The 138,149-nt window shown below is 39.4% G+C and overlaps 4 protein-coding genes across 8 annotated transcripts in view; 1 reads left to right on the top strand and 3 right to left on the bottom strand.

Annotated features, from left to right (window-relative positions):
- The first annotated feature begins 16,514 nt into the window (after positions 1–16,514).
- ripor3 (RIPOR family member 3) lies at positions 16,515–84,286 on the top strand. 4 transcript variants are annotated; one of them, XM_036152029.1, is made up of 26 exons: positions 16,515–16,654; positions 31,829–31,892; positions 46,808–46,906; positions 49,318–49,470; positions 52,457–52,535; positions 52,619–52,642; positions 52,733–52,786; positions 52,885–53,034; positions 56,755–56,818; positions 56,903–56,946; positions 58,607–58,732; positions 61,160–61,305; positions 63,647–63,773; positions 67,670–67,815; positions 70,574–70,765; positions 73,154–73,229; positions 73,318–73,557; positions 73,627–73,775; positions 73,868–74,024; positions 76,199–76,328; positions 76,413–76,577; positions 78,645–78,809; positions 78,946–79,148; positions 80,118–80,201; positions 80,283–80,373; positions 83,808–84,286. In XM_036152029.1, the coding sequence occupies exons 3-26, from the start codon at positions 46,809–46,811 to the stop codon at positions 83,906–83,908; spliced, it is 2,964 nt and encodes a 987-aa protein (XP_036007922.1). In that variant the 5' UTR covers positions 16,515–16,654; positions 31,829–31,892; position 46,808; the 3' UTR covers positions 83,909–84,286. The 4 variants fall into 4 exon arrangements, with proteins under 4 accessions (XP_036007922.1, XP_036007923.1, XP_036007921.1 ...); XM_036152030.1 differs by lacking the exon at positions 16,515–16,654 and adding an exon at positions 19,603–19,629; XM_036152028.1 differs by lacking the exons at positions 16,515–16,654; positions 31,829–31,892 and adding an exon at positions 34,556–34,622.
- A 1,124-nt stretch (positions 84,287–85,410) lies between these two features.
- LOC105939591 (bladder cancer associated protein) lies at positions 85,411–94,042 on the bottom strand. 2 transcript variants are annotated; one of them, XM_036152137.1, is made up of 3 exons: positions 93,887–94,042; positions 89,525–89,585; positions 85,411–86,837 (listed from the first exon to the last, which is right to left on the bottom strand). In XM_036152137.1, exon 3 carries the CDS (start codon positions 86,655–86,657, stop codon positions 86,394–86,396), a length of 264 nt encoding a protein of 87 aa, XP_036008030.1. In that variant the 5' UTR covers positions 86,658–86,837; positions 89,525–89,585; positions 93,887–94,042; the 3' UTR covers positions 85,411–86,393. The 2 variants fall into 2 exon arrangements, with proteins under 2 accessions (XP_036008030.1, XP_036008029.1); XM_036152136.1 differs by lacking the exon at positions 89,525–89,585.
- Positions 94,043–100,284: 6,242 nt separating this feature from the next.
- Positions 100,285–129,221, bottom strand: podxl2 (podocalyxin-like 2). Its single transcript, XM_036152229.1, has 13 exons — positions 129,089–129,221; positions 118,179–118,513; positions 116,543–116,897; positions 114,013–114,116; positions 111,190–111,391; positions 109,498–109,653; positions 109,002–109,144; positions 108,844–108,918; positions 105,895–106,051; positions 104,372–104,433; positions 104,080–104,259; positions 102,546–102,758; positions 100,285–101,218 (listed from the first exon to the last, which is right to left on the bottom strand). The coding sequence occupies exons 1-13, from the start codon at positions 129,117–129,119 to the stop codon at positions 101,159–101,161; spliced, it is 2,073 nt and encodes a 690-aa protein (XP_036008122.1). The 5' UTR covers positions 129,120–129,221; the 3' UTR covers positions 100,285–101,158.
- Positions 129,222–131,055: 1,834 nt separating this feature from the next.
- The window catches only part of mcm2 (minichromosome maintenance complex component 2), a 20,454-nt gene continuing 13,360 nt past the window's right edge, over positions 131,056–138,149 (bottom strand). Inside the window, exons 14-20 of the mRNA XM_036151880.1 lie at positions 138,054–138,149; positions 137,850–137,962; positions 134,597–134,761; positions 134,441–134,515; positions 134,170–134,352; positions 131,427–131,582; positions 131,056–131,342 (exon numbers count right to left, since the gene is read on the bottom strand). The exon at positions 138,054–138,149 is cut by the window's right edge and continues 31 nt beyond it. Coding sequence (XP_036007773.1) covers positions 131,232–131,342; positions 131,427–131,582; positions 134,170–134,352; positions 134,441–134,515; positions 134,597–134,761; positions 137,850–137,962; positions 138,054–138,149 — 899 coding nt within the window. The 3' untranslated portion in view covers positions 131,056–131,231. The remainder of the gene's footprint in view (positions 131,343–131,426; positions 131,583–134,169; positions 134,353–134,440; positions 134,516–134,596; positions 134,762–137,849; positions 137,963–138,053) is intronic.

The following is a 138,149-nucleotide window of genomic DNA, read 5'->3' as shown; positions in this document are numbered from 1 at the left end:
TGCAGGAGAAATAACCAAAAAAGATACAAAAAGTAAATACAAAAGACAGTTCTTCAGTTATTTTTAAGTTATCTAACCCAGCCTGGCCCCTATGTGAGAAAATATTTACCCTCATATAATCAATTAGCTCTGATTACTGCCAGACCTGCCGAATCACCAAATGAACCTGTCTAGCAACATGAAGTAGGCTTTAAGAGCTCAAGTGAAAAGAAATTGAACAATTCAATTCAATTCAATTCAATTCAATTTTATTTATATAGCGCCAAATCAACAGATTATACAGATTGGTCAAAAATTTCCTATATAAGGAAACCAGTTGATTGCATCAAAGTCCCGACAAGCAGCATTCACTCCTGGGGAACCGTAGAGCCACAGGAAGAGTAATCTGCATTGTACATGGCTTTGCTGCAATCCCTCATACTGAGCAAGCATGAAGCGACAGTGGGAAGAAAAACCACCCATTAACGGGAAAAAAAACCTCCGGCAGAACCGGGCTCAGTATGAACGGTCATCTGCCTCGACCGACTGGGGTTACAGAAGACAGAACAGAGACACAACAAGAGAAACAAAAAAGCACAGAAGCACACATTGATCTAGTAATCTGTTCTACATTAGATGGTAGTAGCAGGTGAGCCGTCTTCTCTGGATGATGTCACAGTTAACAGAACGCACAACAGATGAGAAACAAAGTCACTGCCATTTGTCAGTCTGGTAAGAGTAGAAAAGGTAATTTCTAACAAATCGGGGCTTTAGCGAATCGCAGCCAGAGCAATTATCTACAAATGGAGAAAACATGGAGCAGTGGGGCAGCATCCCAGGAGTATCCCAAAGACTTTTGGGTAAATTACTTTTTGACCTGGTGAGGAAAAAGTTGATTTTCTTCAAAGCGTCCTGCTGCATCTGGTTTAAAACTAAAGCAGAACTTCAGGATTTCATGAAGGATCTTCATGACAACAAGGTGGCAGTAGAGCGACGGTCTGGGATAGCTCTGTTTTTACAGCATCTGGACAACTTGCCATGAACACTTCTCTCTAATTCAATTCAACTCAATTCAATGTTATTTATATAGCACCAATTCACAGCACACGTCATCTCAAGGCTCTTTATAAAGTCAGCTTCCATCAGATCCTCCAGGTTGGTGAGAAAGTTTCCTCTCTAAGGAAACCCAGCAGGTTGCATCAAGTCTCTCCAAGCAGCATTCACTCCTCCTGAAAGAGCGTAGAGCCACAGTGGACAGTCGTCTGCATTGTTGATGGCTTTGCAGCAATCCCTCATACTGAGCATGCATGAAGCGACAGTGGAGAGGATGGATTTTTACAGATTACTTTACCAAATTTGCAGGTTATTCTGTTGAAATTGCCCATAACCTAGCAGAATATAATACTGATCTACTAATCACCCTGTAGGTCCTTTGAGAAGTTTTATAATCACTTTATATGTTCTGGAAATTACCCGTTTTTTGCGGGGAAAGTAATCTGTATGTTCTGTGATAGTGACAAATTTGGGATTAGTTCTCAAAAAAAAAAAAAATTCCTTGCAAGTAACACAAACGTTCAGAAAGTAGCCAAGAACCTGCTTGTTTTTGATAAAGTCCATGAAGTGACTTTTAAACTGTAGAAAATAATTTTCAAATTATTTTAAAGTGAAACTCACCCCGACGTGAAGGCAGAACCCGTCCACCAGACAGGTTTTGAAAAATGCCACCAAAGTGGGCGGTTCCAAGTGTGGCTGAAACAAACGAACCGTATCCTATTAGCTTTATTAAAGCAAAATATACAAGTTCATTTTTGAGTGTAAGTTCTGGATTCATTACAGAAAGTAACTTTCTAGTACCAGAAAGCAACCTACATATTCTGGAGAGTATATCATAATTTCTATCCATCTAATCTCTGTCTAACTTCAATTAATGTGACATTCTGGGTTGATGTAAATTCTGGAAAGTAACCTGTAAGTTGTGTGACCTTATCTCTGGAAAGTAAGTGACATGTATGGGTAGTAGAGTAGCAGTAGAGTGATGTTTTTTACAGCACCTGCACACCTTGCCATGATGAATACTGCTCTCTAACAAAATAATACTGCAGGGGAATGTCTAGCCATGAGTTTATGACCTTAAACTGAAGCTCACTGGGATTTATGCAGCAGGAAATCATCCAAAGCACACCAGCAGGCCAACCTCTGAATGGTTGAAAACAAACAAATAAAAAAATAATTTTGGAGTGGCCTAGTCAAAGTCTAGATGACAGGCTGGAAAACCGCCCAATGTGGCTGAATTCTACAAAGAAGAGTGAGTTAATATTCTTCCACATTGATCTAAAGGACTCATTTTTCTCAAAGTTAAATAAATGCTAACATTTGTTTGATGAACTAAAACATGTAAGTGTTTCAAAAAAGCTAAAGAGAACAAATTTGTGCTTTTTACAGCACTTTCTGTGGTTTTGGTAAAACCTGCAGATTATAAATATGTTCTTCTCTTCTTTAAAGTTTGTTTTTTAAAGCTTTTCTCCTCTCTGAGCTGAATATAACTCACCTGATGGAGACTTTATTTCTTCTCGATGATGGTTTGATTTCACTTTTACCCGTTTTTTTTCCATCCCTTCACTGGTTAGTTTAGCTTTTTAGCTGAACATGTGCAAAGCCACAAAGCCCTGTGAGCAGATTTATAAACTATAACACACCTTATTTTTTAAAATCTGAATCATCATTTGCTTCTCTGGAGCATTCACATATTGTCTGACTCTGTGGCTGGTTTTATAAGTTTTACACTATTACATTCGCATCAGGGATTTTAGACGTCTCTCTCATTGGTTTAAAAGTGAGGCCTGACATTTAGGTTCGGGCCAGGAAAGAAACTTGAGGCTTCAAAAGGAAAATCTATTTGATTTGACACAGATGTGATAATTAGAGCACATCTTCACTGCTTCCACCATTCCAGTGTGACTAAACAGTTTTGCTTCTCATTTCAAACAACCATTTGGTTTATTTTCTGTTATGATCTCGATGGTTTTCGGTTTTCTTGCTCTCACCATTTCCTTGTTTTTTTTTATGTCCTTCTGTTCTTGGCACAGTCAGTGTTCATTATATGTCAGATGTTGCCTAATTAGTTCCTTCCTTTGTGTTTAGGGTTAATTTCCATTGTGTATGCTCCACTCGTGTTAATTAGTCTCCTTCCCTCAGCTTCTCTGCCTCGGCTGCAACTCATTTTCTCTGATGAGCTTCTCGGTCCAGGCTCCACGTCATGTTCTTCTCGTGCCAAGCTGTAAGTTTTTGCTCTTCACCTCTTGTTCTGCTTGCATTTGGGTCCTATTTGCAAACATCAACGTGGCCAACACCATGTTGATGTTTCTGGAAAGCGGACATTGAACCAAATTAAAATTTCCTCCATCAATCCCCTACTTCCAGTCCCTCAATGTCCAGATTTCCTACCAGGATCCTTATGCCTGGATCTTGGATAAGGATGGATCTGTTTGCTCTATTGTTAGTTTAAAGCCTTTTTAGCGTGGATTGAAGGTGTGTAGTTGAATACATCAGTCTGACCTGACACAGCATTCATGTTTGCCCCATTTGGCTCCCTTTAAGGTCCTCATAAAGTGTGTTACATTTAAGAATCAGAATCAAGTTTATTGCCAAGTAGGTTTGCATTTACAAGGAATTTGACTTGGTGTTGATGGTGCAGACAAAACAAAATAGATATATTTATCTGATATATACAGAATTAAGGAGTAATATAAAACACTGCACATGTCGTTTGAAGCAATCCTCCGCTGTATTTTCGTGGGAGGGTGTTGATCATCCATGTTTTGACTTGACTTGTCGCTTTAAACCAGTCATGTTTCAGGATAGAGACGACAAAGTAACAGTCAGCCTCTGTCGGGGACCTGTTCCTGCACATCAGCATCAAAATTGCACGAATTAACAGAAAAATATGCAGGGATCCCGGAAGAAGAGTCGATAAAGTCTCTTTTTGTTCTGCTTCATTGGCAGAAAAACGGAAGAAACACAGAGCCAAGGGGCTGTGAGGTCTGGCCACAGCTTTAGTTTGACTGAGCATGTTTAGGAGTTAACATGCTTAACCTGCAAGGATGAGCTCTCATGTTCACGTGCTAAAAATGATTGCAGTATTTTTAGTTTGCTGCTGCAGCTTCGAGCATCACCCTGACGGCCTACTTTATTTTTACCTTCCCTGCTTTACAGGGTTCAGGGTGACTTTATAACCATAAACTCAGCCTTAAACCTAAACTCTGCATATAATTAATTACATTAAATTGCCCATTTTTTTTAAGCCATTTGATTTTGCTTCTTCTATAAAGATGAGAAATTGTATTTATTTGGCTGGTTTTGTGCTCTCGGGAGTTTTTGTTTCAGAATATAAAAACCCAATAAACCACGCTACAAAATGCACGTAATCACAACCAACTTAAGAATCTCCATAAATGCAGGAGGGCAGTTTGCTGGAGCAAACCTGAGCGAGTTTACACAACGTCAGGACGGAAAGACAAACATGGCTTACAGAAATATGAGAGAATGCCACTCACTGCAAAAACGGAACTAAAAATAAGTAATATTTCTTAAAATGAGTGTATCTGTCCTTGATTTGAGCAGGTAAATAAGATCATCTGCCAATGGAATAAGAGTTTTGCGCTTAAAATCGGAACAATTCATCTCCATCGTCTCATTTCAAATGCAGGATGTCTAATTATCTTATTTTAGGGGTCAAAATACTCATTCCATTGGCAGATGGAATTATTCACCTGCTCAAATCTAGGACAAAAACCCAAATTTTAAGAACATTTTACTTATTTTAGATCCGTCTTTGCAGTGTGTGCACGCTGCCGTCGATAAGTCTGGGGAAGTGTTTCATGAGCATCCTGAAGACGGCTGGCCTGCGCTTCCTTAACAAACGGGAGGATTAAAAGGGAAAGAGGCCGCGTTTGTCGCTCCAGTTTTTGAAGCGGTGCAGACAGATGCTGCTCGGCTGCTGCAGATGCTCCTCGTTTGGCCCCTCGGCTTGGCCCACGTCTGTTGCCATGGCAACAGATACTTGGGCACGTCGCCATGGCGCTGCTGTGACGGGGAGGGGATTGAAACGTATCCAACAATCAGAGGACAAACCGTTTGTGAGAGAGATCCTGCCGTCCTGCGCCGCTGACATCACACCAACCTTCTCTGATTCAGAGGCACGGCCGGTCCTGCGTCCACTTCCAGGAGGATTTTAGGGGGGGGGGGGTGTTGCAGTTAGAAACAACGCTTGAATCCTGAAATTTGTCTTGATCTGGGCACTACTGCTGGTCTGATTCTCCATCTGACACACCTGTGCAGCTCCGCCCCGTTTCTCATCGGTTTTCATCCGATCCACCTGCTCCTCTGACTATTAAACCTGTTCTCAGACCAGTCACCAGTGCCAGATTATTACGAGCCATCGGTGAGTTTAATCCAGCGTCCTGAATCCTGTCTGCCTGTTTCTGCCTCCTGACCCTCTGAGCCTGCCAAGCCCGTTGGACCTGATTATTGTGCTGTCTGGATTTCTGACCTGTTTCTGTGCCCTGACTCTTCCCACAGATTCTGCTTTGGACTTTCTCTGGAGTTCTAATCACCCGGCTCTGACTCTGGACCTGCTCTCGGATTTCGCACTCAGGTTATTCCCCCCGATCATCCTGCCTGACCCTGAGCCGGTTCTTTGACCTCCGAGCACCTGCCATTCAAGCTGTCCTGATCGGACTCTGATTCAGTCTCAACCTGCAGCAGTTTTCACCTCAATAAACTTCTTAATTGCATCTAATCTTGTCTGGCTGAATTCTGGGTCCTCGGCTTCCAGTCATTGCAAAATTTGCATTTTCACAAGACTGCTGTGGCACTCTTCAAATATTTTATGGTAAAAATAAATAGGTGAATGTGGTTGACAGTGGTGGCTGGGGATAACCATTATAGGAAGGAGATTACCATGAAACAATAAACTCTACTTGAAAATAAATACGTCCACAATCACTTGCCTGCTGCTGGATTTTGAAGTAAGACGCTCCGGTTCAGGTTCCTTTATCCACATGAAATCGTTATTTTTGTTGCTAGATGACCAAATATTCTTTGGCTGTGCCATTCTCTCCTGTCTTGTTGCTGTTGTTATCTGACTCTTCAGTTTCCATCACTTTTGAGGGATTTTCGTGCATCGAAGCTGCCAAAGGAGTGACTTTGTTTGACACTTATGATGAATTAATCTGACTGGGTGCAGAGAGGAAAGGAGAATCTTTATGCAGCCAATAAGAGATGAGCATGAAGTCACATGGAAGCCAAAAGGTTACAGTTACTTACCCTTGGCGTTGAAGCATTAAAGGACTTACATCATGCACAATCAACTATTTTGAGCTCTTAACTACGTTATGTTGCTATTCATTCATCAAAATCATCTTTTCAAGTTGTATTTTACCTGATTCTTGCATGCCTGAGTAATCCTTGTGAATTCAGCTCTCTGAGCTGCAGCCCCTCCCTGTCCTGGAAAACAATTGGTCCGTTACCGGTCTACGTAGAGCGGTCATTGCCCTACCTACCTTTAGGGCGGCGCCCCTGCCATGTAGACGACACGCCCAGCAAATAGTGACGTGAGGCAGAGGCTGTTCATTTCTGCTCAAAGCTAGGACGAAGTGGCTCTTTTAGCACCTAGTCTGCACAGCGACAGTAACAACTGCGCCTATTTGATACCATGCTCAACGGCTCTAGGGCGACCCCACGTGGAGAGAGGCGGCGTCACATACCCATCACAACGCCATTCCTTGGTTAATGTGCACGTTGAATTCCATTCATCATTTCAGCAAACCTCTGGCTAAGGAGTGGTTTATGTGTATTATATTGTGTTTTCTATAAGTTTTCTATAATTATTTTTGCCAAGTGGAGACGTAAAAGCATTTTATCTCCTGTTAAATTGTTCACTCTGGTGTTGGATTGAATTATTTGCATTTTGCACCTTCTCCCTACATGTTAAAATCTGTAAAAAACAGCATTCCTCTTGTTAAGCTATATTTGAAATGAAACATCTGTCAAAACAACATACCCCTTCACTAATTGTATTTCCCAACAAGCACCATCAGCTTCACAAACATATGCTGCCTCGATAAAATAATCTGCACTGACAGACGGAGATATAAAAATCAACTACCAGCATGCCACACTGACAGAACACCTGGTTGTAAATATAACATCAAAAATCAACTAATATTTCATAATAAATTATTCCTCCATAGTGCCAGAGGCCATATTTCATCATTTATATGATTCGTGTATATATATATATATATATATATATATATATATATATATATATATATATATATATATATATATATATATATATATAAGCTTAAAACAAGCATGATATAGAAACTTTACAATAAGGCAGCCTACCCAAAAAATAACCCCTAAACTAATTTTACTGCTTTATCTTTTACATGTAATCAAAACTATCAAATTACTAAATGAGCACAAATTAAATTTTATTTGTTCACTATTAGCTGTTGGAGAAAATCGATCAGAAACCCACAAATGACCACAAATTATCTTGCGTATCAAAAGCTTCAAACATTTGATGATGATGATGATGATGATGATGATGATCACTCATGGTTTCTCCAAACTAAACCAGGGGTGTCAAAACTTTGTGTCAGGTGGGACAAAATGTTCGACTCAAAACCACCGGGTGTAATTACCCCAAATTGTACGCAGCTATTTTACCTGCTCTAGAACATATGATTTTGCAATATTTTACGTAAAATAATTAGACAGATTTTCTGAAGGGATGCGTTAATCATTGCTGATACGTCACTTTTAGGCACATTTGCCTCATTAAAAAATGACGATCCAGTTTACAAATTGTTTTGCTACCCGCGTGACTATGTCAGTTGAAAAAAAAATTCTAATTTTTGTCTATTCTCAGCATTAAGAACTGGATTTGGGTCAGCCTGTCTTTTCGAAACTCTTGCTGTACATAGCCAAATTTTAATAAACAACTTAAAAGCAGATTTTTGTGAACCAAAGACTGCTTTTGACTAAAAGTCATTGGATGGATGTGGTCCTATACATTATGATTTCAAAGAGAATGCAAAGGGTGTGAGAATTAAAAGATAAATACTTTGTGTACCTAACATTTTAAATTGAAAGAAGATATTAACTTGTCTGTAATGATTTTGCTCTAACTCAAAATAAGGATCCATCTGCATCAACTACCTGTGCTGTTGGGCCAAATCATTAGTTAATTGTTATTGGGGGCCATACAGTATCAGTCCAGGGGCCACAAATGGCCCTCGAGCCTCACTTTGGACGCCCTTGATTTAAACTGTGTGTAAAATAGTAAAACAGGACTTTATTCCCTCCTAAAGCATGCTGCAAACAGCCTCACTTTTCCATCTGCCTCTCTATATAAAGTCTAATCTGTCTGCAGGGAATGCCACTTTAATCAAAAATTATCCTATTTCTATGTTAACGTGTGCAAATTAGATCCTTTTAAATCCAAAAACCCCACAAAGCTAAAGACAAGTAAACCTGGTGTTGCAGTTAGAGCTTCACTACTTTTGCTTTGATTTCATGCAGCTGTCAAACATATCGCCAGAGGTGTTGCGTCCTTAAAGGGCCGGGTCCCCCATGTAGGCAATCACTGGCAAATAGGAAAAGTGATTATGTCAACAAAATAAAGATAAAAATACAGCTGTGAATTAAATTTGCATAAAATAGATTGCAGAAATTGTTTAGCTTGTAACGAAAACTCAAAAATATTTAAGCCAAACATCAGAAGCGTATTTTTTTTAAATCTAGGCCTAACACTGATGACTGAGTTTCTATTGCACACTTTGATGCATTTGGTTCAACTCAGTCAACTTTGGCCCAAAAAAACTGATTTCTAATAAAATGTTATGAAGAATATGCAACCATTTTCTTATTGATTTGTGACAAATAATTGAAATTCTTGGCATTTAAGACTTTTGGTCTGATGATCAAAACGTGTGTCATCTAGTGGCAGATTACCAACAGCAGAGGGCATCATGCTACAGCGGTAGAAATATGTTTGTGTCTCTGCAGCAGAACAAAGATGACATCAAAAATGACAAATACACCTTTTCTGACCAATTCTCATCATCGTACTATGACATGCTTTAGAGGGTTGGGTCAACAATTATTAACTTATTGACATTTCGAAAGTTCAAGTCATAAAAACTTATATTGTCTAAACAAAACTTGCATTTTATGTCTTATATAGCTAACCTATGAGGCAATTTTTCTTAAAACGTATGATTGTATATATATATATATATATATAAAGATATATATATATATATATATATATATATATATATATATATATATATATATATATATATATATATATAAAGATAGTATTCTGTCTGGCAATGTGGCAATAATAATTGTTTTCTTAATGCCAAATAGAGCCCAACAGATTTTACTTTCACTAGTGGAGCCTTGCTGCTTTTGCCGTAGTTCTCCTCTTGACTTATACAAGCCAGAAGCTTTATTATAATCTATGCAGGGAATATTTCATGTTAAATGAACACTGAAACAAGAAGGTAGAAGAGAAAAAAAGGAGAAAAGGTGAAAGAGAAAGAGGACAGAAAAGGGAGAGAACAATTGCTGAAAATAAAGAATAAGAGAAATTAGGAAAACTTGTGGGTAACATTCTTTTTAAAGTATAGGTTTATACGTTAAAAGGTCCCCAGCCCCATGCTGCATCAGTAAAATGAGTAAAGTTGTTCCAAAAGATGAAAAAATTACTAAAATTGCTTCTGATCTAATGTGTCATGTGATTAGAAGAGTTTTAAACTTGATTCCTGAATATCATGATTGATCTATTATCTTAGTATAGGGCTGGTTTACTGATTCAGATCTAGTTGATTTTAGTATTTACTGCTGCTTCTTTCCTCCATCTACAGCCCTTTGGCCCTGCAGGTTTTTAAAGTGCTCTATAAATAAAACTGGGATGGTAAGATCCTGTTTGATTCAGCCTTTGAATGTCGTTTGTTTGCTTTGCTGTTGTCGGGTGTTTTTTTTTTTTTTTTTGCACACGTCTGCAGCAGTTTGGAACAGTTGTTACCAGAAACCCGTTGGGACCGAGTCATCGGGAAACGAAGAGGACTGAACTGCACACAGAGAACAAAGAGACCGCCGCCAAAGAACTCTGAATCCCAGAATGCACAGCTTCCAGGAAGGAGGAGTTTCAGCCTACAGATCTTCCTCTTTGCATGCAGCTATCCACAAGTTGCATTGATAATTCTCTTGATCTCGCTGAACCGAGTTAAAGAACCTTCAGATCCAAAAACAGTCTGCTGTTTGTTCGCCTGGTGACCGTCTCAGGCCGGAAATCAGAGCTGCTGGAACCCGGCTAGTCCTGAGCTCCTGCAGTAAAGGATCTGAAGGCTTTTATCGATCCCCAAGAAGAGACAGTGTCCCTAATCAGCTGCTTTCTCCACTCCCTGAGAGGAGACAGCAGTGAAACCGCAGCTTGCACACAGGCAGAGTCGCCCAGTCTGAGCAGACGCTCTCCCCCAGCTGCTACCGAGAGCCGGTGCCGCCCCACAACTCATCGGCCCCTGGACCTCGTGGGCTCCCCGTTCATCTGATCGGTTCACATAAGAGGTTGTCGGGGAATAAAAAAGTAGCTCAGGATAAAACAGTTTAAATATTGTTTTTATTTTCATTCTGTTTTTACCAGAGATGCAACGATCCAATTTTTTCCAGTCCGATACCTTGACAAAGCGTATCGGCCGATACCGATCCATACTACTGTTGAAAGAATAAACCATATTCCTTCCCATGTGAGTGAAGTTATCAGGCCTGTAATAAAAAAAAAAAAATCTGCATATTCTTTAGCATGGTGCTTTTGGAGGTGCTTATTTAAGTTTGTGATGCTGAATTTACAAACCTTATCACCACCATCGTGACTTACGCATCGCACATGCTGCATTTTGCAGTTGGGCTTGCTTCAATGAAGTGAAGTCGCTGCTCTGAGGATTACCCAGAATCCCTTGCTACTCATTCTACTGACCGCAGACGCAGACCGAACAGCAGATGGTGCTGTTGTCCCATTTAGCGGGATTTACCAACAATTTTCACCAGGATAAGAACAGTAAGAACTCCATCATGGAGAGGAGAGGAGCTTTGAACAGCTGTGGAGAGGAGAGCAGAACGAAGAGGTACAGAAGATCTTTTCGATAAGTACTACTAGATATCTTCTTCTTTCTGTACAAATGCTTTCAAAATAGGACACTGTATTCGTGTAGCTGTGCTTTGATTTGTAATGCCTCCTTTTTATCAAGAGACCTTATATGTTACATGACATTAATATTGTAATTGGGGGGAGTTCTTGAACTTCTACCTACTCCTCTTGAGCGCTACTAACATGTCCTAACATCTCAATGTAAAGCTTGCTTGTATTGTTGCTCAAAGAAATTGAAAACAAAAAAAGACAAACTTCAGTTACATTAAGATTTTAAATTTTTTATGAGTTTATTAATAGTATTCATCATACTACTGACCGCATGTACAGACCGAACAACAGGAGGCGCTGTTGTCACATTTAGGCCTGTATTTTCTGGACAAAAAACAAAAACACAAAAATGTGTGACACCATTTCTGTATTTCCCAAAAAGGCAGGGCTGTTCTCGAACCCCCACCACCACCCAACAATTTGAGAACTCCTACATTAATCCAAGTGGGAGAAAACAGAAACACTGCAAAAACGGAACTAAAAATAAGTTTTTTATTTGTTCTTGATTTAAGCAGGTAAATAAGATGATTTGCCAATGGAATGAGATTTTTGCACTTAAAATAGGAACAACTTATTCCCATAGTCTTAATTAGAGGGCAGAATATCTACATATCTTGTTTTAGGGGTCAAAATACTCATTCCATTAGCAGATAATCTTATTTACCTGCTCAAATCAAGGATAAATACACTAATTTCAAGAAAATGTGACTTATTTTTAGTTCCGTTATTGCAGTGAAACAGTAAGATTATAAAAAGGCAAGGCAAGGCAAGGCAAATTTATTTATATAGCACAATTCAGTACAGAGACAATGCAAAGTGCTTTACATGATTAAAATATTGGAAAATAAAACAGAATAAAAGCAAGTAGGGATAGTGTAGAAACAAAAAAGAACATTTGAAAACAGTAAAACATTTTAACTTGAACATTCAAAGGCAATTCTAAACAAATGTGTTTTTAATCTTGATTTAAAGGAACTCAGGCTTTCTGCACTTTTACAGTTTTCTGGAAGTTTGTTCCAGATAAGTGGAGCATAGGAACTAAATGCTGCTTCTCCTTGTTTAGTTCTGGTTCTAGGTATGCAGAGCAGGCTGGAGCCAGAAGACCTGAGTGGTCTGGAGGGTTTATACGCTGATAACAAGTCTGTGATGTATTTAGGTGCTAAGCCATTTAGAGATTTATAGACTAACAGAAGTATTTTAAAGTCTATTCTCTGAGATACAGGGAGCCAGTGTAAGGACTTTAGAACTGGGGTTATGTGCTCTACTTTCTTAGTCTTAGTGAGAACGCGGGCAGCAGCGTTCTGGATCAGCTGCAGCTGTCTGATCCACTTTTTAGGCAGACCTGTAAAAACACCGTTGCAGTAATCAATTCTACTAAAAATAAACGCATGGATTAGTTTTTCCAGATCCTGCTGAGACATCAGTCCTTTAATCCTAGAAATGTTCCTCAGGTGATAGAAAGCTGACCTTGTCAGTGAAACTGATCCGAAAACTGAGCCCTGTTGAGTGCCATAAACAATTACTCCCTTCAGCAAAAGATATATGTATGTTTCTAGTTTATTTCTGAATACAGTCCTTATAATAATAAACACTAAATATTTTTGGAAAATGATCAGTTTTACCTCCTGAAACAGCACAACTGTTGCTAATGCAATGTTTTGGAACTTCGTCTTCATCACATTTTAACAATCAGAGAAGTTCTTAAAAAGGATTAATACATTTCTTTAAAACATGGCCACTGCAAAAATAGAACTAAAAATAAGAAAATATTTCTTGAAATGAGAGTATTTTTCTTTGATTTCAGCAGGTAAATAAGGTTATTTGCCAATGGAATAAGATTTTTACGCTTAAAATAGGAACAATTCACCTCCATCATCTTATTTCAAGTGCAATATGTCTAATTATCTTATTTTAGGGGTAAAAATACTCATTCCATTGGCAGAGAATCTTATTTACCTGCTCAGATCAAGGAGAAATACATTAATTTCAAGAAAATTTTACTTATTTTTAGTTCTCTTTTTGCAGTGCAATCTTTGACCGGTTCTTCTAAGTAGACTCTCTTAAAAAAAAAATCATCATCTTTTTTTGTCACTAGCTTACGTAGCTCAGCACTGAAGCAAACTCCTCTGAAATACGCAACACACGTGCAGCACAAACACGCCCTGATGCACCATCAGCTGCTGGAGCGAGGAGGGAGTGGAGAGGCATAAACAGGATGCCGTCGTCTCTGCGCCCTTATCTCTGCCGGCCATGTGTTGGTGAGGCTGTGACCGGTGCCAGCTGAGGCGTGGAGCTGGCAGGCCAGCTGATGCAGCATGTGTGAATGCCATTGTGTGTTTCTGTCCGCGTCTTACCGAGCCGTGCTGCGCCTCTGCAACATTCCCTGAAAAACGCAAACACACTGCAAAAAGGGAACTAAATGGAAGTAAAATATTCTTGAAATGGGTATATTTTTCTTTGATTTGAGCAGCTAAATAAGACTATTTGCCAATGGGATGAGTATTTTTACCCCTAAAATAAGATAATTAGATATCCTGCACTTGAAATAAGATGATGGAGATGAATTGTTCTTATTTTAAGTCCAAATATCTTATTCCATTGGCAAAAAGTCTTATTTAGCTGCTCAAATCAAGGACAAATATACAAATTTCAGGAAGATTTTACTTACTTCGAGGTCCCTTTTTGCAGTGCAGGGTCACGTCGTTTCACAAATGCACTGTACAATTCAACAAAATGTTTGTTTAGATCACAGAGACTTTATTTTCAAGGAGTGTAGTCAGTGCAGTTGCAAACACAATGAACTTTTCATGCGAAAATGAGAGGGTGTGGCTCCTAATACCATTATAGTAGAAAAATGGCACATTTCTCAGAATCAGCATTCACTATATATATATATATATATATATATATATATATATATATATATATATATATATATATATATATATATATATATAGATAGATATATATATATATATATATAAACATTTTTGTATACTGTGTTTTCCGGACTATAAGTCGCTCCGGAGTGTGCAAGTCGCACCAGCCATAAAATGCATAATAAAGAAGGAAAAAAACATATATAAGTCACACTGGAGTATAAGTCGCATTTTTGGGGGAAATTTATTTGATAATATCCAACATCAAGAACAGACATGTCATCTTGAAAGGCAATTTTAAATAAAAATAGAACGGAAGCAACAACAGGCTGAATAATTGTACGGTTAGCTTACGCTACATGACACAACTGAGAACGTGCCTGGTATGTTAACGTAACATATTAAAAGCTATTCAGATAACTACAGCATAAATAACAAAGCTCCTATTCACGGAGATATCAAGTGGCGGTAGTATTTTGGTTAAGCCCTTCTCAGTTGATTTTAAAAGTTACCGACAATGTTGAAATTATCAACACAAGCATAGAGGACCCTCTTGCGGTTTGGTGTGAAAATAACAGGTATAATGATATACCGTTAATAAATAATTTCACACATAAGTCACTCCAGAGTATAAGTCGCACCCCCGGCCAAACTATGAAAAGACTGCGACTTATAGTCCGGAAAATACGGTAAGTACAATCAGGTACACCCAACATCTTACTCTCTAAAAAGTTTTGATCTTCAGGCGTTTGGCTTCTCAGTATTTCCTTGTTTATGTCCCACAGGTCTTTTCTTTTTATTTCTTACTTTATTTGTGTGTTGTTCTTTGTCCATTTGAATTTTATTTCCCTTAGATCTCGTATCTTTTCCCCTCAGGGTGATAGTTCTTCATGTTCCTGCTCAGCTGTATCGGTGTTAATTAGTCTCTCTCCCGCAGCTTCCTCGCTTTCCTGCTGCTACCGCCGCTCCACGTCGCTGATTCCTCTTCCAGCTTACTTGTAATTTCTTCTCCCCCCAGCCTCAATATTTCAGCTCACCGGTTGCCTTTTCTTCATAGCATAAATGCACAAAGCATTATGTCGATCACGAGGCCCAAACCGCCACAGACTGGTTTGACTTCGCCGTCCTCCGCATTCAACAGATCTCAATTCAACAGAACCGCGTCAGGTGTTTGAACGAGAGAGTCTTAGTTTCCCCTGAATCTGCAGGAACTGTGTGAAAATGGACCAAAAGTTTCAAACACCTTGTTGAATCTACGCCAAAGTCCAACCCGGTCCAAGCAGGATGCGCTTAACAAAAGTTAAGTTAGTGTTTTCTGGAGACAAAACTTTGGCGTTGAAGAGTCTGGATGAGAAAAACTGTCAGGGTGACGATCTGGAGGATGTGACAAAAGAGCTTTAAGTTTAATTTACAGCCTGGGTTTTCTCCTAGCTGGAAGAGAGAAGGGGGCTGGATGTGGGTTTACATTTCTGCAAAATGACCGTGTGAACCACAGAAACTGTCTGCGATTTAAAACGCTGCGTAAAACCACAAATAATTAGATGTGCAACATGAACAATAAACTCTTTTCCTTTCTTAATAACTGAACTCAAACGCCTTCCTGTCAGAGGCTAAAAAGAAACGTTTTAGATTCTTTGTCTTACTTCTCGTTTGGATTTAGATCCAAACACACGGAGGTGGCGACCCCTGCTTCCAGGGTGCAATATTTATTTGGAGAAAATGCCTCCGCCATCAATCAATTTACTGATGTAGGAGGTCTGCGCCGGGGCCAAGTTCTTTAGTTTAAAGCCAAACATGATACTCACCAAGCGGAGTAGAGGGGGGGAAGGGGAAGGAAAGGAAGGAGGAAGGGAGGAATGGGGACTTCTTTACGAACTCTAAAAACAGGAGAAAAGAGGAGACAGAGGATGGGAAAGAGCTGAAATGGAGAAACCCAAAAAAAGACGAGAGAGACAAAGAAAGAAAACAGCAAAGTTTTGTGTCAGAAAAGGAAAAAAATATTTAATAATGGTAATCAACTACAAGATGTTTCAGAGAAAAGGCTAAAAAAGAAAACACAACAACAAAAAAATGTGTCAGCAACTGAAAAGAGCAATAAAATATGTGAAGATGAGAGAATGAGAAGTGTGGGAAGGGCCGAAAAGAGGAGGAGAGAAACCCAGAGAAAGGGAGTGGAGGGCCAGCCGAGAGGCAGAGCTGGAAAAAAAAATAAAACTTTCTGACAGAAGAAACCAGGAGGCGAAGGGAGAAACGGCACGTCTCCCAAAAGCTCGATGGCGTTGCTGCAAAACCCTGCTGAGCTGCTGCTGCTGCTGGAAGACTGAACGCTATCAGGACCGAGCAGGCGGCTGCCAAACCCTCCAGCACCAACACACACACACACACACACACACACACACACACACACACACACACACAACATAACACACTGCATGCAGATATGACTTGTCCGCTGCGGCCGCTCGGTGTGGTGGACCTGCTCTGACAGTTGGCAGTAACTGGTTCTTCATCCTGCACGGTAGGTTTCCTTTGCTTTCATTAGCCGTGACTCATGGAGAGCTGCCCTTACTGACGTTTTGCTGTTTTGATGCTTAAATTCAAAGCTGTGCTGGATGGGTTAGTTTGGAGCAGTCAGTATCTTACCTGCCACGGACAGCAGTCAGAGGTAGGGCTGGTCGATATGGAGGAAAAAGCGTAGCGATAAAATATAAATCATATTGATCGATAGCGATGATTAACGACAAGTTCAAAACATATATTTTAATTGCAGCCTTGGCCGTTTTATGCTGTGGCTTAACAACCTATTTTTAGACACAGACACAAACACTGAATTCAAACTCAACCCTTTATTCAACCAACTTTTTAAAAACTTTTTAAATAAGTAAAACACGCGTTCTCTGAAGTCTTCTAAAGGGGGCGGAGCTTGGTTCCTGGGTCTGCGTTGTGATTGGTTTGGAGGATGTAATGATGTAATATTAACCTACATAACCATGAATAAATAAGGAAGGAAAACTGTTATTCTGTTAAACTTTTTATTTAACCTTTTTTTTAATCATCGATATATACGTCTATCGATCGATAAATATTGTTATTGAATTATCGTCCAGCCTTAGTCAGGAAACTCCCCTCTGGAGAATTGAGGATAAATTCCCGTCGGGGGGTCAAGCTGAAGGAAAAGCTGGTTAAAATGTTTCACCTTGTCATCATTCAGCCATGAAACAATCCTTTATGACAGCATTCGCTACTAAACAGTGACAGCTGGTGATAAATATATATATTTATATATTTGCAGCGGTGGTTGTGGGGCAAATGGGGTTGGCCAGGTTCCTTTTATCTGTCTGTTTTTTTTTTAACTCATTATTATTAATTATAAATAAATGAACCCATTTTCTCCCGTCTTGTCCTCGTCTGATTCCTCCGTTTGCCTCCGTATGTGTGAGGGACGTCTCACGGCATGTAACCCAAACATTTAAATGTGATAATTTGCAACATTTTCGATAAGTATTACGGCAGGTATCATGAATTAACCCGTTTGGATGGACATACAGTATTATATAAAAAAAATTATAATTTAGCCCCGTACAGAATTCTTCTGTTTCCGCTTTTTATCACAGCTGAAGCAGCAAATCAGCCCCAGACCATGACGCTACCTCCACCATGTTGGACTTTGGGCTGTTTTGGTCTTTTTCTCTTGCTTCATTACTGAGTCTGTAGATCTGATCCTGGAGTCATTTTGGTGGACGGATAAATTTAATAACAGCTTTTTATGCATTTATGGACGTCAGCGACTTTGTCTCTTGTCTGTTTGACAATTTCTTTGAATTGGGGCGTCAGTGTGTTTCCTTTTTTTAGATCTTTGCTTACTTTGTGTTGTTGTACAGATGCTTTTAAAAAAGAAAAAGGTTAATCACAGCTAATCCGTAATTTTACAAGTGGGGAGAATTACACAGCGGCTCGGCGAAATTCTCCATCTGAAGATTCAGAAGATTTTACTTTTAAATTGTTGCACATTTATCAAACTCTAAAACACTTCAAAGACATCTTCAGCTCACACCAACTGGCAATAAATATTTAGAGGCAAAGTCATTCAGTCAAGTTACTTTTTTGAAAAACCTGAAATTAGTTCAAAAGTTGTACTTATTATAGTGTTATGACCAGAGGTTGGTAGTAACTAGTTATATTTACTCAGTTACAGTTACTTGAGTAACTTTTTGAACAAAATGTACTTTTAGGAGTAGTTTTACTGCAAGGTACTTTTTACTTTTACTTGAATGATATTATTACTCAAGTATCACTTCTCTTACTTGAGTAACAATTCTGGCTACTCTACCTGCTGTGAGTAACTTCACGGATATAGAACATAATTATTTTAACCAAAAAATACACAAAACTTACAGTTTATGTTAAAGTGAGACTTCTTATTTGTACACAAGCTGTTATTTTAATGTTAGTTTCTATCTGCTGAGCTCACTGAGCCAACTAAACGTACAGTAAACAGTAGATATTGTCATTGGAAGTACTTTGCCCTGTTCTAACATAATGTATATACAGACAGAAAAAAAACCTGGAGTTTAGGTTAAAGTGAGACTTCTTCTTTGTACACAATCTTTGTTATTTTAATGTTATTTTCTATCTGCTGAGCTCATTGAGCCATTTGGAGGTCAAATAAACGTACAGTAAACAGTAGATATTGTCATTAAAAGTACTTTGTACTGTTCTAACATACTGTATATACATTAACTGCTGTAATTATTGCTTTCAAGTTCAATGTTGAAAAAATTATTTAGAAAAGTGATTTTTTTTTTTTAAAAGATACCGGGATTTTCACACAACCTTATATTTCTTGTCTGTCCGATTACACAATCTTTAAATATTAAATCATCAGCTGTTATGATTAGAAGTGAGTAGCCTTCTTAACAGAATACTTTTTTACTCTTACTCGAGTACAATCCTTGGCTACTCTGCCCACCTCTGGGTATAAATGTCTCCAAATAACAGACTCCTTTGTTAGATTATTGAGTATATTACAGAAGCAACTCTTTCAGGCTGAGATCTTTTTTAGTATAAAGTCGTTCTGCCCTTTAATCATGTAACGTTCCCTCCTCCTCCTCCTCCTCCTCCTCCTCCTCCTCTTCATCATCCCTCCTTCCTTCGCGTCAGAAGGAGGTTTCGGTCCCAGAGCCTCGGTTTCTCATGAACCCCTCAGTGAGTGCAGCTAAAGCTGACGGGCTGCCAGAGAAAACATCAGCGCAGTGAGCCGGGTCAGAACCAGCGCCCTCTTCAGCCGCTCCGCTCTTGGTTCTGCTTTTCATCGTCTCTCCCTGACACTGCGCTCATGCTGTGAGGCTCAGTTTGTGCTTCAGTTGGATCATCCCAGCTGCAGGTTTTTGTTAAAGGACTGTGATGGAACGGTAGATCCTTTGTCGGATCACCTCAACTTTACCGGATTCCCACAAATCGGTTCAGACGTCTCGACAAAAGCTCCGGTTAGAGGTGAGGACTTCTCTTCAGAGCCCGTTATGAGGTTATCACCGCACTGCAAAAACTTAACTAAAATTAAGTAAATTTTTCTTGATTTGAGCAGGTAAATAAGACTATTTGCCAATGGGAATAAGATTTTTGCACTTAAAGTAGGAACAATTCATCTCCGTCATAATTTTTCAAGTGCAGAATATCTCATTATCTTATTTTAGGGGTAGAACTACTAATCCCATTGGCAAATAGTCTTATTTACCTGCTCAAATCAATGAAAAATTGACTAATTTCTAGAAAATGTTACTTACTTTTAGTTCCCTTTTTGCAGTGTGCGTGCCATTGTTGTCTAATGAAGCGTGCACATCTTAGGTAATGTTGTCTCGCTTCTGTTGCCGCTCTGACACGAGTTGATTGTTGTGTTTGTGGACGCGTCCTTTGCACTTTACCAGAGGGAGTAATTGCTCCTGAAATGCAGGGATGTCAGGAGAAGGGGAGGAAAATGTCCAGGGATGCGTGCGTTTGTGTCGCTCTTTACCGGATGCTGACAGCAGGACTTTGATGGATTTACCAGCTGGGAAGACAGTGGAGGAGAAATTCAGACGTTGCTCGACAAATTTGCATCTGGTCTTAGATGTTCTGGTTTTCCTCCTGGTTCTTCTTGACTTTATTCAATTCAATTTTATTTATATAGCGTATATTCATGATACGCATGTCATCTCAAGTCTCTTTCCAAAGTCAGACTCCATCAGATCCTCCAGGTTGGTCAGAAAGTTTCCTCTCTAAGGAAACCCAGCAGGTTGCATCAAGTCTCTCCAAGCAGCATTCACTCCTCCTGAAAGAGAGCGTAGAGCCACAGTGGACAGTCGTCTGCATTGTTGATGGCTTTGCAGCAATCCCTCATACTGAGCATGCATGAAGCGACAGTGGAGAGGAAAACTCCCCTTTAACAGGGAGGAGAACCTCCAGCAGAACCAGAACCAGGCTCAGTGTGAACGCTCATCTGCCTCCACCCACTGGGGCTTAGAGAAGACAGAGCAGAGACACAGAAAGCACAGAAGCTCACATTGACCCAGGAGTACTTTCTATGTTAGACGGTAATAGTGGATGATCTGCCTCCCCTGATGATGTCACAGCTAACAGAACAACAGACCAGGTGTACCTTCTATGAAGAGAAAAATTATGAATAACAGTTGGTAGTTCTGGTCGTTTCTTTGTAAGCTGTAGTTGTTATAATCACTCAACCAGACTTTATCTGAATAACGATTACAGAAAAAAAACCAAATTAAGTTCTCTGCCAAATTTTCCAATTCGCTGTCAGATCTCATTTTCATAGTTTCTATCCAGCTTTGATATAAATATTTATCCACAACCTAAAGCAGGTGTCTGCAGCCTTCAGATGCTTCCTGCAAAGACTGAATTACCTGCTTGACATGTCAGCAAGACACGGTCGTTAACCATTAATTGATATGTGTGTGTTGGAGAAGAGACGTATGCAAAAGTTGCTGGACAGCGGCACTTTTTTTTATTTAAATTTTTTATTTCATTCATTGTGTTCAAACTAAACAATCAAACATAAAAGCAAACATTCTAAAATCCTGAAAGAAAGGGAGCAAAAAGAAGAATCTTATCTTATCTGTCTCTTTTACTTAAAGCTATAAATTCACAAAAAAAATTTAAATTTCAAAATCATCTACAACAAAACAATAAGCAACAAAATATACACAACAGAAACAAAAGATAATGAAATGAAATATCTGTCCTCTAAAACTGAAATACACATTTTACTTTAGGTTGATTTTCTGTATATTCACAAAACATAAAATTTGACATGATTATTAATAATCAGGCATAAATTCACTCAGCACAGCAGCTTTTATTGTCCTTTTTAATGTGAATATTGATTATGATTCTTTGGTTTCTTTGTTCAGATTGTTCCAGGATTCCTTCCACAGAAACACAGCTGCTCCATCACCTTTGTTCTAAATTACTTTTGTTTTTAAAGATATCACTTCCTTTTTAAATCATATTCGCTTTCTCTTTTTCTAAATCTTGAGGACTGGAGCCGCAGACCTCTGGTCTAAAGTCAGCGAAGGTATTTTTTATTACATAGAAGGAGCTCTTGTAGCAAAGCCTCTCCACTCCCTCACAGATCAGCCCAACTGGTCTGTAAACTGGTTTTACTCAGGTGTGCCAGTCATAAAGCCGCGTATTAAATGAAATTCAATAGTTCAACTAAACCTTGCATTTGTGTTTCTGGGCTTTCCCTCCATGATAGTTTCAGATCAGCAGCCACAGAAACATTGTCAGATTAACTGGGCTGTGTTTTATACCAGGGACGCTGATGCAGGAAATTAAACCTTCAGTTGAAGATAAATACACTCTGCATTATTATTATTATTATTATTATTATTATTATTATTATTATTATTATTAATGGACTGAGAAAGTCTTACACACAGACTTCTATTGTTGATCTCAGCTGTTCTGCTTAATCGGTTGGACTTTTCTACGAGCGCTAAACATAGAAAAACAGAACAACGCTGATCCAGTTTTATGAATTTTAAATTATTTCTTTCAGCACTTCCCACTCTGGCTTTTCCATTTGGGTCTTCCACCTTTAGTTCAACAGATTTCTGAGAGTTGAAACTTAATAATAACCTCCCAACGCCCTCGAACAATCCTCGAGAGCAGCTGTTATTAACTGAACCAGAAGTGACGTACGAACGGCACCGGGGCGAGAGTAAACACACCTTCCCATCTTTCCCTTTTTGCACAAGCGTTAATTTCCCAAAATCAGTAAATTCTGTGTGCAAAAATGGCAGAAATTTCTTCAAATGACCGAATATGAGTCAGGGCTTTGAAAACGGGGACTACTGCCTTGGATCTATAGCATGTTCATATTCTGGGACCTGGTGCATTTATTACATCATGATTATGAATATTGTCACGTGATTTGAGTGACTATAGCGTTATTTAAATCACCGAGGATGCCAAGATGGCAGCCCCCGGTGAAAAGCAGAGAAAGGATAAAGTCTTATTGTATTTTTAGATGCTCGTTGGTAAAAAAAAAAATCACTGGTGATAATACTATATATCAAGTTTGCCATTATATAATGACTGAAAATAATAACATTTTCTATGTAGAACCGTTGCTCTTTTACAGTTACATTTAAAAAAAGTTTTATTCATTAATAACAATCTTTGTCAAGCTTTCTGCCAGATAGCGCTCCTTCATCTCTCTCAACAATGAAGACTTATTCCAGAGCTTTTGTTTCCTTTAGTTTGGAAATTACAACCAAAAGCAGCACAGAGGCACGGTTTGGTAAATACAGCTACAGTAACTGCAGCTCTGGTGAAAATGCTCATGTATGAATCTGACATGCAGTAATATTAACGTTTCTTTCTGCCAATGTTAATAATGAACTGATTAGCTCTCTTAAAATGGTTGTTTATTAGTAAATACAGAGTTTTTCAGCATCTCATGAGACTCCTAATTATTTTCCAGCTAAAATCACTCAGTAATCCTTCTTATTTCCTCTGATTTTAGGCCTTCAAATGAGAGGAAAATCTTTTCTGCAGAACAAATGCACAGCGGCTAAAAGCTTTCTAGCATTTATGGGCAGGCTGTGGAACAAGGCTCACATTGAATTTCACATTAACGTGGAGAAAAGTGGTTTAGGTTCAAATTGCTGCTATAATTCTGTCATATATGTGCGAGAGCAGAGCTCAGAGCATTCACATTCAAATAATCAGCTTTTATTGCCAGAGAGATGTGGGAATTCCTTATTTATTTAAAATGTGTTCAGTGTTGATGCCTAGCAGGTTCTAACGTATCCCATTAAGCAATAGAAGTGTAATTTATAACAGGAACTCGGTTTTAAAAGAGAAGAAATAAATAATGCTGAATTCTGGTTTCAACAAAGTCTTGATTTAAGGGTTTTGGGCACTTCTTCAACCAAGATCTTGCAACTTTTCACCTTTGGTATATTTTGTAGCTTTTCAGATTTGTTTGTTTTTCTGCTGAATTTTTCAGACTAAAGATGGAAAAATGTTAGGAAATTATTTTAAAAAAGCTGGAAATTTAACGGGGCTGTGCACGTACAAAGCTGTAGCCGTGCTGTAAGGAGCAACTAGAACGTCAAACTTCTAAATCTTCTAATTCTTCCAACTCTAAATATGTCCGTTGGAGAAGAAAAGCCTTCTCTGAACACGGCTGAAACATTTAATTTCTCTGTCTTGATTCGGGGCCGCAGATCACAGCTGGTCTGCGTCGTCCTAAACTCAGAACCACAGCTGGTTTGCTTTGGATTAAAGTGGATCTTGTGGGTCGGGATGCCGCCTGCGAGGAAGGCGAAATCCTCGTGGCCTGGTGGGCAGAGTAAGAGTTTCCATTTCACACCCGGGTGAAGCTCCAGGTCCACCGAGTTTACAGCACGAGCCTTTCAGCGGCTCAGATTATGACAAGTGAAATCAGTCATAAGAACTGGAAACATACAGTAATGCACTTCTTTCAGTCTTCTTTTTACATTTGATTATATACCTAGAGAAAGTTTTGCAAAGTGTGACCCTTTAAAAAGAAACGAGAACAAGTTGCAAAAAGCTGCTGAAACATGAGACTTTTTCTTTTTTTTTTTAAAAAAGAGGCTTTAAACATGAGCAAACAGGCTTAAATAAGAGGCAATTGGACTTTCGCTCAGTTCTTTCTTAAGACGTTTCCACACCTATCCAGGAGTCTTTGTCAGTTCTGGTGGCTCGCACTGAGAATTCAATTAAATTAAATTAAATTTTATTTATATAGCGCCAAATCATGAAACATGTCATCTCAAGGCACTTTACAAAGTCAAGTTCAATCATATTATACAGATTGGGTCAGATTATACAGATTGGTCAAAAATGTCCTATATAAGGAAACCAGTTGATTGCATCAAAGTCCCGACAAGCAGCATTCACTCCTGGGGAAGCCGTAGAGCCACAGGGAGAGTCGTCTGCATTGTACATGGCTTTGCTGCAATCCCTCATACTGAGCAAGCATGAAGCGACAGTGGGAAGAAAAACTCCCCATTAACGGGAAGGAAAACCTCCAGCAGAACCGGGCTCAGTATGAACGGTCATCTGCCTCGACCGACTGGGGTTACAGAAGACAGAGCAGAGACACAACAAGACAGACAAACAAGCACAGAAGCACACATTGATCTAGTAATCTGTTCTACATTAGATGGTAGTAGCAGGTGAGCCCGCTACTCCAACCTGCAGTTGGAGCTCTGCTGTTTTTAAGGACATGGAGGTCCATCCTCCTTGGTGCATTTTAAGTCAGATGCAGATAAATCTCTCTGTTCTGTTCTCTGTTCTGGTCGTTAGAAACTATTGCTTGAAGTGAATGGAGTGTTTGGTCACCTGGATCATGATGAGATGCTGACAGAATCTCTCTGGAACGTGTTGGGCTGTAAACACTGCGGAGTTGGAAGCTCAATCCTCCTCCTCTGTTGGTTTTTCTCTTTTTACCAAGATGGCTTCTTTCACCCCTCTTTCTAACCATCTGTTCTCGCTGTCCATAATCCGGACATCATTGTCGTCTATCGAGTCTCCTTTGTTCTGGCGGTACCAGTGGACTGGTGAATCTTGCCCCGAGCTGCTGGCCCCTCCATGCGTTTATGCAGCTGTTGTTTAATTTCTCCAGTGTAGGAGTCGGAGCCGTCCTCGCTGCATTGGACCGCAGACACAACGCCGCTCGGCTGTGGTTTGGGTGTTCTGTCTTTGGGATGAACCAGTTTCTGTCTGAGAGTGTTGTTAGGTTTTAAATTCACCGGTATGTTGCATATGGAGAAAACTCTCCTGAGTGTCTCAGAGACTACTGAAACATCTGGAATGACGATGTTCTTGCGTCTCTCAGTTCTCTCCTCTGTGTTTCTACGCTGTGTTGTTTTCTTCTGCCAGCTTTGTTGGCTGATTTGACAAAGGTCCATTTCGGGTAACCACAAGCTTGCAGCGATTTCCTGACCTGCTTGTGTTCTTGTTGTTTCTCCTGTGCGGCAGAGGGAACGCTGTCAGCCGTAACTCAGAGCTCTGATAACAGAGAGTTTGTGCTCCAGTGCCTGATGGGAATCAAAACGTGGGGGGCTTCCAGTAAACCTCAGTTTTGGGACTCCCATCTTCCTCAATGTGTGCCGCACAGTCCAGAAAATGCCAACATGTTGTTTCTGGCCTCCTCTCTGGTAAACCTGATGCTGCTGTCCACTGAGTTGATGTGGTTGGTCAATGCCTCAACTTCTTTGGATTGGATTTTGACCAAAGCGTCATCCACATTCCTGCTCTCCACCTCCTCCATGCACAAATTGGCCTGATTTGCATCTGATTGAGAATGCGCCTAGGAGGATGGACCTCCATGTCCTTTAAAAATCAGCAGCGCTCCAACTACAAGTTGCTCAAGAGCAAGCTGACAGAAATGACAAAGACTCCTGCACTGCAAAAACAGATCTAAAAATAAGTAAAATGTTCTTAAAGTTAGTGTATTTGTCCTTGATTTGAGCAGGTAAATAAGGTTATTTGCCAATGGAATGAGTATTTTGACCCCTAAAATTAGATAAATAGAAGGGTGTGGAAACGTCAGAAAGAACTGAGAGATTTAAGCCTGTTTGCTGTTGCGATAACTGAGAATTTGCACAGGCATCTTCTGACATGAGATTTACTTTTTTTCCCCATAGGGCTTTAAAAAAATCCAAATTGCATGTCCAATGTGGGAAAATCTCAGCACACCCCTAACAATTTGAATATCCCCCCCTAAGCGGCAATATCCCTCAGTAGCACTTTACTGTATGTATTTATCAGAAACCCACATTGCTGGTGAAACTTTTCACTCTTTTTTAAAGTATTGCTTCAGTCCATTGAGGTCTGCAGACATTAGTTTCAGCACATCTTTTATATCAGTCCTCTTTTATGCTGTTGCACACTTGCTGCTGCGTTTGGGAATCCCAGTTAGGGCCAAGCACCAGCAGCAGGCATAAAAAACAAGATGGCGGCAGAACAAGCCCGAATCATGAGCCTGGGTTTGTTTTTGGGTCAGCTCAAATGTTTCAAGCCCAAGTTGTGCTGCCATGTTCTTTCTAGGAGAAAAGAGGGTTTCTCCTCCAGATTCACACAAAAAAAGTCAAATTCCCCACATGGTCAGAGAATCGTAATGAATTAACCGGCATCTCAACGCCTGGGACGACTGGCAGCCTGTTTTAAGTTTCTGGGAGCTTTCTGCAGAAAGTTTCTTCCTGTTAAAGGGGAGTTTTCCTCTCCGCTGTCGCTACATGCATGCTAGATATGAGGGATTGCTGCAAAGTCAACGACACAACGTCAGCGGCTGTTCACTGTGGCTACATGCTCATCCAGGAGTGAATGAGTCGATGCAACCTGCCGGATTTCCTTAGATGGAAAACCTTTTAACCAATTTGTCTGGAGGATTTGATTGAACCCAAGCAGCAGCAGTTGCTCCTCTAAGATCAATGCTAATGTCTTTCATTCTGGATCCCTGTATTTCAGATTAAACCCGTCTAATTCTAAACATTGCCTTACTACACCCATCTGGTATTATCTTTGTAACGTCCATTTTCTCTTTATCTGTTCGTTCTTACTTTCCCCCTGTTCCGGTTGGGCTTTATGGGATATAAAAGCAAAGCTGCCTCGTGGCTTCTGAGGAGAACAATGTGCGAACTGCAGGCTTAAAGGAGGCTGAAGGGAGTTTAGGTCCGAATATGAATTAGGGAATTCCCAAATTCCTGACATCTTTACATAATCACATCCACCTGTACTCCTTGGAATTGGAGTAACAGCTGTAATTTCTGTTTAATATGCGCAACAAAAAAAATCGTTCCAGTTTCATGAGAGATTTTTTTGCAGATGCTGAGATAAACTTCAAGGAAGTTGCTTAAAGTTATGCGGCTCATTCAGTCCCCCGGATGCTTCACCAGATGCCATCTCCATCAAACGCTTTCCCAAAAACACTCATTTAAAAAAATAATCACTGCAATTCCCATGAGGGTCATCAAAGCTTTTATTTATTTAAGGCTCAAACTGTTGTGATTTATAGCGATGTTTAAAAAGTAAAAGCAGCGACTGTAACAAGGAACTATTTATTTAAGAATACAAACTTTTGGTTCTTGGACACAACTCCTGTTTATGTCCTGCAGTATGGAGCCTGAAGTTACATTTAGGAGAGAAATTGGGCTTTGTTGAAGTGTGATTTATGCTTTGGGTCTTTGAAAAAGGGAAAAGGCTCCAAGGGAAATAACATTAAGACAAGATGAGATCACAAACAGGCTGTAATCACAAGAGTTCGATCCTTCAAAAGAGTCTATAGAAAATCCATCTCAGTGCAATAACATATGTAGCTGTGGCCAGCAGAGAGACATAGATTAGTATAAAAGTTTATACAGATATTAAAATGATAATTGTTTGAATGTAGCTGAAAAGGGTTGAGTAAAAGACTGAGGCGGGAGCTGGAACAGGTGAGCAGGCAGGTACTGATCAGCTGACTGATTAGACGCATTTTAAATCTCAACAGTTTTCTATTCTGCACTGTGGCACTAGTGAACAAGGGGATTCAGAAAACGTAGCCCTGGTGGCGTGAAAATATGAGTTAGCTCTGATTTAGTCCACTTGGTGCCCTTCCCAAACGGCGTCTCATGAGCAAACATGCCTGTAGAAGTAAGTGAAGGCTTTAGTCTGGGAAGCCCCGTTAGGTCTTCTCATGAGATGCTGTGATATATCTGCTTTCCACTGGAACAAATATTAGAAATGAGCCTAGGTATATTCTAACAACTCTCAAGTGTAATGTTAAACATTTTCTGGAACGATCAGCTCTTCCTAGTGCTGCTGAATCCTAAAGTGCCTTAAATCAAAAACTCAACTGCAGGGAGTAATATAAGTGCCCTCAGCATAAAGTCGTTAATCAAGTGCACTACGAGTACAGCCTACTTATTTCATACCTAAAATGAGGCAGTGTACATAAAGTTTTACGTTTTATAAACTATATTTCATATTCTTACGAATAGTATAAGCAAGTAAATGGCAAAACATTAAATGGCTTGCGCTCCAACTTGTCCGACGATCCCAAAGCACCCTACACTACAATCAGTCATTCAACCATTCACACAAATGTGTTCTTGACTTGTACTAAAAAGTATAAACAAAAGTCTAAAAGGGGGCCCTAAGATTTAAGCTTATACTTAAATATATTTAATAAAATGTAATTCAAGTATACTACTTATTGCTAAAGGTCTCAGGAGAAGTCTTGATGTGGGAAAAACAACTGAACAGAATGCAACAATGGATTACTTTGTGATATATTAACGAAATTAAGAGTAAATAAGCCTAGCTAGCTTGACCATCTCCAGCTATTAGCTTTGTGTGTTGGCATGTTACTGTTATTTAGCACAAGGTGCTAATTATAGCTTAGATTCAAATGGACCTGAAGTGTTGAGCAATTATTAGCAGTGGACTTCTTAGGTTAATTTCCAAAAATGAACAGAACACAGCAAAAAAAGAAATGTTTTTCCAGCATTCATCTCCTTGTCTAGCATGCTAATATGCTAAGTAATTAGCACCGTATGCTAACCGGAATGAGAAGATTTTGTGTTACAGTACCTGAACTGTATGTGCGAGTGGACCCCTATGTAATTTGGCTACAGAAAAACATTAACAATTCCCAGCATTATTTATAGGTTAGCATGTTAAGCTGCTAATTGATGCTAACATGCTAGTTAGCCCTGGATGCTACGCATACCACAGGGTCAAGAATCATAGTATTTATTGGGATTATGTAACCATAATGAAATTCTGGAGAGATATAAACTCAGATTTCAACCATAGCACACAGATGCAAATCAAGACATAATGTTTAAGCGTGCAAATAGTCAAAAACACAGACGACTGTCCACTGTGGCTCTACGCTCTTTCAGGAGGAGTGAATGCTGCTTGGAGAGACTTGATGCAACCTGCTGGGTTTCCTTAGAGAGGAAACTTTCTCACCAACCTGGAGGATCTGATGGAGTCTGACTTTGGAAAGAGGCTTGAGATGACGTGTTGTGAATTGGCGCGATAGATAAAACTGAATTAAATTGAATAGATAACGGTCACTTTACTGAACTATGTCAATTACTGTGCTTGTTGCTCAAGAGTATAATTTTTGCCAACGTAACCTTGGGCCAATGACAACTTGAAGACTTTACTGTACATATCAACATCTGTTTTGAGGCCATTTACTGGCTGTTCAGCTTTGTGATTTATTTTAATTTTTATTGCATTTGTGAGTGTGTGTGTTCAGCATGTTTTGGGCACAGGTTAACTGGCGCTGACAGACAGGTTAATGAAGGGGAGATGTACCACAGAGAGTTGCTGTGATTACAAACCCAGAACCGTCCTCCTCTTCCTCTGCAGTCCACATCCTGTTCCTCACATCCAAAAGCCAAATAAATCTTAATCAGTTGTCAGCCGTTCCTGTACTGAAAGAAGCTGAGAAAGAACAGATGCTTTACTTTTCCTTTAAAGTAATTTGGGAGTCTGATTTCTTAAAAAAGACAGAGGTTATGAATGTACCAGACTAAGTTTACCTTTGATAAGAGACTTGACCAAACATCATCCACGACACTGAAGCTTGATGTGTGAGTTTTTGTTAGTTTGAATGTAGAATGTGTGTTTGGGTGAATAAAACTCTTGTAAGTATTTTTTTAGTGTGCTTGGCTAGATGCTGAGTGTCCTGAAGAAGTTGTTGCAGTTCTCTGACACTTCATGTGATTCCCAGATGCTGTGTGGGCTGAAACATTTGTCTCAGACTCTGATCGCACACTTGAAGTAGTTTCAATGGCAGCAAAAAAGCGTACAGTATGTATGACATAATGTGTTTTAAAATATGTGGGGAAAAAATTAGTAGAAAAATTCAATAAAACCTCAAAACATCTTAAAATTTACGTTTGGACTTGGAAGGAATTAATTTACATTGAAAAACGCAGCTTTCATTTGCATCAAAACAGAAAAAGTGTGTGTGTGTGTATATATATATATATATATATATATATATATATATATATATATATATATATATATATATATATATATATATATATATATATATATATATATAGGGAAGTACCGGGGAATCAACAGCTATGCCTTATTAGCAATCAGATACCCTGCTTGGGTAATAAATTGACCAAAGGAGGAAATCCAGACCACTGATGTTAAAACACAAAGGCTACTTCCCATACCTGGTGGATTCCACCCTAAATCCATTGAAGACGAGACATCCAAGCTCCAAGAATATATCAGGAAGATGGTCCAAAGGGATGAAGCGCTCAGTGAATGTCTCAGACAATGGAAGCTGGAAGAGAAGGAACTGAAGGAACCATTGTGGGAGGAAAACCCCTGCATGGGATGTACCACCAACTGATAGCTGATGTGGCTGATATGACCAAATCCTACCAATGGCTAGAGAAGGCAGGACTGAAGGACTGCACTGAAGCACTGATCATGGTAGCATGGGAGCAGGCCTTGAGAAACCAGAGCAATGGAGGCCCAGATCTACCATACCAGGAGCAGGTTATGCAAAGAGGCCCCAGAAACCATCCAGCAACTCACATCAGGGTGTAAGATACTAGCAGGGAAGGAATTGATGGAACGCCATAACCAAGTGGCTGTTATAGTGTACAGAATACCAAGTGAAGACCCCCAGGTCATAATGGGAGTCACTTCCCAAGGTGGTGGAGAACGACAGAGCTAAGATCCTGTGGAACATCCAGATACAAACAGACACAATGGTAATGGCCAACCAACCGGACATTGTGATCACTGATAAGCAGCAGAGGACAGCCGTTGTGATCGATGTGGCCATCCTGAGTGATGGAAACAGGAAAAAAAGAGTATGAGAAACTGGACAAATACCAAGGGCTCAGGGAAGAACTAGAAAGAGCCTGGAAGGTGAAGACAACAGTAGTACCCATGGTCATCGGAGCACTCGGGGTAGTAACTCACACTCTAGAGAAGTGGCTTCAACAGATACCTGGAGAAACATCAGACATCTCAGTCCAGAAGAGCGCAATCTAAGGAACAGCAAAGATCCTGAGAAGAACCCTTAAGCTCCAAGGCCTCTGGTAGAGGACCCGAGCTTATATATAAATAGCATTCTATTGGAAACATCTTTAATTTCTGTCAGTTTTTCATGTGATTTTTATTTCTGCAGGAAATGAAGTGACTCCAACGTGATCCGAGCCCTGACATCATTACAGACGGAGCAGAAAAACAAGGTAAGAATAGAAATTAAAAGGCTTTGACTGAAATTGCTTCGACCTAACGTTGGAAATTAACGGTTTTAGCTCGATGTAACTTGCGCTCCCTTGCTAACACTGTCGCTCTGAACGTCTGGACGTTGGTCTGATAAACACGTACAGTCTGGTTTTAATCCACCACCAAGGCCTTCAACATTTTTCACATATTTTCCTCTATTGTTATTGATAAACACAGATTATCCCCATCAACTTGCAAACAGATGTCGCTGTAGTGTGTCGGTATGTTCATCCTTGGAGGATAAAGATGGATGTTTGTGCAGAGTAGTTTGGATTTGTGTTGGAAATAAGGGGGGGGGGGGAGGACAAAAGGAATCTAGTTTACTTTTGCTGAGATGTTTGGATCGTTTCAAAAAGACTGAGATGGACTCTGCGTGAGAAAAGGTTTAGATGTATTTGGTTATTTTAGCCATTTTAATTTCTAGACTGCCTTGGCCTGAGAACACAGGATCTCTAGTTATTAGCTCAAACAACATGCATGACAAGAAGGGGGGGATTAACAACATGCTGCGCTGAGAAGTCTGCATAGTGAGTCACAAATTAAGGGATGTCTTGAAAAGGAAACCATAAGCCTCGGTTCATATGGTGAAGAAAGCAGGAAGCAGATGGAGAAACACAGGAAAAATCTAAATAAATGAAGAAAGATGACAGAGAACAGGACAGAACAGTTCCTGGTCCGTCTTCACATTAATGGACACGCAGGACTCTGCACGTCTCAGTATGGAGACCCGGCAGGATTTATTTCCCATTTGTTCAAACTGTTTTCAAAGTGCTCCTTTAATCTTTTTGAGTAGGCTCCTTTATTTTAATCTCATAAAAGTGATATTGGTCAACAGTTCTCCAGGTTTTCTAAAGCTCTCCTAAAGGTTTCTTCAGACAAACTACCGCAGTTTTTACCCACTGGAGCGCTGCCAAACGACGCTTTTTAGATTTAATTTAACAAGAATAATCCGTGTCTTTGACAGACTGAGACAGAAAAGGAGTTAAAAGACAGCCAAGTCGACACAGGGATGTTTTTCCTTTTAAACATATATTTTTTTATTCAAAAACACATAAATGTTGAATAACTGTCTCATACTCAGAGCTGGGGATGTTTGTACAGCCTTAAAAATCTAAATATTCTATATAGCCATTTATATAATTCTGGTCTTAAGACAGTTAAAATTGGTTCTTTATTAAGATTTCTGTCTATTACAGTTCAGCATCTTTATCATGCACATTATTTCAGCAGGATCCTAAATTCCTAAATGTACTGTAATCATCTTAAATATGACCAGCTTGAAACAGATTTATTAATTTCTTAAATCTGTAGATTTTGTAATTGTTTGCTTCTTCTTCCATTGACTTTTTCTCCTTTTCTAAAGTAATCTTACTCTTAAAAGACGTGTTGGTTGTTTTTCCTTTGTTCTGGGATTCGTTGTCCTTGAAACAAGTCAGCTAATTTAGCTGTGACAAAACTACAATCCCCACGATGCAGAGAAGGGAAGCGCCACGTTGAAAGGAAGGTATCCATTCCAAAAAAGTAAAAAACAAAGCAACTGGACTAGTTTTCCGTAGTTGAAGACGTTTTGCTCCCTCTCCAGGAAGCTTTCTCAATTCAAAAGGTCTAGAGCAGGGGTGTCCAAAGTGCGGCCCGGGGGCCATTTGTGGCCCTCTGAATGCTTTTGGGAGGCCCTCAATATCAGCTCAAGAATGACCTAAATCTGGTTTTACCAGCTCAGATGGTTGAGGCGAGACACTTTCACTGATACAAGGCCTTTCAAAAAAAGACACAAATTAAAATCTTCTTTAATATAAAAATATAAGGTGGAACAACTTTTTAAAAATATTTTATTGGTCATATTATCGCTTTTAATTGAGGTTAATAGTAAATAAGACCACGCACGTTTAACCAAAAGGCAGACTGGGGTGCACTCATTTATTTAACTCGGTAAAAATAAAGCAAAATTAATCCTGTTCTTGTTGCTGAAAAGACACACACAAAAATAAAAAAAACAGAAACACCGATCAACCCGAACAGTTTAGGACGTTGTTTGCTGGGCGAACCTGCAATAATATTTTTATGTTTCAAACCTAAAATGATTTACAGATTCCTTTTCTACAGAAAGCAGACTAATTTGCTTCTTTCATCAAAGTATTTTGTGTGTTTGTTTTATTATCAAGCAGGTAAAAAAAATTAAATTAAAAAGTTTTTTGCCCTTTGGATTGAATAAAGGTTTTAGTTTTGTGGCCCCTGAGTACTTTCTACGTGACATTATTGGCCCCCATGGCAAAAAGTTTGGACACCCCTGGTCTAGAGTAATGATGAGTACCAAGCTTTATATACCAAGCTATGTGACTGAGAATCTTCACCAGAAGGTATCCATGGACAGAAAGCCTCTCATAAAAATCTGCTAAAGGAATCTGCTCCTGAAACTGGATTTATTTTTTACTTTCATAAATTAATCTGCATAAATGTGTCTGATCTTATCTACTCCCTTTCATTGTTTGAATGTGGGACTCTTCTGTAGATGCAATTATGAAAAAAATGCTCCTGAAATCTGCACCTGCAAAGGAGTGAAAACATGGAAAGAGCCCCAGAGAAATCCCAGAGCCGGGTGCAGAACCTGCAGCAGGTCCAGAACTTACCGTAACCCCACTGGCCTGGAAACACATGTGGATTCTCTGCGAGGAGACGGAGCGCATCACTAGGTGCATTTCCGTTACAAATGTGTGCAAAACATCGTCGATATTCTGCTAATTCCGATAAAACACTTTCGCAATTGCATGTTTCTATTAAACGAGAGATGCAATTAAAATCCTACGTTAATACATTTATTCACGATGGGTTTCTCGTCCATGAGGGAGAAGTATTTGAAACAAATTTTATCTTTTCCACCGGCGCCACTTTTGTCGAGCTTTCTCTTCTCTGCCAGTTATTTCTGTTTCCGCTTTGAATGTAAGATTTTCCACGGCTTGTGGAACCCCGCTTACTTCATGGCCACTTCAAGATCTTGGTAAATGTTCGCATTTCCTTGCTGTTTTGCATCTAGTACTGCTACTACTTCCTGCCTTCTTCTTCGTCTATTTCACCAGTATAAACGTTGTTGGTCATGTGACTCGTGTGATGTGAAAAAACTGTTTCCATTGCAGTTTTGCAAAATCTACCAATTTCGACATGGCTGAAAAAACACCAGGGGTCCGTTCTTCGTACGTCGCTAACTCAGTTAGCCGGATTTGATTGTTGACGATTTGGCATGATCTTGGATCGTTTGGTTCTTCGAAACTCATCCTGGACTTGTTGTCATAGCAACATGTGCGCAAACTTAAACCTGCTCGCATGCAGGCTTATTTCATGTAAACAAGATTAGATCGCAGCTTTATAAACGGAGAAGATAGGGAAGTGCATTTGGACAACCTAGTGGCAGAGGACGGGACAGAATTGTGGAACGCAATTTTTTAATGTTTAATAAAAGACGAACCAAATAATGCTTAGTTCCTGTCGTTTTATTTAAAAAAAAAAAATATTTATAAAGAAAAGACAGCAAGTCATCTTTTGCCTGCAATACGAGATAGTTATGTAAAGTCAGAAATACTGCTGTCAAATGGTGTTTTAGAAATTACTCTGAAGGTCCTTTTGAAGCAACTCGATCTCTAGTGCAATTTTTCTCTTTTTCAAGTTGTGGAGTTCAATTTCTCCTCTTAATTTGTGTTTTTTTTTTCAGGTCAAAATACTATTTTTTTTGTTGAAGATGCCATTTATATATGGAACGGATGGCACCCTGTGTCATTTTGTGAAAGAAAAAGAAAGGGTGAAACATGCCTCATGCAACAAGAGTAAAAAGAACATGTTTTTTTTTTCCAGCCTTTTTCTTGAGGGCTGTTATAAACAGACAAACACATCATTTAACAGTGGCTTTTAAAAAATAGGAAGAAATTGCTTTTTAAAATACAGTATATTAATTAAAGGCTACCATTTTGTAGAATATTCTTGTACTTCACTTTTTTCCCCATGTTCTAGTGGCTCCCATGGAGGCTCTGACATAAAAGAACAAAGTAAATATGAAATTATTAAAATGCAAAAATACATACTGTAGAAAGTGATAGAAACATCTACCATGGACAGTATTTATGCATTAATTTGTCTGCTGCTTTTTGCCAGCACTCTCTCCTGGCTTTAACAGACTTTGAGGTGTTACCTGTCATTTTAATTAATGACTCAAATTCGGCATAACCTTCCATTAAAAGCTCGTGTTCTGCTGGGAGAAAAACTGTGGGCGTTCTTTGGCCATGCTGAACAGCCAATAGCAGCGCTGCTGATCAATGTTTCTACTATCGATACATTTCCCCTTTTAAACAAACGCATGAACGCGCAGTTATCTCAGATAACTTAATCCAGCCATACTAATCATGAAGAACCCAATTAGCCGGATCAGGATTAGCCGGATGAAATCATCTTGAATGTCTCATTTCATCTCAGATGTTTTAAGCAACGTACGAAGAACGGACCCCTGATCCTAGCGCAAAAACCTTTTATCGAAAAATAGGAGCAGTTCTGAAATTCCAGTGTTTCCATTAAAGAAATTTATTTTCGTAACTACAATTTGCGCAGTTTGTTGGTCAATGGAAACGCGACTACTGTGGAAACGGATCTCTGTGTCTTCGTCTCCCTTTTGCTTCAATGCAGCGATCTCAAACTCCAGCCCAGTCCTGCATCTTTCACTGTGCGTGCTCTCAACAACCCAACAGAAAGCCGTCTAACAGAAAAGGCTCGTGTTCCCTGACGCATTAAAAGCATCTGTAAAATTGAAGCGGATCCTCTGTTTACAGTACAAAGCACAATCTGCTGAGTCGACTGTCAGAAAGCTCGTTTGTGCGTGCCTGAGTCCAACTGGAGCAACATAGTTCTTCACCCAGGAGACCGTGAGTCATCCGTGACCTCTGACCTCCGGCAGTATGGGCTGGCGAGTCATGTTTCAGCGGGCCCTGAACCAGAGGTGGAGAGTGTCAGAGATTATCTAAAACCAGAGACCTAAATTTAATGTATAAGCGTTTAATTAGATTTAAATGAAGGGTGAATACTCCATGGTACAGCTGGGCTGCCTCTGACTTATCCTGCTGGAGAATCATTTACGAATAGAGTTAAGGAATGTGCTTCCTGTTAATTATTCAAGATGTTTTTATTTTTATTTTGCGTTGCATAGATTTAAACAAGCGGAGATAAAGAGTAAGGTTTATTATCCTGCTTTTCACCCCCACCGGGATGATTCTGGTTTCAGTGCTAGAACTGGATCTGATCATAAAAGATTAGTACAGAGTCGATTTGTTTTGCAACAGACACTTCATTACATGACTGGAAATGATACCAGTAACAGTTTAATCCTTTCTCTGTTGTTTTTTTTTTAAGTTTCTGTGGAAGTTCAGGAAGACAGTGTGACAACGATCCCTTGATAGTTCTCATGATCCCTGCAGATGTCTTCGTTGTGGGCATTAAACGGTTGTACGGGGAGGAGTTTTCCTTTGAAAATCAATGAGTTTATTTTTAATTTGAGAGAAAATTAGCTTTTAACTCTGACGTCACACAGCGTTCGTCTTATTTGTTTGCAAATTTGCTTAATTTCTCCCCAGAAATATCTTCCTTCTGTCTGATTTAATGCCTCTCATTTGTGTCCCGCTCCTCACGCTCAAACTTCCTCCTCTCACATTTAAAGCCTGAGCCCTCAGCTCTGTTCTCACGCAAAACAAACTCGTCATAAAGAAGGTCAGTCGTCTAATTTTATTGGCTGGAACTACAGGCAGAGTTCCCCATTTGTTTCAGTAGAAAAAAACCTACTTTAGAAAAACTTCAGAGGAGTTTTATCCAGATGGAGGACGTTAAAATGCAGGGTGCAGGATTTGTAAAGAAGCAGAAGATATTCTGAGGATAGAAACCTCGTTTTTAGGGAGAACTGTGCATATTTGTAAGATGTTTGCAGATCCTCCAGGAGAAGGAGCTGGACCATGGCCTCATTCTCCAATGCTCTGTTTCTCGCGTTTAATATAAACTGTCTGCAGCTGTTCTGCACTTGGTGTGCAAAACCTTTTTTCTCTATCTTGAATGTCAGTCCTCGTTGTGGAGTAATGTTGACATCTAACCCTGAAGCTTCAAACGCAGTCGTCTCAGCACCAACCTCTCCCGACAACAGCCTGGGGATCCCGGACGAGCCCCCGGTTACCAGCGCCACACTTAGGGGAGACAATACAGAATATAAAATAGACACCCTTTAAATTTGGTAGAAGTTTTCGAGTGATTATTGTGTGGAATATGTGTGGGATAACGCCCGATGAGGCGTCTATTATCAGAAATTATTGTTGGATGCACAGGCGCCTCGAAGAGCATTATGCCACTTATATCATGGTCACTTACGAAATAAAGAAATATTAAATCAATGTTTTTCAGAAAGAACTATTTGATATCTTTCGTTGTGCGGAGCTGCCATGGTAAGCAGCTAACATTTAAGCCAACGCAATAATTTAAAACAATCAGTCTATTTGACCAGAACCTTTCTTTTAGGTGACCTTACTATTAATATATATATATATATATATATATATATATATATATATATATATGTTAATAGAGGTATATATGGAGGTAAGATACTAGTATATACTAGGTATTATTATATATGTATATATAGTATATATATATGTATAGATATATGTAGATATATATGATATATATGTATATATATATATGTATATATATGTTATATAGATTATATGTATATATATATATGTAGACTATTCCAATATATTGATTAATATATATATATATATATATATATATATATAATATATATTATATATTATATATGTTATATATATATCAGCAAGTGTACAACAGTACATTCCGTTTTGATTAAGAAAACGAGTTGCAAATGTTGAGTATTCACCCAGACCATGGTATAATATAAAATAACCCACAATTTCATGTAAACCGGTTTATTAGTCGGGAGCTCACTTATCATCTCAATAAATAAAGACACAGTAGGAACTGTATGTAAAGTTTTAGCCGTTTAAAAAGAGAATGACTTTTAAAACCTTAGTAAACCTTGGTACTGGTAACAAAACCCTGGCTGTATTTACACAAGGTGTGAAAAATGTTACTATAGAGCACATAGTAAAATGTTTTCTTTCTAATCAAAAACGAGGTTTTTGCAACACATTGAAAGATTCTGAAAATGTTTGACTTTTAATCCGTCTTGTTTATACCTAAAGAGCTCCGTTAATCTTTGCATTCAAACATTATAAACGGCCTAGAGAGCAAAATAAAGACCTTGGAAACTTTTCAAAAACCAGAAACGTGGAGGGGAGAGAACCCATAAAAAAAAAAATCCCCACACCCTGCAGACAAAGAAAAGAAAACAAGAGAGAGGGAGAAACTGAACTGCCTCGGTTTTAGTGGATAAAGTGTGTTTGTACGCACGGAGCAGCAGAACCTCACAGGGACACTTTTAGATCACCTGGTGGGAACCACACATGGACATGCACGCCTGCAAACACACCGAGCAAGACGCTGACGAACCCACACGCTCAGCCCTGACCTTTGACCTCCTCACCCTGTAAATCAACAGGTCAGGGCTCATTCGCTCACTTTTCATCCAGACAGCCCCCCACGGCTCTACGGCCGCCCTTTTTCATCACCTGAGGAATGTTCCTGTCTCATTTCACACTCTGCACCGGTGCAAGTCGGCAAAATTCTTTGTTTGTGGGGACGGAAAACCACTTTTAAATTGCTGTTTTCCACATTTATTTGTTTTGCACTTACTTGATTGTGTCGTGTTGACTCAACATCTGGTTGGAGAGCACTAGAGATTTATGCCAGTTCAACAGCACTGGACCAAATGGAAAAATGCTGACATTATATGATTTCATGCATTTCTTTATAGATCTTTTTGAAGAACCTGAATGATTCTCATCTGTTTCCTCCATGTTTTGAAACTTATCCAACCTTTGTGGCCACAAAAGCTCCAATTTGAGTAGCTGATCATATTGTGGTTGACACTTTTTGTCTTTTTCCTGGAGATTTTCCCATTTGTCGAAGCTTTTAAGGTCTCTGTGTTGCTTTATTTCAGTCACACGGCTTCAGCTGTGTGCGTTTGTTGGGGTTGGGTCGGCCTGTTAAACGCTTTGTTTTCGCTGCTTTCATTTGTTTTCTTCCGACAGTTTTGGAGGGCAAATCAACTCCTGCAAAACCTGTCTGTAAATGTTTGTCTCGTGATTTAAAATTTTTTTTAATTTACTTTTGCTTCATCTGGTGCCATGCGATGCACCACAGCTCCGCCTCCCCTTGTCTGTTCGGCTTTGCTTCAGAACCACATGGGCTGGTTTGCAGGAAACCCCCAAATTCCTTTGGAGCAACACAAAGAGAACAACAAAGTCCCCCCCCCCCTTTTTTTCTACACAAATGAGCAACAATAAAAAAGCCTTGTGATTAAAAAGTGAACAGAAAGCTAAATATCCTCTTAGAGCGCCCCCTGTAATTATTGCCCTAATTGGATTCCTATAGTATAAAAATAGCTTAAACTTTATTTCCTGTTTATACTTGAAGTTCTCTAAACTTGTGACTGAGAGCTAATGACTTCCTGTTTCTGTTGTGTACCAGTAAGTCTGGTTCCTTTAAGCCATGTTTCAAAAGGGGAAAGACAAGATAACATGTCAAGGTAGCTGTTTATTGGTCTTCAAAAGCTAGGAAATGACTACATTTGGAGAAAGAGCAATTTACCTAAACGTCTTAGAGCCGTTATTAAGATTTCTCAGCGAAACTGTAAAAATCAGTCTTCATACTGTCACCAGGCACAGATGTTGAAGGGTAAGAGTCGCGTCGTTTAATTAGAAATGATTGACGAGAAAAGCTGACGTAAAAAAAATCTTTGATCCTCACCAGCATAAAAGGCATGGTCCAATAATTAAATATGTCCATTATTGTCTAGAGACAATATTCAAATGTGGCCAGAAAACAGTTCTTCACCGTTTATTCACAGGTCTGTCCTCCGTGTGACAGCAAGAAAGTGATGATCGGTTTATTTCGTGAGTCATATCGAGTAAAATGACAAAGTTTTGCATAATCTCGAGAGTCGGATCTTCTCCGAGGATTTTTATGCAATTTCAATGTTTCTAGTTGGTCTTGTTGATTCGTCTGTATATAAAAGGCTTAAATTAATGACATTTTGACTCCAGTTTAAAAATATGTTTTGTGGTTGTTTTTGCGTCTAGAGGACACAAAATGCAAATTAATTAACCTGATCTACAGTTAATAGACATTTGAGGTTTTTTTTGGAAACAATCATTCATTTATTTTTGATCCCAGTGTTCCCCTAGTCAGAGGAGAAGAGTTGAGCAACCTTTCAGCTGCTAAACTCTTATGTTCAAACACTTCACAGCTGTTTCTGGTAGAAAAGCCCACTTAAGTTAACATCTGATGTGAAGCTTTAATTTCCTTGGTAAAATAAGGAGGAAATGTCTTTAAGCAGCTACAAATCATGTGCTAACTTCAGCGTGTGAGGACCACAGAGCCTCTGTGTTAGGCTGAACTGTGACTGAAGGGAAACATTAGGCTGCCGTTCAACACCCAGGGCCCTCTGCAAAATACAACTGGAGAACGCCTAAAAGTGCATTTGTTGCAACACTTTTTTAAATCTTATTTACCTCCTGTGGATCCTGTTGGGGTGCAGCGGCCTCTCAGCAGCAAACACTCCCTCTGGGTCCGGTCTAAACAAAGGATGATGTCTAAAAACACTTCCTGCATCCATCATTAAAGGTGCATCACCACGATATTTGACTTTCTTTAATTTATACGTCAGTAGCTCACTCTGGTGTTTATGAAAGATTATCACGTCCTGCTGGTGTATTAGTCGTTATTTTGGTGTTTTATGCTTTGTTTTTGCTCAATTTGTTAGTAAATAAAGCCTTTCGTGTTTATTTCAGATTTTAATGGTAGTACGTACTGCGTATGCGCAGCAGGGCTTAAAACAAGGAAGCGGCTAATGGCTATTAGCATCTCCCAGCGAAACAATTCAGAAAGGTCCAAGATACAGTAGAAAAAAAAGAAAACAAAAATTATTCCAACAGGGAAAAGCCTGGAATGTCTCTGGGAATCCAGTCTGAACGTTGGTGTTCACTGAAGCGGACGCTAAACCTGCCGAGGCTCAGATGTGACTCAGAGTTGACTGACGTGATTAAATGTTCTGATATGAGGCTCTTAAAGCTGCTGTAGATCGTTTTATTTAATTAATAACTGTTGGTCTTCATCACACTGAGCTGCTGCTTTACTGCGAGGCGTTGCAGAGGGTCAAGCTCAGTCCGGCATTATTTAATTTTGATTTATAATTTAAGCAAACCGGTATTATGATAGTTCTGTGATACATAACTTTTATGTAGTTATAATGGAATTTCTATAGTAGTGTTTTTAATGTGTGAATGCAGTGTGAGACATAGTTTGGACTATGTAGCAGCCAGAGTCTGTACCCAAAGACAAATTTCCTTTGGGAAAAAAAAGTTCATCATCATCATCATCATCATCATCATCATCATCATCATCATCATCATCATAATCCCAGAGACATAGCAGGCTTTTCCCTCTTTGTTTTGCGCTTTTTTTCCACAGGGTCTTGGAACATTCTGGATTGTTTCGCTGGGAGATGCTAATAGCCGTTAGCCGCTTCCTTATTTTATCCCCTCTTGCACATGTGCAGTATGTACTTCTGTTAATATTGTAAATAAACACCAAAGGCTTTATTTGGTAACTATTTGGTCAAAGCATAAAATACCAAAATAACAACTAATAAGCCAGCAGGATGGGAAGATCTTTAATAAAAACATTGTTTGCAATCGGAGTGAGTTACTGACGTATAAATAAAAAATAGTCAAACAACCTGGCTTTGCACCTTTAACACACACTTCACAAATTCAAATGTGTTTAATCTTGAAGTTGAGCTTCTAAAAAGGTTGCTGAGGCAGAAACCGTCACTTAAATCGCACAGATTAAAGTTGCAGAAATGAGTCGAGGTGTAAAATTGCTTGAATCCGAGCGACGATGTAAACATTTTGTGTTTTGAACAGAACGGTATGTCACACCTTTCAGGGGTTTTTGTGTTGAAAAGCATCCATCCTTTTTTTATTCCACATCACATCTAAACACAGCTTTGTGTTCATCTGGTCAATAAATAACATTAAAGTTTGTGGTTGTAACAAATCTTTGGGGCCTTTTAAAAACTTTTACACAGTTTAGGTGCTCTGGCATGGCTCAGACTGAAATGAAGAGCTTGTCTTTAGTTTATTTAAAACGGTTTAATCTGGGTCAGGACGCCAAACCGGGTTACTCTGACCTGCTTGCATTGACGGGATGCCATGTTTATGCCAGTTTATCTGCACACAAAATCACATTTGTATGATTCTAACCACGTTCAGGAGTTATTCAAACGTTTTATTTTCAGTCTGCTGGAACCGAATCAGTCTTTTTTACAACTTTCAAAATCAGCCTGAAGACTCGTTTGTTTCATGCTGCTTTCAACAATAAGACTTCCCCAATGATTTCCTTCTTCTTTACTGCAATTGTTGGCCATGTTTTGATACTAATATTTTAGATTTGTTATGTTTTTAATCTTGATTGTTTTAGGATTTATTAGTCTAGATTTGTTTTAAGCCTTGTTTATTCTAGAACTGTGAAGCACCTTGAGAAGTCTCTTTTAGAGAGTGCTATAAAGATAAAGTTTATTATTATTTATTTTTAATCTTCAGCTGGACATTTAAGGAAGATTTTTTTTAAATAGTTGGAGGAACAACTACAGAGTAATTCTTGGTTTGATTGAATTAATTTGTGATGTTGTTGATGCAACATGTTGCCTGTTTCTTTTCTTTAACTCTTTTGCGTTATTTAAACCCTTAAATTTGTTATTTTATTGCTGTTATTATTGTTTTTTTTTAAATAAACTACAGATTTCATCTTAATTCCATTCTATTTATGCATCTCTGTTCTTAAATCCTCTTTATTTTTGAGAACCTGGCTTAAACTCCTTCAGGATTTTACAATCTAGGCTGTTATTATGTTTGTTTCTGATCAACACAGTTTTTCTCTGTCCTGTTTTTAAGCCTCGTTCGGCTCCATATTTAGTTTTTCTCTCGTTTTTGTTGTTTCCCGTTGCGTCCAGTTTTGATCTTAGGCCAATCACGTTGGGTTATCCTCATTGTGTATGAAATGTACTTTTGAAATAATTGGTTATTTTCCTTGCGAACAGAAGAGGAAGCAGCCCAACGCTCCACGTTTTTATGACAGGTTATCCAAAACTCTCTGGGACATTTGGTTTAATATTCAGAAAGTAGAACGTCCAGCAGCGTAGACATGGAAAATGTGGTTTTCTGTCATTGCACGCCTCCAGAACTGTCCGCCTGGTCCCATAGTTGAGACTTTTGCAGGGTTCTTCTGTGCTAATGGTGATCTGGAGATGCTGAATGCTGCTCTCTGTCCTGTTCTGGATCATCTGACACCATCGTGGTCCTGTACTCTAAAGCTTTGGCGTGACTGTAATGAGGTGAAGATGGGGTTAACCAATGAGAAACAATAAAGAAGCAAAGCATGTTTTTGAAGCTGCAGGATTTACCCTGATTTCGTGGTAAAGGTTTTACACTAAAATTCTTGGTAATGCTCATAGGTTTTCTTTGTAAAGGTTTAAGGCTGTTGCAATAAACCAAAGGTGTCCAACATGTGGTTCTGGGGCCAATGTTGGCCTGCCAGCACAGGTGGTTTATGCAGATGGAGACGTTTTGTTTAATTTTGAATTTTAGACACACTATTGCTTCTCTGTAGATACATACGTAGCAACCACATCCCAAATCTGCTTTTAATTAGTGCTTCAACCCTGGCTAAATAGACTTAGACAACTTCATTTGTCATTTTGTATGCACAGAGTGCGTACAGAACGAAATTTTGTTGCATACAGCTTGTAAATTGTAGTAAAATTAAATTACAGTATAAGGTGCAGCAGAAATAAAGCAAGAGTATTCAAAGAGAGTGATGCAGATCCTGTTCCCGTTGCTTAGACCATTCTATCTTTCTTTTCATATTGCAGAAGAAACATAATGTTTATATATTTTTGTCTTCACACTGTGAGCTTTCTAACCAACGTCAGATTCCTTTATCATGCAACGGGCAACAGTTTAACCACTGATGAAAAATATAACCTTGATCAAACCTTCGGCCCTTTTTAAAGCTTCTCTTTTTCTCTGAGATTTTGGAGAACATGGTTTATAACCAACTAGAAGCCTTTCGGCAGGAAGATTGGGTGATGAATGTTTTTTAATCTGGCTTTAAACATCTTCAATTCAATTCAATTCAATTTTATTTATATAGCGCCAAATCATGAAACATGTCATCTCAAGGCACTTTACAAAGTCAAGTTCAATCATATTATACAGATTGGGTCAGATTATACAGATTGGTCAAAAATGTCCTATATAAGGAAACCAGTTGATTGCATCAAAGTCCCGACAAGCAGCATTCACTCCTGGGGAACCGTAGAGCCACAGGAAGAGTCATCTGCATTGTACATGGCTTTGCTGCAATCCCTCATACTGAGCAAGCATGAAGCGACAGTGGGAAGAAAAACCACCCATTAACGGGAGGGAAAAACCTCCGGCAGAACCGGGCTCAGTATGAACGGTCATCTGCCTCGACCGACTGGGGTTACAGAAGACAGAGCAGAGACACAACAAGAGAAACAAAAAAGCACAGAAGCACACATTGATCTAGTAATCTGTTCTACATTAGATGGTAGTAGCGGGTGAGCCGTCTTCTCTGGATGATGGCACAGAATCTGCATTGTTGAGTGTTTTTAATGAAATCCTTCTGGGAGCATGAGATTCTCTGGTTCTCTTAGATTTAACAGCAGCTTTCGACACAGTGGACCGTCACATTATGACATATTTGAGCGTTGTGTAGGTATTCGACGTACAGCATCGTTATACTCACGGTCTAATTTCAGTGTAATTTGGAAACTTTTCAGCGTAACGGGCCGTTACCTTGCTGGTTGGATGTGCTAATTTACCCCATTCATCCTCCCTGGTATGTTTACCAGATTAAATGTCAGTTTTTAGTCTTGGACTGTGTGAAATCAATTTCTAAATAAATGCGTATAGTCCGGTGCAACTTATGTGCTTATATGTTTTTTTAAAGTCTATTCTCTGAGATCCAGGGAGCCAGTGTAAGGACTTTAGAACTGGTGTTATGTGCTCTACGTTCTTAGTCTTAGTGAGGACGCGGGCAGCAGCGTTCTGGATCAGCTGCAGCGTTCTGATCCACTTTTTAGGCAGACCTGTGAAGACACCGTTGCAGTAATCAATTCCACTAAAAATAAACGCATGGATTAGTTTTTCTAGATCCTGCTGAGACATCAGTCCTTTAATCCTGGAAATGTTCTTCAGGTGATAGAAAGCCGACCTTGTAACTGTCTTTAGATGCTTTTGGAGGTTCAGGTCTGAGTCCATCACTACTCCCAGATTTCAGGCCTGATCAGTGGTTTTTAGCTGAAGCAGCTGAAGCTGTGTGCTAACTTTTGATCTCTCCTCTATTGGTCCAAATATTATTACTTCAGTTTTGTTTTTATTCAGTTGAAGAACATTTTGGCACATCCATGCATTGATTTCTTCTAGGCATTTACTCAGAGCCTGAACTGGTTTATAGTCACCTGGTGACATGGTGATGTAGAGCTGTGTGTCGTCTGCATAGTGATGGTAACGGCTGTAGCATCATCTTTAGCTCCTGAGCTGATCTGGAGTCTCTGTGGGTGCGTTTTTATTTATTTAGAATGTTTCTCAACATTATTTCTCTGTCTTACTTTGCTTTACTCATTGGCCCGCAGGATGTCAGTGAAGCTTCGGTTCAACTCACCGTCGGACGGAGGTCTGGTCCACCGAAGCCGCTCTTTCACCGGGTTCAGCTCGCTGAGTGGTCGACAACGGTGAGTGTTATAACGCCGCGGGCATTGGGAATAAACCCAATTCCTCGTTTTACGTTAAAGGAAAACGTAGCAGTAGGTGTTTGTTTGTCCCTATTTCTGCCACACGACCAGAAAACTTTAATCTAACGAGCTGACCTTGTTGTGTTGCTGTTGATGCCTTTAGTCAGGAAGTAAAACTGAGTGGAGCAGCTTTTTGGAGGTGAGATTAGCATAAATCTGAGCAGTAAAGCTGTGGTTTCAACTCAGACTTTTATCAGAGTATCAGATTATCTCAAGGAACAATCTTCCAGTTTGCCACTGTTTCATGTGTTTTGCATGCACAGAAAGCTGTGTGGCTGTGTTTTGTAGGGCTAGTTCTGAAAATCTCATCTGCATTTAGTGTGCATGGCTTGCAAAACTAAACAAAAAAGGGCAGCAGCTTTTGTCTTTTTTTCTTTTAATATTATTCAAATTAGTAAGTAGTTAATTTTTCCTTTTAACACCATTGAAACCGTTGTAGTAAAAATGGCTTTAGGCTGCTTCTGGCCTTAACGCCACCGTGTTGCCTGTTGATGGGTATTATAGACACACCGGGGATCTTATTGGAAGAACTTTGCTGCCATCTAGTGGTCAAAATGTAAAGTGCATGGCGTTGTGGTTCTGTGAAGCTGTTTTTAGAAATACTGTGGGGCCGGACAGCCTCTACATCTATAGTTTGGTCTGAAATATCTCCAATAAATTCACGAGAGAGCTCGCTGTGGTCCAGCGTGGGGGAAGCTGCGATGGACAGGATCAGCATTAGCCACGCCCAGGGGCGGAGCTAGAGGGGGGCCGGTGGGCAACGGACCCTTACGTAATACAAATGGTCGCAATCCAACCAACTGGAGGAAGAACTTTACAGTAAATAAAAGTAAATTAGATGATAAACAAAGTATAACTCAAAAAACTGAAGTGAGAATTGGAGAAAAGATGAAGAACAGCAAGATTGTTTTATAGGATTAAAAAGACAGCAAACAGGAAATATTTGAGCCTGATTATAACTATACTTCATTATACTTTTTTAAAATAAAAACGATAATGCAGGGAGTTGTGTCCACTGTGGGGAGGATGAAACAGTGGAACTTCCTATATTGGTATGCCAGAAACATAAGAATGAGAGAGGATTTAGTTTAGGATTTAGGAAAATATTAAATAAAGGTTTAACATAAATTAGTACGTAAATTTGACATATAGAGCAAACATATAAATTAATGTAAAAAGGATTTATACAGTTATATTTTTCTAGTACGTGTACAAACAAAAACTTTGAGGGAAATCTTGCTTGAGAAAACAAACAATAACCCTCCACTTATGACGAGTCTGCTGCGCAACACCATGAAACGAATAAATACAGAGTGAAATAAGTAAATTAATTTATTTAACAAAAATAAAATAAAATAATTTCATGCCATGGTTTAAAGGATATAATTAATACATAATTGTTTAACGATGTATTAAATTAATGAATGACACATTTAATTCTTTTATGGAAGATTTAATGGTACATTTATTTCATGTTACATTTCATTATTTCATGGTTTATTTAATGATACATTTAATTATTTTGTGGTTTATTAAATAAATAAATGGTACATTTAATTATTTAATGGTGCATTTATTTATTTCATTTCATTTTCTCATAATTTTTTTGTAACTTTTCATTATTTCATGGTACATTTATTTATTTCCTGACATATTTATTTATCTAATTTAGCATGTTTAACCTCCACAGGACAGTTGTATTGTTAGTTCTGTTGTCTCACATCTACAGGGGGTTTGATTAAGTTAAGTTTGAATTAACTTGGTCTGGTACATAAGCATCACGTTGCTTAAATGGACCAGATCAGTTCCTAATGAGCTGAACGTGATGTAAAATATCTGTTTATCATAGTCGATGATATCGTTTGAGTCAGTTGCAGCCTATATTCCTGTACAACTTTAGCAAATTTAAGTCCTACTATGAAACTTTGCTGGAGGATTCCTCCTCTGATCGTGTTTAGCCTCATGTTTAGACGAGGTTATAACTAGAATATTTATGTTTAAATGAAACTAGTGACACGGGGAGGTTTAATGTAATAAAATCAAACATGAATCCCAATGCTGTTAGCCACTTCCTGTGTGTTTACACTGTGCACAAACATCCAAACGTCCATTTTTCCATCAAACACAGAAGCAGGATTTAAAAAACTGCTCCAGTCCTTCCAGATTGTCTCATGGGACCCATCAGTGAGGCTTTGATGGGAAACAGGAACGCGTCACAACCGTCACACAACACGGATGCTCTTAAACTCTCACCAGTTTCCTTTTCCCCTCCTGGAAAACATCCAGGTTAATAAAAAAAAACGACAGTCACGGCTGAACATGCGTGTCTTTCTGGTTGTTCTGGCTTTTAGGTCTTCCTCTGTACGTGGCTCTTTTCGCTCCAAAGCCTCGATGGGAGGTAAACCTCCCAGAATGCACCTCTCCCCTCGCCGAGAGACAGCAGCTACCTGGTTGCAGCCGGAGCAGGTGGACAGGGTCTTCCAGGCGCTCCGCAACGGACTCAAGTATGTTTCAAAGTGCTGACGATAATAAAAACTAAGAATTAATGGCCAAGGCCTTAAATACCACCAGCTGTTCAAAATCAATAAAGTGGCTCATTTTAAGCAGTTATTGCTAAATATTTTATGGGTTTCAGGAATGGTGCCTGAACTAAACTCATAACTCTTACATTAAAACGTAAATAACTAAATAAATTGGGTATGTTTACACGTAATTTGGTTTTAAGGACTTCTGGGTCTGGTTCTTCGTTTGGGTCGGCTGCAAGCTAACGCCAGACGCTGATTGAGATGTTTGTGATGCCACGTTCTTAAACCATGTTAGTTAGTTCGTTTTTTCTGTTGTTCTTGAAGAAAATAAACACCCGCACTGTCTGAGATCCCAATTAAAATGCTGTCATACCTACAAAGACTGTTTTTTTTTATCAGTGGATCAGTTTTATGACTTATGATTTTTGCACTTAAAATAGGAACAATTCATCTCCACCGTCTTATAGCGAGTGCAGGATTTCTAATTATCTTATTTTAGGGGTAAAAATACTCATTCCAGTGGCAGAAAAGATTATTTACCTGCTCAGATCAAGGACAAATACACTAATTTCAAGAAAATTTCTCTTACTTTTAGTTCCCTTTTTGCAGTGAGCAGTGACGCTGGCCCTGGTCAAATGCTAAAGACGCTGGGGGAAAAAAACCCAAAACAATCCTGTTTATGGGTTTGTCTCGTTAATATACTCTTACTGAAAAGTGTTCCTTTAATTTTTATTCTTTAGTTTATTAGCACAGAATCAGGTGTTTTTGTATTAATAATATAATATTGAAGTGAAAAGAAATTATTTTCGGGTTAATCCTAAACCGCTCTTGATAAACGGTTGCATGTTTCTGCTGAGTTCTGGTGCTTTTCAAACAGATTTAACGTCTAAATCACAACTTTTTGAACTCTGCGAGAAACCTCTGGTAATTTTCACTCAGGTCTTTAAACGGTTGTTTTTATCGCCTTTCTTTCAGTGGATCGGTTTTATGACTTAGACTTAGACGTAGACAACTTTATTGTAATTTTGTATGAACAGAGTGCATAAAGAACGTAATTTTGTTGCATACAGCTTACGACAGTGTAATGAGATTGCAGATGGAATAAGGCAACATTACAATATAAAGTGCAGCAGTGATCAGAACTAACAATGCAGGAGAAAAACAGCGTGCAGAGGAATGTTCAACCATGTTTATGTGCAAAAATAATGGTGCAAAAAGGCATTTGTATGAAAAAGTGCGAGTGCAAAAATGCGGTAAACCTTGAGTTGTGTACTATTTAAATGTATTATAAAGGTTTGGCAACGTTGGTAGCTCCAAATAACGATGCAAATGTGGTGCAGCGTCCAGTTTAGCGTTCAGAGTCCAGAGTATGGACCACTGGTTTGCAACAGTCTGTGTCGTCTGGGCGTTCCAGAGATCGCCTGGAGGAACAAAGGTCTATTGTTAACCTTCCTACATGACAATTAAATAGAAATATGTCCTTTTTCTATTGTTTTATTTTACTTTATTACATTTTCTAACGTGTCCTGTGTGGCAGTGTAGGATTAGGAAAGGCTGTTTTGACACCAAAGAGAGCCCAACAGATTTTTACTATCACAAGTAGAGCATTACTGCTTTCACTGTAGTTTTATTTTATTCTGGGACTGTTTCATGTTCAAAGGACACAAAAACGGGAAGGTAGAAGAGAATAAAAGCAGACAAAAAGATTAGACAAAATATTAAAAGGGAGAGAAGGTTAAAAAAAGAGGAGAGAAAAGGAGAGAAGAAGAAAACATCCTCAGAGTTCGCTTCTACACCTGCAAAGAGAGATATAAAAAGGCCAGCAGAACCAGACGATAAAGTATTATAGGTACAAACAACCAACATCTTGACTGAAGAATATACAGTATTGTTTAATATGACATTTAAAAAGTGACAGCTAAAGATAATAATATGGGTTTTCTGTATAAAAGTGAGTCTATAAGCACCTCACTGCAAAAAGAGAACTAAAAATAAGTAAAATTGTCTTGAAATGAATGTATTTGCCCCTGATTTGAGCAGATAAATAAGATTATTTGCCAATGGAATGAGTATTTTTACTTCTAAAATAAGACAATTAGACATCCTGCACTTGAAATGAGATGATTGAGACGAATCGTTCCTATTTTAAGTGCAAAAAATCTTATTCCATTGGCAAATAATCTTATTTACCTGCTCAAATCAAGGACTAATACTTTCATTTCAAGAATTTTATGTTTTATTTTTAGTTCTATTTTTGCAGTGCTGTAGGTGTTTGTGAGAGTGCGCTTGTGTATTTAAGGTTTATCCATGAGAAAAATGCTCAATAGATGTTTGGAAGAGCTAAAGACCCGCTCCAAGAGCACCGAGGCAGACTTCAGGGGAAACCAGAACCCCAGAAGCCCGAAAAATGTCCTTGAGCAAGGCACTATATCATCTAAACCCATCCTCTCACACTGCAAAAACGGAACTAGAAATAAGTAAAATATTCTTTAAAATGAATGTATTTGTCCTTGATTTCAGCAGATAAATAAGATAATCTGCCAATGGAATGAGATGTTTGCACTTAAAATAGGAACAAGTCATCTCCATCATCTTATTTCAAGTGCAGAATGTCTAAATATCTTATTTTAGGGGTCAAAATACTCATTCCTTTGACAGATAATCTTATTTACCTGCTCAAATCAAGGATAAATACACTAACTTTAAGAACAGTTTACTTATTTTTAGTTCTATTTTTGCAGTGCTGTAGGTGTTTGTGAGAGTGCGCTGTGCGGCTCATTTGTTCAATGTTTGTAGGAGTTTACACCATTTCAGGTGAGATGTGGAGAAAAGCTGCCAAATAACCCCAAATGAGAAAAAAAAAGCACATTTTAGGTTTAATATATGGGTTGACTGGCTTTTGTGACGTCCTAGTCAGCGTAGCTGTGTGGTTCTGTCTGATTTGGGCTTTCTCTCATGTGTGCAGGGAATATCTGGAGGTCCACCGGGCAGAGATGGAGCTCCTGTCTTCACAGCAGAGAGAAACCAAGAGGAACTCCAGACTGGTGGGAAACTGGACAAGAATGTGGTTTAACTGTATTTCTCAGGAATAGTTGTGGTGTTAATGATGCTGTTCCCTCATTTCCAGGCGTTCCTTTATGATCTGGAGAAGGTAAAGATGTTTTAAAATGATCCGCACATTTTTTTAATTCAGTGGCAAAGATCAAAATGACCTGCAGTAACGACATCTCTGCGTTCACAGGAGATCCGAGCGCTGGAGAGACACATCCGACGATTAGAGTTTCAGATCAGCAAGGCAGGTTACGGACGAGTGGATCTCTACATGTTCTAAATAACGTGTCTTCACTGTGGGAACCGTCACCTCTGAGCGGGTTTTTCTCTGCGTCTCTGCAGGTGGAAGAGCTGTATGAGACCTACTGCATTCAGTGGAAGATGTGTCAGGGCGCGGTGAACATGAAGAGGGCCTTCTCGCTCTCTCCGTCCACCAGAGCTTCCAGAGAGAGTCTGCTGGAGCTCAGCCGCAACCACCGGCACAGCCTGCAGGTAACCGCACCGCACCAGGCAGTGACTTATTAAAAGAAAAGGCGAAGCAGTCGTGCCGAAGGGTTCAGGACCTCTGACGGCTGTCCTGCACTGCAAAAACAGACTAAACTAAACTAAAAATTAGTAAAATTTTCTTGAAATGAGTGTATTTGTACTTTATTTGAGCAGCTAAATAAGATTATCTGCCAATGGAATAAGATGTTTGCACTTCAAATAGGAACAACTCGTCTCCATCAACTTATTTCCAGTGCATTATATCTAATTATCTTATTTTAGGGGTAAAAATACTCTTTCCATTGGCAAATAATCTTATTTACCTGCTCAAATCAAGGACAAATACAAAATTTTACTTAATTTTAGTTCTGTTTTTGCAGTGTGGTGGAGTCGGACAACCTGTTCATCCTCTGTAGGGTCTGCGTATCGCCTCACCGTACCACATCGCAAAAACTGAGCTAAAAGTAAGTAAAATGTGCTTGAAATTGGTGTATTTCCCTTGATTTGAGCAGCTAAATAATACTTTTTGCCAATGGAGTAAGATTTTTGCACTTAAAATAGCAACAATTCATCTCCACCGTCTTATAGCGAGTGCAGGATGTCTAATTATCCTATTTTAGGGATAAAAATACTCATTCCAGTGGCAGAAAAGATTATTTACCTGCTCAGATCAAGGACAAACACTAATTTTAAGAAAATTTTCTTACTTTTAGTTCCCTTTTTGCAGTGAGCAGTGGCCCTGGAGCATTTGGTCCTCACTGCAAAAAGGGAACCAAAATTAAGAACATTTTTCTTGAAATTAGTGCATTTCTATTTGATTTGAGCAGGTAAATAAGATTATTTGCCAATGGAATAAGATTTTTGCCCTTAAAGTAGGAACAATTCATCTCCATCATCATTTTTCAAGTGCAGAATATCTAATTATCTTATTTTAGGGGTAGAACTACTAATCCCACTGGCAAATAGTCTTATTTACCTGCTCAAATCAATGAAAAATAGACTAATTTCTAGAAAATTTTACTTACTTTTAGTTCCCTTTTTGCAGTGAGCAGTGACGCTGGTCAAATGCTAAAGACGCTGGGGGGAAAAACCCAAAACAATCCTGTTTATGGGTTTGTCTCGTTAATATACTCTGACTGAAAAGTGTTCCTTTAATTTTTATTCTTTAGTTTATTAGCACAGAATCAGGTGTTTTTGTTTTAATAATGTAATATTGAAGTGAAAAGAAATGATTTTTGGGTTAATCCTGAACCGCTCTTGATAAACGGCTGCATGTTTCTGCTGAGTTCTGGTGCTTTTCAAACAGATTTAACGTGTAAATCACGACTTTTTCAACTCTGCGAGGAGCCTCTGGTCATTTTCACTCAGATCTTTAAACGGTTGTTTTTATCGCCTTCCTTTCAGTGGAGAATTATTTTCTGTCTGCGTCTGATGCAGTTGGTCGGTAGGCTGCTTTGGTAACTAATCCTAATACGCCGGGTCACCTGGGTTCCTCACATTTTCATCTCACGCTGAGTCGTAAAATGTCTTTTTATCCATCCTCATCAGCACAACACTGCAAAATAGGATGTAAGTAAAATCTTCTTGAACTGAGTGTGTTTGTCTTTTATTTGAGCAGGTAAATAAGATTATCTGCCAATGGAATGAGTTTTTACCCCTAAAACAAAAATAATTACATATAGTGCACTTGAAATAAGATGATGGAGATGAGTTGTTCCTATTTTAAGGGCAGAAATCTTATTCTATTGGCAAATCATCTAATTTACCTGCTCAAATCAAGGATGAATGCACTCATTTCAAGAAATTTTTACTTACTTTTAGTTCCCTTTTTGCGGTGAAACCACCTCAACTGGTTCCTTTCAATGCGGAGGAGCAGCGGCTCTACTTTGAGCTCCTCCCCGTCTCTAAAGCTGAGCCCAGCTACTCTCCGCAGGAAGCTCATTTCAGCCATTTGTACCCAGGATCTGGTTCTGTCGGTCCTGATCCGGACCTCGTGACCGTAGGTGAGGGTCTAAACGTAGACGGACTGGTAAATCGAGAGCTTTGCTTTTGAATCAGCTCTTTCTTGACCAAAAACGACCGGATCAGCACCGAAATCCCTGCAAATGCATCCTGTCAATAACAGATCTCAACGTAAATCGGAGACTTTGATTTTTTTTTTTAAGCTGATTATTTTTTCTGTTTTCTAGCCAAATTTTGCCTCCCTGATTTAGGGCTTTCTAATATTATTCACACCCCTCAACCTTTTCCACATTTCACGACGTTAAAACCACAAACTTCATTTCATTTCGCTGGGATTTTTAATGTGATGGACCTCAGCGAATGTCAGTCTGTGGAATATTGATTTAGGCTTTTTTTTTCTTATTTTTAAAATCAGAATTAGCATTTTTAATGCTGAATTTCTCCTACACTGCAAAAACGGAACTAAAAATAAGTAAAATTTTCTTAAAGTTAGCAGAGGTGTCAAGTAACGAAGTACAAATACTTTGTTACTGTACTTAAGTACACTTTTTAGGTATCTATACTTTACTCCATTACTTATTTTTCTTCCTACTTCTGACTTCTACTCATTACATTTTCACACAAGTATCTGTACTTTCTATTCCTTACATTTTTAAAACAAACGTTACTCTTTACTCTTGGCTTCAGTTTAATATTTATAAATATTTATTTCACGTAATGTGCGACATCCAATGCAGATCATTGGCGCCATCCACACCTAGTGAAAACTAGTGTAATTGGATGGGTCATATAACGCAAACACTCATTGGTTAGCTATTTGTCAAATTTGTGCCAAATTAAGCTTTCAATTCATATAGTGGCATTTTTTTAAAGGTTACTTTATACTTTTATACTTTAAGTAGTTTTTGGAGCACATACTTTTTCACTTTTACTTGAGTAAAGAGGTCAAGTGGATACTTCAACTTTTACCAGAGTGTTTTTAAACTGCAGTATCTATACTTCTACTTAAGTAACAAATGTGTGTACTTTTGACACCACTGAAAGTTAGTGTATTTGTCCTTGATTTGAGCAGGTAAATAAGATGATTTGCCAATGAAATAAGATTTTTGCACTTAATATAGGAACAATTTATCTCCATCATCTTGTTTCAAGTGGAGGATGTCTAATTGCCGGAGGTTTTCCTTCCCGTTAATGGGGAGTTTTTCTTCCCGCTGTCGCTTCATGCTTGCTCAGTATGAGGGATTGCAGCAAAGCCATGTACAATGCAGATGACTCTTCCTGTAGCTCTACGCTTCTCCAGGATTGAATGCTGCTTGTCGGGACTTTGATGCAATCAACTGGTTTCCTTATATAGGACATTTTTACCAATCTGTATATTATGATTGAACTTGATTTTGTAAAGTGCCTTGAGATGACATGTTTCATGATTTGGCGCTATATAAATAAAATTGAATTGAAATTGAATTGAATTGAATAAATTATCTTATTTTAGGGGTTAAAATACTCATTCCATTGGCAGATAATATTATTTACCTGCTCAAATCAAGGACAAATACACTAACTTTAAGAACATTTTACTTATTTTTAGATCCGTTTTTGCAGTGTATTTAATCTACTTCTAAAACGTTAAGGTGCTGCTCCCTTCAGATATGGGGATTAGAGTTTTAAACAGAAGAATTCTTTAGTACGTTCCACCGCTGACATCTGATTGAAGTGTAGAAACATTTAATTTTGTCCTCTCGCTGCTCCTGCTGCTGTGTCCAGGACATGTCCACCATGGAGGAAGATTTGGAAATCCTCCTCGGGGAGCTGCACATCAAAATGAAGGGTAAACCCGCCGAGCGGCGAGCCGCTCATCAGTTTCTCGCCGTCTTTCTGTCCTTCGTCCAAAAATGTTTTATTTCTCTTGCAGGACTGATCGGCTTCGCTCGGCTCTGCCCCGGAGACCAATACGAGGTGAGCTGCCCCTCCGCGGGCCGTACGTTTCAACATCTGGGTCTCAAACATCTGGGCTTAGAGTGAAAATAACGCTGCATGCGGGGAAGCGGTGCAGGAATTACATTCCCTCCATAATAACAGGAACAACTAAAATAAATACGGTAGTAAATACGGTAAATACTGACGATAAGAACGCAGAAGAAAAAAGGATGAAGAAACATCCTCCATTGTCCCTCAGTGCAGGTCTATAAACAGCAAAGTGACAAATGGAAGCACGCAATTACAAATACAGATACTAAAGAGCAAAAAATATACAAAACTCTACAATGAGGTTAAATTCACAACATGAGAAAAAAAAACTGTACAGTTATTAAACTTTAAGGAAACGTGCAACTGAGAAAGATGCGTTTAAAAAGCACTGACTGTGCTCTACATGGGCGCAAAAATAAGTACGACTATTGCCAAGAAAACGGTACAAATAATAAACAACGGAGAACAAACTTCTGGGAAAGAATCTACACTGCAAAAAAATGGAACTAAAAATAAGTAAACTTTTCTTGGAATTAGTGCATTTGTCCTTGATTTGGGCAGATAAATAAGATTATCTGCCTATGGAATAAGTATTTAGACCCCTAAAATAAGACAATTACTGCACTAGAAATATGATGATGAGACGAGTTGTTCCTATTTTAAGTGCAAAAATCTTATTCTATTGGCAAATCATCTTATTTACCTTCTCAAATCGAGGATAAATACAATAATTTCAAGTTAAGTTAATTTAAGTTCCATTTTTGCAGTTTGTTGAGTTTGCAGAGATGGTTCTAGACTCCTACGGCTGCAGGGAGGAAGGATCTGTGATGAGGCCCGGTGCCGATGGAGATCTCCAGCTCTGCTAACGCGGCGGCGGCTTATTCCGCCGTTTAGCAACCAAAACATCTGTACATGAGAGGAATCGCGTGCAAATGACTAGACTAAGAGTCTGGACTCTGGGTTCAGATCCGTCTCCCTCGAGTCCAGGTTTATTTCTTCAGCACGTTTAGAAACAGCTGCAGGTAACGGCAAAGTTGCAAAAGGAGAAAATAAAGACCCGGGAGGCTGTCCATTCTGGGTCTTATAGGTCAACAATAAAACGAACAGGAACCCAGTGAAGCGACGTAGAGACCAGGAAACCGTCTGTTAATACCTTTAACACTGCAAAAAGGGAACTAAAAGTAAGTCATGTTTTCTACAAATTAATGTATTTGTCCTTCATTTGAGCAAGTAAAAAAGATAATCTGCCAATGGAATAAGATGTTTGCACTTAAATTAGGAACAACTCATCTTCATCATCTTATTTAAAGTGCAGGATGTCTAATTATCTTATTTTAGGGGTCAAAATACTCATTTTATTGGCAGATAATCTTATTTACCTGCTCAAATCAAGGAGAAATACACTAATTTGCAGAAGATTAGACTTAGTTTTAGTTCCCTTTTTGCAGTGTAGTCAGACGGAGAGCTGCAGCCGTCCTGTGAGGTAAGAGCATGGATCACCTGTCGGACATCTTTAAAGGACAAAAAAAAGATTTCAAAATAAGAAAAATGTTCAAATATAAACTCTAAGTCCACTTTTTAAGCACTTTTTCAGGTGTAGAAGCTGGACTTGGTCAAAGCTGATGTGTTTGTGTTGTCACCTGGACAGGTGGTGGTGCGGCTGGGCCGGCAGCGATGGAAAATCCGAGGCAGGATCGAGTCAGACGACTCTCAGTCCTGGGACGAAGAGGAGATGGTCTTCCTCCCCCACATATACCACAACTTTGAAATCAAGGTTGGTGGAGCAGCGAGACGGCAGCTCAAGCTGTGGCGTTCAGGGACCGCGCGTCATTCCGCCGTCAGCAGTGAGCTTCGTTAACGCTGCAGAAACTAAAGCTAATTAATATTAGGCCTCCTGTGAGAATAAGACGAGAAATATTTTTAATTTATTGCCGTGACGAATCAGAAGCTGTCAGTAGAAAGCTGCTCCATTTTTTTAATTATCAAGGTTTAAGTTGTAAAAAAAATCCCTGATTGTGTGGTTGATCAGCAAGGCTGTGCTGCATTGTTTCATATTTACTCTACAGATGTGCAGATCCAGTGTTTTATTGTTAATTCTTCATTTTATAAGAAAATGTATCCATCCTCTTTTCAGATGTTTTGTTTTTCTTTTTAAACCTCAAAATAGAATTAAAATCGTGGTTCTTTAAAAAAAATAATAGATTTTTTTGTCCTGTACATTTTCTTCACATTGGAGGAAAACCTTTGCACTTTTCTTAGAATAAAAACAAAAGAACGATGTTTTAGCTGCTCTCGGACAACTGTCACACTGCAAAAAGGAAACTAAAAGTATGTAAAATCCTCTTTAAATGGGTGTATTTTTCCTTAATTTGAGCTGGTAAATAAGACTATTTGCCAATGGAATACTATTTTTGCACTTAAAAAAAGAATAACTCATCTCCATCTTATTTCAAGAGCAGTATATCTAATTATCTTATTCTAGGGGTAAAAATACTCATTCCACTGGCAAATACACATATTTAGCTGCTCAAATCAAGGAAAAATACACTAATTTCAAGAAAATGTCCTTATTTTTAGTTCCCTTTTTGCAGTGCAAAGTACGGAGTTGCTCACAGAGCAGCAGCAGCAAATACAGTCTCTCCCTGCAAATTTAATTATGAAGTAAAATGGTGCTTCTTTAAAATATTTTTATGGTATATTTTCTTCTTATTTTTTCCAAAATGTTATGTAATATTTGCCGCCCTAAGCACGGTTTGTTTAGGTGGACTGACAGAAAGATAGTAAATTATTACAATAGTCAAGCCTTGACGTAACAAACGCATGGACTTAGTTTTTCAGCGTCACTCATGGACAGAATATTTCTAACTTTTGCAATATTCCAGGGGTGAAAAACTTAATAAAGTTTAGCAAATTGTCTGAGCAAATATCAGCTGCATAACACTGGACAGCAGTAAATATTTTAAGATTATTCAGCAACTGTCACGTTTAGATCAATAAAGCTTTCATCCAGTCCCTCACGCACCTCATTTTTCTGACGGGGAAATCTTTCACGTGAGTTTAGTCAATTTATTCATTCATTTTTTTAGTTTCTTGACCTTGCAAATAGCAAAGCTCACTGAAATTCACATCTTAACATTTAGATATGAAGCAGAAGATCAAATACAAACATGTGCAACACGTTTAGACGCGTCTTTTCAAAAGCAACACCTGTGATCACGGCTCAATGCACTGCAAAAAACGGAACTCAAAGTAAGTAAAATTTTCTTAAAATGTTTGTAGTTTTCCTTGATTTGAGCATGTAAATAAGACTATTTGCCAATGGAATAAGATTGTTGCACTTAAAGTAGGAACAATTCATCTTCATCATCTTATTTCAAGTGCAGAATAGCTAATAATCTTATTTTAGGCGTAAAAATACTCACCCCATTGGCAAATAGTCTTACTTAGCTGTTCAAATCAAAGAAAAATATACTCATTTCAAGAAAATTGTACTTACTTTTAGTTCCCTTTTTGCAGTGCAAATAAGTAAAAAATTTTTTTAAATAAGTGTGTTTGTCCTTGATTTGAGCAGGTAATTAAGATGATTTGCCAATGGAATAAGATTTTTGAACTTAAAACAGGAACAATTCATCTCCATCATCTTATTTCAAGTGTAGTATGTCTAATTGTCTTATTTTAGGGGTCAAAATACTCATTCCATTGGCAGATATTAAGGATAAATACACTAAATTTAAGAACATTTTACTTATTTTTAGATCCGTTTTTGCAGTGTGTGCAAGAAATGTGAACCTGCGTCTGCCCCAGCAGCTCTTCAGCATCAGGCTGAGCTTTAAGGAACAGTTTCTGTGCTCGTCTGGAACACTGCAAAAACGGATCTAAAAATAAGTAAAATGTTCTTAAAGTTAGTGTATTTATCGCTGATTTGAGCAGGTAAATAAAATTATCTGCCAATGGAATGAGTACTTTGATCTCTAAAATAAGATAATTAGACATACTGCACCTGAAATAAGATGATGGAGATGAGTTGTTCCTATTTTAAGTGCAAAAATCTTATTCTATTGGCAAATCATCTTATTTACCTGCTCAAATCAAGGACAAATACAGTAATTTTAAGAACATTTAACCTATTTTTAGTTCTGTTTTTGCAGTGAAGGAAAGTAATCCTGAAACCTGCTTTTAACCCCCCCCCCCTCTCTCTCAGGTGATGGAGGCGAAGGGTCTGGGCTGGCTGCTGGTGGGTGTGGTAACCTGTGCCAGCGTGGACTTCTTCGTGGCGCGGCCGCAGCTGATGTTGGTGGACATCACTGAGCTGGGAACCATCAAGCTGCAGCTGGAGGTCACCTGGAAGTACGGAGCCAACGCACACATCTCTCCCCCCCCACCACGCATCACAAATCAAAGCAATCCATGTGCAACGCTGCCGGGGCGGCGGGCGAAGCGAGCAAAGCCGTGGCTTAATCTGTTCCTCATGCCAGGGTTGACGGTTTAATAGGGAGAGGAGGAAGATTTAGGTGGGTGGAGTAAAATTTCAAGAAGGAGCCGCAGGTTAAGGGAGCCGGTGAGAACAGCTGGCTCTTATTTGTAGGGTAAGAAATGTTAAACTGGTCAAAATGTTCGTTTTTGACCTTGCACTGCAAAAACGGATCTAAAAATAAGCGAAATGTTCTTAAACATAGTGTTTTTGTCCTTGATCTGAGCAGGTAAATATGATAATTTGCCAATGGAATGAGTATTTTTACCCCTAAATTAAGATAATTAGACATCATGCACTTGAAATAAGATGATGGAGATGAATTGTTCCTATTTTAGGTGCACAAATCTTATTCTATTGGCAGATCATCTTATTTACCTGCTCAAATCAAGGACAGATGCACTCATTTTAAGAAAATTTTACTTATTTTTAGTTCCGTTTTTGCAGTGTGTGAGCGTCTCTTTCCGCGTGGCAGGGCAGCTGTTTAACTAAAAACTGCTAAAAATAACTAAAATTTTCTTGAAATGAGTGCATTTATCCTTGATTTGAGCAGGTAAATAAGATGATTTGCCAATGGAATAAGATTTTTTGCGCTTAAAATAGGAACAACTCATCTCCATCATCTTATTTCAAGTGCAGTATGTCTAATTGTCTTACTTTAGGGGTCAAATACTCATTCTATTGGCAGATAATCTTATTTACCTGCTCAAATCAAGGACAAATGCACTCATTTCCAGAAAATTTTCCGTATTTTTAGTTATTCAAGGGAATCTGTATAATCTGATATTTCTCAGTGTCATCCATTAAATTATCTTAAATTATCATAGAGTCAGATAAAGAAATGGGAATAAACTCCTGCAGGTTAGAAAGAGCCTTGGTTTTAAAACACCACTTCCTCCCTTAAGTCCAATCACAGGTCGTGTTTAAACAACTCAGCAGAACATTTTACAATCTACAACATGATCAAAACTTATATTTCAAGAAATTATTTTGCTGCTTAAATAAAAAAAATTAAAAAAAATTAGACACTATAAGACAGCCAGGAATGTAAAGACTTCAATACAAGTGGATTATTTTATTAGAAACATTGAAATCATTCCAGCCAGTCTGATTTCAATGTAGAGATTCTGCTCTAAAGCAGAAAAGATTTAAAGTCAGCTGATTTCTTTGTAGTTTGAATAAAAAATTTTAACGTTTCCTGTGATTTGGTCTTTTCCTGATTTTCCTGTCCAGACTTTAGAGGCTCCAGATTGAAGAGTTTCCCTCATTTCTCTCCTAAAAGATGATGAGACTTCGACTTCCTGCTGCGTTTTTACAAATCGCTATAAATTTAGCTTCTCAACGACAAAATTCAGTTATCGACAGAAAAACAACGTCTACTTTGTTTTATACATGCGTGGTAACGATACGCCAGCATCCTGTCGTACCGCAAGTACAGTAAACGCCTCAATAAGCAGCAACACTGCAAAAACGGATCTAAAAATAAGTAAAATGTTCTTAAAGTTAGTGTATTTGTCCTTGATTAGAGCAGGTAAATAAGATTAGCTGCCAATGGAATAAGTATTTTGACCACTAAAATAAGATAATTAGACATCCTGCACTTGAAATAAGATGATGGAGATGAGTTGTTCCCATTTTAAGTGCAAAAATCTTATTCCATTGGCAAATCATCTTATTTACCTGCTCAAATCAAGGACAGATACACTAACTTTAAGAACATTTTACTTATTTTTAGTTCCATTTTTGCAGTGAAGACGCAAGTTTTAATAAACTCTGCAGGTTGGATATTTAGAAAGGATGAGCTCAAAGACTCAATATGATTCAATTTCCTCCTGAAAGAGCGTAGAGCCACAGTGGACAGTCGTCTGCATTGTTGATGTACTTTGCAGCAATCCCTCATACTGAGCATGCATGAAGCGACAGTGGAGAGGAAAACTCCCCTTTAACAGGGAGGAGAACCTCCAGCAGAACCAGAACCAGGCTCAGTGTGAACGCTCATCTGCCTCCACCCACTGGGGCTTAGAGAAGACAGAGCAGAGACACAGAAAGCACAGAAGCTCACATTGATCCAGGAGTACTTTCTATGTTAGAGAAGACAGAGCAGAGACACAGAAAGCACAGAAGCTCACATTGACCCAGGAGTACTTTCTATGTTAGATGGTAATAGTGGATGATCTGCCTCCACTGGATCAAATATCTGATGTGTTTTCTGTGCAGCCCGTTTGACGGCGGTGAGAAGATGAAGCCGCTGTCCGTCAGCAAACAGTCGGTGTCGAGCAGGAAGGGTTCAATTTACAGCTGGACGGCGCCGAACACCCCCTCCTTCACAGAAAAGTACTTTATGGTGAGTACAAATACGTACTAGGTGGAAAATGGGTTACAGCGCATCAACATGAAACCTCATCAGGGCGTTTCAAAGTAAAGATTCTTCTCTTGAAAAGCTAAACAACATTAAAAATCTACGTTTTATACTGTTATAAAATCAGTCTTTGTAATAAAATGTATGAATTAAAATGTTTGAATCTTCTGCAAAGCTGGAAATCTATGAATGCAGTAAAATCAAACGTTCCAGTGTAAATAAAACCCAAAATAAACAGAATGGAAGTGAATCTATTTAATAAAACAGATTAGGGCTGGGCGATATGGACCAAAAACAATATCTCAATGTTTTTAGTGCTGATATGTGATACGCTTCACTTCATATGTTTTTCTTTTCATGTAGTAATTACGAAAATGCACCTCTGAATTAAAGCTTTATCCCAAATAACAAACAGATGTAGATAAATATGACAAGAGGTTGAAAAATAACCTACTGCAATATATAAAAGTATAATTCTAACACGACATGGATCCTCTCAATATGAACAATATAGTCTCATACCTCTTTTTTTTTAATCTCGATATCTTTAAAATCTCGATAGAGTATATTTAATATTTTACTATATAGTTTATATATAAAATATATTTTATATTCTCTCTCTTTCTCTCTCTCTCTCTCTCTCTCTCTCTCTCTCTCTCTCTCTCTCTATATATATATATATATATATATATATATATATATATATATATATATATATATATATATATATATATATATATATATTGTTTATGACATTTATTTATGCTTGGCCAGTTAAAACTATAAATATATAACAATTTTATTTTTTCTCACAACCATTAAAAACTAACATGTCCACACTGCAAAAACAGATCTAAAAATAAGCAAAATGTTCTTAAACATAGTGTTTTTGTCCTTTGAGCAGGTAAATAAGATCATCTGCCAATGGAATGAATATTTTGATCCCTGACATTTAGCACTTGAAATAAGATGATGGAGATTAGTTGTTCCTATTTTAAGTGCAAAAATCTTATTCTGTTGGCATATTATTTTATTTACCTGCTCAAATCAAGGACAGATACACAAATTTTAAGAAATGTTACTTATTTTTAGTTCCGTTTTTGCAGTGCAATATTTGGGAAGGAAGATAATATCACACCGACATGGCATAAAATAGCAAATATGTTTGTGTTGGAATAAATAATCAAATTAAAAACAATAACAAAAACAGCGGGGAATGATAAATTAGGGGGGAACAATTTTTCAGCTAACCTACAGAATAAAAAAAGAAGAAGTTTCTTGTTGGGCCAGCAACTCCTGTCTGTCGTACAGCAACTGCTAAGCAAAGATAAAACTCTGGCACCGCCCAATGTGAATAGGACGGGATTCTCTGCGTATTGTATGATTGTCTGTAGACAAAATATATCAATAAACCCCTAAAAAAACATAGAACTTAATGTAACTGAAGTTTTGGCTTTAACATTAATGGCTTGCCATATTTTCAGCTCGTCTCTGAATGTTACACTGCAAAAGCGGAACTAAATATAAGTAAAATGTTCTTAAAATGTGTGTATTTGTCCTTGATATGAGTAGGTAAGTTAGATGATCTGCCAATGCACTGCAAAAACAGATCTAAAATAAGTAAAATGTTCTTAAAATTAGTGTATTTATCCTTGATTTGAGCAGGTAAATAAGATGATTTGTCAATGGAATAAGAATTTTGCACTTAAAATAAGAAGAACTCATCTCAATCATCTTATTTCAAGTGCAGTATGTCTAATTATCTTATTTTAGGGGTCAAAATACTCATTCCATAGGCAGATAATCTTATTTACCTGCTCAAATCAAGGATAAATACACTAATTTTAAGAACATTTGACTTATTTTAAGATCAGTTTTTGCAGTGTGGAATAAGATTTTCGCATTTAAAATTGGTAGAACTCATCTCCATCGTCTTATTTCAAGTGCAGGATGTCTAATTATCCTATTTTAGGGGCCAAAATACTCACTTCATTGGCAGATAATCTTATTTACCTGCTCAAATCCAGGACAAAAACACTATTTTTAAGAACATTTTTACTTATTTTTAGATCTGTTTTTCCAGTGTATTGATAAAGACATTCGCGGCTAGATAAAAATAAATGTCTTTCCAGGGAGAGGAGTTGTCTCCACAGGTAGAAAACAATACAAGTGTGGCTAAAAACCTTTTTATATTGTTAAAAAACAGCTTGATGTGACGTTTTAATTATGCGTCCAAGCAGATGATCAGAGGTTTCAACAGCTTTGATAGGAGGAACCTGTTTGAATCAGGAAGGGCAACTTGGTCTGTCTGCAAGTCGCGATGACCTGCTGTAGCAGATTTACCTTCAGGACAAATTAGATGCTTCTTCTCAGTGAGTCCAGCTGTTTGCAGCTGCTCCATTTACTGAGGGGGGGGGGGCTGAAAAGTCTCCACAGAGACGCTGGGAAATTAAGGAGTGGCTTCACTGTCTCGCCTTTTCAGTTTCACTCAGAAACTAAATGGCTTCCAGATCTGAGGGGCTCAAAACTCTTTAGTGTGTCGACTGTCAGCAGCCAGCGTGTCTCGTCTGTGGAGAGTCAGAAAAACACAGCAGCCGCAGATTTGAGCTGATTTATGAAGCCGCTCAGCAACACGAGAACTTCAGGAATCTGTGGAACCCTCAAAGAAGAAGCTGGAGCTCAGGAAGAACCGATGAATGTCCGGGCCCGACAGAGAGAGCGAGAGAGAGGCAGATTAAGATGCTGTAGCAGAGGAAGAGGAGCAGAAGAGTGGGATGATGAAGGAGAAGATGGAGGCTCTGAGCAGAGAGATAGCAGCTCTTTCAGACACAGTCAGAGCCGCAGAGGAGGAGCTGAGAGCTGAAGACGTCTCATTCCTGCACAACTACAAGGCTGCAGTGGAAAGAGTCCAGCGCTGCCCCCTGCTGGAGGATCCACAGCTGCCCTCAGGGGCTCTGATAGACCAGGCCAAACATCTGGGCAACCTGGCCTTCAACATCTGGAGCAACATGGAGAACATGGTCTCCTACACTCCTCTCATCCTGGACCCAAACACTGCTAGTCCAGACCTCATCCTGTCTGAAGATCTGACCAGTGTGAGAAAAGGACCTTACCAGCTGCTTTCCTTTTTTTTTGTCATATTTTTATTAGGTTATTAAGTAATGCACATTACATCAATAGAGATGTGTATCCATATGTACATCCTTTTCACATAGGGTATCATAGCAAGCAACAATATGTACATATTGGCACCATAAAGGGATATACACAAGGGATCCACAAGGGATATAGTCAAACATCCAGGGTGTTTTTGTAAATTAGGTGGTACGAACAGTACCAGCTGCTTTCCTCATCATATATATATATATATATATATATATATATATATATATATATATATATATATATATATATATATATATATAAATGCACTAAAGAGGCATTTTAACAATGTCAATGATGATATTTCTAAGATATCTAAGATATTTCTAAGATATCCTAGGATGACTTTTCTGAAAGAAAAGATGAACAGGAGGTAGTTAAAAGAAGAGTAAAGTCACTCGTTACTTTGTCAGGCACTTAAATATTTAACAAACTAAAGGAAGAGCAAAACCTCAAGAAAGAAAATTTTTCTCTTTGGTCTAAATCAGCTGTAAACTAATGCGCTTTGTAACGTGACCAGATCTCTTTTTTCCCCCCTGAATAAAGAGGCGTTTCTCTTTATCTGCTACTTGAGGTGAACGAGTAGGAACGATTCTTGCTCTCCTTTACAGCCGATCTTTGCAGAGACAAAACAGACATTTAAATCTGCCCAGTCAACATTTATTGCTGCGAATTCTGAGCAAACTGGTGTTCTTCCTCTTCCTCTCCTTCTTCTTCAGTCGATGGTTCGTGAGCTGCAGAAGCAGGACGGCTCGCTCCCGTCGCTGGTGTCTAAAAGTCGTCCCAACAGAGGAGGCGTGTCCCTGCTCAGCTACCTGCCCCACCCTTCACACACGCCGGGCCCTGAGAGCCCGTACATCCCCAGGTAGGCGTCAGACACCAGGTAAATGTCACTAAAAGGTTGATTATTGTTCCAGAACAGAGGTCTGCAACCGGAACAACCCAAAGAGACAATTATCCCCTCAGTCCACCTCATTAAAACTAGTTTAGAGCTGCATGGTAACCTATAATAATGATGATAATCAGTTTTGGTAAATATCTACAATAGGAAATTTGCTGTCATTTAATTTTTACTAGGTTTTAAAGTTAAAAGAAAAAGAGGATGGATCTTTTTTTATGTGAAGATGATGAAAATGATGTGGGGAAAAAGCAAAGTTTCCAACTGAAAAACAAGAAAACTTGATCTGAAGATTGATCTAAAAAAAATATCATCGGTGCTTTTACTGTCATTCCCCTGTGGAAATTCAGTAAACTGCTCAAATTTGCATTCGTTATTATATCTGTATTTAAAAAACATTACTTGGTTCTATGTAATTTTAGCCGCAGTTATTAATAGCCATGGTGGAAGGTCTACACTGCAAAAACAGAACTTAAAATAAGTAAAATGTTCTTAAAATATGTGTATTTGTCCTTGATTTGAGCAGGTAAATAAGATGATTTGCCAATGGAACGAGATTTTTGACCTTAAAATAGGAACAACTCATCTCCATCATCTTATTTCAAGTGCACTATATCTAATTATTTTTGTTTTAGGGGTAAAAATACTCATTCCATTGGCAGATAATCTTATTTACCTGCTCAAATAAAAGACAAACACACTCAGTTCAAGAAGATTTTACTTACATCCGATTTTGCAGTGTTGTGCTGATGAGGATGGATAAAAAGACATTTTACGACTCAGCGTGAGATGAAAATGTGAGGAACCCAGGTGACCCGGCGTATTAGGATTAGTTACCAAAGCAGCCTACCGACCAACTGCATCAGACGCAGACAGAAAATAATTCTCCACTGAAAGGAAGGCGATAAAAACAACCGTTTAAAGATCTGAGGGAAAATGACCAGAGGCTCCTCGCAGAGTTGAAAAAGTCGTGATTTACACGTTAAATCTGTTTGAAAAGCACCAGAACTCAGCAGAAACCTGCAGCCGTTTATCAAGAGCGGTTCAGGATTAACCCGAAAATCATTTCTTTTCACTTCAATATTATATTATTAAAACAAAAACACCTGATTCTGTGCTAATAAACTAAAGAATAAAAATTAAAGGAACACTTTTCAGTCAGAGTATATTAACGAGACAAACCCATAAACAGGATTGTTTTGTTTTATTCCCCAGCGTTTTCCCCAGCGTCTTTAGCATTTGACCAGCACTGCAAAAAGGGAACTAAAAGTAAGTAAAATTTTCTAGAAATTAGTCTATTTTTCATTGATTTGAGCAGGTAAATAAGACTATTTGCCAGTGGGATTAGTAGTTCTACCCCTAAAATAAGATAATTAGATATTCTGCACTTGAAAAATGATGATGGAGATGAATCTTTCCTATTTTAAGTGCAAAAATCTTATTCCATTGGCAAAAAATCATATTTACCTGCTCAAATCAAATAGAAATGCACTAATTTCAAGAAAAATTTTCTTAATTTTGGTTCCCTTTTTGCAGTGAGGACCAAATGCTCCAGGGCCACTGCTCACTGCAAAAAGGGAACTAAAAGTAAGAAATTTTTCTTAAAATTAGTGTTTGTCCTTGATCTGAGCAGGTAAATAATCTTTTCTGCCACTGGAATGAGTATTTTTATCCCTAAAATAGGATAATTAGACATCCTGCACTCGCTATAAGACGGTGGAGATGAATTGTTGCTATTTTAAGTGCAAAAATCTTACTCCATTGGCAAAAAGTATTATTTAGCTGCTCAAATCAAGGGAAATACACCAATTTCAAGCACATTTTACTTACTTTTAGCTCAGTTTTTGCGGTGTGGTACCGTGAGGCGATACGCAGACCCTACAGAGGATGAACAGGTGGTCCGACTCCACCACACTGCAAAAACAGAACTAAAATTAAGTAAAATTTTCTTGAAATGAGCGTATTTGTCCTTGATTTGAGCTGCTAAATAAGATTATTTGCCAATGGAAAGAGTATTTTTACCCCTAAAATAAGATAATTAGATATAATGCACTGGAAATAAGTTGATGGAGACGAGTTGTTCCTATTTGAAGTGCAAACATCTTATTCCATTGGCAGATAATCTTATTTAGCTGCTCAAATAAAGTACAAATACACTAATTTCAAGAAAATTTAACTAATTTTTAGTTTAGTTTAGTCTGTTTTTGCAGTGCAGGACGGCCGTCAGAGGTCCTGAACCCTTCGTCACGACTGCTTCGCCTTTTCTTTCAATAAGTCACTGTTTCAGGTCCACAACGACCGGCGGATGTCTAATTATCTTATATTTGGGGTCAAAATACTCATTCCATTGGCAAATAATCTTATTTACCTGCTCAAATCAAGGACAAATACACAAACTTTAAGAACATTTTACTTATTTTTAGATCTGTTCTTGCAGTGCAGAGAGCCACAGGTTGCAGACCTCTGCTCTAGAAAAAGGATTTCTTAGTTTACTGTTCGACACGATTAACATTTGTTCTTAAAAGGGTTTCCTTACTCAAAAACCTCCCAGTCTCTGGTTCCTTCGGTCTAACAAGGCTTCTGACTGCTAAACAGACCCAGCAAGGATGTTTTTTTTAAGAGATGTTGCCTCAAAATATATTTAAAACAAAGTAGGAAGTTTAACTTTGCAGTGAAGAAACTTAAACGTTTCCAAAACAACCTGTGGTGTAAAATGTGACTCCAGTCTCAGCCGAGCTCACAGCTACCCCTCCACCAGCCTGGGAGGAAGTCACACCCAGCTGTCCTTTGGGGAGGAAGAGGAGCAGGAGATGAGGCAGAGGGTCGACGGGACGCTTGACGAGGAGGAGTGGGGAGGCGTGCTGGAGACGTCGTCGGGAGAGACGACTGAAACGGCTTCTCTTCTGGCCTTACCCAGGTGAGAGCGAGCGATATTGGTTATTATAGAGGAAACATATGTAGGGAACAGCAGCGCCGCGTCGTCTCTTTGGAGCGATTGTCCCGGTACTGAGGTTCCTCAGACATTCCCAACACCCGGCGATGGACCCCATCGTCCCCGCTCAGTCCACCTGCAGCAGAAACGGACCCAGGAGGGGAAGTTACCGCTACTGCGCTCCCTCAGGGATCCCAGATCATTCCCAGAGGAAAACAGACACAGAATCTTTCCACATGAAGGTTCTTTACAACAAATCACCCAACATACCCGGGAAAGGTCCTGTCTTCACACTAAACATCTCCTCTGTCCCGCCCTGCTGGCATCCTGTTACCGTTTTTACCCCACATATCCAAACTCAACCTCAATCAGTGAAAAAATGGAGAAAAGCATCCAAGAAAAAGTAAAAAACAAAGTAACTGGACTTGTATTCCGTAGTTGAAGACGCTTCGCTTCCTCTCCCGGAAGCTTTCTCAATTCATAAAGTCTGGAGTAATGTGGAGTAAAGCTTTATACTACTGCCAAACAAAGGCCTTGTAATGGCTTAGATTACATGCAGAATCAACAGAAACAGGTCCACCCCTTAGTAATGGGCGGTCGTTAAAGCCATTAAGACAGCAGATTGGACCGAAACTGGTCCACTCCTCTGTAACGAGGAGTCGTTAGGGTCGTTATTGGCTTGGCTTAAAGGAACAATGTTTTGATCCCCCCAATGAGGGTGAGAGTTAAGGTGATGGTTGGCCGGAATTGATCCTATAGCTGTGTTGTAAGTTTTTGAGAGTTGGAACCCAAGGCCTCCTTCTCTGTTTAAGGTTGTTTTTTCTCTCTTAACGTAGATGGCTTCCTTCACACCCCTTTCAAACCGTCTGTCTTCTTTGTCCAAAATGTGAACATTTTGGTCCTCAAAAGAGTGTCCTTTGTCCTTAAGGTGTAGGTGGACAGCAGAGTCTTGTCCTGGGGATTGAGAAAGCTTCCTGGTGAGGAAGCGAAACGTCTTCAACTATGGAAAACAAGTCCAGTTGCTTTGTTTTTTACTTTTTCTTGGAATGACCATGACCTGGATGACTGAGAATCTTCACGAGAAAAGTATCAGTTCTTATCGCAGCGACATTGTTTGTATCGGGAAACGTCTCTGACTGCCGCGTCGACTCCAATTAGCCCACATTTTCTGAACCATTTTCTTTTGATCACCGCGTTTGCCAGCACTCCTCGTGACCTTTAATATCTCTGCTATTACATTTCAATTCAGTTTTATCTACAGCACCAATTCACAACATGTCATCATCAAGGCTCTTTCCAAAGTCAGACTCCATCAGATCCTCCAGGTTGGTGAGAAAGTTTCCTCTCTAAGGAAACCCAGCAGGTTGCATCAAGTCTCTCCAAGCAGCATTCAGGGTTTTCAAACTCATTTCTATATTGTTCCATGGCAACATGGTGTTATTTAAAGGGCCGATTGCACCTGTATAGATGACACTTTTGATTTGATAATTGCATTCCAATTTACATAAAGATGTAAAATAAACTTCACAGTAACATAAAATTAGCACCCTTTAGCCCATTTGAACGATTTATCTGCAAAAAATAAGTTGATATTGGGATGGGTTAAACTTTAAACTCATCATTCTGCATTTTTGGACATTCCTGGGTTGTTTTACTGTGTTGTGGAAAACACCTAGTGGCAGGATGCTGTTACTACACGGTTAAAAAAAATCAACATTCGCTATAGGAGACACAGTTTTAGCCACTTTATAGACTTTAAACTGATATATGCCTTTACTTCATGACATGAGTTGCCTTTTTTGGCTCTTGAGGGCCGGATAAATTGCCTTGACGGGCCGGATTCAGCACTGGGGCCTTGAGTTTGACACGTGTGGCGTAGAGCCACAGTGGACAGTCGTCTGCATTGTTGATGGCTTTGCAGCAATCCCTCATACTGAGCATGCATGAAGCGACAGTGGAGAGGAAAACTCCCCTTTAACAGGGAGGAGAACCTCCAGCAGAACCAGAACCAGGCTCAGTGTGAACGCTCATCTGCCTCCACCCACTGGGGCTTAGAGAAGACAGAGCAGAGACACAGAAAGCACAGAAGCTCACATTGACCCAGGAGTACTTTCTATGGTAGAGAAGACAGAGCAGAGACACAGAAAGCACAGAAGCTCACATTGACCCAGGAGTACTTTCTATGTTAGAGAAGACAGAGCAGAGACACAGAAAGCTCAGAAGCTCACATTGACCCAGGAGTACTTTCTACTTGTAACAATAACCAGCCATTTGGACATCAGGGCCGGCGAAAACATGCAAAATGTTATCAGCATGCAGAATATGCATTAAATCGGCTTAAAATGTTAAATACGCTGCTGATGTTTTCTGCAGATGCAGCACCCCTGACATCCTCAGGAAGAGCCCGTCAGAACCAGAACCTGAGACAGGAAGTGCAGCTCTGCGGCAGGTGGGCGGCGCTGCGTTACCTTTGGATTTTTCCCACTTCTTTCATGGCTCCTCCTCTGATAGGGCTTCGTTTCGAACACTTGTTTCAGGAGTCCCCTGTAATACCCGCGGCCTGTGAGACCCTCCCACCGGCGCCGCCCACTCCGCCCCCGGCAGCAGCACCGGCCTCAGGGAGACCCGAGGTGGGCGCCGCCCAGCGCCGGGCTCAGGCCATCCGGCTGGGAGCCCTGATGGCCGAGCTGGAGAAGTCCTGTCACGGCGAAAGGAGCGCTGACAAGGAGCTGAGAGCTTTGGAGCACCAGATCCAGCACCTGGGAACCATCCTGAAGGTAACCGTGAGAGTCTGTGAAGCAGCTGAGCCAGAACCGGGCCTGACGTTTCCCCCGTTGCTCCTCCAGAACGACCTCTCTCTGCTCAGAAGCTCCTCGTCGTCGGAGGAAACTCTGGCCGTCGAGGAAGTCTTGGGCAGCTTTGACTTCCTGTCAAACATCTTCACCGCAGATGACAGCACTTCCTGTTTGGGCAGCGTGAGGCTAAAGGACAGCGGGTGAGTCCTCAGACGGCCGGACCTCTGATCACCAGCGACTGGTTCTGAAAACAACAGGTCCTCCTCTCTCTCTCTCTCTCTCTCTCTCTCAGCATCAGCTCGCTCCAGCAGAACACGCCGGGCCGCCTGTCCAAAGACAGCCAATCAGCTTCAGAGGAGGAGCGGATCATCGCCCCACTGACCTCTGGGAACTGGGGTCTGGACCAGGCCCTGGAGACGCACCTGGACATCTGCTGCATCCTGCTGCAGGTACGGGATCTGGACCGAGCTCGTCGTCAGATTAAAGCTCAAGTCCCGGCTGGAAATTCTAGGGGATATTAATAATTATCAATTAAGTGAGCATGCCACTCATGAGAACAAAAGATGCAACTTTGTGTTTGTAAGTTTATTTGAAAGGCATGAGCGTTTGAATGTCTCTGTCCCCCCAATGCGGTCAGGAAACAGAGCGAGAGGAAAAGGGCACACTACAATTTTTATTAAATTCTGGGTTAACATAGGAAGTGGGAATAATCTTCAGAGGAGTGCAGCCACTGCTACGATCCAGTTCCTGTCTAACTCAACTCCTCACTGCAAAATCGGAACTAAAAATAAGTAATATTCTCTTAAAATTAGTGTATCTGTCCTTTATTTGAGCAGGTAAATAAGAAAATCTGCCAATGGAATAAGATTTTTGCACTTAACATAGGAACAATTCATCTCCATCATCTTATTTCAAGTACAGGATGTCTAATTATCTTATTTTAGGGGTAAAAATACTCGTTCCATTGGCAGATCATTTTATTTACCTGCTCAAATCAAGGACAAAAACACAAATTTTAAGAACATTTTATCCGTTTTTGCAGTGCTCTGTGTACTTGGATGTGGAAACACAGTAAATCTGCAAGCATGTGAGCTTATTTCTCACGGGAAAGTTATGAAGGTGCATCCAGACAAGATATGATCAGAGTTATATACGTCAATAACAAACGTGTTTTTGGATCAGCTACTAGACAACATGGAGGAACACTCGTGTCCTTACATGTTAGAAACCTCTAACAATTTTATTTATATAGCGCCAATTCATGAAACACGTCATCTCAAGGTTCTTTCCAAAGTCAGACTCCATCAGATCCTCCAGGTTGGTGAGAAAGTTTCCTCTCTAAGGAAACCCAGCAGGTTGCATCAAGTCTCTCCAAGCAGCATTCACTCCTCCTGAAAGAGCGTAGAGCCACAGTGGACAGTCGTCTGCATTGTTGATGGCTTTGCAGCAATCCCTCATACTGAGCATGCATGAAGCGACAGTGGAGAGGAAAACTCCCCTTTAACAGGGAGGAGAACCTCCAGCAGAACCAGAACCAGGCTCAGTGTGAACGCTCATCTGCCTCCACCCACTGGGGCTTAGAGAAGACAGAGCAGAGACACAGAAAGCACAGAAGCTCACATTGACCCAGGAGTACTTTCTATGTCGTCTGCATTGTTGATGGCTTTGGAAATCTCATATCCTGGACTAGGGGTGTGCAAAATAATCGTCATGACGATGCATCGCGATTCTAATTTTTGCGATCTACTGCATCGATTCTTGACGCCAAGTATCGATGCATAAATAAAATTGCATTAGTGGTTGGCGAACATCAGCCAAAAACAAGTGGAATACATCTTCACTGGTTTAAAGGACCACTAACCATGTAAACGGCACTGATTATCCTTATTATGTTATTTTAACTTTTATAAATCCTAAGCACTTTTTGTCAGTGTGTGCACTCCAGTAATAGCAATCTTTGTTTTCATGGCAATACCTCCAAAAGTCATTTCAATAAATACAGCTATTAATAAATTCAGTTTCTTTCAGTTAAGTATCAATTGAAGACACTATCCAGATCATACACAGCCAGTCAGTCACTGGTAATGGCTGTATTTTTTTCTAACAGTGTTCAGTGAAAATATCAGAATGCATCGCAATACATCGCAATAATTCAAGTATCGTGATGCATCGTGATAGAATCGGATCGTGGCATGTGAATCGTGATTTGAATCGAATCGTGACTTCTTTGGCAATACCCACCCCTATCCTGGACCAAGACGGGGGATGTTGCGATTCTGGGGGGAGGTTTTCAGTCCGGCTTGGATAAAATGATGAGAGGAAGCTTCCCAGTACGGACAAATCTGTCACCACCCTTTGATCCAAAACACAGACAAAAAAACACAAATTTCACTAAAATAACCTGAAAACTGGCGTGTTTGTGCAAAAACAAACATGGCAGCCTTAATTTCCTCTGTTGCAGCAGCAGCTACGGCAGTAATAAATGGTCATTAGGGCCACCCTTCAGGGTCTTCATGCATGTTGAACAGGAGGATCTTTGCTCTGCAGCAGGACTCCGGTCCCCTTTAAGTCTGAGATGCAACAGAACCGTCTCTGTTTCCTGTCCGTCCCCTGTTTCCTCCAGACGATAAAAACCAGCGACTTCGGTCCTTCTCGAAGGGAGCTGCTGCAAGAGATGTCCAACCAGACGGAGGTTCTGGACAGAGTCAGCGGTCTGCTGCTGGAGAGGAGCGACGAGCTCACCCCGCGAGACGGTCAGCGGGGAAACGACACGCGGTCTCCACCCGGGTCTGCTCAGGCTCACTCACTGTTTCCTTTCTCCTCGCCTCCACCTGCAGTGCTGCCCAAAGCCCAGAGGTCCAGGAGCCTCCTGCTGTTCTGGGAGGAGTGCGTGAAGGACAGCGGGTCTCCGTTCTGCTGCAGCGTGGGAAGCCTCTCCAGGTCGCTGAAGAACCGTTTCACTCACAAGGTGAAAGCCAAGCTGCCCGGACAGTCAGAGAAAGGTGCGTGCCGTCACGTCACAGCAGGGGGGCACAAACTGTGGACAGGACCGGGGGCCCATTTGGGGCCCTCAATCACAGTTGAAGAATGGCCTACAGTTGCACTGCAAAAATAGACCTAAAAATAAGAAACATTTTTCCTTGATTTGAGCAGATAAATAGGACTATTTGCCAATGGAATAAGATTTTTGCACTTAAAATAGGAACAATTCATCTCCGTCACCTTATTTCAAGTGTAGTATTTCTAATTATCTTATTTTAGGGGTAAAAATGCTCATTCCATTGGCAAATAATCTTATTTACCTGCTCAAATCAAGGGCAAATACATTAATTTCAAGAAAATATTACTTATTTTTACTTCTCTTTTTGCAGTGTGGTTTTGCCGGCTCACTCTGCAAAAACAAAACTAAAGATATGTCAAATTTTCTTGAAATTATTATATTTGTCCTTGATTTGAGCACATAAATAAGATGATTTGTCAATGGAATGAGATTTTTACACTTATAAAATAGGAACAATTCATCTCCATCATCTTATTTAGAGGGCAGTATATCTAATTATCTTATTTTAGGGGTCAAATTACTCATTCCATTGGCAGATCATCTAATTTACCTGCTCAAATCAAGGACAAATGCACTAATTTCAAGAAAATCTGACTTATTTTTAGTTGTGCTTTTGCAGTGCAGATGCACTGCAAAAATTGAATTAAAAATAAGCAAAAGAAATTTAAAATTTGTGTATTTTTCTTTGATTTGAGCAGGTAAATAAGATGATCTGCCAATGGAATAAGATTTTTGCACTTAAAATAGGAACAATTCATCGGCATCATCTTCAAGTGCAGGATGTCTAATTATCTTATTTTAGGGGTCAAAATACTCACTCCATTGGCAGATAATATCATTTACCTCCTCAAATCAAGGATAAATACACTAACTTTAAGAACATTTTACGTATTTTTTATCCGTTTTTGCAGTGTGGTTGAAAGACACGAGGCCTTTCAAAAAAAGACATAAATTAAAATCTTCTTAAAAGGGAAAATGTAAAGTGCAAAATTTTATAAAAATATTTTATCGCCATATTTTTGCTTTAATTAAATAAGACCACAAACCTTTCAACCAAAAGGCAGACGTGGGTGCACCCATTTATTTAAGTCGGCTGAAAAGACACAAAATAAGAAAAAAATAGAAAAAGATGATCAACACTGCAAAAACAGAACCAAAATAAGTTAGAATTTTCTTGAAATTAGTGTATTAGTACTTTATTTGAGTTGATAAATAAGATAAACTGCCAATGAAACAAGATTTTTGCACGTAAAATAGGAACAACTCATCTCCATCAACTTATTTCAAGTGCAGCACTGCAAAAAGAGAACTAAAAATACGTAGAATTTTCTTGAAATGAATGTATTTGCCCTTGATTTGAGCAGGTAAATAGGTTTATCTGCCAATGGAATGAGTATTTTTACCCCTACAATAAGATAATTAGATATACAGCACTTGAAATAAGATTATGGAGATAAATTGTCCCTATTTTAAGTGCAAAAATCTTATTCCATTGGCAGATCATCTTATTTACATGCTCAAATCAATGAAAAATACTCTAATTTCAAGAAGATTTTTCTTATTTTTAGTTCTATTTTTGCAGTGAGTATATCTAATTATCTTACTTTAGGGTTAAATTACTCCATTGGCAGATAATCTTATTTACTGGCTCAAATCAAGGACAAATACATTACCTTTAAGAACATTTTACTAATTTAGTTCTGTTTTTTGCAGTGAACCCAAAAGCTTTAGGATATCGTTATGTTTCAACGCTAAATTAATTTACAGATTCCTTTTCTACAGAAATCTGACTAATTTGCTTGTTTCATCAAAGTATTTTGTGTGTTTAGTTTATTGTTGAGTCGATAAGAATGGAGAAAAAAAAAGCTTTTAATTTGGTGGCCCCTGAGTACTTCCTACACGACATTGCTGGCCCCCATGGCGTAACGTTTGCCCCCCCGCTGGGGAGTGAAACCTGTGTGGTGAGGCTGAGTCGGTGTTGATCTCTTTGAACTCTTCCTGTCTCCAGTTTTTGCTCGACTCCTGCAGCAGCTGCAGTCGCCCTGCAGGCTGCTGCCCTGCTGCCGCTCTGTCTGCAGCCCAGACAGGGTCACCCTCTTCCAGCTCTCAGTCTACCTGAGGCGCTGGAGCTTCCAGGACCTGGGAGAGCACATCTCCCGCCTGTCCAAAGAAGGTACAGCTTTCGTTTCTGAACGTCCACAATAAAAACTCAACATTTCTGGTTTAGCCGTGAGGGAAATCCTCTTAACTGTGCATCGAACTTGCTGACCAGAGAATTTGTGTTGTTATTGCCGCTTTTCTGGTTTTAGAGTACATCCTGTCGGCGCTGACGAGCCCCAAACGGAGGAGGTCGTTAAATAAACTGAGGGGGCGGAGCATATCAGAGCTCCTGCCCCTGCAAAGCACCCTGCAGACTGTCGCCGCCCTGCTGGTGGACTCCAACCATAAAGTCTGCAAAGCTGCAACCGGCTGCATCAGCAGAGCTGCAGGCTGCAAGGCCTTCAGGAGCAAGGTGAGCCGAACAGAACCGCTCTGAAGTACCGCACTGGAACAACGACTTTCTATTATTTCCTGTTTACAGATTTAGGCAACTTGTTGATGCGGGTTTTTATTGAAGCTCAGCGATGTATCTTGTCCCCATTCAGCTTGATTCAAAAAATCCCAACTTTACTCTTTATTTTTTTGCATTATTCTTAAAATATCAAAAACAGAAATTTTGTCTGAAAAATGTTATATATGTTATATAAAAATGTGTATATATATATATATATATATATATATATATATATATATATATATATATATTTTACATATCTTTTATTTCATTTTGTTTTTATGTTTTCATGTATTTACTTGCTTCACTTTAACTGTTTTAATAGTCTTAAAACTCTTAAAATCTTGAAATTTCCTAAATATTTAATATTTTCTAATATTTAAAATGTCCGTTCTAAGATCTTGTCACTGTTTTTAAAAAAATATTTAATTGGTTGAATTTTTCTTAAATGGTGTTTGATAAAACCGATGGACCAGAGTTGATTTTTTTTTTTAAATGTTTAAAAGTTTAAAATTTTTACCTAGAAAAGGTTTGCATGAAATTCAGAAATTATGTTCTAAATATGAAAATGTATGAAGTACTTATTTCAAAACATTTCCCATCAACTCTGTTTACATTTTAAAAAGTATTTACTAAATAAGTGACATATATTCATAAAATGTTTAAACTTTAATTGGATTTTTACCTTAGTCTTAAACTATTATTTCAACATGAGATGATTTAATTTTTTTCCCCCAAAAAACACCTTTTCATATTCCTTAATCTATGTTAAAAAAAATTTTTTAGCTTTTCTTGGCTTACATTTATTCTCCAAGTTTTTATCTTTGACTTCTATTTCCACTTTTACCTCAGACGTTTTTAAGTTTCACCTCAAACATTAACTTTTTTTAGATTTTCCTTCCTCACTGTGTGCTCTTTTTGCTCCAGGCGGTGGTTTTCTACACGGAGAGTCTGAAAAGCTCTGATGTTCTGATCCAGCAGGGCTCCTGTCTGGCCCTGAAGGCCCTCAGGGTGAGCAGACCCGGTAAAGAGTCCGCTGGTTCCGCTGGTTCTCACGTGCCGCTCACCGCTGACCCTCTCTGTGTTTGCTAGGCGACTGAGAGCGCGGACCACATCGCAGACCTGTGGAGATCGATGGATGAAGACGTTCGCAGCGCCGCCAAAGAAACCATCTTGTCGTTCGGTAAAAACCTGTGTCTCCTCATCTATGGCGCTAAAGCAGTGACAGCTTGCAGCGACATTGAAAAGAGATTTGGAATTGTAAAATCAAACATTGTAAAATTAGACAAACATTGTTAGAAAGTAAAAACATGATGATATTCTCATTTTATGCAGCAGCTTTTATTCAGTGAGAAATGTTTTCAGTGTACCTGCAAGCTGGCGTTGTTTTGCCGTTGGGGGCGGGGCTAAACTGAAGGCCCCTTAAAGGGCCCTCAGTTTTTCTGCTACTCATCCTCTACCTGCGGTAAATTTATGGAAAGCTCGACCACAAGAAAGGGAATTATTTTCATTAATATCTGTGTTAGCTTAATTTCAATTCAATTAATTTCAATCAAAAACACTTTATCAATCCCGAAGATAAATGAAATGCAGGTGTAACTCATGTCACAAAGTTTCTTTACCGACTTGTTGTAGATGTATGGAGCTAAAACAGTGACAACTTGCAGCGAAATTGATAAGAGATTTGGCATTGTAAAGTCAAACATTGTTAGAAAGTAAAAACATGATGATATTCTCATTTTATGCAGCAGCTTTTATTCAGTGAGAGATGTTTTCATTGTCACTGTGGAGTTCATACAGCTACGATGTCGCTACAAGCTAGCGCTGTTTTGCCGTTGGGGGCGTGGCTAAACTGTAGGCCCCTTCAAGGGCCCTCAGTTTTTTTGCTACTCATCATCTACCTGCGGTAAATTTATGGAAAGCTTGACCACAAGAAAGGGCATTATTTTCATTAATATCTGTATTATCTTCATTTCAATTCAATTAATTTCATTCAAAAACACTTTATCAATCCCGAAGATAAATGAAATGCAGGTGTAACTCATGTCACAAAGTTTCTTTACCGACTTGTTGTAGATGTATGGAGCTAAAACAGTGACAACTTGCAGCGAAATTGATAAGAGATTTTGCATTGTAAAGTCAAACATTGTTAGAAAGTAAAAACATGATGATATTCTCATTTTATGCAGCAGCTTTTATTCAGTGAGAAATGTTTTCAGTGTACCTGCAAGCTGGCGCTGTTTTGTCGTTGGGGACAGGGCTAAACTGAAGGCCCCTTCAAGGGCCCTCCATTTTTCCGCTACTCATCATCTACCTGCGGTAAATTTATGGAAAGCTCGACCACAAGAAAGGGCATTATTTTCATTATTATCTGTATTATCTTCATTTCAATTCAATTAATTTAATTCAAAAACACTTTATCAATCCCGAAGATAAATGAAATGCAGGTGTAACTCATCTCACAAAGTTTCTTCATCGACTTGTTGTAGATGTATGGAGCTAAAACAGTGACAACTTGCAGCGAAATTGAAAAGAGATTTGGCATTGTAAAGTCAAACATTGTCAGAAAGTAAAAACACGATATTCTCATTTTATGCAGCAGCTTTTATTCAGTGAGAAATGTTTTCAGTGTACCTGCAAGCTGGCACTGTTTTGCCATTGGGGGCGGGGCTAAACTGAAGGCCCCTTCAAGGGCCCTCCGTTTTTCTGCTACTCATCCTCTACCTGCGGTGAATTTATGGAATGCTCGACCACAAGAAAGGGCATTATTTTTATTAATATCAGTATTATCTTCATTTCAATTCAATTAATTTCATTCAAAAACACTTTATCAATCCCAAAGATAAATGAAATGCAGGTGTAACTCATGTCACAAAGTTTCTTCATCGACTTGTTGTAGATGTATGGAGCTAAAACAGTGACAACTTGCAGCGACATTGAAAAGAGATTTGGCTTTGAGAAATTAGACATTAAAAAGTCAAACATTGTTAGAAAGTTAAAAACTTATGATGATATTCTCCTTTTATGCTGCATTTGTTTTTCAATGAGAGATGTTTTCATTGTCACTGTGGAGTTCATACAGCTACGATGTCGCTACAAGCTAGCGCTGTTTTGCCGTTGGGGGCGTGGCTAAACTGAAGGCCCCTTCAAGGGCCCTCAGTTTTTCCGCTACTCATCCTCTACCTGCGGTAAATTTATGGAAAGCTCGACTACAAGAAAGGACATTATTTTCATTAATATCTGTATTATCTTCATTTCAATTCAATTAATTTCATTCAAAAACACTTTATTAATCCCAAAGATAAATTAAATGCAGGTGTAACTCATGTCACAAAGTTTCTTCATCGACTTGTTGTAGATGTATGGAGCTAAAACAGTGACAGCTTGCAGCGACATTGAAAAGACATTTGGCATTGAGAAATTAGACATTGAAAAGTCAAACATTGTTAGAAAGTTAAAAACTTATGATGATATTCTCCTTTTATGCTGCATTTTTTTTTTCAATGAGAAATGTTTTCATTATCACTGTGGAGGTTATTCAGCTACGGTGTCGCTACAAGCTAGCGCTGTTTTGCCGTAGGGGGCGGGGCTAAATTGAAGGCCCCTTCAAGGACCTTCCGTTTTTTTCCAGTACTCGTCATCTGCCTGTGGTAAACTTATGGAAAGCTCTGGTCAAGTGCCGCTGCTCGACCACAAGAAAGGGTATTATTTTCATTATTATCTCCATTAGCTTATACAGCTAATGATTGTAGTGACATGGAGCTAAATCAGTAACAGCAGATAGATGATGATGAGTACCGGAAAAACGGAAGGTAACATTCATTTCGATCAAAATTACTTTATTAATCCCGAAGATAAATTAAATGCAGGTGTAAGTTATGTCACAAAGTTTCTTCATCAACTTGTAGGTGTATGGAGCTAAAACAGTGACAGCTTTCAGCAACATTGAAAAGAGATTTGGCATTGTAAAGTCAAACATTGTTAGAAAGTTAAAAACTTATGATGATATTCTCCTTTTATGCAGCAGTTTTTTTCAATGAGAGACGTTTTCATTGTCACTGTCAGCTACGATGTCGCTACAAGCTAGCGCTGTTTTGCCGTCGAGGGCGGGGCTAAATTTAACGCCCCTTCATGGGCCTCCGTTTTTTCCGGTACTCATCAACTTATGGAAAGCTCTGGTCAAGTGCCGCTGCTTGACCACAAGGGTATTATTTTCATTAATATTATCTCCATTAGCTTATACAGCTAATGATTGTAGTGACATGGAGCTAAACCAGTGACAGCAGGTAGATGATGATGAGTACGGAAAAACGGACGACCCGTGAAGGCGCCTTCAATAAAGCCCCGCCCCCAACGGCAAAACAGCGCTAGCTTGTAGTGATACTGAAAACATCTCTCACTGAATAAAAGCTGCTGCATAAAAGGAGAATATCCTCATAAGTTTTACTTTCTGACAATGTTTGACTTTTCAACGTCTAATTTTACAATGATTGATTTTACAATGCCAAATCTCTTTTTAATGTCACCGTTTTAGCTCCGTACTCTTCATCCAGATGTTTAGGGCCGTTTCCACGTCTGCACTTTGTGACGCCTCTCTGCTCTTTCGTTGTCCTCCAGGTAAAAAGGGATACGAGGCCTTCCATAGGATGCAGCAGATGCTGGTGGAGATGCAGGAGGAGGTTTACCAGAACAAAGAAACTGAGATCACCATTTTATAGGAACCGCTCAGAGACTGGATCAGAATCAGGCTCATGTCTGACTGCGATAAAACTTTAACCAAAACCAGCGGAAGTGATGATTAACCTGCAGAACTTGAGTTCCTTTTTTTTCGACAGAAGCTTGTTTTTGTTCAAGAGATGCTCTGTTGGAGAAACATTTATTTAACCTGACAGGACAAACAAACGCAGCTTCAAAATCACTTTTAAGTGGCTGGGACATTTAAGAAAATAAAAAAAAGTTGAATGTTGGGGAATGATTTATGGCATCATACCTGATGTTTTTTAGTTTACGATTAAGCTACATAATGAGTAAAAGTGAATATTTTTGAGTGTAATAAGCCCCGGCGGACTGAATAAATCCAGATTTATGTTACCAAACTGAGTCTTGCTGCTGAGATATTTCAAAAGGTATCAAACAAGATTTAAAGAGTTTCACTGCTCCGTGTGCTGCAGTGTGTAATTTTATTATTGAAGCATTTACTAAGGCTTGTTAAAGGAGCAATAAGTAAGATATTTACTGTAAAATCAACCTAAATCATTGTCATTTTTTACCCGGGATGGAAGTATGTCTTAGTCACGTTTTTCTACGTTCAGAGTGTAGCCCATGTTTACTTCCTGGTTCCTGAGCCAATCACATGAGAGGGTTCCCAAAACAGAGAGCAGGTTTGGTATTTTATTTTGGTAAAAGAGCAGCAGCCTGCGAACATTGAAGCCAGTAAGAGAAATGGACCCGAAATAAAACAGAATAAAACATCATAAACATGTCTTGATAAAGTATAAATTTACAACAGCAACGCAGAGTTTAAAAACGGCGCATTAGATTGTTGTGATTGGCAAGCTGTTGTACAGATTTGATCCAGCAGGTGTCAGTATTACTTATAGCACCTTTAAATTTAGCAAATATACCGGCTGATGTGGGGGGAAAATTCTTGATAATTTAGACCACCGATAGATTTTTAGAAGGTACCAAATTGTAAATAAAAGTACTAATCATGAATTTTGGATTAAAGAAAATCAGAATTTCCTGAAAAGCTGCTCCATCCCCGCTGACAAAAACCGGCAGTGCTGCCCCCTACTGGCTGAACCGGGGATAGTGGTTTGAAAAAGTATTTTCACGCTTTGATTAAAACAAATTTCTTACTTGTTATTGTCTTATTTTGTTTCTGTGGTTTTTACTTTGTGGTTGTTTAATTTGGTAAAACATCTGCAGCATCTGTCATTACAAAATATATATATATATCTGGTGGGCTGTGTATAATAACTTTAGAGATATATTAAAAAGGTAAAGAATGTAGACAAAAAAGTCATTAAAAAGTTATAAAAAAAAGGATGCCATTAAGTTAAATAACGGGCATCGGCACTCTATAATGTGCATTTTTAGGTTTCTTTTGGAGTATCTGGGTTATAGTAGGGCTCATATCTGCACACTGTGGATGATGATGGTCTCTGATTTAATGGGATGTAATGTGTGTGGGAAACCACGGCTACATAAACACCAGCAGTTTGTTTCAATGATCCAAACACAGAAGACTTTATTTAAATTAAAACCAAGGTGACCGTGCTGCAGTAGGCCCTTTCAGCGCTGCAACAGGCGGCACACATCCCTCACACTCCCAGCAGGAACACAGAACAAGCCAGTCCGACGGCTAAACGTTAACACTTGGAGCGGCGAGACGCGAGGAAACGGCGAGGATGTCCAGGCGCCGCCGCCGCGGGTTGAAGGTCCGAAGCCAGCTTCCTGTATTGCTTACAGTTGATTCAGAACACAAAAAAAAAAAAAAAAATCGCCAGTTTCATACTTCAGCATGAGCAGGAAAACAATACAAACAAACAAAAAAAAACGCACACGCCGCACATTTCAGCCGGGTTCCGGTACCCTCTGGAAGGTTTCAGCATTTTGTTCAAATTCATTAAAATCTGGGAATCAAATGCTTTGAAAACCAGCAAACCATGCATGAGGAAAAGTAACGGTTTAAAAAGAACAGGGGGGGGTAGAGTTTGTATCACAAAAGAGAGGCTAAAACACCGAGGGGACAGAAGGAAGCTCAGCATTTTATCTGACGAGGAGGAGAACCAGTCGACGGGGTGATTGTCCGGAGTCCGTTTGGAGGAGCGTCGCCTCCAGACAGTTTGGCCCGTCCTGAGGAACAAAACGTTTTTCCCATCCTAAAAATAATCAAAAAAAAAAAAAAAAAAAAAAAACACCGAAACCCAGTTTCTACTGCGAAGCATCTACTTTTAATTCAAACGTCGCCGAGACCAAAAACAGCGACAATTCCCTTTGACTGGAGTTTTGGTTGCTCATCTGCTCGGGTCGTCGTCTCCAGGAGGTTCCAGGCCTCCTGCAGTCTTTGGCTGAGCACTCCGTCCTCTTCCTCCTCCTCCTCTTCCTCATGGCGTGGCAGTGTCATTCTACAGCAAATCCCAACCAATCCCTTGTTACGCCTCCTCTTCCTCTTCCTCCTCCTCCGCCGGGCGTCTCCCCTTAGGTCCCGACGATGGCCGGGTCGTGGGCGGCGTCCGGCAGCGCGGCGTCCTGGCAGTGGTAGAGGAAGCAGTTGCCCCAGCAGCTGTAGCAGATGAGGAAGAGGGCAGCGAGGAAGACCAAGGCACAGATGGTGCAGGGCTTCCTCTCCAGCAGGAAGCTGAGCAGGTAGAAGCCCATGAACATGGAGTGGTTGAACCAGAGAGCCGGGTTCAGCGGCTTGGGGATGAGCAGCACGGGCAGCAGCCACTGCAGGCAATACATGGTGGCCGGTGGGGTTTGGGGGGGGGGGGGCGGAGGCTCCGCCGGGGGTCTCTGGGTGGCTGGTGGGTTCACCGGGGTCCGTGGAGGAGGGAACGCGGTACGAAGCAGAGGCGGTTCTATCCGACAGAACTGGGATGATGCAGGAAGAGGTGAAAGCTGCCAGAAGTCATCAGCTCATCCCTGTGGGGGGGGAGGGGGGAGAGAAATGGACTCTAGGTTAGGGCTGCACGATAATTCAATAAAAATACATATTAATCTATAGACGTATACCAATGATAGAAAAAAAAAAAGGTTCAATAAAAAGTTCAATAGAATAAAAGTTTTCCTTCCTTATGCATTCTATCATGTAGGTTAATATTACAGTCATTACATCCTCCCAACCAATCACAATGCAGATCCAGGAAACAAGCTCCGCCCCCATCAAAGAGTTCAGAGAGCATGTGTTCTTTTTTTTTTTTTTTTTTTTTAAATTTGCGATTTTGGTAAAAAGTTTGTTGAATAAAGGGTTGAGTTTGAATTCAGTGTTTGCGTGTCTTTATTTAAAAATAGTCGCTAAGCAACAGCATAAAATGACCAGGGCTGCACTTAAAATAGGTTTTTAATTTATTAATAATTATCGATTACAATTAGTGTGATTTATGTTTTATCTATTACCTTTTTTTCCTATATAGTCCAGTCCTACTCTAGGTCAGACCAGACAAGCACCAAAGCTACAGAATTATATTTAACGTCTTCATCAGAAAACAAACAAAGATGCAGACTGACGTAAACGACGCGACAACTTTAGTTTCACACCATCCTTAATTATCCGAAAAAAAAGAAAAACATTTGTTGATATAAAATCAATAAAATAAAAACCAGATAAATGTTCAGCCCTTATGTGATCCAGTTTGACGGGCAGGAAAAAAAAAAAAACAGCGCCTGGGGTTTAAAACATAAACAGGAAGTTGTACTGAAGCGGCCGGTTTAAGACAGATGATGTAATCGGTACCATTAACTAAACTTACATGGAATAAAGTAATCGGAATAAAAACTTGTCACGTAAACAAGTCAATCGAAATTAAATTGTAATCCGACTGAGAGGAGTGTTTTTTTTAGGGCTGTACGATTTAGCCAAAAATAAAAATTGCAATTTATTTCAACAATAATTGCGATTTAATTTTGACTTTTCTCTGCATTAACCACAAGCAACAAAAATGTCCTCTAGACAAAGTTTGTAAACAAGGACTATTTAAAAAGAAATTTAACCGTTTTTATTAATCACAATATTATTATTATCATTATTGATTCCTGGATGACTGTGAGCTTCTGTGCTTTCTGTGTCTCTGCTCTGTCTTCTCTACCATAGAAAGTACTCCTGGGTCAACGTGAGCTTCTGTGCTTTCTGTGTCTCTGCTCTGTCTTCTCTACCATAGAAAGTACTCCTGGGTCAATGTGAGCTTCTGAGCTTTCTGTGTCTCTGCTCTGTCTTCTCTAACATAGAAAGTACTCCTGGGTCAACGTGAGCTTCTGTGCTTTCTGTGTCTCTGCTCTGTCTTCTCTACCATAGAAAGTACTCCTGGGTCAACGTGAGCTTCTGTGCTTTCTGTGTCTCTGCTCTGTCTTCTCTACCATAGAAAGTACTCCTGGGTCAATGTGAGCTTCTGAGCTTTCTGTGTCTCTGCTCTGTCTTCTCTAACATAGAAAGTACTCCTGGGTCAACGTGAGCTTCTGTGCTTTCTGTGTCTCTGCTCTGTCTTCTCTACCATAGAAAGTACTCCTGGGTCAACGTGAGCTTCTGTGCTTTCTGTGTCTCTGCTCTGTCTTCTCTACCATAGAAAGTACTCCTGGGTCAATGTGAGCTTCTGAGCTTTCTGTGTCTCTGCTCTGTCTTCTCTAACATAGAAAGTACTCCTGGGTCAACGTGAGCTTCTGAGCTTTCTGTGTCTCTGCTCTGTCTTCTCTAACATAGAAAGTACTCCTGGGTCAATGTGAGCTTCTGAGCTTTCTGTGTCTCTGCTCTGTCTTCTCTAACATAGAAAGTACTCCTGGGTCAATGTGAGATTCTGTGCTTTCTGTGTCTCTGCTCTGTCTTCTCTAAGCCCCAGTGGGTCGAGGCAGATGAGCGTTCACACTGAGCCTGGTTCTGGTTCTGCTGGAGGTTCTCCTCCCTGTTAAAGGGGAGTTTTCCTCTCCACTGTCGCTTCATGCATGCTCAGTATGAGGGATTGCTGCAAAGCCATCAACAATGCAGACGACTGTCCACTGTGGCTCTACGCTCTTTCAGGAGGAGTGAATGCTGCTTGGAGAGACTTGATGCAACCTGCTGGGTTTCCTTAGAGAGGAAACTTTCTGATCCAATCTGGAGGATCTGATGGAAGCTGACTTTGGAAAGAGGCTTGAGATGATGTGAATCGGTGCTATATAAATAAAATTTACCTGAATTGAATTATTCAAGAGAAAAGCTTTTAATTGAGTTGGATATCAATCCTTGTTGAACACAAAGTGCAACCAGCAAACAAGTCTCTGTATTAAACAGTTTGACCAGTACTTAATGCTATGATAAGCTTCTTGAAAGTTTATGGCCAAAAAGTATGATTATATAAACTCTAAAACAAGTAATAAAATTAGATTATCTCACTGCTGCAGCTCTCTTCACTCCAGGTGGAGACAAACCCACTTCTAAAGGACGCGTCTGATTCACTAATTGTTACGTAGCCAAAAAGCTGCAGACCTCTGCGATTCAGAAATTATGCTTTTTAAAATTGAGATTATATTGCAGATGCGATTAATTGCCCAGCTTCACTGGTTTATACAGATTAATTATCCGATCAGCGTGCACGTAAACGCTCGTCAGGATCAAGTTATTCTGAATGTGGCAAACTGACCAGAGTGTGGAAATACGACGGGACCCAAAGCTGCTGGAGCTCCCGATACGACCTTTCTGATCTAAAAAAAAATAAATAAAAGAGCTCAAAATTATATTTAGTACGTTTCAACCGTAATTAGAAGTTGGTGCAAGTTCAACCTGGGCACTAGTAAGACAAACAAACGCACATAATCCTGCTTCGTTTACTAGTTTTTGTTGTTTAGTGAAGACGGAGGTTGTTCTTCTGTGGGGTTTTTTTAGGTGAGTTTGATAAATGCGAATGTGAGGAGCATATACACGCACATTAAGATCGAAACAACAGAAGAAGATTAGCTTGCTTCAACCCAAGAACTCAGAATTGGCCTTCCTCGACCAGCGGACTAAAACTATCCCCTAAACAAACAAAGGCGTTAATCTTGATGTTTCTGGATTTTAGGGCTGGGGATCATCTAGGAGGAGCCGATTCGATACGATCCTCGATACGTAGCTCAGGATGAGTTGATTTGACTCCAGTATCGATATTTGTTACTTTCAAATTAATGCTCAAAGTCATTCACTCAACAAAACCAGCCAAATATTATATTTATGTTCAATTTATTGAACACTGATATATTAACAGGAGAATAAAGTGCGTTTGGTTCAATGCATTTAACGTATCACAGAAACCAAAAATGTGCCAAACGTCTGATTTTAGGGACAAAGGAGCTTCTAAAATCATGTCGGTCGTTCCGCAAATTCGTCTCACTTCCTCGCTGTAAATAGTAATGGGTGTACTAACGCCCCCTAGGGGTTGGGAGGTATATCGATATTGAAAGCCAGAATATAGATATTAAATCGTTTTATAAAACATTGATATTAATCTTTGTATCGATTTTTATGCACAGACCAACTGGATACTTGTTTCATTCACAGCCATAAAACCTTCACGGTGTCGATTGCTCTGTGTTAAAAACCAACCAATGAGAACGCAGGATTCCCCGTCTATTTCTAGCCTGTAACCAGAGGGACGATCGGGCCTCTTAATGTGAATTAACCAGAGAATAATATCTGGATATTTAAATATTCCGTGTATAAACAGCCCTCCACCTCCTCGGCGAGCTTGAACGACCCCATTTGACCCTCGTGCTGTCAATGAAACTACGGCGACGGTTTTAACTCTAACGCCTTTTTGTGGGAGGGTGCCATTACTTTTAAGACTTCACACATAAAATTATGGGTTATTAAATGTATTTAAAACATTAAATGTGCCGCCGCTGCCTTTCAAACCAAACTGCACTTTCAGTAGCTGTCCTCAAGTTTTAAATGCAACTGTCCAGCCAAATTGTAAAAATGATTGTGAGGAAAATCGGCTTTAAAGCCGAACAACAAGGCGGCTGTGACTAATAATATCTACAGCCTTCTTGATGACAAACGTTTTATTATTAATTAGATTTATACAGACAAAAGAGGGCTCCTAAACTTCTGCTTTCAGTTCTCTCTTCCTCTTTTTTTAATGTCTGAAACACTTTGTGCACATATACAGAAGCCTCGTGTAAAAAAGAAAAATATCAAAATAAAGTACATGATTCTAAATGAGTATTTAACACTCAGTTTGTACAATAAATGTTGATATATTTCTGACTAGCAGTATTGACCCAGTAGTTTAAAAGTCATGTAATTAGTGTAATAATCCTAGCCTAACTAATGTTTGTGAATTTAAAAAGAAAAACTAAACTAAAAAAACTGTAATTTTCTACCGTTTTAATCAGATCACTAAATGCTCTGTCTGCCTTTTAAAATATAACTAATTATTACAACTATGCATCAATGTAACGACACTTTTAACAACAGGCTTTCTAATAGACATTTTGCATTGGGGAGAGGAAGTTTTTCCTTCCACTTAACTTTCCATTAATATCCCAGAATGCAGCTTTTTATGAGCAGCCATCTTTTTGTCTCTTTTTATGCATCTAGCTACAAAAACGTGTTTTCCAAGAACAAAGCAGCTTTAATGCTCATAATAGATTGAGTTCAAACAGACGTGATCGACCTAATTTTTCTATCAGGCAAACGTTCTTGGTATATTGAAGTAATCTGTGCAAAATGTGAAATAAACGAATGTCCTTTTTCTGTAGTAACAACAGGAAAACACCACATTCGTCCCCTGCGTCCCGAAGCGATACAGATTCAACTACTCAGTCATTAAAAGCTCAGTCATGTTGGCGCTTTCACAGATTTCTATTGTTCAAATGTAATTTTTCTGAATGTTAATGTGATTATTTGCCTGATATCGTCTTCCTTGGTCTTCCTGCCTCGGGGCTCCAAATTAAAAATAGCAACTATGCTATAATCTGGCTCATTTACAGTCTGATTGTTCATTAATCTGCACTGCCCCCCCCCCAAAATACAAAAATTTAAGCATTTATTGTTTTAATGACCTCATCAGAACCGACTCCGCTGCGACGCTAGTAGACGCTCTGCACTGAGCGGCAGCCTTGAAACACTAAAGGCTGCTGCAGTTCCTACATTTCCCACAATGCCCGTCTGTCAGTGCGGCACAGAGAGGCTGAGACGCCGCAGGTGCTGCCGAGTCGCGACTGCCTTGGAGTCGTCAGCGTATGAAGCTCCGTGTCACATAATAAACTGTTGGATGTGAAGACTTCTTCCAGCCGAGCTGTTTATGTTTTACGCGCTCATAAAATTAAACTCTGTCTTACACGTCTGAGGACTCATGTCCGCCTTGTGGGAGCGACAGAAACAGCTCAGGATGCGATCTGGCGCTGTTTAGAAAGGCTAATTCTAACAAAATTAACAGTAAACACTTACAGATGTATAATAATTTACTACATTTCGTGATCTTCTTGGTGAGGCGCCCCCCCCTGTAACGTGGTGGGAGAAAACTGCTTTTATACAGCAGCAGCATTTGTTAAGGTTAAGACAGTAGAGAGGGAACCTTTAGCCAAAAAAAAAAAAAAACAGTTATACATATATTTTAGCATTATTGCAATAAATATTTTTAAAAAGATAATCACAAATTTTAATTCTATATTCCTACAAAGTAACCAGGTGGAAAAAAAGCTTTTACCACAACTCAAAAAGTTTGAGTTGTAGATTTTTGCCCTCATGTTTGAAATAAAACTGGCAACTTTAAAACTAACACCACAAAACTAACAAATCTGAACTAAATTCTTCACAAACTTTTATGGAAATCTACAAACGGCAAAGATTCTGCCAGCGGTGATGCTGAAACTCGCCTCTGCTGCTGCCTTTTAAAAACAGACCAGACTCAGGAGGTCCACACTCAGATGTGGAAAAATCTCTGACGTAGAAAGTACTCCTGACTCAGTGCTTCTTGGCTCAGTCTTCTCAAACCCCCCCAGTCAGCTGTGGTTGACGGTCGTTTATACACCGAGCCAGGTTCTGGTTCTGCTGGAGTTTTCCTCTCTACTGTCGCCACATGCATGCTGTGCACGAGGGATTGCTGCAAAGTCAACAACACGATAACAGCAACTGTGGCTCAAGTCAATGACCCGATGCAACCCTGCAGGGTTTCCTGCAGATTTAATTGAACTGATTTTGTAAAGAAAAAAAAAAGATAAATAAATCAAAACCTTGAGCTGATACGGATAAACTGATTTAAAACGCACAGTGTTGGCTGTTGGGTTGTCAGTTTCAGTCTGTCTGTAACAGGGAAACATGACGCGGCTGGCAGGAGGACAAAGGCGGATTTATTTCTGGCAGAAGCAGCTGCTGGCTCTTCCCTGACTGCCACATGACCAGCTAACATTAAACACAGCCTGGTGGTTTGATCCTGAGCTCACCAGCCAGCCAGCTGTGGTGAGAACCTGAAGGGAAGTTAAAAGTTACACTTTCTTTATCCTCCTCTTTAATCGCTTTGGAGAAGCTAACAGTATTTACAGCAGTCCTCGTTTACCTGAGCGGAGGAACCATCTAAAAAAAACGTAGCCAGTGTGAATAAACTGCGCCACAGCGTGTTAGATAAACTAATATCAGAGTCCAGGTTTTCATTTTCCGATTAGCTGAATTTATGGAGCCTTTTATTGCTGGACGAGATTACCCTGAGAAAGAAGCTCTGGGGTGTTAGCATTAGCGCTAACTATCAAAATAAAATGTTCCAGCTTCCGAAACGCGACCCGAAACCCACCGGGAGCCAAATAAAGTGTTCACCTTTAATTCGTTAACCGAATCGGGGTTATGAACCATAAACAGGGGCCTTTAAAACTCGGAGTAAAAAAAAAACAAAAAAGGAAACAACAGCATTGAAGGGGAGCTAACAACAAGCTAACGTAGCTTCATAAACAGTTTACCGAACGAACCCGTCCGTAAAAATCGCGTAAATGTAACACAGAGAACGTCAGAAAAAAAAAAACTAGGGACAAACCTGACATCGGTAGGGTTCATTCTCAGCAAGTGGAAACCTCCAGCATTAAACTCTGACAGCTGCTGCACTGCGTATGAAGAAACAGCTAACTAGCTGCCAACGGCTTCCTCTTCTTCCTCGTCACCGTCCTGCTGCTCTTCTTCTTCTTCTGTGGTAAAACAACCAACTGGCGTATTTACCGCCACCAGCTGGACTGGAATGTGGAGAAAAAAAACCCCAACAACAGCCAGTTTGTTTCCAAAAATATCATCAATTAAAATGTGTTATGGAAATATATAATCCGTTTTTGTATTAATCATGTATTTTTCTTTAAGCAGTAAGAGTTCCCTAACTTTGTGGTCTGGCAATTCACATGGGATGGAGTCTGCAGGGCCACTCGAAGGCATGTAAAATTATGTAAAGTATGTAAAATTCTCTTTAAATGGGTGTATTTTTCCTTTGATTTAAGCAGGTAAATAGGACTATTTGCCAGTGGAATAAGATGTTTGCACTTAAAATAAGAACTATTCATACCCGTCATCTTATTTCAAGTGCAGGCTTTCTAATTATCTTATATTAGGGTTAAAATACTCATTCCATTGGCAAATAGTCTTATTTAGCTGCTCAAATCAAGGAAAAATCTACTAATTTCAAGAAAACTTTACTTACTTTTAGTTCCCTTTTTGCAGTGAACCTTCTTGTGCACTGCAAAAAGGAAACTAAAAGTAAGGGACATTTTCTTGAAATCAGTGTATTTTTCCTTGATTAGAGCAGATAAATAAGATGATTTGCCAATGGAATAAGATTTTTGCACTTAAAATAGGAACAACTCATCTCCATCATCTTATTTCAAGTGCAGGATGTCTAATTATCTTATTTTAGGGGTCAAAATACTCATTCCATTGGCAAATAATCTTATTTACCTGCTCAAATCAAGGTCAAATACACTAACTTTAAGAACATTTTACTTATGTTTAGATCAGTTTTTGCAGTGTGGAAGGCTCTGAAAAGTCGCTAAGTTGGCAACACTGGACGTAGGTCAGCAGTTGCCATGATAAGTGCCGTCCAAATAGTGTAGTCATTAAGGAAGGAGGTAGGAAAAGTAACCTTTATGCTTTTTTCGCAGCTAATTTAAGATAGGAACCTCAAGATGTCCCTTACTGGCGCTAAGGATCAGGAATCCCACAATCCTTTGCGTTTGACCTGCATCATCCATGTGCATTTTCGTTACGTGATAACGTCGGAGTTAAATGCTCTCAGCACAACAGTCCGAAGCCATTTTCTCACAATAGACTTCTTACTCTTGACCCCATGAAAGGTCAAGGAAAATTAGAAATTTTCAGATGAAGCCCACTTTCCCTGCTACATTCTCCTACTACTCTCTAATTTTGTATTGTTTGCTGTTGTTTCAATGTATAACTTTGTGCTCTGTATGTTTTCCCCCCTCATGGCCACTCTGGTCTGGCCTTTCTGTTTATTTGTGACACCGTCCTGGAGGGGTCCTTGGGCTGAGCTACTGCTGCCAGTGCAACAGCTTCATCTCCTATAGATGACGCCCTGCCTTTCCTTAACCCTGTTTCTCTCCTAGGCATAGCTAATGGCTGAGCTTTTGCCACAAATAACTGTATGTGCTCTCATTAATTCTCAAGACATGAAAACTGGATCAGACCTTAGTAGTGTTTCTTTCCTAGATGGAGCTAGTACTGCCACGGCCCTTTTACTTTCTCTCCCATATTAAAGTACTTCTGAATCTCTGCTTCTGTGCTCTTTTTGTGTCCCTGCTTTGTCTTCTTAAACACCCAGTTGGTTGTGGCAGATAGCCTTTCACACTGAGCCTGGTTCTCCTTGAGGTTTATGGCAGAAAATCAACAATTACTTCCATAGAATCCAAACATTGGGGTGACCGAGCTTTTTCTGTGACCACAGCTCGACTCTGGGCTCAGCTTCTCCACGTATACCTGAAATTGGCCTTTTTAAATCAAAGCTTAAGACCTTTTTTTTTTTTTGGCTGGGTTTTATTATTTAAAACTTTAGTAGTACATATGGTTCTATCTTGTTTTGTTTATTTTGGTTTATCTACCTTGATTTTAAACCTGTTTTTTTATATTTTATTTAACCTTCCTTATTACAGATAATAATATAAAAGCAAAAAAGAGCGAAAGGAAACAACACCACCATAAATTTTTCTCTAAATGTATATTTTATACTTTTACAGCCAATGAACAGGAGAATTATTGGCAAACCAAAGCATAATAAAAACACAGATTAATCATAAATAAACTAAATAAAATGAGAAATAGAAAGAAAATAATGGATAAGAAGTACTCTGACGTCACATTGACCTCCATATCAACATTAAGTTGGGTTGTTTTTGCTACAACTGAATGCCCAAATACCTGCAAACATCAGTGAAAATCCTTAGTTACACCAAAGTAAACCAATCAGGATCAAACTAGTCACAGAAATCAGCAAAACAGATTTTATTCAAAAACCTTTAGACATAAAAAAGCAACACCAGCTGTTTAATTTGTTATTTTTGGCGTTTGCTGCCGTGCCGAAAGCTACATGCTTGTTTGTTCTCCCTTATTAATAACTAACATGGCGGCCCGAGCTGAGTTTTGTGCTCAAAACGAGGCCGATCTACGCTGCAGGGAGTCGTATAAATAGATTCAAACTGATCTTACTTTGTGAATGCCTTACTTATACTGCGTATCTGGCAAAATGCAATCACCATATAGTATTGTATGAAAAGAAACAGGGAAGAAACACGTAAATGATAAGCACTGCCTGCTAAATGGAGAGTTTAGGTCATCAGAAAATAGACAAAGATGAGATTTAAGGCCATGTCAGTGTGATAAAGGGTCTGAGTTATCCTCAAGGAACTGAGTCCCACTTTTTGTGACTGATATGATTTGATAAAATAAGATACATAACCTTACAAATTCCCCTTATTTGTTTCTATTTGCCTTCCAAACAGCCATACTTTAGGTCTACGTGTGTCCAGGTTCTGGTCTGTTAATGAATTTAGAAAGCAGCCAAATTCTAAAGTAAAACTCTGAATGACCTTAAGACAGTTTGGAGAAAATAATGATCAGGACCACTTTCAACCAAAATGTAGGGACATTTGATACAGAATTATATCTTTCTTTTGCAAAAGCAATCTTAGAAATCCTGACTGCTCCGAGAAGTAATTTTTTTTAAAAAGTGACTGAAAATACTTCATGACTGAATAATTTAGCCACACCAACCAAAAATGGCACCGCCTGGCTGTCCTATGGCATGCCACAGAACAGCAACCTGCAGTTCTCCTCTGCACTTCTAGAAGAATAAAAACTAGTTGTTCTGTCTTGACACATCTTAAAGGTGCATAGCCACGTTATTTGAATCATTTTTTTATATATACCTCAGCAGCTCACTCTGGTTGCATACAAAGTTTTTATGAAAGATTATCATCTCCTGCTGGCGTATTATTTGTATTTTTGCCATGTTATGCTTTGTTTTTGCTCAGTTTGTTAGTAAATAAAGCCTTTTGTGTTTATGTATAATAACAACGTAAGTACAATACTGCCCATGACCAGCAGTGGATAAACAAGGAAGCGGATAACGGCTATTATCTCTCAGCTAAGTGTGGATAAAATAAGGAGAGGTTTAAGATCCAGTATAAATAAAAAACGCAAAAATATATAATTTCAAGAGGGAAAAGACTGGAGTAGCACTGGGAATAGAGTCTGAACGTTGGTGTTCACAGAAGTGGAATCTGAAGCTGCCGAGGCTCAGATGTGATGCAGAGCTGATTGACGTGAGTACAAGTCCTTATTAATACTGTGATAATAATAGCAATTCTCTTCATAGCCTCCACAGTCTTCAGTACAAACCAGATTTTAAATTGATTGATTGATTGATTGATTGATTGATTGATTGATTGATTGATTGATTGATTGATTGATTGATTGATTGATTGATTGGTTGGTTGGTTGGTTGGTTGGTTGGTTCTTATCTTGATGCTTTGTCTCTGTTTCCGTTTCTAAACAGGAATTTTCTTTCACCGTGATATTCAGATATGAGGCTCTTAAAGTTGATAAAGATCGTTTTATTTAATTAATAAAGGTTGGTCTTCGATCACACCGAGCTGCCACTTTACTGTGAGGCATTGCAGAGGGTCAGGCTCGGTCCGGCGTTATTTACAATTTATTTATTAGTTGTCATCCGGCTTAGTTCTGCGTACTGGTAGATGGCGCCATGTCTGATCATCTTGCCTGATGTTGGGTTATATTTAGGCTCAAAATGGACCATCAAAATATTATCAAGATGGAGGCTTTGTGTATATAACCTTATTTTATCATGATCAAACGGTTTTTAGTCTTTTTTTATAACCATATAACGTGGCTATGTAGCTTTAAAGGTTTAGCGAACGACTTTCTTTAGACTTGGAGTTATTTTTTTTGTTTTTTGGGGGATGGGGGGTAATTTTATCTATTGGCTGTCCCACATGCCAGTCATTGTGAAGCGCTCACCTAAAGCTAATGCACGTGCTCGTATCTCACTACGGTTCTTTTGCTGTGTTGCTAGTGTTTATGTATCCGGCTAGCTTAGCGGTTAGCTTTGGTGTTAGCCGTTCATTATAGCTCCACTGCTCTCAACACCGCAGTTATTCAAAAACCCGACTTGGGTGTTTCTTACCTACATTACAGGAAAAACCAGCCACTCTAATTTTAATGCAACCTTCGTGACTTATAAAAAATTATGTAACTTTGCAGGGGAAATGATTCTGTTTAAAGATGGCTCCATGTTTGATTTTGGCCACCAGTGCAGTCGCCCCCTGCTGGCCGCTGGTATAAAGCACAGGAGCTTCAATCTCCTGACTGAGGAATTGTTTGTGAGCTGAGGTATTAGAAAATAACTACAGTGAATGGATTGTAATAAAGAGGGCAAAACTGCACCTAAAAATGTCAGGTTTTACATTTCTGACTTAAGCCTGTTATAGTTTGACGTGAAAATGAATGCAACACATCCCAGCCTCTCAGTTAAATGACAAAACTAAATCCTTTACTGGAACTAAGGTTTGGTGACTCAACCTGGACATTACAGCTAAAGTAAATATATATATATATATATATATATCCATGTGTCACAGCCTCAACAGTAAGTCAGGAGCAAACTAAAGCGACCATTCCAGCACTATTTATAAAAGCACATCAGGCTAACAGAGCACAGGTAAAGCTTCGTGTGAAGTGTTGCACAGCAAACAGTAAACATCCTTAGCAGTTAAAACCACTACTAAAAGCAAAATAGAGATAGTCCAGTCTCTGTGTGGCAACGATCGAGATGCAGCATCTCACAGGTCCTTCTTCCAAAATGAATAAAGTGCCAAACTTTTCTTTCACAGTTGATCAGAGGTGAAGCCTGCTGTCCGGTACCAACGGAGAAGTCACTGCTGTCGGACCTTTAAGGGACATTCCTGCTGGTGTGAGTGACGCATGGGTAGCAGCAGATATTTTACTATCATTCTAACATTCAGGTTATTATTAAGATCGTCGCAATAAAAGAAAATACAGCAGGGTTTTAAAAAAAAAAAGAGGTGCTGTTAAGCATTGCAGTGGATTGAAAAGTGTCCACTCACCTGATAAATGCCAACTTCTATCATTTAAAAGCGAGACCATTTAAAATCCTTTTACCCCTTTAATGCGACATACATCAAACCAGCTCTAAGTCCAGACATATGGAGAAATCTGGTGTTCTCACCTGTGGAGTCTCTCCATTTGGGGCCAGACTCCACCAGATGTCGCTGTGGAGCTCTATGTTCGCAAATATTGTAAAAAACACAGATTCCCTCACCAATCAAATTCTGTTATAAACTTTTGTGTGTAAATATCCAAGTCTGCCAGAAAAGTAACAAACTCAGTAGCTAAATCCTCCTGAGGAGCCTTAATGTTGGGGCCGGCCCACCAACATTTGTTGACATAATGAACATCTGGAATCACACTGAGCATGCCCAGTACGCTCTCAGTAGACAGCCGTGGGGCACAAATCCTACGGCCCCAAGCTCTGATCGTCCAATCAAAATGCTTGAATTGCACACGTTACGTTTACGTTCTGCTGGATATTGTGCGACTATCTAGACAAGGCAGATTTATCTGTAGAGCACGTTTCAGTACAAGGACAATGCAAAGTGCTTTACATGATTAAAATATTGGAAAATAAAAACAGAATAAAAGCAAGTAAATAAACACTAAAGCGTAGGAAAATGTAAACAAAATAGGAAAATGTAAACTAAAAGCAAATAATAATCTAGTGTTGGTTGTCCTTGCTGGATCATTGAAGGATTAATGTGAATATTTTCTGTTTAATAAATTAACAATATGAGTGAGCCTTTATTTATAATTTTATGTGTAAAAATTAAATGACATGTAGCTTATATAAAATGGCATTTCTAGTGTGTTGGTTTACACTAATTTATCTGTTTGATTTAAAATTGATCAAAGTCAGGTTGTATGCGTCACAGAATAATTAGCTGCTGTTAATTAGGTGTTGAGTTTTTGTGTCCCACTTAACTCATCATGTCAGAGTCAGAGACGCTTCTGCTTCTCACATGTAAAACAGAACTATTGGCCGACTCATCAGAAACTCTTGTAGCTACTTTGATGATACCGTCAGGTTCTTAGGTAACTTGATGCCTCCAGAATTAACAAGGACTCCTGCGTAGGTGGGCTTTCTACAATGTATTGGTTTAAAGGCATGATCCCCTTTTAGTAAAGGATTTATGTCACATTAAAGCTGTAAAACGTTTGAAAAGTGATTTGCAGCAAGCCGGCATTTAATCAGGCATGTGTTTCGGTATGCGGCCTTTCTGCGTGCACCACTGTGACATCTTTACCGGACTGACTGGCGTCTTAAACTGTAATAACGTACTTTCCTCGGTAACGTCGTGCTTAAAATGCAAAAAGTCAACCAAACGGTGCAAACGGTTACATTCTGCTGCTGATAATCGCAGATCTGAGCTGTGAAGCTGCTAAAGCTGCTGGAAAGCTTGCAGGTGGAGAGATGACTTGTCCCTAAATCTGAAATTGTCTCGTGCAGCCGCGGTCCTAAGAGCCGAGAGCTTAAGGCACACCAAACAGAAGAGCTTTGATGTGATTGGGTTAAACGCCCAAAGCTCGATGAAGCTTTAGTGCTTAATACTGATGTCGACCTCAGTGACTCCTCCAGCCGAGCCTCGTCTCCTCTTCCATCACCGTGATCTCCCTGCTAGACTCCATCGATCGTTTCACGAAAAACAAATCTCCTCTTCCTCAATCAGAGATGCGTGTCCTGCTCCTCCTCCTCGTCCTCAGTCACTGCTTGGTTGACGAAGGCCTGAAAAAGAACGGCAAGGAAAACAAAGAAATGCTTAACATGTTCACAGAAGATGTTTGTTTGTTTGGAAAAGAAGTTCAGGAAAAAAAACAAATCAAAAATATCAGACATGCAAAAGAGATAAAATGAATAATTATGATTCCCTAGCCGCCTTTTGATGACACGTGTGCTCTGCTAATTAATTTACATCCCAGATAAAATAAACACCAGATGATGGAAAAGTGCGCTGGACCTCGAAGGCCTTCGTCTGCTGAATTCTTAACTCCTTCCAAAACTCTCCCTAAATTTAGATTATTTGTAGAAAATCCAGATTATGTGTGGAGAGCATTGGGCTCACTTTTCGATTTGGTAAAGTTAGATCTTTAAATCAGCTAAGGTTAAACACTGCAAAAAGGGAACTAAAAGTAAGTGAAATTTTCTTGAAATCAGTGTATTTTTCCTTGATTTGAGCAGGTAAATAAGACTATTTGCCAATGGAATAAGATTTTTGCACTTAAAATAGAAGCAATTCATCTCCATCGTCTTATTTCAAGTGCAAGATATCTAATTATCTTATTTTAGGGGTAAAAATACTCATTCCATTGACAAATAGTCTTATTTAGCTCCTCAAATCAAGGAAAAATACACTAATTTTAATAAACCTTTACTTACTTTTAGTTCCCTTTTTGTAGTGAAGGCAGTGGTGTTTGAAATTATCCTATATTTAAAGGTCGATTTGCACTTTTTAATACAATGATTTTAGTCAAACAGTCGTTACTGTTGTATATTTATTTATTATTTTACTGAGACTACTCTTATTGGTGATTGAACATGTTCTACAATGCAGCTGATCCTTGTGGCAAATTTCTCCCAAGGGAGACTAATAAAGATACTCTGACTTTCTTAATGTCTTGTTTTGTTAATTAATTAATCATTAGAACGTATTTTTCTGATTTCAGATGGGCTGACTACTACTTCTTCGAATGATGAGAATCAACTGAATCGTTTAATTCAACTGAATTTCAAACTTAACAGCTAATGTTGATTCTAGGAGTTAATTAGCTTCTCAGACGTATTTAAGTTTGCAGAATATTTTCCTCTCATTTCTATCATAAAGATCGGAGGCCAATAAAAATAACAGTTCTTATTTAACAGGACTGGTTGGATATTGATTAGATAAAGATGATTAGTTAGTCAATCAATTACTACGGTTAATTAACCTCCGTTTAGAGGCGTATCGCTTCCCTAAATACTGATGCCAACCATCCATGTAAATTTTATCTTCATCATGCACTGCAGATAAATTACTCCTCATCTTCCTCTGGAGCTAAATCTGTCGTCCAATCACCTGCCAGCGACTGCTGTCCTCCGCTGCACCTCCTCCTCCTCCTCCTCCTCCTCCTCCTCCTCCTCCTCCTCCTCCTCCTCCTCCTCCCGCCCCCGTCAGCCCATTGGTGCTCGGCTTCTTCTCCCGCATCTCAGCCTGGCTGTCATTGGTCACGTCCAGCGTGGGGTTGTCGTGGTAACCGTTCTCCACAGAGTGAAGCTCCTCCGCCGGAAACTGCAGCAGCACAGGTCAGATTTTTAGAGCATTTATCACGTTTAGCGCGTCAGGAACACGGTAAAGTCCAAAACCCAGAGAGAGAGCGAAATAAAAAACGACAATCAGAGGAAACAACAACAAACGTAAGAAACAAAACAGATTTGAAGGTCACAATGACCTTAACGACTCCCCATTACTAAGGGGGTGGACCTGATTCGGCTCAATTTACACGTTATCTGAGCCATAACAAGGCCTTTGTTGGGCAGTACAATAAAGCTTGGAGCTCCACACTAGTCCAGAGATTTGAATTGAGAAAGCCTTCTGGATGGGAAGCGAAACGTCTTCAAAAGTCCAGTTGTTTTGTTTTTTTAACTGTTTGGGAATGACTATGACCACACTGCAAAAACAGAACCAAAAGTAAGTAAAATGTTCTTAAAATTAGGGTATTTGTCCTTGATTTGAGCAGGTAAATAATATTATCTGCCAATGGAATGAGATTTTTGCACTTAAAATAGGAACAACTGATCTCCAACATCTTATTTCAAGTGCAGAATATCTAATTATCTTATTTTAGGGGTCAAAATACTCATTCCATTGGCAGATAATTGTATTTACCTGCTCAAATCAAGGACAAAAACACTAGTTTTTAAGAACATTTTAGCTATTTTTAGACCCGTTTTTGCAGTGCTGGATGACTGAAGCACTGAATGTAAGGCAGAGAGGTCAACGCTTATTAATCTGAGACACGCAACTGAACCAAGTGAGGTTTCAGATGCTGCTAAACTGGGAATTCTGCTCTTTCTTTACGTTTTCCCTCATTGGAAAAGGGGAAAAAAATCAAGAGAGTTCATCTCTTATCTCATCAGCCTCATTTAAGACCCATAATATATGAATATAGCGCTGCACAGTGGCGCAGTGGGTAGCACTGTTGCCTTGCAGGAAGAAGGTCCTGGGTCCAGACTATGTGCTGGAATGGGGTTATATGGGTGCTGATGGCTGCATTGGTGCAGGAAGGTCCAGTGGAGATTTTGGAGCAGCGTGTGCACCACGTCTCCTTAGGGGCATCAATGCAGGTTCTGCACAGATCCAAAAGCACGACTGGGAGGGAGAAGAGGAACCAGCGGCAGCAGCTCTGTTGGATGCCTGAAACTCTTCCTGTCTCTGTATCCTGAGTTAAACCCTGGGCTCTGAGACCTAAGCTAAGGAACAAGGACAACGCAAAGTGGGACACCTTTCACGAAACAACATTTTTGGGAAATGTGCTGCAGCCTAAAACGCAGAGATGAGCAGACCGGACCGCACCGTTGCCTTCAGAGGACGCCGTTGGGCGCCGACCTACCATGCTCTTGACGCCGGGCAGCCGTCTCTGCCAGCAGATGTATATGAACCCCGATGTGATGATCACCATGCAGACGGAGCCGATGATGACGAGCACCACGAACAGCTTGCCGTAGTCGCTGCGCGTCTTGCTGGGCCGAAGCTGGCAGAAGCTGGCGGCGCTGTAGTTCTGGATCCCCACCTGAGGAGACGCAGAGGAACAACTCAGGGCAGGTCTCCGTCCCTGAAACCGAACTAACATGCGACCTTCGTTTAAGAAGGCCGGTTTTGATGGTCGGGAAATGTTTCTGCACCTCATTGAGGCTTTTCCTGATCTCCCCCAACATTTCCAGAACGTCCTGGGTGGCGATGACGCCTGAAAGACAGCAGGAGACGATGATCAGCAGAGTTCACGCAGTCGGACGGGCCAACAGCGCCTCTCTGAGTCTGTAGACGTTTGACTGGAGGCGCCAGTGAGATCTGGAAACCCGGTTCAGGCTCAGAGCTTTGTGATTCAGTTCAATTTTATTTATATAGCGCCAATTCACAACACATCATCTCAAGGTTCTTTACAAAGTCAGATTACATCTAATCCTCCAGGTTGCACTGCAAAAACGAAACTAAAATTGAGTCAAATTGTCTTGAACTGAGTGGATTTCTCCTTGATTTAAGCACGTAAATAAGATGATTTGCCAATGCAAAGTGAATTTTGCACTTAAAATAGGAACAAGTCATCTCTAGCATCTTATTTCAGGTGCAGTATATCTAATTATCTTATTTTAGGGGTCAAAAAACGTATTCCATTGACAGACAATCTTATTTACCTGCTCAAATCAAGGACAAATGCACTAATTTCAAGAAAATTTGACTTATTTTTAGTTCCGTCTTTGCAGTGTGGTCAGAAAGTCTCTCCAAGCAGCATTCACTCCTCCTGAAAGAGTGTAGAGCCACAGTGGACAGTCGTCTGCATTGTTGATGGCTTTGCAGCAATCCCTCATACTGAGCATGCATGAGGCGACAGTGGAGAGGAAAACTCCCCTTTAACAGGGAGGAGAACCTCCAGCAGAACCAGAACCAGGCTCAGTGTGAACGCTCATCTGCCTCCACCCACTGGGGCTTAGAGAAGACAGAGCACTGCAAAAACAGAACTAGAATTGAGTAAAATGTTCTTAAAATTTGTGTATTTGTCCTTGATTTGAGGAGGTAAATAATAAAAAATTAAAAAATAAATAAAAAAATTTCGCACTTAAAATAGGAACATTTCATCTCAATCATCTTATTTCAAGTGCAGGATGTCTAATTATCTTATTTTAGGGGTCAAAAATACTCATTCCATTGACATAGACATAGACAGCTTTATTTGTCATTTTGTATGCACAAAGTGCGTACAGAACGAAATTTCGTTTCCATACAGCTTGAAAACTCACAGTAAATTGCACTAATTTTCAGGATAAAGATGCAGCAGCGATTTATGTAAACAATTGAAATGTAAACAATGTAAACAATGCAGGGTAAATAGACAGTGTGCTATTCACGGTATCCAGGAGAGTATTATTAGAACCGTGTAATATACATATGTGGTACAGAGTCCATTGGCAGATAATCGTATTTACCTGCTCAAATCAAGGATAAATGCACTAACTTTAAGAACATTTTACTTATTTCTAGATCCGTTTTTGCCGTGAGCAGAGACACAGAAAGCACAGAACAATAGGGTAATATTACTTGATCTGCCTCCTCTGGACGCCAGACCAGGTGTACCTTCTATGAAGAGGAAAAAAATAACAGAACAAAAGGGTAACAGATGAGCCGAGGTTCAGGTGTGTTTGGTGCGTACCTCGTCCAGACGCCACGTTCATCAGCAGCTGGTGTTGCTGGTGCGTCGGCTTGCTGAGGTAAAGTACCCATGATCCTTCAGGGCTGTTCATTCTGCGCGCAAACTCCCGCTCGATGATCTTCAGCAGCTGGACGCCCTGGCACACGCGAAACTCCTCCTGTCACACAAACAAACACACTTTTTTTCTTATTTTTTCTCAGTGGAACAGCTTCAGTTTTATTTCACAAGCAGACGCAACGGGTGCAACAGTGACGCATGCTGATCTGTTCCTGACACAACAGCAGATCGTTGCAGATAGGAATCAGCAGGAACGACTGAAAACAGACGACTTTTATGAGGATAATTAAGTTTATTTTTTTAAACATTCAGGTGCAGATCTATCTGAAACATTTTACCCTGGTGAGGTTGATGCAGGCTTCAGAAAAACTGGTCCATCAGTGGCGCCTCCAGAAATGTCTCATGGGGGGGACATTAAACTCTTGGGGTGGCTTATTGACTCGGAAATAAAAACCTCAACACTATTTATTTGTTCTCTGAAACTCACCGTGGCTACAGAGAAGCTTTAAACAGACTTTAAACAGATTATTTTTGACTTGAGGCTCCGGGTTTTGCACAGAAATGCTTTGGTTGTCCTTGAAGTCACTGGGAATTGTAAAAGACCTATTTTACATTTTTGTTTGCAGAAATTTAAAACTTAAAGCCACAATTTCAGGATTTTATTCTACTGTTGTAGTAAAGCTGCCTGCTCTTAAAGACTTAAATAAACGTCTACTGACATGTTTTGGTTCCATTGTTTGATTTAAAATGTCACTAATGATCTAATGTGCAACATTACCTTTTTACAATTCATTTTTATCGTGTAATTATATTAGTAATAAGGTGTACATTTATTCATTATTAAAACAAAAGGCAATTACTAGGGGAAAGTAGATACTGCACTGCAAAAACAGAACTAAAAGGAAGTGAAATTTTCTTGAAATCCTTGTAATTTTCCTTGATTAGAGCAGGTAAATAAGACTATTTGCCAATGGAATAAGATTTTTGCACTTAAAATAGGAACAATTCATCTCCATTGTCTTATTTCAAGTGCAGGATGTCTAATTATGTTATTCTAGAGATGAATTGTTCCTTTTTTAAGTGCAAAGATCTCATTCTATTGGCAAATAGTCTTATCTACCTGCTCAAATCAAGGAAAAATACACTAATTTCAAGACATTTTTACCTAATTTTAGTTCCCTTTTTGCAGTGTGGCAGATACAAATAAAAGCGCGATAGAAGGTCAAGAAGAGCGGCTGACATGCTGAACTGATGTTACTACAGCCGGTTTCCCAACATTTTACCTTTGTGTACTAAATGTGCACAAAACAACCACTTTTTCTCTGCAGTCGCAGCAGAAAGTCTGTCGGGGTGTTTCTCTCCCAGCTCTGAAATTATTGGACCTTCTTCTGTTGCGAAACAGTATTTTTACCCCTAAAATAAGATAATTAGATATCCTGCACTTTAAATAAGACGATGGAGATGAGTTGTTCCTGTTTTAAGTGCAAAAATCTTATTCCATTGGCAAATACTCCTATTTATCTGCTCAAATCAAGGAAAAAACACTGATTTCAAGAATATTTTACATATTTTTAACTCCCTTTTTGCAGTGAATGCGCTGATGCGTCAAATAATTGTTGAATTGCAGTTGAGGGCCACACAAAATCAGTCCAGGGGCCAGAAATGGTCCCCGGGCCACACTTTGGACACCCTTGATGTCGACCCTTCGGGTCTTCAGAGACCTGCTCCTTCATGTTCCCAGGATCAGACGTAAACCAGGCGAGGGAGCGTTCAGTTTCCACGCTCCTCAGCTCTGGAGAAAACGCCCTGAAAACCCGGGAGGTGCACAAACTGCTGCTTTCGACCAGAGAATTTAACACTTGTTTGTTTTAAGCAAAGCTTTAAGGCAGGGGTGTCAAACTCATTTTGGTTGAGGGGCCGCATACAGCTTAATCTGATCGCAAGAGGGCCACACGATTAAACTCATTGCAAGATTAAATAGAACTAATAAAAATGGACTTGTTGCTGATTTTTATATTAAGTGAATTTCACTTTTACACAATATATTATGAAAAACCTCAGCGTTTTTAAGAAAAGTATGTGCAATTTCAACAATACTTTAACTCAGTTAAACATTTACTTGTGCATTATGCATAAGAACTGATCACAGTGATTGTACAATGTTGAAAAACATTTATTCACATTTTTTGGAACTTAAAAACACTGTCCTGCATGACAAAATGCATCAAACAGATAAAAATTAAGAAATGATTTAAAATCAATTTTCCACATCTGAAGCTCAGTGCTACCATCTGCTGATTAAAACACAGCGCCCCTCGTGGACAATATAGGAACTGCAGATTTTCAATTAAACGAAGTACATGTTTTTTTCAATAATTGTTTTATCATTCTCTTCCTTTGATCTCCTCTTTCTTTCACCTTTTCTTTTTTTCTTCTTGTTCTTCCTTTCCTCTCCTACTTTCCCATTGTAGTGTCCATATCATTTGAGATATTCCCCGCATGAATCATAATAAAACTATTCACATTCATAAATCAAGCGGAGCACTATGGCAAAAGCAGTAATGCTAATCTGATGAGCTCTTTTTGGCATTAAAACAACAATTCCTATTGCCACATTGCCAGACAGGATACTGGGGAAAAATAATGATATATATATTTTTTTAAATAATGATAATGCATTTAGCCACCGGACCGGACTAAATTGTTCGGCGGGCCGGAACCGGCCCGCGGACCATATGTTTGACACCCTTGTTTTAGGTGCTTGATACAATAAACTCTGTATTCAAGCAGTACTTAAAGGTTCTTGTTATTCAGGATTGCCTGAATTGCTTTAACGAGCTCGTTAGGCTGGATGGGGCCAAACTGGGAGGATTATGGACTCCTGCTACTCACACAGTTCATGTTCTTGGTCATGTTGAGGATCACGTAGCCGCGTCCCGCCAGCTCGCTCCAGTTTAAGCAAACAACCTGAAACATTGAGAGAACAGCGGCTAATTTTTAAGATCTGTTCCGTCTTCCGGTTACATGGTCTGAAGGGAATGAGCGCCAACCTGCCGCGGCTCCTCCACGCCGGGGTCAAACTCTGTGTCAGGGAAGCCGGTCGTGGGAGAAGGATCGGTGGTGAGCGGGATGATTTCTCTGAATCTTGGTACCTCCTTCACCTTCCTTTTGGCCTCCGTCTCCTCAGTTTTACCTTTAGTTGCAAAACAACGCAGAAATCCATCAAGTTCTTCAAACATACAGGAAACAATGATGTGAATTTACCAGACAGGTGTTATGCACTGCAAAAAGGGAACTAAAAGTAATGAAAATTATCTTAAAATTTGTATATTTTTCCTTGATTTGAGCAGCTAAATAAGACTATTTGCCAATGGAATGAGAATTTCTACCCCTAAAATAAGATAATTAGGGATCCTGCACTTAAAATAAATTGATAGAGATGAATTTTTATAATTTTAAGTGTAAAAATCTTACTCCATTGGCAAATAGTCTGATTAACCAGCTCAAATCAAAGAAAAATACTATTTTCAAGAGGATTTTACCTACTTTTAGTTCCCTTTTCACCTCCTTCCCAGCGTCCCTCCTGCTCCAAACTGGGTTGCAGAGGTTCTCTGCTGGGCGCCAGGCCAACCTCTGGAACTGTGGGATTCTGGGTAATTACGCCTGCCTGTGCCAGACCCGTTTCTTCCTCCTCCGTTTCATCTGCAATGACAAACCAGAGATAAAACGCGGCAGCTGATGCTCTACCTGTGGCAAAGTGGGACAGGTGGGTTTTAAGATCACATGCACTGCAAAAACGGAACTCAAAGTAAGTAAAATTTTCTTGAAATGTTTGTATTTTTCCTTGATTTGAGCAGGTAAATAAGACTATTTGCCAATGAAATAAGATTTTTCCACTTAAAATAGGAACAATTCATCTCCATCATCTCATTTCAAGTGCAGGATGTCTAATTATCTTATTTTAGGGGTAAATATACTCATTCCAAGACCTTTAATCTTATTTACTGGCTCAAATCAAGGACACATAGACTAACTTTAAGAACATTTTACTTGTTTTTAGATCTGTTTTTGCAGTGTGGGGTTCCTCAAGGCTTGGTTTTACTAAAAGGAAGTAAACATTTCTTGAAATTAGTGTATTTTTCCTTGATTTGAAGAGCTAAATAAGACTATTTGCCAATGGAATGAGTATTTATACCCCTAAAATAAGATAATTAGACATCCTGCTCTTGAAATAAGATGATGGAGATGAACTGTTTTTATTTTAAGTGCAAAAATCTTATTCCATTGGCAAACATAATTGTAGCAAAACAAAGATAGAAGCAAAAGCAGGAGAAAAGGGGGCCACACTGCAAAAACGGACCTAAAAATAAGTAAAATGTTCTTAAAATTTGTGTTTTTGTCCAAGATTTGAGCAGGTAAATAATACTATTTGCCAATGAAATAAGATTTTTCCACTTAAAATAGGAACAATTCATCTCCATCATCTCATTTCAAGTGCAGGATGTCTAATTATCTTATTTTAGGGGTAAATATACTCATTCCAAGACCTTTAATCTTATTTACTGGCTCAAATCAAGGACACATAGACTAACTTTAAGAACATTTTACTTGTTTTTAGATCTGTTTTTGCAGTGTGGGGTTCCTCAAGGCTTGGTTTTACTAAAAGGAAGTAAACATTTCTTGAAATTAGTGTATTTTTCCTTGATTTGAAGAGCTAAATAAGACTATTTGCCAATGGAATGAGTATTTATACCCCTAAAATAAGATAATTAGACATCCTGCTCTTGAAATAAGATGATGGAGATGAACTGTTTTTATTTTAAGTGCAAAAATCTTATTCCATTGGCAAACATAATTGTAGCAAAACAAAGATAGAAGCAAAAGCAGGAGAAAAGGGGGCCACACTGCAAAAACGGACCTAAAAATAAGTAAAATGTTCTTAAAATTTGTGTTTTTGTCCAAGATTTGAGCAGGTAAATAATACTATTTGCCAATGGAAAGAGTATTCTTACCCCTAAAATAAGATAATTAGCCATCCTGCACTTGAAATAAGATGATGGAGATGAGTTGCTCCTATTTTAAGTGCAAAAATCTCATTCCATTGGCATATCATCTTATTTACTCACTCAAATCAAGGACAGATAGACTCATTTTAAGAAAATGTTACTTATTTTTAGTTCCATTTTGCAGTGCACACATCTTTCATTCCTGTGATTGTTGGGAATCGTTTGACTCTACCTGCTGTGAAACCTCCCAGAAGGCCAAAGTCGGTGCCGGTGTCGGTTTCTGGCGCGGCCGTTCCGTCGGCGTGTGCAGAAGCAGCCGGAGAACCAGGAGGTGTTTGAGCTGCAGCGACCCAGGAGCGACGGAGTCCGTAGCCACTGGACTGGACGTCTTCGTCCTTCTCTGCTGTCCACAGGTCTTTCTCTGAAGGGCTCAGCTGGAGGGCCGGATTCAGATTAAAGGAAGACAAACGGGGGGGAAGGACAATGGAGGCCGTGGTTTTAGATGCTTTCTCACTGAAGGTTCTCCAAACAACCATTCTTTGACACTTAAAAAGTAAAAAGACTGCAGCAGGTCTGAGCACCATCTGGTGAAGGCTCCCTGTCACGCTCACAGCTATCGTCCTCTCACTCATTCAACTCAACTTTCAATTCAATTTTATTTATATAGTGCCAATTCACATCATCAAGACTCTTTCCAAAGTCAGCTTCCATCAGATCCTGCAGGTTGGTCAGAAAGTTTCCTCTCTAAGGAAACCCAGCAGGTTGCATCAAGTCTCTCCAAGCAGCATTCACTCCTCCTGAAAGAGCGTAGAGCCACAGTGGACAGTGGTCTGCATTGTTGATGGCTTTGCAGCAATCCCTCATACTGAGCATGCATGAAGCGACAGTGGAGAGGAAAACTCCCCTTTAACAGGGAGGAGAACCTCCAGCAGAACCAGAACCAGGCTCAGTGTGAACGCTCATCTGCCTCCACCCACTGGGGCTTAGAGAAGACAGAGCAGAGACACAGAAAGCTCAGAAGCTCACATTGACCCAGGAGTACTTTCTATGTTAGAGAAGACAGAGCAGAGACACAGAAAGCTCAGAAGCTCACATTGACCCAGGAGTACTTTCTATGTTAGAGAAGACAGAGCAGAGACACAGAAAGCACAGAAGCTCACATTGACCCAGGAGTACTTTCTATGTTAGAGAAGACAGAGCAGAGACACAGAAAGCACAGAAGCTTACATTGACCCAGGAGTACTTTCTATGTTAGAGAAGACAGAGCAGAGACACAGAAAGCACAGAAGCTCACATTGACCCAGGAGTACTTTCTATGTTAGAGAAGACAGAGCAGAGACACAGAAAGCAATTTCTGACAAGAGACAAAGAGTAAAGCACTTTTTAATTTCAGGTGAATCTGTTTAGTGTATCTGAAGAAAACTATGACGTCGTTATTAATGTTAAATCTTAACGTCTTTTCATGCTGAGGATTAATCAGTTTCAACCTATTCAGCAGACTTGTTTCTATAAAGTTCAACATTTTTCTGGTGCAGCATGAAAGGCAGAACGTTTATTACAAGCAGTTCCTGCAAGACGCTCCTGCACCAGAGTGATATAATCTACAGCACAGGTGTCAAACTCAAGGCCCGCGGGCCAAATCCGGCCCGTCAAGGTAAGTTATCCGGCCCTCAAGAGCCAAAAAAAAAGCATATCATGTCATAAGGTAGAGGCATATATCCTTTTAAAGTGTATAAAGTGGCTAAAACTGTGCCTCCTGTAAGTGTAACTCACCACAATATCAACTTTTCTTGCAGATAAACTGTATAAACTGGGCCTAAGGGTGCTACTTTTATGTTACTGTGCATTTTTTATACTTCTCTCTGAACTGGAATGAAATTGTGAAATGAAAAGTATCGTCTATACACGTGCAACCGGCCCTTTTCATGACTTCATGAGGCCAAAGTGGCCCCATATCGAAATGAGTTTTACACCTCTGATCTACAGGCTGTAAAACAGTTTATCTTTGTGACTTCAAGTCAAGAAAAAAAAAACATTTAGGGATCTCTGGAATCTAATTTATTATTTATTAGCTAAAGTGGGGTTTCTGACCTCCTTTTTTCCTAAATCAAAACAAGATAAGATGAATCCTAAAATGTCTTTCTTAAACTAGGAAAATTAGGGAGTGCGTTTAAATTTAGTGAAACATTTTGTTATTGAGCTTTGGGGGCCCTCAGCGTTGGAAAATCCAAAAAAATAAATAAAAATGATTATACTATTTACCCTATTAGAAAGATTAATGGGCATTTATGCTAAAAAGTAAAAACGGAACATTAAAAATTGTTAAAATTTCTGCTTTTTTTCTCTTTGTAATGACAAAGTTTTCATGTCTATACTTCATACTTTGTAATTTATTGCACTAAATCTGGTTTAAAGGGTTTTCTTCTCGTATGCCTAAACTGGAGAGTTTTTAATAATATCTGGAAACCATTTTCTAAATCCACATTTTAAACCTTTGTTCCCAATTCTAAATAGTAAAGATGTTTACATTTAAAGTATAAATTACAACATATTGTAAGAGGCAACATATAGTAAGTAAATGAGCGTTAAATGTCTGAAAGGGCCGAACAGGAAGTGCTTTTATTTTGACATCAATAAGATGCTATCTGGACGCCAGGCTGTTGTTTTCGAAGAGTGGCAGGAAAAAAAAAAGGCATTTCTGTCCTACCGTCACAAACGTAAACATGTGGCGTTCTCTAATGAGCCTGATGAATTGACCTGCTTCTACACTGCAAAAAATAAACCAAAAATATGTGGAATCTTCTTTAGATTGGGTGTATTTTCCTTGATTTGAGCTGGTAAATAAGCGGGACGGTTTTCCCGACATAAATCTGCTTTTCTGAAGGGTTAAAATCTGCCGTAACACAGTTTGTTGCTCAGCTTCATTTATATGTAGGATTTATTGTTAAGATTTGTTGCAGTAAAGAAGACAAATAGAAGAAAAACCTGCTAACCAACAACATAAACCATTTATTGGTGATTAAAAAAGGAAGCGGACCCATTCCTCTGTCCTTACCTCCACCACTGAGGGACCCCGATGCTCTCGCGGCCCCAAATCCTGCGCTTCGGTCAGGAAGGGCCCGCTGGGTTCCTTGGGCGGGTGGAAAGAGGACGTGTAGCCTGCGTCAGGAACACACATGTGGAAAACACGAGTTTCAGACAAACGTACGGCTTAAGGGTTTTTAACAAGTGCTTCTGGCAGAATAATCATCTGATTCAGAACATTAATGGAGCCGGTGGTCAAGGTTAGGGGATATTAGGACATTTACAAAGCCTCACGAACAGGTTAATTTGTTTAATTATCTTATTTAAGGGGTAAAAATTGTCCTATTTAGCTGCTGAAATCAAGGAAAAATACACTAATTTCTTTTAGTTCCCTTTTTGCAGTGTACCGCCCTCTCAGTCACCAGAGCTGGAAATCCACAGATGAAAAGTAGCTTCAAACTGATTTTTGGACAATTTTTGGACACTTTTTTCACAGACGCATGTCTCACCACAGGAGAGCTACCTCCTCAGGTGATATATTAAAGAATTATTTTTGTTCTTTGACAATGTATTTTGGGGAAAACTGGTTAGTTTTAAACTAAGAGCAACATATATGCTCGTGTCTGTTATGTTGCTCACATAAAACTAAGAACAACATGTGTTATTTTGTTATAACTTGTTTTAACTTGTGGTGGGAACCTATGACAATGTAACCTGACAACAGGCAGCTCCATGTATCGCTCCGCCTAGCTCCACTCACATCCATCTGGGACCTCTCCATAGGAATGTCCTTTACTGAAGGCTGGGCCTTATCAAAACTCCTTGCATATGATTGGATAAGCCACTTGTCTGTCATCTTTATCAACATGCTATTTCAACCACTCACACCGAAGCTAACCCGTGACGCTGATGAGACCGACGCAGGAAAAAAAAAATTTATTTTATTTTTTTTATGTGTTTGCGGCTCTAGTGGCACGCATTTTATTGACAGTGAGCTGACAGGAAGAGGGGGGAAGACAGACGGCAAAGCGCCGCGGGTCGGAGTCGATCCCTGGCCGACCGCGTTGAGGACTAATAGGCCTCCTTATATGGTTAGCGCTAACCGTTCCGGGGCGCGTCCGCGTTTTACACGTCCGCGGACGCGCCCCGGAAAACAAAACTTGCCAAATGCGGTCGGGAGAAGGGCGAAAACATGGTTTCCACCAACAAAAGCCTTCAGAGCCGTTCTCTGATGTTCTTTTAATGAAACAATATTAGGTAGATTGGACAACACTGAAGAAATAGCAGCATCAATGCTAACGCTTGCTTCCTCGATGCGAGCCGCCATTGTTGTTGGAATCTCACGGTGGCTTCTCCACTACGTCACATCCATGAAACACCCGCCCTGCGTTCTGATTGGCCAGACCAAAAATTTGGTTGGGGAAATCATTTTCAATGAGCCGTGTCCCAGATGTATGTGAGTGGAGCTAGGCGGAGCGATACATGCAGCTGGCTGTTGTCAGGTTAATGACAATGTGTTGTGGGAAAGACTGATTCTGTATTCCTCATTTTGCTTATATTTGCGCCGTTATCTGAGTTTGCAATATTATTTTGCTTCACACACTGCTGAGATGCTGGGAGTTGGGAGGGAGAAGTGGCCACTCTCGCTCCCATCTGATACTTTGTTTATTGGTATAAAAAGGAGGGGACCGCCCTCAGTCGTTGAAGTCAGCTGTGGGTTGTGTGGACCCCCGGCCGCGTGGATTGCTCTCTAACCGGACTGACCGGCTTCCCAGTCCTAACCATGTTAAGAGATGGAACAACACGCCTGTTTGAAAGCTTGCCAGGCTTTAAGTGCTTGCTACTTTGTGTGTGCGAAGTGCTTGCTGTTTTGTGTTGCTGTGTTCTGTGGGGAATAATAAATGTTTGCCTTATATTCTAACAGAAACAGTGTTTGAGTCCTTATTTGTGTTTGCCGATCTCTTCCGATCCTGAAATAAACATTTCATAAAACATCAGGACAAGACTCAGCCGTCCACCTGCACCTCAAGGGCAAAGGACACTCTTTAGAGGACCAAAATGTGAACATTTTGGACAGAGAAGACAGATGGATGGAGAGAGGGGTGAAGGAAGCCATTTACGTAAAGCGAGAAAAACTTTAAACAGAGGAGGATGACTCAGGTTTCAACTTTCAGAATCTTACAACACAGCTATAGGTTTGATTCCTGCCAAGTTTCCCCCCAGTTCACACCTCCATGCATGTGACCACAGCATTCCTCCTGTGAGCCAGGCTAACGAGGAGCCTAACGACTCTCTATTGTTGGGGCGATCAGTTCCAGGTGAATTTACAGGTGAATTCAGGTCTATAAAGCTGGGAACTCCTCACTACTCCAGACATTTTGAACTGAAAAAGCTTCCTGAATGGGAAGCGAAACGTCTTCAGTGTCTTCAAGTTGTTCTATTTTTTAACCTTTTTTTTGGATCGATCATCACCTGGACGACTGAGAATCTTCACCAACTGATTTTTGGACAAACATCCCACACAAAGCAGCCTGACTGGAAGGTAAAACTCTGCTACTAACCGATTAAAGCATCCAGATCTGGCGTTGTGTGATTAACCTCCACGGCCTCCGAGACGCTGAGCTCATCCGTCCCTCGTCCGTTGTCCTCTTCCTCATCTGGGACCTCTCCTTCTCTCACGTCTCTGTCTCCGCCCACATATCTCTCCCACTCTTCCTCCCTCCCTCTCCTCTCTTGATCCTCCCCTCCTTCGTCTCCTCTCTCTCTGTCCTCCGTGTCTGTCCCGTCGAAGCCAGACGTCTCCTCGGAGGCGTCGCCGGCCCCCGGCCCATTGTCAGGTCCTCTGTCTGGCTCGGGAGGCTCTGGGCGTCCTCTGTCGCTTCCTGCATCCAGCGGGACCGCCAGGTGAACCATCCGCTGAAAGGTGAAGACGGATAAGGTGAACCACGGTGACTTTCAAAAGTATTCGCACCCTTTGAACGTCTGGATTTGGCCTCTTTGTGTCTAAGACATTTCCAACAGTGAAGCACGGTGGTGGCAGCATCATGCTGTGGGGACCAGATTTTCAATTCAATTTTATTTTATTTATATAGTGCCAATTCATGAAACACTGCAAAAAGGGAGCTAAAAGTAAGTGAAATTTCCTTGAAATCAGTGTATTTGTCCTTGATTTGAGGAGCTAAATAAGATTATTTGCCAGTGGAATGAGTATTTTTACCCATAAAATAAGATAATTAGATATCCTGCACTGGAAATAAGATGATGGAGATGAGTTGTTCCTATTTTAAGTCCAAAAATCTTATTCCATTGGTAAATAGTCTCATTTAGCTCCTCAAATCAATGAAAAATACACTGATTTCAAGAAAATTTCACTTACTTTTAGTTCCCTTTTTGCAGTGAACATGTCATCTCAAGTCAAGTTTTCAGAGATAAAGAGATACATCAAACTTTGGGGGAGAAATTATCAGTTTTTATTCGTATTATTGTTCCCCTTCACATTTACACACAAGTCTAAAATTATTCATAATATTCAATTATTCATGATCAATGGAAAATCATTGATATTTTCAGCAATAATGCAATCTAACCTTGCATATATATACTGTATATATATATATATATATATAAACATGGGGGGTAGCAGGGGTTTGAATAGTTTGTGCTTCACATTAAACTTTTTGTTTTGTTTGCTGTAATATAGGGGGAAAAAAAGAGAAAATCATGAGTTAAGTGTGTTAAATTGAAACTAGGGCTGGACGATAATTCAATAACGATATGTATCGATAGAAAAAAATTCAATAGAACAGTTTTCCTTTCTTTTGCATTCTAGTCTATCATTGTAGGTTAATATTACGTCCTTACATCCTCCCAACCAATCACAACGCAGACTCAGGAAGCTCCGCCCCCTTCAATGAGTTCAGAGGACGCGTTATTTTTTAAAAACCTGCAGATTTTGTAAAAAAAATTGGTTGTATAAAGGGTTGAGTTTGAATTCAGTGTTTGTGTCTGTATCTAAAAATTGGTCGTTAAGCAACAGCATAAAATGGTCAGGGCTGCACTTAAAATATATGTTTTGAATTTGCTGATAATTATCGATACCAATCCAATGTGATTGATATTTTATCGACATGCTTTATTCTATATCGTCCAGCTGTAATTGAAATTCAGATTCAGATTGTGTGTGTTTGTTTTCCCCACCTCCATCACATCTTCCACATCCAGGCTTTCGTCCACAGCAGCAAGGGTCCTGGCTACATCCTGGTCTCCAGAGGGCGGCGCGGAGGAGTTCGCTGCCTCCATCTTGGATTGTGAGCGGGACATTTCCTGGATCTCCGGCCAGCCCATGTCATGAACCAGATGAGGCTGAGCACGGACCAGCTCACGGGCCGAGTGGCGCTTGGTTCTGACTAGTTCCTGGATGAACAGGGACCGGACCCGGCCCTCGCCCGGAAGCAGCGGCGCCGGCGGAGGTCCGAGGGGAATGACGCGCTGGGACGGGCCCCGTCTGAGAGCTTCAGAGCCGGACAGGAGAGCTGAGGCGCAGAGAGGGGAAATATATCAATTAAAGATTTACTGCAACAAAACCTGATGTTTATTAAATCGTACCTGTCAGACAGATTCCAGTTTGTTCATGTTAATAATAAATCTTCTTCAAACTCTAGGGTCACTTGTGGAGTACCACAGGGTTCAGTCCTTGGACCAATTCTATTTACTATATATATGCTTCCGATTGGTAAAATTATCAGACAGCATGGGATTAATTTCCACTGTTATGCTGATGATACTCAGCTATATTTATCCATAAATCCTGATGAATCCAATCAGTTACTTCTACTGCAGTCATGTCTTGATGACATCAAAAGCTGGATGACTTTAAATTTCCTGCACTTAAAAGTCCTTAAAAAATAAACTTCTTAATCAATCACTTAATCTGGATGGCATTAACTTGGCCTCTGGTAATAAAGTAAAAAATATTGGTGTTATTTTTGATCAAGACATGTCATTTAAATCCCATATTAAACAGGTTTCCAGAGTTTCCTTTTTTCACCTCCAGAATATCGCCAAAATTAGAAATATTCTGTCCAGGGGTGATGCTGAAAAACTAGTCCATGTTCATGTCGGCCATATTTACTGTATCACTGTTTAAAAAACATGATCTGTAAAAAAATAAAAAAATAAATAAACCTTGTCCTAAACATAACAATAACTAATTTACAACTAGACTATGAGGTAAAATAAATTAGAAATGCATCATAATATTCAAATGCCTGAACTAAATGTTTGGTCATAGGAAAATTATTTTTCTGTGACTGTTAATACAGCCATGGTAAAAAGTAAGCACACCATGACTAGTTTCTATATGGTTAAAGAGGAAAGCCTAATGAAATGTTTTGATTAATTGATCATGAGCAGCAGGGCATATAATAATTGCATATAAAGTTGTGTATGTATGCAAAAAGTTGCAGATGTGTGTATAATGACAGAAAAGTGTATTTTTAACCAATATTATTCTTCATAGTAATATTTCAGAGGTAACTTAATTTTTAAATTGTTATTCTAGTTATATAGAATAAATAATTACACTGATTATGATTTAAATCTAATTGAACTTTAGAATAAAGTGGGATTAGATAATTTTGTTCTTCTTTCCACTCCTTCTCAAATAAGTAAAATACAACATTATGGTCTCAGATTTTTCTTTTCCTCTTGTTTTGTTATGTGTTTATGGGCATTTATTATTAGATATTCTTGTTGCATTACATGTTTGAAACAATCTGCTAAACTGAACTGAGCACCAGGACGTTTTGGCACGTTGCTGGTTTGAGTCGACACGATGCCGAGGCTTAAAGGCAACGGCAATCTCCCGATGGAAGCAACTGTTGCTGCATGTCAGTCTGGGAGGGATTGTACGGACATTAACAAGTAGACAACATTAAAACCAGCTGCTGGTCTTTGCAGGAATGGACGACGTCCCGCCAGATGCTTCCATCTCTGAGAGCCCAGAGCTCCATCTCAGACTTTACTAGCCTCAGTTCGTATGTTTCATGCCACATTTCATGACAGGACAGGGAAAAAAAAACAAAAAACAAACAAGAATGCTTCGGGAAGAAGGAGGAAGTCCCTTTTCATTAAAAAGAATTTGGCACCAGGATTAGCTGGATCTGGATGAACCGAAACACTTTAAAAATAACGTATTTTTGGACTAAAACTTCCAACTGACTGTCCAGCACGGCGGGCTGATGCTTTGGGCTTGTTCTGCAGTCATTGAGTTGATCATAAACTCCACCGTATAACACACTGCAAAAAGGGAACTAAAAGTATGTAAAATTCTCTTTAAATGGGTGTATTTTTACTTGATTTGAGCTGGTAAATTAGACTGTTTGCCAACGGAATAAGAGTTTTACACTTAAAAAAAGAATAATTCGTCTCCATCATCTTATCTCAAGTGCAGGATGTCTAATTATCTTATTTTAGGGGTAAAAATACACATTCCACTGGCAAAAAGCCCTATTTAGCTGCTGAAATCAAGGAAAAATAAACAAATTTCAAGAAAATTTTCTTTACTTTTAGTTCCTTTTTTGCAGTGCAAGTTATTCTGGTTAAATGTGCACTGCAAAAAGAGAACTAAAAATAAGTAAAATGTTCTTGAAATTAATGTATTTACCCTTGATTTGAGCAGGTAATTAAGATTATTTGCCAATGGAATGAGTATTTTTACTCTTAAAATAAGATAATTAGATATACTGCACTTGAAATAAGATGATGGAGATGAATTGTTCCTATTTTAAGTGCTAAAATCTTACTCCATTGGCAAATAGTCTTATTTACCTGCTTAAATCAAGGATAAATGCATTCATTTCAAGAAAATTTTCCTTGTTTTTAGTTCTATTTTTGCAGCTTGGACAGGACTGGGTCAGACAAAATCAATCAATCAATCAATCAATCAATCAATCAATCAATCAATCAATCAATCAATCAGCTTTAACATTTTAAAAACCACATTGGTGACCAAAGTGCTGTACATTAAAACAAGAAAAGGTTAAAAAACAAGTTAAAAACATACAAAATATACACACAACATCAAAAGCTAAAAATCAGGTTCAGAGCAGTATTTTAAAATGCTATACACGATAAAATCACAGTGTGGTACAAGCCAGGAGATCAAAGTGCGTTTTTAAAAGAGATTTAAGAACAGAAAAAGAGACAACCGTGTCCTCATATGATTAGAAACAGAGACTTCTCCCAACGTCAAACATTTTATGTCTGTTTTCTTCTTTCTGTTATCAAGCTAAAAGCCTTCCATCTTAATCTTATTCATTTAATATTTAATCTGTGACACAGATTAAGATTTAAAACGTGTGCTTCGTAGGCACTCTGAGCAACGCCTCTCTGTAAAATCTCAATAAAATCAAAAAACATAACAGAACCTTTCCAAAAAAAGCAGGTGTTTGTTCTCATGCACTGCAGCAGAAACATCTCTTTTTACCGTGTTGGGAACATAATGAGGATTAAAGTTATGCTTTGATGTAAAAACTCAGCAAACAAACAGATCGATGCAGGGAGGCAGAAATCTGTCCGTCAGCAAACAGGCAGAAAATGGATAAACTGGCAGGGGCTGAAACTCTACGGTGCAAACAAAAACCCAGCCTGGTGATAAAATACGCATCACGTCCATGAGAGTCTGGACAAATGTAGACGGCTTGTTACGCCAGAGAGGATAAAAAGCACTCTGTTGTCTGCATTATAAATGAAAATGATTTAATCTGCTGCTTAAACGTCAATAGCAAAGAGCTTTAATTTCCCCCCCGGGCATTAAAAAGGCCCCAGAGACATAAATAAATCTGCATCTTTATTTACCGCTGCACGTCTCCTCCTCCATCAGAGACTTAAGCTTTAACTCACAATAATTCAGAAACCGTTTGCTAGACTAAACTAAAAGCAAGTAAAATTTTTTTGAAATTAGTATTTTTTTTTATTTGAGCCGCTAAATAAGACTATGTGCCAATGGAATTAGTATTTTTACCCCTAAAATAAGATAATTAGGTATGCTGCACTTGAAATAAGAAGATGGAGATGAGTTGTTCCTATTTTTAGTGCAAAAATCTTATTCCACAGGCAAATAGTCTTATTTAACTGCTCAAATCAAGGGAAAATTGCACTAATTGCTAGAAAATTTAACTCACTTTTAGTGCCTTTTTTGCAGTACAGGGATCAGATCATTGCGCTAATCGTCTGAGATACTTTTACACAAGACCACAAAATTTGTCTACGCAGCCCCGCAAAATAAATATAACTCTAACTTAACTAATTAAAAGCAGTGCAACGATATAGAGCAGTTTCAGCAGCAATAAAACTGTTTAGTGGCAACAACTTCTTGTATAATAACAAGAACACTGCAAAAAAAGAACTAAAAATAACTAAAATTTTCTAGAAATGAGTGCATTTATTCTTGATTTGAGCAGGTAAATAAGATGATCTGCCAATGGAATAACATTTTTGCACTTAAAATGAGAACAACTCGTCTCCATCATCTTATTTCAAGTGCAGGATGTCTAACTGTCTTATTTTAGGGGTAAAAATACTCATTCCATTGGCAGATGATCATATTTAGCTGCTCAAATTAAGGACAAATACACTAATTTTTTAGTTCTGCTTTTGCAGTGAAGCGCTTAGATTAAAACGGGGAGTATTTTTACCCCTAAAATAAGATAATTAGACATCCTGCACTTGAAATAAGATGATGGAGACGAGTTGTTCCTATTTTAGGTGCAAAAATCTTATTCCATTGGCAGATTATCTTATTTACCTGTTCAAATCATTGATAAATACACTAATTTCAAGAAACTTGTACTTACTTTTTATTACCTTTTTGCAGTGCAGAGCATCAGCATCAATTATTACTATTAAATATGTAAGATTAACCGTTAAACAGGATTTATATGTAACATGTGTCTTCTTACTTCTTTATAGACGGGTATGAACAGCGTCATAAACAAGTATGATGGAGATCTGTCAAAATCCTTAAAATAAATTAATCTTTTATTGCATCCTGGGGACTGAGACGGTTGGAGGAAGGTGGATTTAGGGTCTGGTCCAGGATTTCTTTGTCTGCACAGAGAGAACATGCAAAACTGGACGCAGAAAGACCTCGGGATTTGAACCCAGGACCTTCTTGCTGCAAAGGCGACAATGCTGGGTCTGTAACTGAAGAACCGCTTAGGTTACTTTTTATTTTATTAACGACAGACGGAGGCTGTGTGGACATTTTTTATCGGCGACGCCCCTGCTTCATTACCTCATTAATCCCATAAACCATGGCGGTCTCTGTCTGGGACCACGGGTGGTGCAGTCTGAGCTGATTACGCCATCAGGTCCCACACGTCTGGAAGACGTCTGGAACACGTTAATCTCTCAGATCCAACACCAGGGAGGAACCGACCCCCCCCCCCCCCCAAGTTTACAGCTGCCGGCTGTGAGACGCTTTACGCTGGCAGAACTGGATGCGACACTAAAATATTACCGCAGATGTACATATCTACGTCTTTCATTGCAAAAAGGGAACTAAAATTAAGTAAAATTGTCTTGAAATGTGTGTATTTTTCCTTTATTTGAGCAGCTAAATAAGACTATTTGCCAATGGAATGAGTATTTTTTTACCTGACTCCGCCAGATAGATTTGCTCCGCATATCCATCTGGAAACCTTCCGTTGAAGTAATTTTGGGAAGGGGCGAAAATACTGGTTAGCTGATTGGCCTATGTTGGTGATAGACGGGCCAAATGAACCAATCAGATTCGTTGTTGCTCTGTTACGAGCGACGACGAAAACACAACCACAAGCCAAGCTACTGTTGCTGCTGCAGGTAAAGGCTCGTTAGCTCAGCAAAGAAATACTCTGTAATTCCGATAAAACTTGCTCGATAGCCACGCTATGCTAGTTTCATCGGCTGAAGCCGCCATGTTCTTTAGACTGAACTGACGCGCTTCCAGTTGCGTCACACCTCAACCCGCCTCAAAGCCAACGCTGATTGGACGTTCGTTTGGTGAACGGCTCCAAATTTTCTTTAACGGAAAGTAGCCAGACTGATCTGCGAGTGAAACCTTGAAAGCTCGCGAGATCAGGATGGTCTCACGAGGCTAAGTATTTTTTACCCCTAAGACAAGATTATTAGCTATCCTGTATTTGAAATAAGACAATGGAGAGTCATTGTTATTGTTTTAAGTGCAAAAATTTTATTCCATTGGAAAATAGTCTTATTTAGCTGCTCATATCAAGGAAAAATACACCAATTTCAAGAAAGTTTTACCTACTTTTAGTTCCCTTTTTGCAGTGTTGACTCTGTGCATGATCATGAACTCATCTTAGAACCGCCTGAACGAGACAAAATCTGAGTATCGAGGAGAAAAGCTGAGATTCACAGAGACTTGGATGCATATTCATCCGTCCGTGGTCTATACCCGGGGGGGCAGCTACCTGCCAGGGCAAATGAGCGACCAGTGGACCCACATGATGATCCACATGTGGTTTATCTGAGGGTGTCTTTGCTCCATTTAGCTCCATCCGTCCTCCAGCCAACCTGCGTCTCCCTGTCCCTGCTGATTTAAAAAATAAAATAAAATAAAAGACCCCCACACCATGATGCTGCCACCACCGTGTGTTCAGGATGACGCCGTTTGAAGCGGCGCTCAGAGTTTGGCGTCTAATTTTGGGCTTTATCTGACCAGAACACCAGCTTGTATATGGTTTTTTGAATCACTGCTGCACCTCATACTGTATTATAAATCTACTGTAAATTACAAGCTGCATTCTTGCACAAATGCCCTTTGCACAATCAATTCTGCACATACAAATGTTTTTAAAAATACTCACCTGTACACTATGACTTCTCCTGCGTTGTCTACATTTAAATTGTTTACTTTTAAATCACTGCTGCACCCTATACTGTAATTTAATTTTACTGCAATTTACAAGCTGTATGCAACGAAATTTCGTTCTGTACGCACTCTGTGCATACAAAATGACAAATAAAGTTGTCTAAGTCTAAGTTTTAATATTAATAAAATAAATATCAACTTTAACAGTATAGCTAAAAAAAACTTTACTAAAAATGTTTTTTTTACTGATATCTGGATGCGTCTCTTAAAGGGGACATATCATGCAAGATCCACTTTTTAGCCCTTAAATACATTTTCTTTGTGTCCTTGGAGTGCAGAAAGTTTTAATAGTCTGTCCAGGAGCTGCGTATAAATCGTTATATTCTGTTTGGGTCATGTTTTTCAAGCTGTTAAGTTTTCCCTGTTCTTTATTAGGTTGTTTCTTTGTTTTTTTAACAGTTACATCACAGTATTTGCTGCAGAGCTGCTTAACAAGGTCACGCACTCCCACTTTATAAATTTCACATATCCGTGATTTTTATTTATTTATTTTTCGCCGCGATTCATCAAAAACAGACGAGAAGTTTAACATATAATCCGCAGAACAGGAACTACTGAAAATCATGCGATGATTTACACCTGTTTACTTTATTTCCTGTACACTGCAAAAACAGAGCTAAATATAAGTTACATTTACTTAAAATGTGTGTATTTGTCCCTGATTAGAGCAGGTGAATAAGATGATCTGCCAGTGGAATAAGATTTTTCCACTTAAAACAGGAACAACTCATCTCCATCATCTTATTTCCACTGGAGCATGTATAATTATATTATTTTAGGGGTCAAAATACTTATTCCACTGGCAGATAATCTTATTTACCTTCTCAGACCAAAGACAAAAACACTCATTTCAATAAAACTTGACTTACTTTTAGTTCCATTTTTGCAGTGTAGTTGTGACTCTCTTTTTACTTTATAGTGCCTCTCAGAGTTATTTCATTGTTTTACAGTAGATATGTTTCTATAAAGATTCATGAGACACTGGGGGGCTGGCCTTAAAGCACCCCCCCTCTCCCCTCTCTGAGCCGTAAAGCCCCTCAGATCGGATTATGCGGTTCTCCAACCCTCCTCCAAACGTCTCCCGTTCTTCATCCTGTTATCTCCACCGGACCCTAATCAGACGTTTCCAGAAGGTGAAACAAAACGGTGAAGAACCACATTTGGTAATTTACTCTTAATTTAATGCAGCATATTGGTTTGGCTACATAAACCTTTAAAATAAAATTCAGATTTTCACAGAAATGTCTGTTCTCATGAATGGGTCAGGTGCAGGATCCACATTAATTCACATTACATTTTGACACTAACGGAACTAAAAGAAAACATTTTTTTTTAAATTAGTGTATTTGTCCTTGATTTGAGCAGGTAAATAAGATTATCTTCCAATGGAATGAGTATTTTGACCCCTAAAATAAGATAAGTAGATTTACTGCACTTGAAATAAGATGATGGAGATGAATTGTTCCTTTTTTTAGTGCAGAAATCTCATTCAATTGGCAGATCATTTTATCCGCCTGCTCAAAACAAGGGCAAATACACCAGGGCTGGACGATATAGAAAAACAGCATGTCTATAAAATAGAAATCATATTGTTCGATATTGATAATTATCAGTAGATTCAAAACATATATTTGAAGTGCAGCTCTGAACATTTTATGCTGTTACTAAGCAACCTATTTTTATATACAGACACACAACACTGAACTAAAAATCAACCCTTTATTCATCCAGTCTTTTACCAAAACTGCAAGTTTTTAAAAATGAAAAAGAACGAGTGCTCTCTGAACTCTTTGAAGGGGGCGGAGCTTGGTTCCTGGGTCTGCGTTGTGATTGGTTGGGAGGATGTAATGATGTAATATTAACCTACATGGCTAGAATACAAAAGGAAGGAAATCTGTTATTGTATTGAACTTTTTATTGACCCTTTTTTCTATCATCAATATACGTCTATCGATTTAATATATACTGTTATTGAATTATCGTCCAGCCCTAAAATACACCAATTTCAAGAGAATTTCCCTTCATCTCAATTAGTTTTTGCAGTGCAGTCCGCTGCGTATGTCGGACAAACATTAAGAGCTTTTACCCTCATTTAAAATGTTATTTAATTCTATTTATACAGCGGCCAATTCACAACAGATGTCATCTCAAGGCTCTTTACAAAGTCAATCAAATCAAATCATACAAGTTGGTCAAAGTTTCCTTTCTAAGGAAACCCAGGAGATTAAAATAAGACAAAGTTGGCAGTGTATGCTTTTTCATAGGGCGCTTTTAAAAGCAGATTTAGTTCATAACCAAATCAATAAAGTCAATTTTATCCGTCCGACCTTCCTCTTTAACACCTCCACCAATGAAGGCTAAGACGCCCCTCTCCCCAACACTCACAAACTTGAGCTGGGTATCATCTAGGATGAGCCGATTCGATACGATTCTCCATACACAGCTCAGCTTGATTTGATTTGATTCCAATATATGATATTTATTACTTTCAAATTAATGCTCAAAGTCATTCAATCACCAAAACCAGCCAAATATTCTATTTATGTTCAATTTTTTGAACACTGATATATTAACAGGAAAATAAAGTGCATTTGGTTCAATTCATTTAACGTATCACAGAAACCAAAAATGTGCCAAACGTCTGATTTTAGGGACGAAGGAGCTTCTAAAATCCTGTCGGCCGTTCCGCAAATTTGACTCATTTGCTCTTCCTTGCTGAGAACAGTAATGGTACGATGTGATAACGCCCCCTAGGGGTTGGGAGGTATTTAAAGCCAGAATATCGATATTAAATTGTTTTTAAAAATATCGATATTGCTCTTTGTATCGATGAATATACAAATCCTCGGACAAATTCTGGGTCTTCTCCTTGTGCAACATGCCTGGAAAACCTCCAAAGGGAGGTGCTTTATTCAGACCATGTCCATGAAACACCTCCACGCACTCTTTTCCCAAAACAGGAGCAGTGGTTCTACCCCCAACTGGACAACAGACTGAAAGTCTTATCTGAGACAATAGGAACACGTAGATATTAAATAGGAGGGACCCCAAGACAGAACCTTGGGGAACCCCGCATGTGATTTTTGTTTTTCTTCACTACAACGTAAGGTGACAATCAAAACACAGACCTAAAACCAAACAAAAGAGACAATCTGAACCTTCATCTGCAGCAGCGGCTGATTAGGCAACAGGGAAGGGCTCCATCCATTAAAAAAACATCAAAATGTGGGTAAAATAAAGTATAACATTCATTAAATTATGACGATCAGGTTAATCTAACTCACATACTCAATCACGCTGCAAAAAGGGAACTAAAAGTAAGTAAACATTTCTTAAAATTAGTGTATTTTTCCTTGATTCGATGAGCTAAATAAGACTATTTATCTGCTAATAGAATTAGTATTTTTACCCCTAATATAAGATAATTAGACAAACTGCACTTGAAATAATATGATAAAGATGAATTGTTCCTATTTTAAGTGCAAAAATCTTATTCCATTGGCAAATAGTCTTATTTACCTGCTCTAATCAAGGGAAAATACACTGTTTTCAAGAAAATTTCACTTAATTTCAGTTCCTTTTTGCAGTGCAGGCTGCTTCCTTTAAGAGTACGGATAGCTTTTGGCAGCTTTTGCATAGTCTACCCTTGAGTGTAATAAATAACTTTGAAGGTTAACCACCAGACAGTCCATGCAGCAAAAAACAAAGAATCCTGGGTGAAAATAATAATAATAAAAAAAAAACAACAACAACAAAAACCAACAAAACTCTTATTCTTAAGTCAGCTTCCCTACAATATAACAGCACGCTGGATGCTTTTGATAGATTGTCAAATATTCTGCAGGTAAAGCTCTGGTTGGTGTGAAAAGCATGCGTCATTTCTGCTGCACAGCCACTGCTGGTCTTTAACGCAACAGTTTAAAACTAGTGTTTTTATCAGATGCTGCAGTGTCTGCTGCATCCAGGATAAAAAAAACAAATTAAAAAAACACACCGCAATGCATGCAGTCTGCAGGCAGCATCGTTATCTATGCCTACAGCATCAATAGTTCTGCCTAATTACACAAAGTTACCCGCATTTGATGCTCAGCAGACATTTTTAGGCGCTATGTTTTGTCTTTATATCTATCTATCTATATATATATTATTTTTATATTTTTAAATGAACACCAACCGATCAGCGCGACGAGGAGCAGGCCCGGCATGTCTGCTGCAGAGCTCCCCTCCGATCTCCCGGGGAATCAGCCGCGGATGCTGCCTTGGATGCTCGGCGTGGGGTGGGGTGTGGGTGGCGTGGCGTGGGCTTCACGTCCTGTAGGTGTGCGGTGGGGCTGACGGCTGCCGGGGTGCGGCGTTCACCTCCCGCACGGACGGCTCTGATCGTGCGGGATGGAGAGGAGGAGCAGCGGCTGCGCTCAGAATGGGATCTGCTGCAGAGGAGAGCAGGTCTGCGGCTGGTTGGCGCTTCGCCCTCATGGCCGCTAGGTGTCGCTGTTTATAACCCAGGATGGAGAATATTCCAGTTCACCGGTGCCTCTGGTTAAAGTGTTAAAAGACTTAAAATACAGTAATGTTTTACAGCAGTAGCTTAATCCTTACTTTTATGTCAGTTGTTCTCAAATGTTTGCCCCCCCCCCCCATATCACAACAAAATGGTTAAAAAATTTTAACTTTTACCGTTTTCTGTTTTAATGTATTAAAGGTGTCGCTCTGAATAGACTTTTAAAATGTATATCAATGGTTTCTAATGACTACAATGATTCCATAGACATTAAATAGGTAGACACCCCACGGACTGACGCGGCCGCCATCTTGGATGGGTCTCTCACATGACCGCAGTGCACTTGTTTGTACCGAGGAAGCTGTTTGCCCAACTAAAATAAATCATAACTCCTTGATTTTCTTTACCCGATTTTCACAGAGTTTGGTTTGTTACTAACTGCAGAGATATGGTTATGATACAGGACGCTGTTACACATAAAAAAAAAACACGTTTTAATGCTGAAATACGTTGTTTAAACAACACATTTCATACATTTAGGAGACAGACGTGCATATTATTGTAGAAAAAGGCGATTTCATACTGCAATACTGTTTCATGCTATTTAACAGACAGAAATGTAGTATGGCACGTTATTAAATATGTAAATACGTGATTCCATGCTGAAATAATTTGTTTTATGATGTTTAACAGACATGTGGTAAGGCATACTATTAAATATGTAAATACGTGTTATCGCCAGTAAGCTGCAGAAATTACAAGCAAAGTTGCTCCCTCTGCGTTTACTCCCGTTGGCTCCTATGCCTGCCTTGAGTAGGAGACCCATCCAAGATGGCGGCGCCACAGGATGCGCTCCAGCACGTAACGAGGCGTCTACATATATAATGTCTATGCATTGTTTTAACATTACCACACTTTAACTGTACATTAACAGTACAAACCCTAACCCGCATTGTACCTGCAGTCCCCTTTTTGTACTTTTATAGTTTATTAATAGTATCTATTCATCATACTACTGACTGTAGGTGATGACCAAACAGCACTCTGCAAAATGGGAAATACTTTAGAACATAAAACTCCAAAACCAAGATAAGGACCCATATTTATCCTGCCACCATGCCTAAGGGAAGTTAAAGTGATAAAAATTACAGCCACTGGATGTCACAGAACTACTTTATGTTGCAACGGCACATAAAAGTAGATTTATTTAAGTAGATTTACTCCTCTGTGCAGCTCAGCTTAGATTTAGTGGCAGCTACAGGCGCTGGAACAATTTTAGATAAAAACCTACCGATCATCCAAACAGGCCGTTCAAAAGTTCCAGTTATCCCACCGAAACTGTGCAGAGAAATGGCCAAAGATGGCGGTGGTTGCTTTTCCATTTAAAGATGCATTTAAACATGTAAATGAACCGTATTTGGAGAGTAAAATAAAAATGTACTGAGAGCCGCTGATCAGGTCCAGATTACAGGAAAGTAAAGCAGAAAGTAATTCAACATAAATGGGCTCAATGGTGCGTTACGACAGACCAGCCATGACAAGAAACACTTCTGCAAAACAGCAAACATTTATTATCCGTTCCAACAACAACAAGTAGTAACACCAACCTCTTAAAATTCAGTTTGTTTGTTTTTTTTTTAATCCTTTTCCATCGTTAAGCTTCATTAATAGTCGCTTCCAGCACAACTACAAACATCTACGGCCAGAAACCCTCGTATCAAACATGTACATTTATTTACAGCAGCAGCAGAGAAACGTCTTTCCTCGTCACTGAGGGGGATGGAGGGGGGGGGGGGGGGGGGGGGGGGTCTCCTCCTCACAACTGCTGCAGGATCAGCTTCTTCTTGCCGTCGTGGCTGAACTTGTTGTGGCGGAACAGCTCGCTGTCGTAGAACGCCGACAGGTTGTGGATGTTGATCTGCCTCGCCTGCAGAAGACAGAGAACGGACCTGAAGCCTTTTCCAAGCGTTTCACACCCGCTGAAGGTTTTAGCGCCCCTTACGGGCCGTACCTTGTCGTGCAGGTCCTTCTCCGGGATCTCGACGGCGTCGCTCTGGACTCCGTAGCGGCTCCGCTGGTACGCCACCTGCTCGGCCACCAGCTGCTTGAGGATGAAGAGCAGCAGCTCGTTGTTGTCCCGCCGGAACGCCAGGTAGCGGGCGAACGTCTGGCAAACGAGGCAAAAAGGAACCAATCAGAGCGCGGCTCTCGTTATTACACCTCACAAGGCCCTGAGGCGTCATTTAATCACATTTCCCCCCCCAAACAGACGTTCTACACTGCAAAAAGGGAACTAAAAGTAGGTAAAATCCTCTAGAAATTAGTGTATTTTTCTTTGATTTGAGCAGGTAAATCAGACTATTTGCCAATGGAATAAGATTTTTGTACTTAAAATAAAAACAATTCATCGCTATCATCTTATTTCAAGTGCAGTTTAGCTAATTATCTTATTTTAGGGGTAGAAATTCTCATTCCATTGGCAAATAATCTTATTTAGCTGCTCAAATCAAGGAAAAATATACACATTTTAAGAAAATTTTACTTACTTTTAGTTCCCTTTTTGCAGTGTAAAGGAAGCGCTAACTTTTTTTTAATTCTGTGTATTCCCGACACGACAAAAACTTCGGAAGAAGCGGCAGCAAACTTGAGCTTCTGAGCTTTCTGTGTCTCTGCTCTGTCTTCTCTAACATAGAAAGTACTCCTGGCTCAATGTGTGCTTCTGTGCTTTCTGTGTCTCTGCTCTGTCTTCTCTAACATAGAAAGTACTCCTGGGTCAATGTGAGCTTCTGAGCTTTCTGTGTCTCTGCTCTGTCTTCTCTAACATAGAAAGTACTCCTGGGTCAATGTGAGCTTCTGTGCTTTCTGTGTCTCTGCTCTGTCTTCTCTAAGCCCCAGTGGGTGGAGGCAGATGAGCGTTCACACTGAGCCTGGTTCTGGTTCTGCTGGAGGTTCTCCTCCCTGTTAAAGGGGAGTTTTCCTCTCCACTGTCGCTTCATGCATGCTCAGTATGAGGGATTGCTGCAAAGCCATCAACAATGCAGACGGCTGTCCACTGTGGCTCTACGCTCTTTCAGGAGGAGTGAATGCTGCTTGGAGAGACTTGATGCAACCTGCTGGGTTTCCTTAGAGAGGAAACTTTCTCACCAACCTGGAGGATCTGATGGAGTCTGACTTTGGAAAGAGCCTTGATGATGACGTGATGTAAATTGGAGCTATAGAAATAAGACTGAATTGAGTAAAAAAAAAAAAAAAAAAAAAAAAAAATCAGCCTATGACTGTAGAAACTTTCATTAAAGGTATGTTCACTGCAAAAAGGGAACTAAAGGTAAGTGAAATTTTCTTGAAATCCGTGTATGTATGTCTAATTATATTATTTTAGGGGTAAAAATACTCATTCCACTGGCAAACAGTCTTATTTAGCTCCTCAAATCAAGGAAAAATACACAGATTTCAAGAAAATTTTACTTACTTCTAGTTCCCTTTTTGCAGTGTTGGAGAAAAAAACTGAATGGTTTTGATGTTGATCGTTTTTTTTGTATAAATATTGTTTTATTTTTCTTTTATTGAACACGTTTAAACTCTTCACGGTGCGCTGTAAACTCTGCAAATAAAAAGAGGCAAACGAGTAAAGTTAAGGTCTGTAGATTGCCGATTTGGATGTTTTTGTCTGCGCAACAGGTATATAATGTAAAAGAGACTTTAAAAGCAGATGATTACGTAGCTCTTAAGATCAATACTTGCTTTGTCTTTGTGACGCAGGAGGAACTTCTTGCCCAGGGGTCAAAGGTCGGGTCCAGGACCGACCTCAGTTTTATTCTAACAGCGTTCCAGTGTCACCCTTGCCCCATACTTATCTTATTTATCTGTATTTAATTCCCAGCAGTGGGAATGATGATGAGTCTGACTTTGGAAAGAGCCTTGACATGACGTTTATCATGAATTGGCGCTATATACAGGGTTTCCACACCTTGGTGAACATCAAATTCAAGGACCTTTCAAGGACTTTCCAGGACCAATTTCCTCAAATTCAAGGACCACACATTTACCTACTGTGACCACTGAATAGGTTATCATATTTTATTACAATGCAAATTCAATAAAAGACTAAACGGCATAGAAGTTGTTGAGTCAGAAGCAATGCAAGAAAGTGGACTTAATTTATAGCCTACATTGATATTGATCATATTCATAGTCTACATTTATATCCACAGTACATGGCTATGCCATACTACATTACATATAAAATGTACATTAGCCTAATGTTTCATGGAATTTTATGGAAAAAAGTGCAGCATTGAGATGTTCAGAATTATATCAATTTGTTTCACTTACTTTCATCTTTGATTAAGCTAGTTTTTGACTTTGACTCTGAAAAGTCGCTAAATATAGCAACAAAGTCGCTGAGTTGGCAACACTGCGTGAATGTAACCTATTGGACGCACGTAGGCCTAAACCGTAGCCTACCAACTAACGAAGAAGAGCGAACGTACTTTTGCAAATTAAAAGTCTGCGCAATCAACATAATTTTAAAAGATCGTGTGGTAGTAAAATAATGACACGAGTCGTCATCCGTGTGAACTTTCAACCCCACAAAAAAATTCAAGGACTTTCAAGGACAAGGTGTTTTTTTTTTTTGGCTGTTTTCAAGAACTTTCAAGGGCCTTGAATTTATTTTTTCCAGATTCACAAACTTTCAAGGATTTCAAAGACCCGTGGGAACCCTGTATATAAATAAAACTGAACTGGAAGCGGACCTTCCTCATGCTCCTCATGACGCTGAACTTCTGCGTGTCGATGAAGCTCTCCAGCATCACCCTGATGGCCATGTTGACGTCGTCCTCCAGGACGTAGTCCCGCAGGTGCATCTTGGCGTGGGCCTCCGCCATGCGGATCATGGACTCAATGTGACGAACCGTGATGGGGATGCTGCCCGTGGCCTGCAGGGGGCGCAAAAAACAACACGTCTCCACCTCCGGTCTAAACAAGCTGAGAGCTGGAGGACGTTCCTGCAGGAGGAGGACTCACCATGGACTCCTTGCGCAGGTCGCTGTAGATGCGGGCCACCTTGTCCTGATCCATCTGGTTCAGCTTGGGGTGAACCTGCATAAAAAATAAAAATAAACGTTTCTAAATTTACAGCGGAGACACGCGGAGACGCGCTACGTCTCGGCGCAGTCGTACCCGCTCCTTGGCGTAGATGATGTACTTCCTGAGCAGCTCCTGAGGGATCCCCGGCACGTCCGAGGTGTTGGGCAGGATCACGTCCTCCAGGGCCACGCCCGCTTCCTTGTTGCTGGGGTGGTGCTTGATGTGGGAGCCGACGACGAAGCGCGCCAGCATCTCATCCTTGGTGGACGACAAGCGGAGTCAGTCGAAACTCAAAAGATTCAGACGCAACAGCGAGTGAGAATGCTAATCTGCAGAATGATTTGAGTAGAAGATGCAGAAGATCCATGCAGAAGAAGAAAATAGCTGAAAAACGTTGAAGAATTTGAAAAATTTGAAGAATTTGAAGTAATTTGTAGTAGTAGTAGTATCAGTAGTAGTAGTAGTATTAGAAGTAGTAGTAGTATCAGTAGTAGTAGTATCAGTAGTAGTAGTATCAGTAGTAGTAGTATCAGTTTTTAAAGAATTTGAAGGAATTTGAAGAATTTGAAAGAATTTGTAGTAGTAGCAGTAGTAGTATCAGTAGTACTAGTAGTAGTAGTTGTATTAGTAGTAGTAGTAGCAGTAGTATCAGTAGTAGTAGAAGTAGTATCAGTTTTTAAGGAATTTGAAGGAATTTGTAGTAGTAGTAGTAGTAGTAGTAGTAGTAGTAGTAGTAGTATCAGTAGTAGTAGTAGTAGTACTAGTATCAGTAGTACTAGTAGTAGTAGTTGTTGTATTAGTAGTAGTAATAGCAGTAGTATCAGTAGTAGTAGTAGTAGTATCAGTAGTAGTAGTATCAGTAGTAGTAGAAGTAGTATCAGTTTTTAAAGAATTTGAAGGAATTTGAAGAATTTGAAGGAATTTGTAGTAGTAGTAGTAGTAGTATCAGTAGTACTAGTAGTAGTAGTTGTTGTATTAGTAGTAGTAATAGTAGTAGTATCAGTAGTAGTAGTATCAGTTTTTAAAGAATTTGAAGGAATTTGTAGTAGTAGTAGTAGTATCAGTAGTACTAGTAGTAGTAGTAGTTGTATTCGTAGTAGTAGTAGCAGTAGCAGCAGTAGTATCATTAGTACTAGTAGCAGTAGCAGCAGTAGTACCATTAGTACTAGTAGCAGTAGCAGCAGTAGTACCATTAGTCGTAGTAGTAGTAGTTTCAGTAGTAGTAGTAGCAGTAGTAGTATCAGTAGTAGTAGTAGTAGAAGTATCAGTAGTAGTAGTATCAGTAGTAGTAGTATCAGTAGTAGTAGTAGTATCAGTTTTTAAAGAATTTGAAGGAATTTGAAGAATTTGAAGGAATTTGTAGTAGTAGTAGTATCAGTAGTACTAGTAGTAGTAGTAGTTGTATTATTAGTAGTAATAGTTGTAGTAGCAGTAGTAGTTGTTGTAGTATCAGCAGTAGCATCAGTAGTATCAGTAGTAGTATCAGTAGTAGTAGTAGTAGTAGTAGTATCAGTAGTACTAGTAGTAGTTGTATTAGTAGTAGTAATAGTAGTAGTATCAGTAGTAGTAGAAGTAGTATCAGTTTTTAAAGAATTTGAAGGAATTTGAAGGAATTTGTAGTAGTAGTAGTAGTAGTAGTAGTAGTAGTATCAGTAGTAGTAGTAGTAGTACTAGTATCAGTAGTACTAGTAGTACTAGTAGTAGTAGTAGTTGTTGTATTAGTAGTAGTAATAGCAGTAGTATCAGTAGTAGTAGTAGTAGTATCAGTAGTAGTAGTATCAGTAGTAGTAGAAGTAGTATCAGTTTTTAAAGAATTTGAAGGAATTTGAAGAATTTGAAGGAATTTGTAGTAGTAGTAGTAGTAGTAGTATCAGTAGTACTAGTAGTAGTAGTTGTTGTATTAGTAGTAGTAATAGTAGTAGTATCAGTAGTAGTAGTATCAGTTTTTAAAGAATTTGAAGGAATTTGTAGTAGTAGTAGTAGTATCAGTAGTACTAGTAGTAGTAGTAGTTGTATTCGTAGTAGTAGTAGCAGTAGCAGCAGTAGTATCATTAGTACTAGTAGCAGTAGCAGCAGTAGTACCATTAGTACTAGTAGCAGTAGCAGCAGTAGTACCATTAGTCGTAGTAGTAGTAGTTTCAGTAGTAGTAGTAGCAGTAGTAGTATCAGTAGTAGTAGTATCAGTAGTAGTAGTAGAAGTATCAGTAGTAGTAGTAGTATCAGTAGTAGTAGTATCAGTAGTAGTAGTATCAGTTTTTAAAGAATTTGAAGGAATTTGAAGAATTTGAAGGAATTTGTAGTAGTAGTAGTATCAGTAGTACTAGTAGTAGTAGTTGTATTATTAGTAGTAATAGTTGTAGTAGCAGTAGTAGTTGTTGTAGTATCAGCAGTAGCATCAGTAGTATCAGTAGTAGTATCAGTAGTAGTAGTAGTAGTAGTATCAGTAGTACTAGTAGTAGTAGTAGTTGTATTAGTAGTAGTAATAGTAGTAGTATCAGTAGTAGTTGTTATAGTATCAGCAGTAGCATCAGTAGTATAATTGGTAGTAGTAGTAGTAGTAGTATCAGTAGTAGTAGTAGTAGTATCAGTAGTAGTAGTATCAGTAGTAGCTGTTATAGTATCAGCAGTAGCATCAGTAGTAGTTGTTATAGTATCAGCAGTAGCATCAGTAGTAGTTGTTATAGTATCAGCAGTAGCATCAGTAGTAGTTGTTATAGTATCAGCAGTAGCATCAGTAGTAGTTGTTATAGTATCAGCAGTAGCATCAGTAGTAGTTGTTATAGTATCAGCAGTAGTATCAGTAGTAGTTGTTATAGTATCAGCAGTAGCATCAGTAGTAGTTGTTATAGTATCAGCAGTAGCATCAGTAGTAGTTGTTATAGTATCAGCAGTAGCATCAGTAGTAGTTGTTATAGTATCAGCAGTAGCATCAGTAGTAGTTGTTATAGTATCAGCAGTAGCATCAGTAGTAGTTGTTATAGTATCAGCAGTAGTATCAGTAGTAGTTGTTATAGTATCAGCAGTAGCATCAGTAGTAGTTGTTATAGTATCAGCAGTAGCATCAGTAGTAGTTGTTATAGTATCAGCAGTAGCATCAGTAGTAGTTGTTATAGTATCAGCAGTAGCATCAGTAGTAGTTGTTATAGTATCAGCAGTAGCATCAGTAGTAGTAGTAGTAGTAGTAGTAGTATCAGTAGTAGTAGTATCAGTAGTAGTTGTTATAGTATCAGCAGTAGCATCAGTAGTAGTAGCAGCAGTAGTATCATTGGTAGTAGTAGTAGTAGTAGTATCAGTAGTAGTAGTAGTAGTAGTATCAGTAGTAGTAGCAGCCGAGGCGTTCCCGTACCTGCACGGGGTCGACGGTGTCTCTGACGACGCACAGCACGTCGAAACGCGACACGATGGGCTCCGTCAGGTCCACGTTCTCAGAGAAGGTGAGCGATGGGTCGTACCTGCCGCCTGGGGGGGGGGGGGGGGGGGGGGAACAAACGGTTAGCGAAGGGGAACCGCGTCCGGCTGCGATCATGTGACGTCCGGGGCGGCGACGCACCGATGGGGTTGGCGGCGGCGATGACGGTGCACCTGGCCTGCAGCGAGGTGACGATGCCGGCTTTGGAGATGGAGATGCTCTGCTGCTCCATGGCCT

The sequence above is a fragment of the Fundulus heteroclitus genome, chromosome 20 (assembly GCF_011125445.2).
Source record: "Fundulus heteroclitus isolate FHET01 chromosome 20, MU-UCD_Fhet_4.1, whole genome shotgun sequence".
Classification (NCBI taxonomy): domain Eukaryota; kingdom Metazoa; phylum Chordata; class Actinopteri; order Cyprinodontiformes; family Fundulidae; genus Fundulus; species Fundulus heteroclitus.
The sequence above is the reverse complement of the archived record's forward strand: the minus strand, read 5'-3'. Positions and strand labels throughout refer to the sequence as shown.

Bases quoted from the DNA above. Each gene is read 5' to 3' on its own strand.
- ripor3 (XM_036152028.1), top strand. From the start codon at position 34,585: ATGTGGATTCTCTGCGAGGAGACGGAGCGCATCACTAG. The intron at 73,558-73,626 runs GTAACCGTGAGA...TTGCTCCTCCAG, and splicing joins ACCTGGGAACCATCCTGAAG to AACGACCTCTCTCTGCTCAG. The intron at 76,329-76,412 runs GTCAGCGGGGAA...CTCCACCTGCAG, and splicing joins CGAGCTCACCCCGCGAGACG to TGCTGCCCAAAGCCCAGAGG.
- podxl2 (XM_036152229.1), bottom strand. From the start codon at position 129,119: ATGCCGGGCCTGCTCCTCGTCGCGCTGATCG. The intron at 118,514-129,088 runs GTTGGTGTTCAT...TCTGCGCCTCAG, and splicing joins GCTCCTCGTCGCGCTGATCG to CTCTCCTGTCCGGCTCTGAA. The intron at 104,434-105,894 runs GTACGCACCAAA...GCTGTCTTTCAG, and splicing joins GAACGTGGCGTCTGGACGAG to GCGTCATCGCCACCCAGGAC.
- LOC105939591 (XM_036152137.1), bottom strand. From the start codon at position 86,657: ATGTATTGCCTGCAGTGGCTGCTGCCCGTGCTGCTCATCCCCAAGCCG.